General features: G+C 31.6%; 6 protein-coding genes across 9 annotated transcripts in view; 3 read left to right on the top strand and 3 right to left on the bottom strand.

Annotated features, from left to right (window-relative positions):
* The first annotated feature begins 21736 nt into the window (after window positions 1-21736).
* LOC134687069 (toll-like receptor Tollo) lies at window positions 21737-26042 on the top strand. Its single transcript, XM_063547037.1, has one exon. The coding sequence runs from the start codon at window positions 21744-21746 to the stop codon at window positions 25083-25085; it is 3342 nt and encodes a 1113-aa protein (XP_063403107.1). The 5' UTR covers window positions 21737-21743; the 3' UTR covers window positions 25086-26042.
* Window positions 26043-42662: 16620 nt separating this feature from the next.
* On the top strand, window positions 42663-65886 carry LOC134687068 (toll-like receptor Tollo). 2 transcript variants are annotated; one of them, XM_063547035.1, is made up of 2 exons: window positions 42663-43195; window positions 62177-65886. In XM_063547035.1, coding segments are annotated over exons 1-2 (3570 nt in total). In that variant the 5' UTR covers window positions 42663-43193; the 3' UTR covers window positions 65745-65886. The 2 variants fall into 2 exon arrangements, with proteins under 2 accessions (XP_063403105.1, XP_063403106.1); XM_063547036.1 differs by lacking the exon at window positions 42663-43195 and adding an exon at window positions 45640-45763.
* A 14440-nt stretch (window positions 65887-80326) lies between these two features.
* On the bottom strand, window positions 80327-108095 carry LOC134687066 (centrosomal protein of 85 kDa-like). 3 transcript variants are annotated; one of them, XM_063547033.1, is made up of 14 exons: window positions 107931-108088; window positions 105984-106004; window positions 99758-99869; window positions 95458-95499; window positions 94106-94806; window positions 93145-93269; window positions 92437-92551; window positions 91790-91884; window positions 88940-89018; window positions 88036-88188; window positions 86737-87021; window positions 85682-85852; window positions 84997-85216; window positions 80327-84096 (listed from the first exon to the last, which is right to left on the bottom strand). In XM_063547033.1, the coding sequence occupies exons 3-14, from the start codon at window positions 99810-99812 to the stop codon at window positions 83921-83923; spliced, it is 2217 nt and encodes a 738-aa protein (XP_063403103.1). In that variant the 5' UTR covers window positions 99813-99869; window positions 105984-106004; window positions 107931-108088; the 3' UTR covers window positions 80327-83920. The 3 variants fall into 3 exon arrangements, with proteins under 3 accessions (XP_063403103.1, XP_063403100.1, XP_063403102.1); XM_063547030.1 differs by lacking the exons at window positions 105984-106004; window positions 107931-108088 and adding an exon at window positions 100812-101050; XM_063547032.1 differs by lacking the exon at window positions 105984-106004 and having other exon boundaries at window positions 80328-84096; window positions 107931-108095.
* A 1301-nt stretch (window positions 108096-109396) lies between these two features.
* On the top strand, window positions 109397-112651 carry LOC134687067 (L-rhamnose-binding lectin ELEL-1-like). The gene is made up of 3 exons (XM_063547034.1): window positions 109397-109512; window positions 111717-111800; window positions 112311-112651. Exons 1-3 carry the CDS (start codon window positions 109449-109451, stop codon window positions 112595-112597), a joined length of 435 nt encoding a protein of 144 aa, XP_063403104.1. The 5' UTR covers window positions 109397-109448; the 3' UTR covers window positions 112598-112651.
* Window positions 112652-113648: 997 nt separating this feature from the next.
* LOC134686085 (uncharacterized) lies at window positions 113649-117611 on the bottom strand. Its single transcript, XM_063545770.1, has 5 exons — window positions 117498-117611; window positions 116663-116827; window positions 116116-116175; window positions 115834-115905; window positions 113649-115431 (listed from the first exon to the last, which is right to left on the bottom strand). The coding sequence occupies exons 1-5, from the start codon at window positions 117549-117551 to the stop codon at window positions 114451-114453; spliced, it is 1332 nt and encodes a 443-aa protein (XP_063401840.1). The 5' UTR covers window positions 117552-117611; the 3' UTR covers window positions 113649-114450.
* A 15753-nt stretch (window positions 117612-133364) lies between these two features.
* The window catches only part of LOC134686084 (uncharacterized), a 10960-nt gene continuing 145 nt past the window's right edge, over window positions 133365-144179 (bottom strand). The window contains exons 1-2 of the mRNA XM_063545769.1: window positions 144078-144179; window positions 133365-135382 (exon numbers count right to left, since the gene is read on the bottom strand). The exon at window positions 144078-144179 is cut by the window's right edge and continues 145 nt beyond it. Coding sequence (XP_063401839.1) covers window positions 134724-135382; window positions 144078-144179 — 761 coding nt within the window. The 3' untranslated portion in view covers window positions 133365-134723. The remainder of the gene's footprint in view (window positions 135383-144077) is intronic.

The raw sequence follows: 144179 nt of genomic DNA, 5'->3' as shown, positions 1-144179 counted from the left end.
ACTTTTGTTACCACTGCTTTGTTCCCGGTCTCAGTGATTTTAATCGGCTGATGTCCATTCTCTCCGTTTGAAGTCACGACACCAATGTTAATTATGGCTTTGCGTTGTGTATTTGATCGTAAGCTAACTAATCCGTTAAAAATAGTGGCCGTACCGCAAAAAGGTACGTAAATATTAAGGACTGAACCTGGTTCTATGATTTCTCTAATCATCTCACCTGTATGACAGTCCCATATAATTCCACTATATTGACACCAATATGTTAGCAAAACAAACAAGCATAAAAGAGTTAAATACTGGTCTACAGCAGTCAACATTGTTTTATAACTTAATAAATTAATCACTTTAAACAAAACTAAATTGTTCAACAAAGAACACTGAGTGCATATAGAAAAGGTTTATTAGCAAAAATGAAATATCAAAATTGACCATAGCACAATAGTACAATGACGCCCTAGTCATACGTTTATCATCAAAAATTGATAAACAGAAAGGTTATAAAATATACCAGGACAAAAAAGACAACTTCATCACGTAACTAAGATGATAAGTATTATAAGTGCCTCGAATCTATACTTTGAGACCGTCATGTTGTATATGTTAGTCTTCCAATGAACCTTTTTAGAAACAGGACAAAACGTTATTTAACACAACTTTGGCTCGTCAACGTTTAATCAGACACTGGTAACGTGTTATAAAGTCTGAGTCGCAGCTGCAAACTCGGGATTACTGAATAAGTTTAAAAATACATATCCCATATGCAATTGAAGTTGATATATTGCTGATATGGTTGGGAAAATAGATAATTTCAAAATTAAAACAAAATCGTCTCGCTTGTCAACAATTCAGATGAGTTGGTGGCGGTTTTTTCCTTCTTATTTTTAACGGTAATTTAAGTAAGTCTTTGGCTTTTTGTCAGAAACAAATTTATTGTTTTAAAATTAAAACCTTAAAAAATAGACCAGCACTTCAGAGTCTGAATTTTACACTTTTGTTAATTTACCTTCATTATAGAATTCATAATTAAAACTTTAACTTATTTAAACATTTGAGAATGAAGATGGTCATGATGAACCTGTTGTAGAATTGTAAGAAATTAGACTGTACATGAAGAGTTATACAATGAATTCAACCTCTTCACATATCCTAAAAAAAAACTACATTCTCACCTGGATTCATTCTGTGATATTCATTCCTAACATTTGTCATGTACAATTCATAATTATTCTCTTACTTTGATTTTAAATGACATTACTATAGATGTAACAAATAACCGAACAATATTAACACGTCAATAAACTATAATCAACTATAATAATCAGTTATTATGTACAATTTGATAAGCTCACTAAATCGCACCGAAGATATCACATTTTCGTAGACTCAAAAAACAAAAAAAACGAGTGTCTAAATCTTTCAACGACAAATTTCGGAAAACAGGCAAATTTGACATTATGGAACTATTGATGAAGTTTTTACTAGAAACAATCTCATCCACATGTGACAAAGAGTTTGGCTTTTAAATAAAAATCTTCATCCCGTTTTATAATAATAAGTGATAATTATCTACGTAAACCAAAAAACAATATAACTGTTCATTAATTTATAACTTAAAGTTATCTTCTTTCGTTCTGATTGGTAAAGGGACAGTTATATTGATAATTCCATTCATTGAGATAAGATATATTTGTAATGAAACATTCAATTTAACTACAGTAAAATTAGATTATGTCCCTTTAACCGTCTCTAAATATCATGACATAATATAAAAATCGGAACCGATTACCAATAGTTATCAAAGGTACCAGGTTTAATACGCCAAATTCTTCAGTATTTAATGTAAGCTTTTCCAATGACGTCAATACGCGTTTAAAAAATCAGTTGTTTTTTTTTTGTTTTGTTAAAAAAAACGAACCGAATTTCAATATGTTGATACTAGACTAACATGACTAAAGGACATGCTTCCGTTCTACTTGAATTTGTAAACTAGGCTACATTATACCTTTATCAGGATTCGTGTATGTAGCAGTATTTACCTATCGATAGTTTTTGCAATATACATTATGCACAATACAAGAATTGGGATTCTTTTACTGTAACTTATGTAACATTTGTAAATCAAGGATATAAATTATGTTCGTCATTAGGAAGATGATTGTGCAACACTTATTGATAAGTTCAAACTGTAAATATACTGGAGCAGACAGAAAATACTTGTATAAAAACGGACTATCTTATACGGTTTGCATTTGGTAGTGCATGTTTTGGATTTGAACGTACCTAATGTAGGCGGATAGTGAAAAATATGTTGTGTGCACTGGACTTCGTACACGTTATTCTAAAAAGTTCTGGACTAAAAATTAGATTTATCTTTTTAAATTGCATCTCGGCTTTGTTGCTTTCACTTACATTATGATATTATTATAACCAATTCAAGATAACTGTTTTGTTCATATTTATAAAAGAGTTTATTTTGTGAATAATAAAACAGTAGTGTCGACGCCATATCTTTTTCTTCTCTCAATCTATATGGAGACATGCGCCATTTCTCATCGAACTCTTTATTTATTATTTGGATTACTATAAAGAGTTAGAATCCTTATAGTTAAGCGGTTAGGTCAGGCTATGGCAGAGTTATTGCCGTTAAATGACATAACGTTTGCTATAGAAATCGATTTTCTAACACTCAAAAGACCGATTAGTTTTTGTTGTCTAGCAGCATAGAGGAATCTTTAGATCGAGATACAATTATATCCAGTGTCTTGCTAAATTGGGTTATAAAACAATTGTAGCATGTGTAGTGAGTCACAATTACTTTTTTTAGCTTTTGGTAAATTCTACCCTGTCAATTTATGTTATCAAATTTGTTTATTATTTGTCATAAATTTTGTCATAATTTTGTAGAATATCGCATTTGTAAGAATCTTGTTATTTCTTCTTACAGGATGGTTTCTTTGATGATTTCCTATTCTGTATTGAAGACAAACAGATATTTCTTCTTATGTCCCACCTAGAGGCATTGTGTGTTTGTCTGCGCGTCTTTCTTTCGTCCATCCGTTTGTCTGTTCGTCCGTCCGATTCGCTTCAGGTTGAACTTTGAAAGTTTTTGGTCATTGTAGTTTTTGAAGTTCGATATGATATGATTTTTTCTTTTTAATGCTAAATTAAAATTTTGACCCATTTTTACTTTCACTGTATAAAGAAAACGATAGTGCAGTGGGGCATTCGTGTTTTGTGAACACATTCTTTTTGTCGTATCTTATGATGCAGTTTGTAATTGAAAGAGGATCAAATTCTTTTTTTTTAAATGAACATGATAAAGAGTGTGTTTGTAGTTTATTTCTTTTGCATTAGTCATGTTAGTAGTATAATTCATTATTTCAATAATTTCGTTTGCTACAATAATGTTGTCATCTTATAATTCTTTCTTCGTTGGTTGAACTTATTCGTGTATTTTCTCAATGAATAATGAAGTAGGTGTGTTCGTATGGAAACAAGGTTCAATCCACAGTCGCGTCAGACGAAATTCTTTTTAACATGTTTCGGCTACTTTTACACATAGCAAGCAGAATTAAGAGTACATAGTATGTGGCAGCAGAGAATATTATTTTAACGTTTTTTTGTTGACTCTTATTTAGGGGACTTACTTTATGCGCGGGTAGAGCAAAAGTTTTAAACCCTTTTTTACGTAACATGTATAGCATATATAGATTTTTCAGAAATTTGGCAAACATGTTTGTATCCAAGTTACAAATAAATGCGTTTTCAAAGATCAGGAACTTAAAACTAATAGGCAGGAAATACATTTAAATGATAATAAGTTGTTTTTGTCCAGAACATGAACGTTTTATTCCTCCTTGACATATCACTTGGTCAAATTCTTCGTTTAATTCATTGAATTTTTACAACGTTGTTGTAAGAATTCAACGTTATATATACATGTAGTTAGTGACTTACATGTCACTCCCGTTCTGGGTGATGATATCTTAAACATCTTCAATAAATCTAATGCGTTACACCAAATACTGACAATGAAGCATTAACTTGTTATGTCACTAAACTGCATGACTCTATCGAAAAAAAAGGAGATTATACACGGAATTTAATTGGTGTTATGGATTTAAATCGTAATTTATTAAAATCCAACACTATGTGGTATGTTATTCACAGTTGCGTTATATTACACATTTCTAATTACAATACTGTTAAATTAATGATTATACTATTTGTATTATACTGAAGTATTTTTATTCGGGGTCATCAAGGTACAGCTTGATATTGAAATGTATACTCATTAGGGTTTTTTTTTTTGACGTATTGTTGATGTAAACACATATTTTGGAAAATGTTCTATTTACTCAAATTTTAACAAATAAAGCATTTTGATCTATTTCCTTTGTTTTTTTGTTAAATTTTGTGTTTAGACGTAGAAAAAGAATGTCGGTGTGGTTAACTGTGTATTAGGGTTAAGCGTCATATAATTTATTATTTATTTAACTTTTTTGCATATTGATAAATCGTTATTTTTAAGTCATCTATCATACAAACAAATGTTCAATATGTATTTCATTCTAAAAAAAACTAATAATAAATGTCTTAACTTTATCCCTAATGCTAAAACGATCTCAGCTGTGTCAGTCATTCACGAACATACAGAAACAAAATGTGCAAAAGTACGAATATTCACCTGAATAACATTATGACAGGTATAAATAAAGGCAACAGTAATACAATTGTAGTATACTGCTAATCAACCTTTTGTTTTACTATTTATTATGGCCTCCTATTTCCAATGTTTTTAAATAAGTCTGTAAGTACTCATTATGTGGTCTCGAGAAATTAGGCGCTAATGGTTTCGTCTCCAAAAAGAATTGAGTCGTAAATAGGATCAGAAAAAAATGTTTTTCAACTTGTTTCGGCTACTTTTTCAAACAGAAGAGTAGCTACATGTATGCATATATTTATATAAAATGTAACAAAGAATGTTCTTTTCATTGAATGAATTAATAGATTTTCTTGCTGACTGGTATGTAGAATTCCCGGATTTGTAACTCGAAGTTAACACCACCAACAATTCGGATGGTCAAAGTGGTAGCAAAAAATGGTCTCTCGTTGAAATAAATCGTTGTGTTCTTATCTTTACCAGGACTTAATACATGTATAACTTGCTGCTAGACATATGTATCGCTCAATCAATCAATTTGTGTATTAAAGTTTTGTTATGTGTCGAAAAAAGGGAAATCAATTTTGAATTCAGCATCATCTTTCCTGTGTAAAGATGCAATGCATCAGATATCATGCAATTCACGCATCATAATCTTCGGGACAATAAAGTCGATGAAATTTTAAATACAGCCCGTAACAGAGTAGTGATCGAATTCGCGTTTCTTTACCGTGATTATAATTTACATTATCGACCAACTTAGTTCAGAAGTGACATAATTTAATTTTCTTCATCGACAAAATATTTCATGTCCAACATGTAAGTTTTCATTGTTTAAGTCGAAGTTTTTTTAACACAGTAACACATTTTTTATAATCAACCTCTATCATTGGCATTTTTATTTTAACGGCAAAGGATCAAATACGGGATCTCCGAAATTTCTATCATTTGTTACGAGGAAATCATTATTCAATCGAACATATGTCTTTCTTCATGACAAATATTATGAAATACAAAGGAGTTGAAATGATCAAATACTTTCGAACTGACGGAAACAAAAATACATAATCTAGAATGTGTGTTCTGTCATAAACAATGGCTTCGTCGTGCGAATCGACGAGATCATGTTATATGTAACTGATCTTAGCTGTAGAAACAGTTGGTGCGACCTCGATAAATTCTTCATCAATTTAACATAAGCGATAAATATTCATGACTACAATGATAATGAATTTATTGGAGTCACATCCACTGTTTCTACTGTAAACATGAACTCGTCGGTTAGTGCAATGAAGACACTTTTAAAGATTGAGAGATTGTTGGTTTATTCTTTACACCTTCGAGATATTAATATTATTTCAGTGTTTATTTAAAGTTAAATTCATTTTCAAATCTCTTCTGTGAAAAATTGTCGAAACTTCAGTTTAAGATTTCTGTGGAAAATTATATATCTATTCTATAGTTAGGACCATTTTATAAAAAAATACCCTTTTGTACAAGAATACTTTCTTTATAGAAGTATAGATCTGCTGGTTATAGATTTTCTTTTATAACTTTCATTATTGTGACGACGCGCTCTGAAATTCAGATTAATTTATAAATGAAGTTGTATATAAATTTTTGGTCATAAACACAAATCTTTTAAACAGTTCGACGAGTGCGTCAATGTTACAGTAGTCTGTTTACTGTAAGTTATTAAGCTTGGCACGATTCATCTGTCATTTATGGAAACGAATTCACCACTTTCTGAGACATTCATTTTTATTTCACCATCAAACATGGCGCTACATTTGTAACTAAAGAAAAACTATCAAATAAAAGAAATTTGACATGATATACTAAAACTTTCTTATAATCAATTAAACGACTGCTTTTCTTAGATATGTGATTTTTCATGGTCAAACGTTTTCATTGTTAACGGACATTTTGAGATTTTTTTGTAAAAAATGGGTTTTTGTTTAAAAGAAATCAACATTAAAAATTTAGAACTTCATGAACATGTACAGGAAGCTGAATTATTGCACATCTATGTACTACTTAAAATTGTACTTCGATCTGTTGCGTTCTTAAAATGTTCTGACCGTCCTAAGATTTAATGTACGGAAATGTTTCGGTAAATTAAATTTAAATTCGAATTGAATGTCACACACAAAAAGAGAAACCAAAATCTCTTGATGACCAAACGTATGTACACGTTGGGGCGATTTAGAGCTTTTCAGAAGGAGTGAGATTCCATCCTTGTTGAAAGCCTTGTGGAGACCTCTAGATTTTTTAAATTCCCTCAGTTTTTCTCATGGATGGAGTGTGGTCTCTCTGTAAATTATCCCATATCTTTTCATTTTCCTATTTACCGAAGGTTCCATGTGAAAATTTCCATTGGATCATATCTGTTAAACTAAATGTACAAAACAGGCTAAAGAAAAGGCGAAATTTCTTTTTCAAACCCGGACTAGAAATCCATTTTTTTCTAATAGAGCACCTTACATTATCGTCAATGAGTTCAGGCATGTGAAAAATTATATAATCATACACAAGAAAGAAACCCTGAACAGGCTTTCAGCAATAACTTTTACCTATTTAATATTTTAGTAAATATTAACATGTACATGTATTTGATAAAGTACAGATATAACAAAGAAACTGCCCATCATCCGACGTAAGAGTACACTTTTTATTGCACGTGTAGTCGGGTGCGTTCACTACGAGGACACTTGTACCCAACTTTATATATACGCGTGAAGCATGTTTACAGACTCGTCCCATACAGGACATTTTCTATGTTATCCTAGTATATTATCCGACAGTTGAGAATAGAATCTGGTCAAATTGTGAAGTTGAACATGTGGGATTTTTTTATTTTTGCCACGGACCATTTAAATATCATGGAGGAAGGGGCCTGGTAGTTTTAGAAAACAATATTCTGACCCTGATTTTGACTTAAAAAATCTGCTGCCTCAATATTTTGTCATTTGAAAAAAAATGTCAACAATATATTTCTGTATAAACTGTAATAGAAAACAGAGAAAATGCGCTATGAGACACAGATGCCCCCGCCAAACAGGAAATAGACGAATGACAGACCTGAAAAGGGGAGACATGGTACAATTTACCTTGATAAAGCTTCAGACCAAATATACAACCAATCCGACATACACAAGCCGATATATATTTGACAAAAACATTATAGACCGGACGTACAGAAGTACAGACAAGGGTAAATATTAATGCCCCGTCGGCGGGGCATACAAATCTGACCAGCGAAGCGGTTATTAAAATATTCTGAGAAATATAACTATATACCCCCCCCCTTTTTCCCCTCCTGAAAATCAAATGTTTCGTGCCTTAGCAGATGTGTGTTAGCACTAAGTTGTTCAAGTAACGCGGTTAAGCAGAAATGTATGTGTTTTTCGACAAAAATTGGTAAATTAACAGCAGAGATTCCTTCATTTGATCGAAGAGTTTTCTTACTTCAAGCTGAATAATTCACACCAAATTCTACATGAAAAAAAAAAGATTTAAAAACCAAAGTTCCGGCGGGCTTTTTCACGTCCTTAATTTCGAGACCTGACAATCCGGGACATTAAAGTTCCACTTTACCAACAAAAAGATAATCCCAGCTTTATGTCTTGACAAAGGGTCTCTGGTAATAATGATACGAAGTCGGAATGAACTCAGGTTTTAAGCAAAACATATGTGTACATTCTGGATTTTAAAAGTAAGAATTTTTGACAACATATTTGGCCTTGGATAGTGCCTATTTTCAAAAAAAGAAAGTCAGATGTTAAACTAAGCTGCCTAATGGCAATCGTCTTAGTTGAGGATCGAAGTCGCCGCATTCAACGTTTGAAGGAGACTAATCAAGGGTAATTTCAGCAGATATGTCGAGATTTTGTAAGTTGCTTAAAAAGGACTTTTGCAAAATTTTATTTCAGCGTGGCAACCAAACATTTTCAAGAACTCACTGGAAACGATCAAGATTCTATCAAAATTTGGTTCCTATGTAATTAGTTGTTTCATTTACACAAGCACGGTGGGCTGTGGAGGTATAAATGCAAAATGTTCACACTTCTTTGTCAGCTATAGAGTACCTTTTTCGTAAGAAATACAGCGTCTAAAATGAATTAATAGTAATCGATATACAATGCAATGAATTATTCCAAACATTTAACAAGTATTCATATCTTCAAAATTTCTGTGCATGAAAATACCAAACTGAATACTATTATTGAGAGGACTGCACTTGTTTAATGAAATACATGTTTTGTTTGTAGCCAAAACTTCCTAGATCAAAGACATGGGAGTGCGTTCCCCTGACACCTGTTTTAAAGCAATGAGAATGTTTCGTTCTAACGATATAGCTTTGATTATACCAATGTAAAGTTTGGTCTCTCCCACATGTACAGCTTCCCCCAGCCAATGCCAATTTTCGTTCTCGTTCCTATTCTTGCCAATGAAAGTCTTATGTCAGTTTACAATGCTAAATATAAGTCATAAAAGTACAAGACCTGAATTTAGTATGCAAAACACGCGTTTCTTTTATTAAAGACTCGTCAGTGACGCTCGAAACAAGATAATTGAAAAAGTTTTCCTACTGGGTAAAGTTTTTAAGGTGTATTTGGTGTATTTACTTTTGTGATATACAATTGCGTGCAGTCTAACCATCCATATATAAATGGATATTCAGTTAGAAATGACAAATATTTGTTAAACCACATTTCTTTACCAAAAAGTAGATTGGGTGAATTTTTGTACGATTTTTATAGTTCGTCTGTTACTGCTTTAGTTTTCATTGATTTTTCCTTTGACAACTTGTTGGGGGAGGGGTTGGCATACCACTAAACTAGTTCAACTCCACCACATGCATCATGTGCCTGTCCCAAGTCAGGAATTGTTGTCATAAGTTTGTCTTCGTTGTTTTGTGTTGAATGTTTTGTTACATGTACAGTATAGTAATAATCAGGTAAGAGCAGGTAAATTTTGCTCATACACGTTTATTTATTTAAGACGATTTAGAGCTTTTCATTAATTGTTTACCAGGATATTTCTTTTAGTTTTGGGTAAAATTGTAAAGGAAATAATACTATCAAGACGTCCTTCCATAATTCTTTTTTTCTGTTCTGACTTTAAAGAAATGACTACTTTTCGCCCAATCGAAATGGTGCATGGACATATTTTGTATTATATTATTAGAATTATTTTCAATATTATCGGTATTAAACTTGATTATCGACACATGAAAGTGTGTCAGCATTGTCAATCTTTTTAACGTTAAAAGTACCAATAGTTCGATCACTACTCAATTAAGTTTGTCGATAACGTAGCTGATTGTGACGGTAAAGAAACATCAATTCGATCACTTCTCTGTTACGGGCTGTATCTTCAATTAATCTCATGTTTTGTTCAATTTTCAACTATTACTGACAATGAAGCATCAACTTTTTATGTCACTAAACTGCGTGATACCATCGAAAAAAGAGAATATAAACAGGTTTTAATTCATGTGATGGTTTTAAGTCATGCCTTATCATCGTACCACATTATCAAGTATGACATTCATACTATACTCTTGAATTACAATATTTTAGAAAGTTATGAATACATTTTTTGTACTATACTGAGGTATATGGTTGTTGGGATCATCGAAGTTCACCCTTATAATTTATGTTTCAATATTGCGATAATGTATACAATCAGTTTGTAACATATGGTTGAAAATGTCGCAGTAAACAAATGCAAAACAACTTTTTGAACGATATTCTATTTTTTTGTAAAATCAATTTATTAGTTTCTTTTGTTCTTGGATTTCAAATACATAATATTATCATCACTCTTTAAAAAGATAGATCACAAATGATTTACCTCAATCTAAAATACATAACCCAAAACCAAGATAGCTTTCATTCGTCGCTTGGTCACCCCTTGTGATTTTCCAACTCATATGCTTTCTTGTGGTAAATTGCGTTAAGCTGATTCAAATGAAACTAAGAAAAATGAAACCAATTAGAAAGTGAGAAAAGCCTGTGAATGTTGATGTTTAAATATACAATTGAAGATCACTATTGCTGGGAGTAAAATGTGTTTAATGATTTACAGATGGGTTCTTCAGTTTCTTTTGAAATGAAACATATAGAAAGGAAAATTTATGGGAAAAGTCGCCTATCAATCTTATGGTTAGATTCCAAGACTTTAAATATTAATATTTGAAAAACATTTAGTTTATTGAACATTATCTATTGACAGAAATTAACTCATAATTGATACCAGGGTTGAAATTTTATATTTATGTCAGACGCGAGTTTCGTCCACAAAAGACTTATCAGAGACGCTCGTATTAAAATGTCTTGAATTTACTCATCTTAGAGACCAATAATAAAAGAAATTATTTTCTGTATCTTCAGAATTCGGAATTCAACGTTTCAAAATCTACTGCATTATTGGTAATATTTCCAAAATAGTACAATAAAAAGTTTAAAAATGGTAAACTAAATACATCAACCAAGGACGTAACGTCATTTCTAAATTGGTGCATAAACAATGCAATTATTTTGAAAACCCGACAAAACTACTATAAACGTTTACTCTTTTATTCACTAGTTTAAACCACTATACTGAATTATTTTTTGTAAACTTGTTTTCAGTTTTTAGAGAATAAAAAATCTTTCTATCCACCTATTATAAATAAACACTTTTTTGTCAATACAGATGGTACATTATCCCGTGGCCTTAATACATTAACGATCTATTTAATGTATTTAAAACATGCAGTTTTGATGAAATTTATATTCATTGTAATTCAATTTTAAAAATGCATACGAGTTATTATGTTGTCTAGGAATATCTATTAAGGCAGAACATATTTATAATTTTAGTTGAAAGAATTGACATGTTGATATATGATCTAACAGGTATGAATATATTTAGAACGCGGTATCCAATGTTATCTATTTTTATTGTTTTGATGATTTCCTTTCTCCGGAATAGTTATGGTTATTATGTAAAATGTTGACAATTATTATGTGATAAAAATAAGCAAGAACATATGATCATCAACATATTTTGCTTGGTTATTAGTTACATAAACAGTTGTAACCATACTGGTGTTGATACATTCATATAAGGTGTAAACCATACCAGAAAGTAACCAACAAATGCACATACTAGACAACACCCAAGAGGAAAGATGTAAGTATTATACGTAACCGAAGTCTCCGTTTATACAATATAGTTGGGCAAGAAAAGGGTTATCCTATAATTTGTGAATATACAGGGTAATATGGCATCAGCTATCAATAATTTTCGCTGCAATTGATAAAAATACTAAACCTAAAACTAGAAAATTTATGCATGGGTTCGTTAAACTTTATTAGCATCTCAATAGTTTACTAAGATAGATAGCATCTAGTCATCCATTTATATAACCTAATAGAAACGCTTGACGTGTATGACCCGATATAAAAAAGATATAAACAAAAATGCACGGAAAAACAAGTGCCATTGTATGATGATGATTTCTCAAGGTCAATTTGTTTATCATGTACTTGTTTGCATGAATATCCTTTTTTATGATTTTAGGTTCTTAACCACTTTAATCTTATTGCTCATAATTCATCAATTTAATACAAGAGTTGTGAGTGGATTTCATGTGGTGTAACACCACTAATTCAGGCCCGGCCAGAAAGCACATACCAGAAAGTAGTACATATTTAACACAAAATAGTTCCTACGCATGAGTGTAACTTTCAAAATATGTAGAATATTTAGGAATTTTTGGTATCAAATGAAAGCTGAAGGACTGGTGATCATTGTAGAACACTTTTGGACTTTTAGTTTTGAATATTAAAAAAACTGCACCAAATTTTAAAAAGAGGGTACATTTTGTCTGTTTGTCAGATCTGAAGTACCTGTTTTGGTACATCTGAAGTTCCGGGAACCAGTTCTTTCTTATATGCAATGCAAGGTATGTTGATTTTTTCAGTACAAGACACCATAAAGTACTAGTGTTGCTTTGAAATGCAATGATTGCCACTTTATTTGAACTTAAAATAAAAGAGGTGTGCCTGCTTGAAACGGAGGAATTTAACATAGAAAGCAATGGGACCATGAATTAGTGGTGTACTTCCATGTCTGTCCTAGATTGTGTGGGTGCAATGATCAGGACGAGACAGGGTCACTTTCATGTGTACTATTGTTTTTCTGTTTGTCTTTTTCATTTTTAGCCATGGCGTTGTCAGTTTGTTTTAGATTTAATGAGTTTGACTGTCCCTTTGGTATCTCTCGTCCCTCTTTTTTTAATCACTTGTTCCATACCAACAATTAACGATCTTGAATTTTCGAAATTTGAGACTAACGTGACTAGTGAACTAGACCTGGATTGTCTTTCTTCAAGGCGTTTTTATTTTGGAAGATAAAATGTTTCAACATCTACATACTTTTTCGACAATCACTTTTCTTTATTACGAAACATACCCTTTATCATGTTTATGGATTATATAAACTTGAACATTCAACTTTTGACGGAGCGACAGATCTTTCAATTCATGAACATTCATTTATATACACGCCAAAACTTCACACACTGGTCATTTAACAGTGGGATAGCCTGTCTGCCGGCAATGTATGGATTAAAGCACATAGAGATAATTAATTTCACTAATAACGTAATTGATAGAAGAGGGACGAAAGATACCAAAGGGACAGTCAAACTCATAAATCTAAAACAAACTGACAACGCCATGGCTAAAAATGAAAAAGACAAACAGAAAAACAATAGTACACATGACACAACATAGAAAACTAAAGAATAAACAACACGAACCCCACCAAAAACTAGGGGTGATCTCAGGTGCTCCGGAAGGGTAAGCAGATCCTGCTCCACATGCGGCACCCGTCGTGTTGCTTATGTGATTACAAATCCGGTAAAAAGTCTAATTCGGTAGGTCAAATTCATGAAAGAGAAGGGGATTGTAGTTACGACGTAAGGAACATATCCGATATATATCTGATGATAATTATATGATACCTGTCTAAATTAATTGAAAAAAAACTCTATATAGACTGAATGAACACGTGAAAGATCATGATCTCCTTCCTACAAACCAATCTGCGTATCGTCAATTCCATTCGTGCAAATCGGCCCTTCTACGACTCGTTAATGACATACTCGATGGGACGGAGCATCAAGAAGTCACCGCTATGATCGCCGTTGATTTAAGTGCAGCATTCGATACTGTAGATCATAGTATTTTGATAAAAGTACTCGAATATCAGTACGGTGTAAATGGAACCACACTTAAATGGATCGATTCCTATTTGAGACCTCAAAGCTGTCGTGTAAATGTCAGCTCTACAACATCATCAGAGCGATAACTTGAGTGTAGCGTACCACAGGGAAGTTGCTTAGGTCCCTTGCTTTATTTAGTCTACGCCGGAACCCTATTCGACATTATTCCACCATCTATTACTGTGTACGGTTTGCCGACGACCATACTGCTAATAAACGTTTCGTGCCAACATTAACGAATGAGATGGTTGCAATTCGTGACTTACAGGACTGCGCTGTTCATATAAACACCTGGATGAACGGTAACAAACTAAAAATGGACAATGCGAAAACAGAGTGTATTCTCTTTGGCAGTCGACAACAACTCTCTTAATGTCAGACAAAAGAAATAATCATTTGTGGAGATGTTATAAAATCAAAAACATGTATACGGTACTAAGGAGCTTTTCTGGATGAGACTCTAAACTTCAAAGACCATATTTCTAAAAAATGTAAGACAGCAATGATGAACTACTACAGAATAAAGTGCATAAGATCCTATCTATCGAAAGAAGCAACGGAAACTTTGGTCTTATCTTTGGTTATTATACATTTAGATTATTTTAATGTTATACTTTTTGGAATTTCACAAACTGATTTATATAAATTGCAACGTATACAGAATATGTGTGCCAAACTTGTGTTAAACCGTTCGAAGTATGATAGTGCCAAGCAGGCATTGTTTGACTTACACTGGCTTCCGATCAAAGCCAGAATTACATTTAAAATCTTAACATATATGTACAACTGTCATGTAGGTAATGCACCGTCATATTTGATCAATTTGTTAAATCCTCAAGTGTCGAAACGTGCATTAAGGTCGTCAGAGTCATCTATTGGTTGTTATGCAGTCCCATATAACAAAAAGAAAACTTTTTGAGATAGAAGCTTTAGTACTATTGGGCCAAAATTGTGGAATGAACTAGGTACAAATTTAAGAAACTCTGAATCTTTGGATACTTTTAAATATCGGTTGAAAACATTGTATTTCGAAAATTATTTTGAATTTTTCTGACTTTTTTCTTGTGTATCACAGTATAAATTTTCAATTTTTGGTATAGTACATACATATTGTAATTTTGTTTAGTATTTTTGTATTTTATATGTCATTTATGTACAACGCCATTGAATACATATTGTATATGTAGAAATAGGCGTTTAATTAAGTTTTCATGTTTCATATGTTTCATGATTCCGATGAAATTTGAACGTTTGCGTGAAATTATATTAAATTCTAACAGGATCAGGAAAATCAATATCACTTTTAGCAGAATGATACCGAATTTGAAATATTTATTAGAGGCAGACAACATGGTTTCGTATATATCACCAAATAGTTTCAGAAATTTAACAGACTAAGAATACTTAGACCTTTTTAAAACAATATCTCTTTATTAGACAAAAGCTAGTTGAAAGACAATATCAGACTTAACATCTTTATATTAGTATAAAATCCCATTTCAAGTATGCCGGCAGGACTTTTTAGGTAAGCGAAGCAAGTTGAAGTATTAGTCCTAGATTCAACGTTATTAGGTGATTCCATTTGGAGTAAACTTTTCTCCCTATCCAGTCTATTGCGTCTCCATGTTGCAAACTGTTCATTAACTTCAAAATTTATTCCGTGTTTCGTCAACTTAATCGTCAACGTTATCTAGAACTGTCTTACAACAAATTAGCAGAATTTACTTTTATTGGTTTTAAATTACTCCAAACTCTTTTACTGTCTCACAAGAGAATTACGGTTATTAAACCTCAAGGATTTTGTGTTTTACTCGAACATTACATTATCGATTTTACACCAAAATAATGTCGGTGTAGCAGATCCGGCAGCTTTTCAGTTTTCACAATCATTAGTTTTGCTTTATATTTCATATATAATCAGCTTAACCTACCTTCTAAATGTTAAAACAATTGAAGAATCTATACGTTATAAATGCACGTTATAATCAAATTAAAAAGCTTGACACTAACAATTTTACAGTACTTAATAATCTAGCCAGCTTAAATATTTGGAAGTAAAATTGCATATATTTCTAGGAACGTTTTCCGACATACTTCAACGTTACAACTTTTTCACGCATCACACAACAACATTAAACTACAGTGCTTTCGAACATTTCAAGAAATTGAAATGGATATTTCTTACACATAACTAGCTTAAAGATATTTCTTATGTTTTCACACAAATGCAAGCTTTAATTCAAGTTTATTTAAGCAATAATAGGATGACGGGTTTCATTGATTCTTGGTATTTTTACCAATCAAATGCTTTACAGCAAGTATCATTTGCCAGGAACTACTTACGCGGAATTCGCAGAAAGGCGTTTTCATGGTTCTCAAATTTGCAAATCGTAGATTGAACTTATAATAACATTTCAACTTTGCGACCCGAAAATCTTTTTTTTTTTCGCCGTTAGCCATTAGCAATACCACAACATTCAGTGTATTTAGTAGACATTTAATTGTGACTGCCATCTCGAATGGTTAAGGTCAAGCTTGAACAGTTGGACTGACTCGTGCAAAGGATTTCAAATGGATTAATTCAAATTCATCAATTGTTACACTGAATATAGGATCAAACCGTTAGCTTTTATTAAAAATGTACTATTAGAGAACATGCTATGTAGATTTGATGATCTGTGTAATGGCGATGACATTATTAGAGTGTTCGATTGTCCTAATACGAGAATTTATCGGGTCAAAAAAAATCATATCGGGTGAGACGAAGCCAAACCCAATATGAATTGTATTGACTCGATAAATTCCGTATTAGGACAATTGAACACTGTGTAACAAATTCATCCTGATTGTGTTATGCTACATAGTTAAAAATATTAGCACTATAAAGCAACTCATTATTTTTAATTCCAATTGACGTAATAAAAAAAATTGTACGGAAATTTATTAGGACAATATCAGCCAATCGAATTGCGAGAAATTACTCTAAATCAGGATAACCTGTGTGATTGCTGTTCAAATTAATCAAGCCAATACCTAAATCAACACAAACATTTTCTTTTGACGGAAATAATCTAAACTGCATTAATTCGTCAATATTTGAAGACCTTACTCATCTGAAAACACTATATCTCAATCACAGTGAAATATTAAAGATAGAATCGGACACATTTTCCAATTTTATCAACTCAGAAATTCTATATTTAAACGAAGATAAACTGTACGTTATAGACGCAGTATTTAACAGAATCGTATCATTGAGAGTTCTCAATCTTGAGCATAATTATATTACCTATATTTCCAATAATGCTTTTAACGGAACAGCAAATTTTTAAACTTTGCGTTTGGCCTATAAAAAAAACGCTTTAATATCTCTTCCTCCTCATTTCGCCGATGGTCATGTTAGTGCACTATTTTAATTTGAAAGAAATAAGGTACGAATTAGCAGATTCAATTATAGACCGGATTGATATATAATGTTTTGTCAATAACTCTATAAATGCTAGTTCGGAGATCGATACGATAGACTATTTGATCGATCTAGATTATCATTATGTATGCCCGAATCATACATTGATATATATAAACAGAACAAGGGAGAAACATACGGAAGTTTTTAGCCATACACATATAGAGGCGCTTGTTTTCGTGATAGCCGTTTGATTCCTATTTTCAACAAATTTGGGATACGGTTATTAAACGAAAAACATGATGAAAATAAATTGTACGATGCCTTTATTTCATATAGTCACAAAGATGAAGGATATGTTGTGCATGAACTTGTGCCAAGACTCGAAAAGAAAAAAGAATATAAATTATGTCTATACTTTCGGGATTTTCCAGTTGGCGCATGTATAGCAGAAGAAACCATCATGAAATCGGTGGAAGAAAGTTATCGAACGATCATATTAGTCTCAAATAATTTCTTTTAAAGTGAATAGTGTCAATACGAATTTCAAACAGCTCATCACAGCGTTTTAAAAGATAGATTAAAGAATATTATTACAATATAGATCAAAAATATTATCTTATCTAAACTTGATCCTTAACTCAAATTTTACATGAAAGCTAGAACGTATTTGAAAAGACAGGATCCTTTGTTTTGGGGAAAGTTCATGTTTGTTTTGTCAAAAAAGAAAAGATAAACAAATTGAACAACCGAGTTTTTAAAGAAAAGCAGTTGGAATTATAAATATTGAGGCAAGTGTTGCCAACTTGCAGATGAATAGTTGATTGATTGTAAAATTGAATTGAAGCTTTGATGTTACTGTATGAGTGTGTGTGGTTTTGTTTTGTGAAGTGGTGGTGGGGTTCTATTGTTAAAAGTTCAGCACCAGTATCTCTATTTAAAAGTGAATTGGTTGATGAAAATATAAACATATGTATTTCGTGCTGGTTGATTAATTGTTTTGTTTTCTGCATTTCTGTTTTTCTCAATTATCAACAAATAAAAATGATGCTTATCAGTTTAAATGGTAAATATCAGAAAAATTAATCTCGAACTATTATCATATCAAATAATTAGTAAAAAACAAGTAAATTGATATGCATGCTTGTGTTATATAGATATAGGAAGATGTGGTGTGAGTGCCAATGAGACAACTCTCCATCAAAATAACAATTTATAAAAGTAAATAACATAGATACCAGGACTAAGTTTTGTTTATACGCCAGACGCGCGTTTCGTCTATAAAAGACTCATCAGTGACGCTCAAATTCAAAAACGTTTAAAGGCCAAATAACGTACGGAGTTGAAGAGCATTGAGGAACAAAAAAGTTTTGCCAAATACAGCTAAGGTAATCTATGCCTGAGAAAAGGAAAGCCTTAGTATTTCAAAAATTCAAAATTTTATGAACAGTTAATTTATAAATATAACCAAATCGATGATAATTCATATCAGCACAAATGTACGGCACTCAACAAGGAGCCTTGGCTCACTCCGAACAACAAGGTATAAAGGGCCCAAAAATTACTAGTGTAAAACCATTCAAACGGGAAAACCAACGTTCTAAACATGACTATTTCTGTCTATGTTATACCATGTTACTTTGGGAACAAATTAAAGGCATCAATTGTACTGCGACGGATAAAATTGAGAAATGAAATGGGGAATGTGTCAAAGCGACAATAACCCGACCATAGTGTAGACAATGCCCATTTTGACAATTACTTACTCTATCTGTTAAGCTCGAGATCTTAGTTTCGAACTAAAGTAATGCTTAAACAAACGATAAAGAGTTCATACCATTAAAATAGACATACAGTTTTAATACATATTAATATGTTTAGTACATTGAAAAATGGAAAAAAATATACAGTTGAAATCATTTTAAATCTGAAATAGTAGTTTGAATATTAAGGTCTATTTGATTTCATTCATTGGTTTCATAATTCAAATTCGATAGTGCCTCAATTGAACTGGGATCTAACTATCAACTTCACATATGAGGCGTTTCCAAACAAATACATTTCGCAATTGCCAAATCCATTTGTCTTGAGATGTATTCAAAGTGCTATTCCCCTTTATTTGCAACAATCATGTCAAGTATATAATCACTGCATTCTGATATCATTAAACTCAATTTATATAATTTATATTAATTTCTAAATACTTCTTTAATTATCGATAAAAAGTAATTGATCACAAGTATATTTCAGTTGTATGAGGACGTGTAAATTGTTTTCCATATTTTAGATCCCATGATAGTTCTTTTATTTCGACCTAAATATCCTCTAATAATTTTCCCAAGCCATAGATACCGTTCGATACTCAACTTTTTTGTTAATACCTACTGTTTTCTTTTCGATTTTATGCAATGATATTATTTGATAAATAATAGGTTGACAATTTCTAAGTTAACAATTCAATTCAAATATTTATTGCCATATAAACTAAAACATTAAGTTTGTGACATATAAAATAATAAACAATATAACTATATTTCACATATATATATACACAATCATCCATTTACAGTAACTATTCCAGTGTCCCCTGTCCTCAGTTCTAATGACACACCTTTAAGAAAGAAGTAAGCATGTTTTATGGCAAAAATATTAAGAAGGACTTACGTTCAAGTGATTTTATCAGTTATTTTTGAATGATCACTTTATGGTGATTATTAAAACAGTGAAAAATCGAACGCAGGTAAAACGATCAAATAAAGATGACATTTTTCTATATTCATGTTGAGTGCGTATATATTTTATCCTGTACTCATCCTGTTCATCGGAAATACCTACTCGTGTAATATTTAATAAACAACAATTATGACGGAAGGATTATGACTTGAATGTATTACAAATCATAAGATGACTCTATATCTTAAATTATTAATTGTATTATAGCATGTTTCGATATGGGTTTGACTTGCAAAGTAGTCTTTCCATAATTATAATTTGTAAAACAAAGATTATGAGCTATGGACGTTGTAATTGTAACTAAAAGAATGAAATCATTCTTTGAAACTTTGTTGTGCTGGGTATTGAATACAATTTAACTGAAATTACTCTTTATGACGTTGAACGGACATAATAATTAAAAAAGGAAACATAGTTAACAACAGTAATGTAAGTGCAATGTAGTTTTTTTTTGTTGTTGTTAAAATTTATGTTATATTTATATTTATTTTTGTTGTTAAATTCCGAAGCACCTGAATTCACTCCCGGTTTTTAGTGGAGTTAGTGTTGTTTCTTAATTTTCATTTTTAACTGTTGATGTAAATGTTTTATGAATCTTTGTTTACTCCTTGGTTTTGATTGTTATTGTCTTTTTAAAATTATAATATGACACAAAACCATCTGTTTGGTACAGACGTACATGTGTATGCTTTATTTGTGTATGTATAGTATACAATTTACTTCAGTGTCAATCTCATCACCACTTTGGTGATAGTAATCAGAAAGACTACAAATGCAGCTTTACGGAATATATCATTGATCTCTTACAAGAAGTTCCTATCTCACACTTTATATGTAGGACATTTTTCGGCATTCTAACTTATAAGAAAAAGATAAAAAGACAAACAATAGTATACAAAACTCAACTTTGAAAACTAAAGATCGAGCACCACAAATCCTACCATCGGAAGGGTAGATATATCCTGCGCCTCATGTGGCACCCATCGTGACAATTACAACAAAGGTTAATTAAATAAAGATGAGAATGTGTGATTGGAAATAGGAATATTGAGAATGGTTATAGTGAATGTGTCAAAGACAACAACCCGGCCAAATAGCTGTTGACAGCCCATGACTACATATGGGTCTTAAAACAGCGGGAAGAGATGGGTTTCAGATGGCCACTTAACAAAAATGTGTGCAAGTTTAGTCAAAATGGACGTCACACTTAACTCCGAACTGAAATTTTAAAAAAAACCTTGCGAGACTAAGAAAGGAATACTAGTAGTGGGGAAGAGCTAACTGCTTTTTTTTTAGACATGACATACTAGGGGATATATAACTGGGACGTGAAGTGGAGCATTTTTGAGAAATGTTCGTTTATTTGGCATTTTGATAGCCCATAATTCCTATGAATGTTTATCTCTCGTATCGAAATATTTTCATATTTATGCTCCATATACAGTTGCAAATGTGCACACAGTTGATTGTTCAAAAATGCACAGAAAGCAAAATCAGGTTGTAGAACAATAAAGTGAATATGTGTAAAACAAGTTTATTTAGAATCCCATTTTATCTAGTTATTACTGTGTAATATCATATAAATATAAATATTTGTCAATGTACATAAGGCAAACAATTAATCAATTTATTTGGTGATTAATTTCAGGAGGAATAAGAAAATGAATAACTGGATTGTATTGCTGTTTATCTATTCAGCAAGATCTCAGGACTTTAACAACTACAAGGCTTGCCCTCGTCCTTGCGAATGTTATGTTTCATACACGGCTGATGGACCTACCGTTCACGTGTTTTGTTTCACATCGACACTGAGTAATTTTGATTTTTCTAGATTGGAAACTAATGTGACGAGTGTTCTCCACATCACATGTGAATCTTTACTACATTCCTACCTAGAGGATAGAATATTCCAACATCTTTATTCATTTAATGCATTTGAATTGTCAGATTGTTCATTTAATTACATTCATGAGCATGCGTTCTACGGACTACCTAACCTTCGTGAATTAAATATCAATAGGGCAAGAAACCTTTCTATTCATGACAAAGCATTTCTGAATACACCAAACATTCGGAGACTGGTCATAACTAATAGTGGTGTTACACAATTTCCCCCTTTATATGGATTAAATAAAATACAGTTCATTAATTTAACAAATAATCTTATTAAGGATATATATGACAATTTCATGGAATGCGACGAACAACTTACCGATTTGTTTGTATTAATATTGAATAACAACCAAATTCAGGGGATTAATGTTACATTTGGTAGATTTACACCGAATCTCAAGTACTTATCAATCGCAGACAATATGGTCGATTATATCTCTTCTCGGTCTTTGTTAAATTTAACATACCTCGAACTCCTTGACTTAACCGGAAACCAATTGTCTAAACTTCCAAGTAACTTACTGAAAGACAATATAAACATCAAAGTCGTTGGATTAGGTCCGAATCCAATTGCAAAGATTGATGATGGATTTTTCAATTCAGGGAGAGAAATGGAAGTACTTGTTCTAGGTTCAACGCTAGTAGGAGATTCTATGTGGAACCATCTATACGATTTACCAACTATTCATGAACTTCAGCTGGGAAATTGTTCCCTAACTTATATAAATATTACTGTGATTGGTAGACTTGGACGATTACAACATTTAGATCTTTCGAGAAACAATCTTAGCAAAATTTTGAATAATACTTTCATTAACCATGTCAATTTGGTTACACTTTTACTTTCTCATAATGAGATCAGCCATATTGAATCCCACGCTTTTCATGGATTGCGATTAATCAATAAATTGGATCTGACTGGTAACCAATTGAAAACTTTACACCCGCTGACGCTTAACTTCATGCCAGACACCACTATGCTGAATATATCTTACAATCTACTCAATTATTTTCCTGATTTGCACAATTTAACGAAATTATTTGTATTAGATCTACGCCATAATCGTATAGGCAAGCTGGACAACGGGAGTTTTGCGGGACTTCCAAATTTAGCCGGCATTAATCTATCATGGAACAAGTTAACTGATCTACGTAGAAATGTTTTCCAAAATTCTCCAACCTTAGAACTACTTCAAGTATCCAATAATGACATAGAACTCATTGAAGGTGGCACTTTTGAAAATATGTCAAAACTAAAATGGCTTCTACTTAAACATAATAATGTTAAAAATATAGCTAATGTTTTCACGAATATGCTATCCTTACTTCAACTTGACCTGGGCTATAACAAAATAGATGGACCAATTCATGCTGGACACTTTTACAATTCATTTGCGTTACAACAAATATTTTTGAATAATAATCATGTGACTGGTATTGTAGGATCAGCCTTTTCTAAATTTCAACATCTAGAAATAGTTGATTTGAGATATAATAATATTTCGTCTTTGCAACCCTACAATATAAAGTTTTCGCCAATTACCATTCCACCACCAGTGTTCTATTTCCGGGGTAATAGATTTAACTGTGATTGTCATCTAACGTGGATGAGACAATGTCTGAACAGATGGACTGACTCATGCAAAGGATTAGAAATTGATGAATTCGAATTTTTGCTTTGCTACAGTGGATATAAAATAAGAAAATTTTCTCTGATTAAGAATGCTAAACTAGAAAATATGTTGTGTGAGTTTGAAAATCCCTGCGTCGGCATTTGTGATTGCTGTGGATCTTTATCTTGTAATTGTAAAATGTCTTGTCCTACAAACTGCACTTGTCTCATGTCCTTTAATCACCAAAACGGAATGGTCGATTGCAGTAACAAGCATATAAATAATGTCACAGAAAGCATACCTACAATAGCAGAAACATTGTATCTGGATGGGAATAACCTAGTTTATATTAAATCCGCCATTTTCAGTGAACTTCATCAACTAAAAACACTTTATCTGAATAGAAGTGGGATAGAAATGGTTCAACCTAACGCATTTGTTAATCTTACAAAATTAGAAAATCTATACATCAATGAAAACAGCCTAACATGTTTAGATGTTGAATTATTAATTGGACTGGTTTCATTAAAATTTCTGCAGCTAGAACACAATAGCATCGCATTCATAGCAGATGACGCATTCAAAAGGATAACAAATTTGGAAGTTTTGCGTCTAGCTTACAACAAGCTTGTATCTCTTCCGTTTGGTTTTGCAGAGTCGATGGTACCACTAAAGTATCTGACTTTATCTAATAATCCATGGTCATGTGACTGTGATGACTTACATGATTTTAAAGAATTAACGTATGAATTAGCTGACGTCATTAACGACCGGCATGACATGTACTGTTTTGTAAATAACACAAAAAATGAAAGTTTTGCTATCGGTTCTAAACAACATGTAGTCGGGTTAGTTTATTGGTCCATTTGCCCAAACCAATCTGTAATATTTCAAAACAGAACAATTGAAAAACACCGAGAGGTTCTAAATTACAAAGAAGTACAAGCACTTACTTCAACGCTCGTTATTCTTGTCCTATTCATAATAATTTTCACGCTTGTGTTTATGAATCGAACGTTAATACAAGTTGTCATATACAATAAATTCGGAATACGATTATTTAGTGTAAAACCCGAGGAGAACAAAATGTACGATGCCTTTGTTTCGTATAGTCACAAGGACGAAGGATTTGTTGTTCGCGAACTTGTGCAAAGGCTTGAGAAAATAGATGGCTACAAGTTATGTGTCCACTTCCGGGACTTTCCAATTGGTGCGTGTATAGCAGATACAATCATTAAGTCTGTTGAAAATAGTTCTAGAACAATTATGATAGTATCAAACAACTATTTAGACAGTGAATGGTGTCAATATGAATTTCAAACAGCTCATCACAGCGTGTTAAGAGATAAATCTCAGAAAATTATTTTGATTCTAATGGAGGAGATTGACCCTACAAAACTTGACCCGGAACTGAAACTTTATATGAAAACTAAAACATACTTAAAGCGTACAGATCCGTGGTTTTGGGAAAAGTTAGAGTTTGCTTTGCCAGTTTAAGCAAAAAAATAAAATTGAAGATCAACAATTAAATGATTTAAACAAAATACACATTGAATTTAAAGAAGAGGAAAACCAAGTTGATATACAGAAGAATGTGTTTTGATGACGTATTAAACACGCTTAATGAAGAAAATTATTTAAAATTTAGACCAGATAAAATCAATCTAAGAAACGTCGCTTCTGTAACCCATATGTGTATAAGAGTTTAACTTTAAGGGGCCTTGTTGGGTGAAATGTGTAAGTTGTCGAACTACTTATCACTGGCCTTTCAATACTGAGTGCACTCGACCCAAACCTTAGTTAATTAGGATTGTCTGCCTTCTTATCGAAGAACCTGGCTTCCTCTAGTAATAGACACTTATCGCTACGAAATAGTTCACATTGCTGAAAGTGGCGTTAAACAAACAATCAATCAATCAATTATAAGGGTTTGCATTGAAACATCAAGACATAAAGAACTAAAATCCAATTGTAAAATTCGTCTGTGTATGTAAAGACCAGTCGTCGTGATACTGGATTGACTGTTAATCGCTTGCGCACTATTTGTTGTAGTAAGAACATTCATGTATATAACAGTTTTCATGTACTTCTCAACCAAATATTGTTTTATTTATCAATTAAACAAGAAGATGTGGTATGGTTGCCTATGAGACAACTTTCATAACATTTCACTATGATGAAAGCTGATTGAATAAACTTGTAAATTAAAAACAAATAAAGTTACCAATTTTTTATTTTATGTCACCTTTTTAGAAGACAATTTCATACAAATATCGTTCTTAGTTCATTTCCTATCTTTGGTGTGAATAAAGCATTTTATAAATATATCAAAATTAAACTCCGCATATGGAATATTACAATAGCGTTCTGTTGTTTGCGTAATTCTTATCATACTCTTCCCGTCTTTCTCATATTTTGTAATACTACAGTAAAATAAAACTGTCCTATACAACTATTTGAGGGGTATGCCTTTGAGTGTTGTTGATCAGAAGTGGGTGTTATAAGTCACTTTTACTAACATCTTGAGAAAATATCGAGGAGTTCCAGTATTTTCCTGTTAACCGTCACTATTTTATTTAGTTATAGGAATATAATATTAGCTTTCTTATCAAACAGTGTTTCCTGTATTACACAAAATAAATCAAGCTTTTGAAAACCCATACCAAATTATCAGCGCTTTTATCAATGTCTATTTTTCATCTCAAATATATAGGGATTTGTTTTACTCGTAGCAATCACTAAGACTTACAACTACACATTCAAATTGTCGCCTTTCACTGAATATTTTCATGACGTTCGCACTAGGTATGTGCATTAAGAAATACCTTTTCGTGACGTTCGCACTAGGTATGTGCATTGAGGAAGACCTTTTCATGCCGTTCGCACTAGGTATGTGCATTGAGGAAGACCTTTTCATCACGTTCACCCTGTGTATGTGAATTAAGGGATACCTTTTCATGACGTTCGCACTAGGTATGTGCATTGAGGGATACCTTTTCATGACGTTCGCACTAGGTATGTGTATTGAGGAAGCCCTTTTCATGACGTTCGCACTAGGTATTTGCATTGAGGAACAAGTTTTCATGACGTTCGCACTAGGTATGTGCATTGAGGAAGACCTTTTCATGACGTTCGCACTAGGTATGTGCATTAAAGGATACCTTTTCATGACGTTCGCACTAGGTATGTGCATTTAGGGATACCTTTTCATGACGTTCGCACTAGGTATGTGTATTGAGAAATACCTTTTCATGACGTTCGCACTAGGTATGTGCATTGAGAAATACTTGTTCGTGAGGTTCGCACTAGGTATGTGCATTGAGGAATAACTTTTCATGACGTTCGCACTAGGTATGTGCATTGAGAAAGCCCTTTTTATGACGTTCGCACTAGGTATGTGTATTGAGAAATACCTTTTCATGACGTTCGCACTAGGTATGTGCATTGAGAAAACCTTTTCATGACGTTCGCACTAGATATGTGCATTGAGGAAGACCTTTTCATGACGTTCGCACTATGAATGTGCATTGTGAAATACCTTTTCATAACGTTCGCACTAGGTATGTGCATTGAGGAATACCAGCTCCTGGATAGTTTTACAAATGATAAATTATATATTTACTAAAAAAGATCAACAAAAAGTACAAGAGGGACATTTAAACTCAAAACAGACAACAGCAGGGCTAAAAGTGAAAAAGACTAGCGAACAAACAATAGTGCACAAAACACAACATAGAAAACTTCATAATGTGGAACACAAACCTCACTTAATCTTTTGTGATATATCAGCTGCCTTGGTATGGTAAGCAGATTTAGCTCCACATCAATCATGTTTTCATGTTAGTATAAGCCCGATAATAAGATTATTGCAGTAGGTCACATAAGAGAAAGGAGGACGGGGATTGTAGAAAAATTGTGTATAGTAAGTACCAAATTCAATTACTAGTATTCGTTTGATATGATGTATGATAAACGTAAACAGAAACCGAAAGACACAAATAACTGTAACACTTAAGAGAACTATTATAATACACAAACCATTGTTGGAAAGAAATAGAATAAAACTTATTCAGACATGCGAAAAGGGAGACAAACACAGTTAAGTCCTAACACAAACAGTGCAAATTCAAATCAATTAATATAATAAATCTGTTCTATTGTTAATTAAATCATTTAACAGTTTTATAAGAAAATTGTCAACTATAGGATCCTAATTTAGCATCAACCACACGCACATAACTTTTGGTTGGTGATCTAAAGTTTTCGATTTTAAAATATTAGGCGATAACAAATATAAAACCATACCTTTCCGTACATTGTGTTGGATATTGAACTAGAAAATGAATGTGCTATTTAGGCAAGAGTAGTATACTGTTGTTCAATAGTGATAAATCGCTTAAGCGAAAACAAATCCATGTCACAAACCAAAACTGAAAGAAACAAATCTTCGAAAACATTTGTAAAAGAGGAAAACAACGGCACAACAGAAATAGTTATATTCCAATTTTGAAAAAAAAATTTACAATTGATATGATGACACTAAACAGTGACAATGGTGCTGCACCAAATGCTCTCACAATTTTAAGAGATGTGAAACAATTTTTTTCTAATTTAGAATATATCACAAAAAGACGCTTATATAATCAAAACCAAACAACGAACAGCAATTATTCTGTCTCGTTTTCGTAAAATCGCTGAAATCTTATATTGAAAGCAACCCGTATACATACATAAAAATTTAAAGCAGGAGCTAAAGAATGTCTACATGATTTCAAAATTGCGATTTACTTTTTTAAATACTCATTAAATGATATAAAAGTCCATCACTACCTTAAATCCCTTAAAACTATTTTTCTTTTTATAATTTATTTGTTTACATTGCAACAATGGAAAATACCTAATGTATTTATTCTTTAGTTTCGTGTTTTGTTTTCAGACCGCTTTCTTTCTTGCGTTTAATGGTAATGGTCAATAAATATTCGATTTAATTTCTCTCTAAGGAATTAGAAAAGCAATAAAACCGTAAACCCGTAAGCTATCACGTTTCTGAGTTGTCTGGGGCTAAATATATCGTTTATACGTCGAAGACGGCACTTAGCGTTGATATAGTAATACTTCTTATTGGTTGTAGATGAATGAGCCCCGTCGCCGAAATCGTTTCGTATCTGTCAAACCAAGAGCATCGGAAATATCCATAGTGAGTCTGCAAGTACGGTTCAAGAGTATATATTCGTTTTGTTCTGTGACACCAAATCTTGGTGTGAATAAAAGAAGCAGTTTGTATATACGTCAATGACACAGCACTCCACCGACACAAAAACTCAAAGAACATTTAGAGGTCTTGACGATATGCGAAGCTATAATAGAGAACATGACTATGAATAAATTAAACTGATATTATCAAATTCATTAAATAATGAATGAAAAATCACGAATGGCTCCATAGTTTGTTTAACATTTATTAATGATTAAAAACTATTAATGGTTTCAAATTTTGTGTTTACAATAATGAATGATTATTTTTTACCGTCTCAAATTTCTGAATGAGTTTACAAATTGTTAATGTCTCTAAAGGCTTAGATAGCTAGAACAGCTGTTTTGTTCATGTTTTCCTTAATGTTCTCATTTTCAATAATCAATAGTTCATGATCGTTGCTGGCATTACTCTTTTTTATAAGTCATAAAGTTAGGTTGATAAGAACCAGCAACACCTTGAAGCTGATAATTATTATGACTTTAGATTATCTTTAGTTAATTGTACATACATTGTTCTCTTTTAGTATTCCTCACTACTCTATATAAACTCTTAAAATGTAATTTAATGGTTCTGGTTGGATTTTGTTTTCATTCTATCTTTACTGTTTTTTAGTCGACTCTACGCATACACATTCACTTCTCAACACTTATGAGCAGCACTAAGAACATAACTAGGTGAACTGTTTCCTGGTCTGCATTCACCAACCGTCATGCAATTCGAAATGTACGGAAGTTATTCTGTCACTTTCAGTTGTTGGTGTTTCTAAGTATGTGTATAGCAATAGCTGTTCAGTCCATCCGTTTAGACGTACAGAAAATGATTATAACCAAACGAATGTATTTGAAAATTCAAATGCATTCGTTTGGTTATAATTGTAATTTTGTAAAATATATTTTGTTCCCAAGTCTGAAAACAGATATTTACATACAGGAAATACATATTTATAACCAAATGAATGCATTTGTATAATTATATATTGTTCCTAAGTCTCAAAACAGATCTACGCTGACTTCTCAACAACAAACAATCTTTCTCAGAATCTAACTCGTAAACACTAACAGTGTTGGCAGTATTAAATTAAATTTCTTGAACGATGCTAAAATCAATACTTCACGGAAGTGGTATAAAAACAAATTACAAAATGCTTTTAACTGTACGTCTTGGGTATCAGAGATTCACAGGTTTAGGTGACAAGTTGATGAAATATGTCTACTAGTATTTGTAAAGATGTGTGAAGAACATATCAGATATAACTACAAGTGCTTACAGAACATGGACTGTTCTCTCCAATTTTAATTTCAAGAACTTACTATTCAATGTTTTTGAGATAATGTCTCTCCCCCACCAACCCCCAAACCCTTATACTTCTATGTAAGAACTAAACATCTGTATCATAAGCCTGTCAACACTGACATTGTGAGTTCAGAACGTTGCAGCACTTTCGACCCCAATCTTAATAGACAAGGATTGTTAGTTTCCTACCAAAGTTCCGTGGTTTTCTTAAGGTACTCCTGTTTCTTCCACGATCGCCACAAAATAACTAATAGTGCATTAAACAATAAATCAAACTATAAGTAAATACATGTAGGTAGATATGGTATGATGGCCAAAAAGACAACTATCCATTAGAATTCAAATGAAATTAATTTTCTCGAAATATATATTCTATCTAAAAAAAATCATGTCATAAGAGACCACGAGGACGCTCAGTTCCATTCATCAGTTAGCAAAAAACATCATTGATTTGTCCCAAAATTATTCTGGATCATCAAAACATTTTACTTTTCTTTTTTTAAGTTACATGTGGGTTACATCAACATCTTTCCGTCGTGATATTGATGAAGTATTTGCCAATGGACGTTAGCCTGCTAATTCACCAATACATGAATGTGAACACTCTCATGAAAAAAAAGATGTTACGGTGATAAAAATCTTTTCCAGCAATGTTCAACGTGCTTTTTGTTTACTGTATTTTGAGATATGATATGATTGCTAATGAGACAGCTATCCGCCAAAGTTCAAATTAAAGTGTATGTTAACAATTATAGGTAACTTTGTGCTCTTCAACAATGAGAAAACGTCATGGCGTATAGTCAGCTATAAAAGGCCACGACATGAAAAGGCAATAATTCAATTGAGAAAACTAATAGTCCAATTCATAACAAAATAATTTACGAAAAACAAATATGACAGACATGAACTACATGCTCCTGACTCGGGACAGGCACATAAAGAACGTGGCGGGGTTAAACATGTTTGTGACTTTTAAAGTATAGTTTTCTATTAAAGTTATCAGCTGTGTCTCGTCGTTATGTAAAGATTGAATTTTGACATATAAGAATGAAATCTCTAAACGCGATCCAATTAATCAAATGAACGTTTTTCGCAAACGTAGCTGTATAAAGAATATCACTCTATGTTTTGATGCAGATAATAATATAGAAACAACAGAGCTCTGTACGAAAACTGTGGCTTTAAAGATGATTTCTTTTTTTGTTAATCAAACTTTCTTGTATTAGGAAAAAAGTAAAAACACAAAAATGCCGAACTCCGAGGAAAATTCAAAAAGGAAAATCAAAAATCAAAAGGCAAAATCAAAATTCCAAACACATCAAACGAATGGATAGCAACTGTCATATTCCTGACTTGGTACAGGCATTTTCTAATGTAGAAAATGGTGGATTGAACCTGGTTTTATAGCTAGCTAAACCTCTCACTTGTATGACAGTCGCATCAAATTCCATTACATTGTCAACGATGTATGAACAAAACAAACATACTCAAAGAGTAAAAATGTCAAAAATAGGGGTACAGCAGTCAATATTGTGTTATCATCTTAATATCACTATAAAAACAACAAATGTAACGAAGAATCACAAAGAGGCATACATCAAATTTAACATACTCATTTTGCTTTTCTTGTACCAATTAATTTATGTATATAAAAAGTCTACCCGTAAAGGAAAATAAAGCTAGATGAAAATCTGTCAAAAAAATCAGAGATATTACAAAACTTTTAATTTGTGTTTGTCATTATTTTGCATTTAATGCAATGTTACGGTTAATTCATCAAAATGCACATTCGGGTTGTTTTGTATTTTGTTCAAGATTGCTGCAAACTCAATTTCAAGTCGCTGGGTTTTTTCAAATCGATCATATGTTCAAAAACGTATAATATGATACACATTCTTACCACAGGTATTCCTGATTTAACCAGGAACATATATATTGACTACTGTTCCCAGATGTAACCTAGCTTAATATTACACCAAAAGTTTTGAAAGGGACACGTTTGAGATTTTCACATTCAAAAGAACCGAGGCTGGTTCCCTTTCCTTTGTCTGTTTAGCTCGGAACTCCGATACCGGTACGTTGTTATGAAGAGAACAAGCATAAAGAGATCATAAAAAATTGAAACATTTGTTCTACAGCAACAACAAACTCACATCAACTGCATGGGGGCATGTGTATATTGAGTTTTATCGCTAATTGCCAACATTTATATAGTGTATGAGAATCGGGATTAAATTTTCCTATCAATTTATATCAATAATAGTCAATAAAGAATTAAAAATTAAAAGCTCAAACAAACACAAATAAAAAAAATTAAGATAAAATAACAAAATAATATACAACTCGAGAATTAACGAGGTGTAAGAGGAACTACGGATTAAATTGTTGCCTCTCTTGTAGATATGATGGTAAAGTCCATGTTTTTACTTTTTTCCTCCCCATAACCCCAAAACATCATATAGATAAACAAAAACAATAATGCATTTGGTTATATTCTTTAGAAAAGCATTTTATTCACACTGTTATTTTGTAAATATAAATTGACGATCAATGTATTTGAATGGGGACATGTAGTTGGAACCCCCCTTTGTCCAGGGTTAGGATCCCCTTTTTAAAATTGGCTGGGTCCGCCCCTGCATTTGCATAACGAATAAATAGTTTAACATCAATTGTATTCTTTCCCATTTACTTGTGTTTGCCTCTAATTTACAATATGTAACAATATGTATACCAGTAGATATAATTATCTGTGCGGTTAGTTATTGAACAAACAAGAACTTCTGTTATTCCTTTTTCCTATCGTCAAGCACTTGAAAATACTGACCCAAGCTGACCAATTCAAATGATATAGTTTAGCCTCTTTCAACATCATGGAAACGAATAATAATCTATGTCTAATGTGTACAATTTTTCACTGCGTATCGCTGTTAATAACAGAGATCCTGTTAATCAGAGAGATCCTGACCGTACATAGAATGGATTAAATGTTCCAGCCTCCAGAGATCCAATTAAGGCAATCAAGTGCTGTCACAAAGTAATACTGTATCGAGAATCTGTCTGTGTTTGCTTATAGAAGGAAAATGGTTTAGTATATTACGTTAGAGGAATTGTTCAAACGTCTTTGATATATAATCAGATGCATGTACAGTGGCGGATCCAGAGGGGGGGTTCCGGGGGTTCGCACCCCCCCTTTATTTTGGCCGATCAATGCATTTGTATCGGGACATATGTTTTGCACCCCCCCCCCCTTTTGCCCTGGGATAGCACCCCCCCCCCTTTGGAAAATTCCTGCATCCGCCCCTGATGTATCCTTTTTATTGTAAAATCTGAAAGCATGTGTAAATGCTTTACAGGGTTGAATAAAGTGTAAATATTTCATAGTAAAATGTTGTTACTTTTTATTCCAAGTAATTTAGATACTTTCAAACACAGAAATTACCTTTTATACATCAAATGTATGGTATCTAGATTCTGTTTTTATTTGCTTATAGAAAGAAAGAGTTTTGTAGACACAGTTTTGGTATATTTCTATATGCATGTATCTTTTTTTATTGTAAATTTGATAAAAACATATAAGCTTGATTAGATCTCTGGAGTCTTGAACATTTAATCCATTCTTTATACGGTCAGGATGGCTGTTGTTAACAGGATCTCTGTTATCAGCAGAGGTACGCAGAGAATCAGTTAGATAGCTTTGATAGTATATCTTAAAGAATTATGTCCAAAGTGTTACATATAGTAATAATATCGAATCGAGTATCTGTCTTTGTTTCCTGTTTGGTGTGAGCCAATGATCCGTGTTAAAGACCGTACGTTGACCTTTGATGGTATACTTTTACAAATTATGACTTGAATTGAGAGTTGTCTCATCGACACTCATACACATCTTCTAATATCTATATTACACATTTACTTACTAATGAATAGATATAGGAAGATGTGGTATGAGTGCCAATGAATCAACTCTCCATCGAAATAACAATTTATAAAAATAAACCATTATTCAGATGTATAGTTCAAGGTACGGTCTTCAACACGAAGCCTTGACTCAAACCAAACAACAAGCTATAAAGGGCTCCAAAACATAACTAGTGAAAAACATTCAAATGGGAAATTAAACGGTCTAATCTATATAAAACAAGAATGTGTCCTCAGTACACGAATGCCCCACTCGCACTATCATTTTCTATGTTCAGTGGACCGTGACATTGGGATAAAAACTCTAATTTGGCATTAAAATTAGAAAGATCATATCATAGGGAACATGTGTACTAAGTTTGAAGTTGATTGGACTTTAACTTCATCAAAAACTACCTTGACCAAAAACTTTAACCTGAAGCGGGACAGACGGACGAACGAACGGGCGGACGAACGGACGGTACGACGAACGGACGGACGGACGAACGGACGCACAGACCAGAAAACATAATGCCCCTCTACTATCGTAAGTGGGACATAAAAAGAGAAACGAGAAACACTTATAAACCACAGCATGAATATTTTATTGTAAAACTTTCTGAACCCAGTTTGTAATTCGATTATTTAAGAATAAAATCATCTTCTTTTTCATAATGGAATGGAGCTTTTATTTAATTGTCAAATTGATTGATTTATGCACGATTCCTTATTTGTATTTCCTCTATTTATATTACAATTAGATTCAATAACTTAGTAAGAAATCCGCTTATATCAACTAAAGTGCGGTTTATAAAACTAATGTTGGTCTTCACCATGAGAAATTCTAAGTTAATGAAACGGCTAGATCGTGACTGGGTGTTGACTTGGGTCTATTTTCATAAATGAATTAAAGGATGAATTCTACTGACATTTCAGTCTCGTTGAAATCTCGTTCTGAAATTATTTTCAAAACATCTCGGATACCAAGTGGAAAATATCAATGAATTTTAAAAATATTATAACCAAACATAACCCTGTGAAAAAAATGGGTAAATACAATGAATTATACTTTTTGAGTAATCCAGTTTTCAAATTTTACGACCAATAAAGTCAGTCTTTTTAGCCCAAATTTTGAGAAAATGGGAGAGGGGTATAAAAAATGATTTTTACAAGAATCATGTACATCCCATGTCAATTTCGTCCTTCCAAATTTCTAAGATAGGTATTTTTTCAATCATTTATAACAAAAAAGTTTAAATAATATGCATTTTGTTCTTAAAACTGCGAAAAATCACAAATTTACAAAATTGACAGCATGGTAAATTTGACACAAAAAACATCAAAATATTATAAAACTTTCTTATATTACCACCAACCTTTAGGTTTTTTGTCTATTTGGCCTTTGTGATGTATGATGTATCACCTAAAAAGTATAACAAAAATACCAAACTCGAAGGTAAATTTAAAAAGGGGAAATTAAAAAAAACCTTCCAAAATCAAACAGTACCAACAAACGTAACGAGAGGGAAAAAACATGTCATATTCCTGACGTGGTGCAGAAAACGGCCACAAACAATAACCAAATTCAGTTCAAGTTAAAATTTCCTGGAGAAGTTTAAATCTTATCATTTCAGTAAATTCTTAATTCATCAGCTGTATATAACATGGGCCACTAGAGAAGCAAAACTGTTAAGCCCTTACATGTATGTGTACATGCGTGTGTAGTACTAGTGTAACACAATCTTTAAATTCCTGTATAATATTAAGTGGGCTCTCATTTGACTAACCGTCTCTCTTTCTTATGTAATCACTTTTGAATTTTTACTTTTTTTCAACAACATTTTCTAAAGTTTATATAATGAAACAATTAAGGGATATATGGTTCCGATTTTGCACAATGCAGGGCATAATCATTGTCTTTGTTATTGCCAATAATACTATATTTTTGGTGACCATATAATTATTAGAATAAAATACCAGACTCGAGAGAATCAATTTATCCAATTATTTATTACAACAAATCATGCATTAACACATCGCACTACTGTTCATCTAAAAATACACAGTCCGTTGCCTTTCTTGACAGATTTGGAACAAAGAGAATCGATAATTTTACACTGTTGACTTTGTTTTATGATTAAAAAGAAATCCCTATACTGCCATTGAAAGGAATTATAGGAAAGCGCCAGACGCATGGTATTGCCTTCGAACAAATAATCTTTGTTCATAAGAACGGAAGGAGTCTAGATAATAATAAAGTCCTAATACGCAGATATCCAAACAAAGTGACTTGATATTTATTATTTTCATTTTCAATTATATCAATTGTATCATCATTATTTATTTATTTATTTGTTGAAATTATGAAAACAGTGAAATATAGTTCATTAATTTTAATAAAATGTTCATGAAACTGTCATTTAAATTGATATTTAATTATTTATACTGAGTTATAGACCAAAATGTTTAAAATCATATTTTAATGTTGGAAAAACAGAATTAAATTAAATATATAATATCAATAGTATCAAACAATGTATTTGGAAAAGCAATGGAGAGCAGATAATACAATGTACGTCATTATGTGCATGTTCCAAGCCCAGAACCTCGAAAGTTGTTGTGAATTGTTATATCACTGAAAATCTCCAATATTCATTTTTTTAGACTCCGGAATCTGTTAAAATTGTGTAAAGTGGAATAATTAGAGACAAATGATCAGAACTATAAAAGGTCAATTGAAATTTGTTGCATGAATTTCCGATTGTAATATTTAGACTGATCAACTCTCCATTTGTGATAGAAGAGATTATCTAACGTTTTATGATTGAGAGCTTATATTGTAACGTAGTCGTACACTAACTCTTTTATGTTATACAGTAGGACAAAAATATCTTCTATCTAGTATAACCGAGTATACGGTATCACATTTTTGGTTTTTCTAGCAGTTGAAGGCCGAACGGTTACCCAAAATTGCTAGCATCCATTTCATTTGAACTTTGGTTGATTGACAATCAAACCAACATATTTTTATACTTAAATACACACATTTACGTCTCAGTTTTAAAACGATAGATTGTACTAGTGCAACACTCATAATAGTGCAGGGTAACTTATGATAAAATTTTCAGGAAATACAATTCTATACCAGAGATTTTAATATTACATCTCTAAAGGCAGTGCATCTAAGTAAATCATTTTATTTAGAATACTTAATGTACTTGCAATCATGTTTTCTTATTCCCATGTAAATAAATTTGGTGAATTTATCGTCTTCTGATTGGTTAAAATTATTAGTTTTATTTTCAATGTTATCAATTTTTATGACGACACGCCCACTCTGACGTTGTATATTCATACGCCAACTTGTGTGTACGTTGTTATTGTTAATATAGATAATATAAAAAGTTCTTTGAGCCTTATTTTTGATAGAAATTTATTTATAATGAATGGCAATGATTTATTTTGATTTTATTGAACCATAAAACTAATTTTTGACTCTTCACATTTTACATAATCCGCTTCTACTTGCAATCATGTTTTCTTATTCCCATGTAAATAAGTTGGCCTATGTGATGAAAAATATATTGATTACTTTCTTCAAACTAGGAATAGCAGGGCATCAAGCTATTTGTCTTATAATCAAATTGTTTCATTATTTTTGCAGCAAATTGTAGTTCTCACTTCATCCCTGGAGCCTGTAGATTTGATTAGTTTCTTTATATGATCGTGAAAGGGTTATCATTAGAATAACACATTAAATATACCGATGCAATATTCCAAAACACACTGATATTATGTTTTCAAAAATACTTGTTTAAAGTAACATGAGGATAGTATTCTAAGGAAAATAAGCTTCTTTATAGTCGAGTCTATGTATACTTAATATATTTACAGTTAGCAGTTAGTAAACATACTAATAAGTCACAATACGGTAACACACGGCCACCGAAAGCTTTATTATTGTAGAGCCCAGGTGGTCGTGTGGTCTAGCGGGACGGCTGCAGTGAAGGCGATTTGGTGTCACGACAACAGATTAGAATGGGTTCGAATCCCGGAGAGGGAAGAACAAAAAATTTGCGAAAGCAAATTTACAGATTTCGCAAATTTACAGACCTTACATTGTTGGGTTGATGTTTAGACCAGATATATATGTACATATATAAAGAGATGCTGTACGATTGTCAATGCGGCAACTATCCAACAGACTCAAATAACGTGGATTTAAGTAATATTACATGTAGATCACCGTATGATTGGCTTAGACTGTTGAGCAAGACATTTAGACGAAATACAAACGGACTGTTATAATTATGCAGAACAAAAGGCGAAAAACAGATATAGCGACCAACGAACCACTGAATTGCATGCTCCTAACATTGGACAAGTACATAACGAATATAGCGGGGTTAAACAAGTTTGTGATCACTCAACCCTGCCCGTAACTATATATAACTAGTTCATTATAAGTTGTCACAAAACATGAAGACAAGATCCGCATCTACATGAAATCAGCAATGATATCAACTATATGAAAGTAAACTGAATAAAATAAAAATGTAAGACGGGTAATCAAATGAAAGGGCGTTGCAAAAAAAAATGTAACAGAAAGATGTCAAATGCAAAATAACAATTTCCCTCGACTTACCATTTAATGCCAATATTTTTTTTATTTCAAATAATAGTCATTTTAAAAATCACACAGTATCACAGCTTCACGCGTCGCTCTTATTGCATCATCACTTTTTAATTTTTTTTATAGTTTCATAGCCGATAATACAGTATGGACTAATATTTGCTAACATCTTCTTCATACGGACTCTGACGGATGTATAGTAATCTCATTATCAATCATACTACATCTTCTTATTTTGATATAACTGAAGAATATGACTGGAAATTGTAGTTTACTATATTTTTATTTGTGGTTAACTTTGTCCTTCGATTTTCGGTTGGCCAAAAAGTAATATATGAAATGTTTTATCAAAAATGTTGTTAATGCCAAATGTATGTATTGATATACAGTTAAATGTACACATGAAGGACGCCTCCGGGTGCGGGAATTTCTCGCTACATTGAAGACCTGTTGGTGACCTTCTGCTGTTGTTTTTTTTTCTTTGGTCGGGTTGTTGTCTCTTTGACACATTCCCCATTTCCATTCTCAATTTTACATATTTGTTTTCAAATACATGTACACCACTTAACATTCATGTAAAACTAAACTAGGTTGATATACTTTCGAATTGGACCGTATGGGTAACACTCTTCGGTATAATTAGAAACACAGATCTTTGCTAATTATTTTCCAGTGCATAGCTCTAGAAATTTTATAATTCCTTTACTGATTAGACGATTATATTCCATGGTCAATGATCTTATGGGTTGATTGTCTCATCGGCGATTACTCACCATCTCTATCTCGCATTGCTGCAAGTGAAAACAATGCACAAAGAAAAGATTCAATAAAATTTACGGTACCAATTTTCCTGCACCAGATGCGCATTTCGACAATAAATGTCACTTCAGTGAAACTCGTGGCCAAAATATTTGAAATCCAAAGCTTATATACAAGATAAAGAGCTATAATCCAAAAGATTCAATATTCGATATGATCAAACAATGCTATCGATGAAATTTGTATGTTAACCCCTATAGTAGATGTTCTTTGTACAAACAATGTACAAAACCTTTTAAATCAAAGTAATACATTTTATAAATCTGGAAACACACATCAACTCTTTCAGAGTAAATTGGTATGGTTGTTTGTGGTGGGTCTTTCTTCGGAAGTAAAATAGTCCGTACAAGAAACATTTTGTTTAGTTTTGTCGAAAACTGTAAATAGCAGATATATAATATAAGCAATAACAAAAAAATACCAGACGCAATGATTGAATAATGGTAGAAAAATATATCCTTTATCAATAAGTCCAATATATAAATAATGTTATTGTAGAGCTTTGCGTGAAATACTACTTTTGATTATATCACTGCGTATAAAGCCTGTCGTAAATACCACTCTTGATTAAATTCTTGTCTGAAGAATCGTACTTTTAGATATTCAGTTGTTCAATTTAGCTTACGAATATAGATATCCACAAGTATAAAGTGTTTAAGTTAAGAAAATGAAATTACAACAATAATTCTTCACAAGAAACAAACGATATGCTACACCAAAGAAGGCGAATTATTGATTGATTATTGGTTGCTTAACACCCAGTGGCAAATATTTCATGCATATTCAGGACGAAAGAAGGCGAATTAAGAATGGGACAGAAAAAAAAATGTCCGCGTTTTTCCGGAGTTGGATTTTATGGATGTTTGTCCTGTTATGGTGTACAGCTCCAATTTAAACCATACACAATCACTCTCTCGGACAAAGTTGGTCTCTAAGTAAGATGGATCTATCTACTAGTATTACTTTTTTGGTTTATTGCTCTTCGCCATTTATCTGTTCTTGTACATCCATGGCTTTAAAATATTTGGCTTTGATTGTTCACGATGAAGGTAAATCCCAAAAAGTGCTTTGGAAACATGGTGGTTGTGTTGTTTTCATTTTTTTACACCAAATACACGAGTACACCTTTACATGATCATCAGACTCTATTACGTGATACTGCATACACCATAACCATCTTCCAAGCAAGGACTGAAGCTCATAAACTCAGCAATCAAATTGCAGGACTTTGGAAAATTTGGAGAGCCAACAAACTTGCCTCGGAAGTTGCAACCATTTAACATCATACACCATTCTCCATTACATTATTCACCATTCCAAGTTCCCCGTCTTATGTCCACAACAACGGTAACAAACAAACAACCCGTTATTTAATCACCCGTTTGCACAACAAATATACATTCTTCTTCCTTTGGATATTCAACTTGAGTGCTGTATTTATCCCTATGACTCCACAACTGGAAAAGTTGCACAGCTGATGCCTATTCAGCAAGGTACAAAATCTTACATTTCAAAACTGAAGACAAAATTTTTCCCCAAAACCATTTTTTTAAGAAGGGTTAATTCATCGAAATTTATTGAAGAATTTTTAGAGTGTACATTAGCATTTGTTAACCATAAATTTTCTAAATATCTTGAAAGTTATTTATTTTCGATACCCACGCCCCTGGGAAAGAGATGGAAAGAGGAAGGGACCAATAACACTGTTGGTTATTACAAGTTTCTTTTATAAATAAATTGTGATGATTAAGTTAGAAAAACGAGACATTTTTGTGACAGGTTTAAGGGTTGTTGAAGTAGATATCATTAAGACCTACTTGTCTATACTTATAAGTAGGAAGGTCAAGATCTATTGTGCATGTCTTTTGTCCTATTATTTATAGAAACCCATACATCCCACCCAAACAGCAATTAATTTGAAGAAAGGAAGAGATACTTAATTTTATACAGACTGCCTAGTTTACGAATATCATCGACTTATTTTTTTAAGATAATGGTATGTCATTTTAAGAACTAGAAAAGGATAGTCAGCAAAAGTATGCGGTGCTTATTACGGTATATCTCCTTCATTTGGTAAGCGTGTAAACAAAAGTCCAGGGGCACCGCATAGGATTAGCTTTGGTCATCTATCCGACAGTAAAACTCACGCTATAGCATTTGTGTAGAGAGGCGTCCGTTTTGGCTGTACATAATGTATAAATACGCATCCACGTCCAATCCGAAGGGAACTTTATAGCAATTGCAGTGTGTAGTGATGATGTCAGTCTCCCTCCGCTGGCGTGTTAAAGAACTCTTGCAACAAATGTTGGAAGGGTGATGGGGTCCGTAAGTGGCATGCTGCATAGTTAATTCTATCCTCTAATTTCCCAGCACTTCATTCTAGTAGTCCAATAGTGCAGAGCCTATGTATTGTAATTATTGTTAGTTTGTATTCGTCCTTGGTCACTTGGTGTAAATCAGACAATGCGTAATGAGAAAGGTCTGAAATATTTGCCACTGGACTTGTCACAAAAAAAAACCCGATCGTTTCAATCAACCATTAGTTTTGCAGGTAAAAATACATAAAGCGCGCTTAATTTGCATCATCAACCGACATGTGCGTAAACTTAACAGCCTAATACTGCCAAAGCTTAATTAGCTCTGTCGTTATAAAATCAGAAGATGTGGTATGAATGTCAATGAGACACTTACCCAACAGCGTCTAAATGAAGCTGATTAAAGCAACTATGTTTCTTAACTATATAGGTTTTCGAATACTCAGATACAGCACAAGGAACTGATTATCAAACTGACAGTATATTATCAAATTTAAGCAGTATCAAAGCATTAAGATATGAAGATTAGTACAAACACAAGCTGTGTTAAAAGAAAAAAACTAACAGTAAAGAATACATGAAATTAAGAAGACATGTGTGCAATAAAAGCAAATAAATACACGTCTCCTTTGAACTCAATTGAAAGAATAGTTATAAATGCAAATGAATTCCATAAATAACTTTAGCTCCGAGTTGTGTCCTCAGAGTAATTGAAAATAATTAAATGTGTTGTCCATGAAGACGACAGTGGTTGGCCTTAAGAGAGATATGGGCGTTTAATCACTTGAAATAAAACTTCACTATTTCCTTTATTCACATATTTCTTAAATCACATAGTGAATGTATAATGAAGTGTCCTATTTACATACCAGAAACATTTTAATGAATCTTTGTATATATAAACATAACATAAAACGCTTAGCTAGCTTTCATTGATGAATACGGTTAAAAGAAAATGTAGTGCTTAGTTAATTGCGCTAAGTCGGCTGGAACTAAGACGAAAATAAGAAACGGTATCCTTTTTAACGAACATCTTTAAACTTTCTTAAGTATTTCATCTTCTTAAACATTATGTGTGTCCTTTTTAATTAAATGAATCATTAGTTGACGCATTCCGAAAGGAAAAAGGAGAATATTGGGTGTGCTTTTTTCTCACGATCAAACAATACACTTGCTATGGCAAAAATTAGAGAGAGCTATCCGAGATTGATTTTTTACCAGTCAAATTGCGATGATGTGTTATTTTTTCATCCAGACAAAGAGACATCTTCAGATGATGACGAGCGACTTTAGAATACTTTAATCTGGATTTTAATACAGTGCGCAGACGACAGTTGTCAAGTAGTTGCTAAGAATGGCAGTTGCGTCGTAAGAATATCACAAAGAAATACATGTAAGTTATGTTAAAGTACATTTATAATATGTTTTTACTTCTAAATATGTCATTTTAAAGTTTTATAAAAATTAAAAATAGATACTATATTCAATTGCCGAGTTTAAATTAAAAAATAAAGTTTGCAATAAATATGATGTTGTAATTAAATTTTACCAAACTGTCTGCAGATGTTATGCAGATATTTCATATCGTATTTTGATGCTTGGTGATCTATTTTATTAATCTTTCGCATTTGATATACAATTGTAAAGGAAAATGACTGTAATGGAGTGTAGCTATAAACGGTTTATGCATTTAATGCTGTCACCTGCTTATATTCATTTTATTCTGAAATATTAAAATCATTATAATAGGTTCGGTTTTTTTTGCTACAAATATTTATAAAGTGACAAATATAGGTTTAACACATTCGAATATTCAGAATTAAAAATGTGTGGGAAAACAAAACTTATATTTCCTTGCCTGAGATGAGTAACAAAATTATAAGACTTGAAGGGCCTTAACTGGAATCAGCAAACCCTCTATAATTTCATAATGTTCATTTTATCGTGTGTACTACGTATTTTTTTATGAGTATGTCAAAAGTATTGTCCGTCTGAGATGTCAGTGTACTTATGCTATATGATGTGAGTAATATTTCACAACGGTGACAGGGGGGGGGTACTTCATCTGTAATTAATAATATCATATTGCATGCTCTAAAAATATGGAATGGGGTTTGTAAATTAAAAAAAAAAATCTTTCTTTTATTTATTTTTTAAAAGTAGTATAAACTGCCATGGACCCTATTTTAACTTTGTCAGGTTCAAAGATCAATAATATGTGATCCGAATAGTTGCCCGGGGCAAATAAATTAGTTTTTGTCACAATTATTTGTTTTACTAAGAATCGCAAGAATCATCAGATATTTTTATTCCATATGATAGTGATACCTCTTTTTACCAACAAAATCAAGATAGTTATGAAATGTTCTTCTGATACTCGCTACTGAACACCAAAAAGACCTATATGTACATTAAACTAGTAGATGCCATATATAATCAGGTTTCATCCCGCGGCTAATCACGAGAGAGAAAAGGTTAGCTAAAATATAAATTGTTCAAATAGAGAGGCTAATTATCTTATCATATTATAGCCTGGTAGTCGACGTATATTATTATGTCTCCTTAGATTTTATAAATATGTCTAAATAAATACATAATAACTCATTCAACGATATTAGTTCGGAAATTCTCAGTAATTTAGCATAAATCATAAAGTGCATATGTCACCATGATCAAAATTGGATGCGTTTTCTGACATTTTCACGAGCACTTATTCCGGAAGCGAACTTTGATTGCCATTATAGAAATGTCACAAGCAATTTTGATAATTTGATATTTTAATATGTTTGAATATATCATTCTGGTAACAGTGGGAAACATTTTAGTAATGGTATTAAATTTGGGTTTTTCACAATATATCCATTAAACACGCTCTCCCAAAGGTCAAGGTATCATATTCCGATTTAAAGAAATGTTTTTAAAATTAGGAGAATGTGATGCATTAAAGGGGCATAAGTTGTCAGATTTCTGTTCACCGATTTGACTCAAATTCTCATATTTTATTTATAACATACTTAAACGTATATCAAAATTATTATAATAAAGTCTGAAATAAACAGTTAACAATGCATGTGCTCTATAAAATATTGCAGATTTTTGTGTGTATAAAAAACACACGCCACATAATCAACTATTAAGGAGACCTCCGAAGACTGTCGACGGTCACATATTCCTATATACTAAGTAAACAGAAACAAAAAAATAATAGATAGCGACCTTGTGCAAATGCAGTTTCAGAGAGAGAGAGAGAGAGAGAGAGAGAGAGAGAGAGAGAGAGAGAGAGAGAGAGAGAGAGAGAGAGAGAGAGAGAGAGAGAGAGAGAGAGGGAGGGAGATGGGTTGGCCATCTGTAACACGATAGACTCTTTCTCTCTCTTTCTGTCTCTCTCTTGCTTTCTCTGTTTATCAAAATGGATAAATTATAAATAAAATCTTTCGGCTTAAAAGTTCAATCACGTTTAACAATTCAATAAACCAAAATAATCATTATTGTCCCCCAGACTACTTAGAATCTGTCACAGTGTATTTAATGCATACATTTTGTTCCATATGTATATGTATAGACAGCTGTCTTGATGTATACATACTTATAGAAAAATCCTTGCAGCTAATTCTGATTCAATCAGAATTTTTTTCCCAAATTCTGGCAATTATATGAAATATGTTCCACTTTCTTCAATCTTCCTTTAGAACTTCGAGCTTTGGATTACAACTCGAATGCATTTTAGTTTACTTATCAAATAGTTATATTTAACCTTAAACTAATGAACTCTTAAGAAAAAACGCTCTAATTAATCTTTTTATTCAAGATGTCGATAATATGATTTACACTAATAATATTTATGTACTACATTTTTACCAAGCTGTTACACAACTTCCTCACAGGAAAGTCTATACATAATAGGTTATCAGTCGTTCAAAAACAATTTTACGATGCAAACATAATTGACTTCAAAGTTCAGGTAAGTTTGCCAAATTATTTAATCAGGATGTTTACACTTGAAAATTCGACACTTTCCAGACTTTTTATTAGAGAACGAACAAAATATTCCGTGTTTACAAAACGTGAAGCAGAACTATGTATCTTGTTGAGTTGATTTACCTGAAAATGCAAATGGTTGATGATTGATCGTTACCATGTGCTCCGAAAAGATAACATTACGTAATGTATCTTCACCTTGAAGAAGAGATTCTCTATTTCAAAGATAATGGATTTTTAATAGGTTAACTTTATAGTGTTTTACTTTCCGTATCATGCTTTGAAGTAAAGTTTTTGTTTTTGGTTTGATGTTTATACTATCTTGGTTGATTAACTTGACAGCGCATATGACTTTGAAATAACAACCGCTTAATTTTATAACCGTGTTCTAAAGAAATCTTGTTTGCTTTAAATCAATGGTTGACTGTAATATACTAACATGGTGAACTGGACTTTTTATTCTGGCAGTAAAATCAATGCCAACGAGGGAGGGGAGGGGTTTGGCTTTGCTGGATGTATAAACACTCAGCCACGTCTGGTTGGAATTGTGACGATGCCTCGTGTGGACCACACTCTCTGCACATTAAAAAAAAACTTCCAAATGCCTCTTTGGTTGCTTGTTTAGGAGGTCGATGCAATGAAAAAATCTACCCTGACGATAATGGTTAACCTCTTTTCAATTTGATGTCTACCGTCCATTCCACCCACTTTGCAGAATGAACCTGAAGAGTTTATCGATAATGTGTTCTACGGGACAATGTTTGAAATATTTGTCACTGGAGGTTTAGCTTACAACAATCAATGAAATCATTTCTAGATATCAGACAGGGATGTGCTTTTATTTGAAAGAGTCTAGAGGGTCGTCTAAAAATTTGTTGATGAAGCCTACTCAATGGAAACATTAAGATTGTAGATTTACAAGGGTGTTTGAAAACTCTGATCATATGCCATGCCATGAATGACGTGTATTTTTTATAATATTTTGTTTGAATTTCGATATTGAAATTGGACCAGTTCCCACTATAAACCGAGCGTAATTCGTTTAAATTGTATCAATCGTAGCCATCATCAGACAATCTCGTACTATGGGAATTGTCTGGACTAAAACAACCATTGTTACACTTTAGTGTCATTAAATGAAATTAAAAACCGATTAACGGTTCAATCGATCATTTCAAGAATATGCGATTATTCAATTAGAATGTGACTCGTTTGGATGTGTTTTCTCCTCTTCATTTTACCAGCCATTTTAAAATATTAAGAAAGATAATGTGTATGTCGTTGATATGACGATCCTTTCTTATACCGGTACCATATCGAATATGCTAAAGCAAGTTTTATCTAAACTCGTTTATTTAAATGTTAAACCTTAAAATTTGGAAATGGTGACTTGTGACAATCTGTGAATTTTTTATCTGTTGAAATAATTTTTCTAAATCAAAGAAAATCATGTCTTCAGTTGATCCATATTTTACATCACATGCAGTTTTAACCATATTACACAAAATGTAAATATAAGCCAATGTATTTCCAAGTGTTCCCCATATGGTTGTAATGTAAAGTATTGTAACGATTTAAAGCAACAGTAGTATTTTAACATGATCTACAATCAACATCATCTGCAAGGAATGAATAATGTCATTTATTTCTGCTATTAACGAAACAAACTGTTACATGATTGCTTGAGGGTCTGATGGTTTTATATTTGCAGAATTACTTGCAAACGTTGCAGTTAGTACAACGTAGCTTGTTACCATTTTGAGGCGATCCAGAGTTTTTGGAGTTCACTAGATTCATGAGATATGAACATCAATACAGGTTGCAGTCTTGTAATTGACTGCTCCATAGGCTTACATGCTAAACTGCTTATCTTTGAAAATAAAAAAATAAAAAATGCTACATAGAAAAAAAAATCATGTTCATATCATGTATGTACTAATGTGAAATTGTGATTTATTGGGGAAAAAAGAGGGTGTTGCCACGAAGAATAAAAAGTTACGCAATCCTGAAGTCAAAACATTTTTTTTCTACTTTCTGTTTGCTATTTTTACTAGGCCGCACCACTTCCAGTAAACATGATATCCTTCCACTTTCCTGGATTGATATCCCCAAAAGATGCAAGATTTTTTTTAAAGTCTATATATATGTTTCAATTCAGCATAAACCTATAATCAAACAGAAAAAATTGAGTTCAGAAAACAATTCAGAAAAAAATGCACTATTTTGTTTCCCTCCATGTTTTGACATGCACCGGAAATTGGAGTTGTAATACAAGACTGGTACCTAAACTAGTGGCGGCTGTTGCCTCTTATTGGTATCATGTGAAGGAAACGTAACGTTCTTTTGAAGAGCTACATATGAATGTACTTCAAATATAACAATATAATTGCTTCAATTGATTCTAATTTAAGTATTGTATGCATCAAGGAAAACTTTGTGATCTTGAATGATCTAAATATCTCTTATCTTGATATGGTCAAATAAAGTAACAACGGCGTTTCAACCGGATTTGTGTCTAGGTCATTCCGAGGTTCATTCTTAGCTTTTACAGAAGACAATAGCTGAAGACGCAAGAAAGTAATTGCAAAATTATTTGAAAATAATGTGAATAGGGATATGCGTCAGTCCAACATAAATAAGACAACTCAAGAACAAAACATTCTCGGTAGGGGTTAGAGTAAAAATGCAATTTTTTAAAAATATATGTTAAGTTTTGATCTGGGATTAAAATCCACTAGTATGGAAACATTCCTTAATCCACTAGTATGGAAACATTCCTTAATCCACTAGTATGGAAACATTCCTTAATCCACTAGTATGGAAACATTCCTTAATCCACTAGTATGGAAAAATTCCTGAATCCACTAGTATGGAAACATTCCTTAATCCACTAGTATGGAAACATTGCGAGAACTATTTTACAGAGCCTACCCAGAGTTTCCAAAGCCAACTTCTATAATAAATGAAAATAATCAAGTTATGAATGAATTAAAAAAGACTTTATAAATATCAGTTTTTTTTCTTTTGAATTGTTTTACACCTGTAATTCCGGGCCTTTAATAGCTTGCTATGAACACGAAGTATTGGTTTTGCTTATTGTTTGGTGACATATCATTGCTATTCCTATACGTCATAATTTGTTACTGGTAGAGATCTAGAGTTGTTTCATTGGCAATCATAACACAGCTTATTATTTTAATAACGCTGATTTTACATCAGTATCATCTTCTGTTAAAGTACAAAAGCGGTGAGATATAACGAAATACAAATACTGTAAAATCGAGTTTCATGACTTTGAACAGACATATTAACTTGAGATTGATGTATAATGATTGCTCAATAACGCAATGTTTAAAAATTCATATTGTTACGCCAAGATTGTATAAGCATCAAAGGAAATATTGACTTAACTTTCTGTAAAGTCAACGATTCCTTTTAAAACATATCTTTAATTTCTCTTTGATGCGTGTGTCATTTAAAACACACTCGCTGACATGATCAATGAATTTTGCCTGATTTACGCCTTTCCGTTTCCTTTATGCAAATCTATAAAATGAAATATATTGCAGTTCCGGAAATGTAACAAAAACATCACAAGTTTCATAAAAAGTAGTATTAATGTTCAGATGTAATAAAATATTATAGAAACGGCGGAAATTGATGAACTATAAATGACAAGCCATGAAATAGATTAAATAGTTATTGCCTGTTGCACAATTCTAAATTACATAATATTCGCAAAGAAATAAATATTGCGCTTGAAAATGCTAATGCAATTGGACGTAAATTGAAATTTTGACATTTCTTTTAAATTATGAAATCTCAACGGACATGGTTTGACATTTCTTCAGACATAAATTTGAGTTTGCTGTTCGTTAAATCAATTATTGGAAAGACCAAATAATACTGTGACCAAACAGCGCAAGTAGTATGAAGCAGCTAAATTATTTAAATAAACATCCACTGATCATTGTTACACTGGTTTATAAAAGTCGTCCGCACCGATAGATCCACAAACACAATTTCGTTGTCTTTTATAAACAAAGGTGTAGATATGCAGGTTTGCAGTCACGCTATCTGGACTATCATGCATTTTTCTTCAGAATTCGTTTTTAATTTGTTTCTATCGGGTTCGATTTTCTTTCCAGATAAATGAGGGGTTACATGAATGTGATAGTTATGGTATGTTGTTAGCCAGCATTTTTTATGAATCCTGTTTCATTTTTTTTAATATATAAATTATTGGTCTTTATATAATGTTCTGTCGATCGATGCCTTTTTTGTCAAAATTTGTCTCCTGAATATAAATAATTGACACATTTACCTTTGGACAGTCACTTCGTTTCCCTTTCCGAATTAAGCTTGGGTTTTTTAAAGTCTATGTTTATAGTATATATCTTTTGGCGTAAAACGTATGTTGTCCTCTAGATTGCGGTATGGGTTTGCTATTTGCAGCAATTTTAACGTTGCGACGATTTGTATAAACGAAAATCTCGGCTTTGAATGTTTTGATGGCGAACCATATGTTGACCCATAGACCTCTAAATATGTGTCGTCTGCTTACTATTTTATTGACGTTTCCCCTATTTCTTGCTTGAAGTTAAGGGGGTAGACCTTGGTTCAGGGAGATAACTCTTTAATTCAATGATGCGTTTGTAATAGTCAAGTTTTATTAATGTATTTTAAGCATTTACCTGAAACAGATTGAAAATAATCTATGTATCCTTGATGCTTAGAACTTTTTCATGAAAATGGTTGACACAAACGTACTGATGATTTTAAGAGTGATTTCCCTTAACATAGGTCTACCACCTTAAATCGAGAGAAGATGTAACCAGATAAAGGATTGCACTATAATGATGTATGCTTTGTTGCACACAAAAAAGTTTAAAGGATATAAATACTGATGGTTCCGATAAAAAATCTTGTTATTTTTTCATTGATTTTCTATATTTCTATAATTAAAATATGTAATGATAATAAAATTAAATTAGTTATAGTATTTGTCGAATATTATACACATGTTTAAAACTTAATTTAAACACAGGTCGCTTGTATCAATTTGTTTCTGAATATTCAACGACAGCTTGTCCGCCGTTGAACTTGAAAAATAAATGTTTTTGTTTTGAAATGTATCGATAAGCCGCAAGCAAGCCCATTACTAGCAATGTACTACACTGCTTTATTAAGGAAATATATTATACTTTAACATCATTAAAAAGCCTCGTTCTTCGACAATAAGGACAAATTAAGACAAGTTCGTGGCAGTTTATTTCACTTCATATATCTGCAAGCGTATTTTATATTTTATATTAACGTCTGAATTAGGCCAAAGATTTGTTTTCCTTTTTTGGGGGTATTCACTTGCTTGTATATATGTTTTTGATGGACGTAAGATTAATAAGAAAGAAAAATAAAAAAATAAATAATAATTAGGAAAGTGATCGAAACTTTGATTCTAAGTTAGTATGTTTATCTTGAGACATAATTTCTTTCAAATGAAGAAACTTTTTTAAATACTGGTGATTTTAGATAAAAATATTGAACCAGAATAGTCAATCTGTCAAACTGTACAAAAATAATGTTTAGTTTTGTGTTAGTTGTACCTTAAAAACGTGTCCTTAGCTTAAATAAAAGGGGGAGGTGGTGACATGTAACGTAACCAAAAAAAATAAGTTATTTTGAAGTTTTTATATAGCTTTAAATTCATTTCTAGTTTTTCTCTCAAACAGAATCACATGGTTTGAAACAAATTGTCGAGTCACTTTTAACGTGGGTCCGACTTCAATTATTAACATAGAAGCGGAAACAGTCAGATCATGAAATTGTATCTGACAAGTAGAATTTCAATTATTTACGATTTTAAACAATTAAAACTGCTCTGAAACTCATTTAGCTATTGATTTACTTAAGGTATTTTGCCTGGTTTTTTTAATTTCTATACAAAAGATACTAGAAACAAAATAGTCTAAATAGTAGTATCCGATTTGATTTGTTTTGAACCTATTATGTTAAAAGCTTTTATATATCATGTGCTTAAACGGAAAAAACAGTAATCATGTGTCATTTATACACATCCGTTGACTAATGCTGATTCCTAAACGTCCTTGACAAGATATATGTTGGGGTTTTTTTTCAGAGTAATTTGATGCTATTTGTGATTCTCGATTTAATATGAAATACTTTCATATTGAGGGAGAGGGGTAATAATGATGATGGGGATAATGCTGTCCTATAGTCTACAAGAAATTGGTCGGTCACGGGTGGCATGTCAGTGACCTAATGAAATTTTAGTGAGCCTTTCAACTTTTCAACAGTATGCCGTGCATGCAGGCACAATTTCGGAGAAGTATCACACTTGATCTTGGGGGTCACATAAATGCGAAATATACATGTATTACAGAACACAGTCATGCATTTTGAAACCCATTGCATATGGTAGCGATAAAACATAGTTAATGGTTCTGGATGGATCCTTCATTTCTTTAGTGTTAACTCTTTTTTCTCCATACTTTGTATTTTTCTTTTTTTATTCTACATACTTTATTTGCTTTTCTTCATTATTCTATATTTCTCATATTTTTGCACACAGCAATATTCTCTCAACAGATTATTTTTTCATTATTTTTAGCAGATTTTTTCGTTTCCCTATTATTTGGTCCATTTTCTGTAGTTTTAATCCAATATTATTATCTATAGTACACAAACCCTTCCAGACCCTCATAATTGTGTTAAATTTGAAATAAATTGTTTCATTGAGGACCATTTACAACGCAGACATGCGGGCTTTCATCCCTAGTAATCAAATTCTAAATTTTAGGATTATTGTTAAGTTGTGACTCATGTTTTATTGAATGTGTCAGATTTTTATCTTTTGCACTTGCTTAATATATATTCAATATTATTCCTAATTTCGTTTTATTTATTAACTAACTTTATTTATTACCGACATTACCTGTTTTGAAATTCAAAGATTCACCTTTGTGTCTCCAAATAGTTACAATGGACCGACTGCAATAAAATTTGTCAAGTGGATTAATTTGTCTCTTCATTGCACACGTCCACACGTCAATGCAGGCGAAACTCTAATACTGAAAATCAAATGTGTCCTCGAATGAACCGTGTCCTCGAATGAACCGTGTCCTACAAAGTTTGTTTGTATTCAAATGGATCAATAACTAGCTTCAAGACAATTATTTACTACCGTGTTATACTCTGATACCGAGATGTATAAAAAAAATGTATAAAAAATAAAGCTTAACTTGACACACTTAAAAAACAAATAAGGTAAAATTAATGTTGATTTTGTTTGAACTATTACAGAATAAACTCTTCTTATATATTGAAATAAATGAAAAATAATCTTATGGTACCATTTGCATTGTTTATCCGTTTAAAACGGAAACATATATTTGGATGAGATAGGGACATACTCACATAGTCGCCTAAACAAGGCTGGTCGGATTTAGCGTACGTGCGTAAGGTTAGTTTTAGTGTCAAATAAGCTGACCATTTTTCTGCACCTCAGTTACATGTATACTAAACTTAAAATGAATAGATGATGAAATTATTTTGTTCTTTTGTTGTGCTGCGCATTTACACATTCGCTTAACCTGCCACATGTTTATTATACATATTCAAAGACAGAAGGCTGCATATCAGTTGTTGCATTCTTGGCTGTCTGTAAGATGTGCATCTTGTTTCTCATATTTAAAAATTAGGGATTTCTCTTTTGAATTGTTTCCGGTTTCAGATTTTGTCATATATAAAGGCCTTTTTTTATACTAACATATATTTGGTAAAATAAAATTGAACAACATTATTATCCGTATACCAATAAAACAGCATCGATAAAGCAATGCACTAAAGTAATAAACTACGAAGACATTTTAAACCAATGAAGAGCAATAAAATTACAAAGGATAATAGAATACTTAAAGTGACAAGCTATGAGGTGGTTATGTATTAGTTATAAGCTGACATTCATAGTGTAAATTGGAATGCTATCAAATTTATACTAAAATATGTATGCCTCGATCGCTTTTTTTAATATTATTCATCCCATATGTTAACAAGTCCTCTCAGCAGTTTCAATTTGCAAAACACGAAAATGAGAATTAAGATTTGAAAGCGATATCAGAATTGACTAAGTTGAATACCGTACCTTGACCTATAATGGTTTACTTTTATAAATTTGACTTGGATGGAGAGTTGTCTTATTGTCACTCATACCACATCTTCTTGTATCTTAGTATATTACTACTTGCATAATTAGGAAAATCATGTTTGTCTTTCACTCACAATACGAGTTTTGATTGTGTTTACAGAACTAGGTAATGAGCTTCTAAATGATTAAGAATAGAAAATATAGAATTTAAGATAGATTGATTGTTGGTTGCTTAACGTCCAGTGGCAAATATACAATTGCATGTTCAGGACGAAGGAATTTAAGACAAAATAGCTTTGAAAATTAAATAATTCAAAAGTAACTCAAAACTCTCAGCCATCATTCAAATAAACGACATGCAGTTCATAGGAATATTACCACCCATGATGAAGCTTATGATTTAACCTTGATTTGCTAGAAGATAAGTATCAGTCATGGATATCATTCGATAGTATGTGTTCTTTTTGTGTTTTGTAAAAAATTCTTACACTCCATTACTTGTCTTAGGTTCATTGCATATTAATAACGAACATGTATTCAGAACGTTGGTTGCATTCATTATGCCTCGAAGTTTGTTTTCTCTAATTAAGCTGCAGATTAACAGTGTTCGTACAGCATGGGGCAGTTACTGATTGGTTTGTATCAATCAACAGGAATATATACATAATTTAGTCTTAATTCAAGAATTATTTACGAAGCCCGCATCCTGTTGCGGGATTTTCTCGTTATGTTTAAGACCCATTGGTTGTCTCAAGGGTTGTTTTCTGTTCTTTGGTCGGATTGTTTTCTCTTTGATACATTCTACCATTTCCATACAGTCTAATTTGATAGGTAATAGAAATATGGTCAGCACTGCACACCCCCTCACGCTCAATATGAATGCCAATTCAAGCAGTCTTCAAATTCAATCTAAAAAAAAATACCAGTTAAAAGGATTGTACATCTCATGCATACCAAGATGTTTGTAGCCTAATGCGAGCATCTAATTACAGTTAATATGACAGAAATGCTGAAATCAAATTTGACAAATAAGATAATTTGTTGACATTGGCCGTTGACCAAAGAAATGAACCGTCCTGCCATGTGTCCCAGTATTTCATAAATTAATTTTAGACAGTCCTTTGTTACTGCATGGCATCCCAATTTGACTTTGGTTCATTGCAAAGAATGGTCTAGTGAACGACGATGATTTTTTTTGGAAATTAATAGCATTTCATTTTTTACGAAGTAAGTTGATTTTACACTGTTTGAACATGAGATTCATAAGATTAATTGTAACAAATAAGATTTTTTGTTTCTATTGAAAATGGGCTTATTTCGGTATCACTTACTCAGATGACTGATAGTAGAGAAAACTGAAGGTGAATCAAATCAATTTAACCCTCCTTTGAACCAGTTAATTTGAGCTCCAAGAAACTACATTACCTAGGGTTACAAAATAGTTTTACTCTGCATCTATACAATCAATAGTTATTTAGAAGATCTTTTAAAAGGATTTGTCAATCAATCTTATATGTATATTTGTGTACGTTAACAGGTGCTGGTAATGTTGAGAAAGAAATATATAAAACAGTGGTGGAAAAAAGGTTTTATCTTATAATTTCCCCACTCGAAACGTTAAATTAGCTAGGGCAAAAATAAAATAAAATTTATACCAAGGTCAACACTTTTACCGTAACTAAAATACAAAAAAGGATACCGTTTTTCAATATACCGGCTTAATCCTACTTTAAACTTATTGGATAAATATAGCTGGAAAATGGGAGGATTCAATTACAGATAATGTGAAACATGTGATAGAAAAGCTGAAATCAAATTTGACAAATGAGGTAATTTGTTGACATTGACCACTGACCATGCATATAACCCGTCCGGCCATTTGTCGCAGTATTTCACTATAAACAAGCAATATATAGAAATAAGGAGATGTGGTATGATTGCCAATAAGACAACTATCCACCAAAGTTAAAAATGAAGTGTTTTGTTTGGGTAAAACCAAGTGTAACATTTAATAGATGAACTTTAACCTCCGCAATAAGTAGAAGGCATTAATACGGACATATATGAAAATGGACACGTGTAGAGGATAAAGTTGATCATAGTTCAGAAAAGGACAATGTCCCCAGTAATTGATTCATTTAAAGAATCAAAATCTAAAATTGAATGAACTAAATAATATTGGAGTTTTAATGTTTAAAACAAGTATATAAATGATACGCTTTAAATATCATGACTTATTTCATTTTCATAAATGATCATAAATCTATTAACAATTTTACAACATTAATATACATTGATATGAAACTATTATTTTAACTAAAGTTATTGTTTCTTTTATTATACAATATTGGTATTTACATGTATTTAGATCATAACTAATCCTAACGAAAAACAACAAGCATCCCCCAAAGAAAAACATGTTTTTAACCCCGCCACATCATTTATGTATGTGCCTGTCCCAAGTCAGGAGCCTGTAATTCAGCGGTTGTCGTTTGTTTATGTGTTACATATTTGTTTTTCGTTAATTTTTTTACATAAATAAGGCCGTTGGTTTACTCGTTTGAATTGTTTTTCATTGTCCTTTCGGGGCCTTTTATAGCTGACTGCGGTATGGGCTTTGCTCATTGTTGAAGGCCGTACGGTGACCTATAGTTGTTAATGTCTGTGTCATTTTGGTCTTTTGTGGATAGTTGTCTCATTGGCGATCATACCACATCTTCTTTTTATATTGGCAGATCATTTGTTACTGAGGTACTACTACTTACTTTAGTAGTATCAAAATAACTTGTAGATGCATACAACACCAATGCCGTTTGTTTTAACATTCAATGGCGTTTGGGTTTTCTCAAATCTAGAAAAATACATATAGATATATTTCACTTAAAATCATCAATTATAATATCTTCAAAAGAAAACAGAAAAGATTGTTTATAAAAGTGTTATGATTAAAACTTTGAATATAGGGCTAAATCTTTAAAATTAGATTATTAAAAATCGTGTCATCCCCCCTTTTTTTCGCAAATTACAAATGATCACTAAATTCTCTTGTCACGTTACGAACTAAACATTAGTAACTGAAATTATTTTAAAAGGGGAATCAATATCACGATTTGTATCAACTAATTATTAGTCAATCGCCATATATCACTAGTAGTGAAAATGACACACATTTGAAGATATATGTCATGCATTGAACAGTTAACAAGGATATACTATCAGCACAATACGTCTGCAATGATTTAGTCCTTTTGAGATTCGTTAAAATGAAGTAAGCTATTTATATTTATATCAATATATATATATGTCATTCTTTTCTTCTATTTACATATTGATTGTGACTGAAGTTGTATTCATTTTTTCATCAAAGTAAAAGAAAGCGAAAGCGATCCAAATATTCAAAATATTGGATATAATTTTAAATGCGAGAAGTAGCTATTAAAGTTACAAATTCAGACAGTTATAAAATCATGTATCAAAAAGAAGTTTTTGCTCGCTTCGCCAAACGAACATCCTTCGTTGATGGTTTCTTATCAAACCACGGACTCTTGTTTCAATGAAACACATATTTCGTATTCTTAAATTATACATGGCACAAGAGAAACGGGATTAGGCAAATGGTTTATTTCAATTTAAAACGAAAATTGTGAATCTCCCATTGTTATGCTCCTTGAAAATGACCTAAAATGTTTTATTAGAACACTGATATATAAAAATACAGAAAGGTTGTTTTTAAACTTTGCAACAACTTCAACCTTAATATATTTTATCCTTCCTCTTTCGTTCAGTCACTGTCAAATTTTGTAAAAACTTTCCCGATTAATCGCTGATTGTTGTGTCGATTTGATAGGTTACTTTTTATTGAATGGCATCTGATCAAACTTGCACCAGATGAGTTTAGAGTGGACATTTTTATATTGAATCGCTCAATCTTGTGCACTAAGCAAATACAACCCTATTAAACATTTTGTCAAATCTATAAGTGTTTTCTTCTAATAAGGCCTCACATCAAAAGAATTTGGTGAATCTATATTTCAGTACTTGATATTTAATCTTGATGATTTACATGGCACGAAAATCAAATCATTTTACACTTAATAATTAACACAGCTGTTAATATACTAATTAACACATTGCAATGTGCAAATACTGTTCTGCAACTATGGATTAAAAGTTAATCGTTTATTTTTTTTTATTTTTTTTCGACATGCATTTCTATCTGAATATATATGACTCATATATAACTATAGTGATCGCGTGTATTAAGTATGAAAAAGGGGGACACTTACCTACTAAATCACCTGACTGACTCTTTCGTGGTTTTTCTTACTAATGCAATTGTCTTTGCTCAATGTCAGATCATTATCTTGTGTTCCTTGACATGTAGTTGGGATCAATATTGGATTTAGGGCGAAATATTTCAGATCTTTCATGGATGTTACTCTTTAAAGGTTTGTGATTTCAATTGCAGTTCGTTGGTTGTCTCTGATAGTGTTACAATTGACCATAATTCACTTGTCGCCACAATAGCGTCCTCATTTCCTTGTGCTTAGTTGTGGCTATACCAAATTTAACTTATCAGCATATTTTACAGTAAGTAACACGACGTGAGCCACAAGCAAAACAGGAACTACTTACCGTTCCTAAACACCAAGGTGTTATAGTGATGTTCCTGTCACTTGATCTATATAGTTCTTTGTTAAGTGTTTTGTTGACATGTTTATCTGACTGACTGAAACAACCAATTAATTTCCTTCTAAAAATCTGTTCAAACTTTTTTTTTATATTTCAATTTTTTAAATGTAGTATATACTATTTTATCTGTGGTGTTCTCCTGATTTATAAATAACTATCTTATTTTAAGAACACAAATAAAGGATGTGACCTCTTCAAGTATCTGTCGTAAGACCATGGTATAGCATTAGACCATCATGAGACGTGTCTCAAGTCATTTGACATTTTTAGAATCGAGCCTCTGATCAATTGTATATCAAATGCTTACATTGCCTTTTTTTCTTTTCCTTTTACAGCTAATTTTCTAAAGCATGTAGAGCAAAACTTAAGTTAGCTTGCTTGCTTTGTTTTTATATCGTATAATCATTAGAATAACACCCAATCAACTTCAAATATTATATATACAGGTAAAACTATGCCTATACATATTGTTTAAAGATTTCAATCTTATTTACAAAGCTTGTATAAACAACTATACAAGCAAAGCAAGCAAGCCAACCAAAGTTTTGCTTTACACGCATTAGGAAATTAGCTGTATATGAACCAACTGTTTGATGTATAGATACTTGATACAAGTATCTATTTATAGAACATTTTGATGTAACACTGATCAAACATGTTCACATCAAAGATATGGCCGGTTATGGTCCTCTTGAAATCTATATGCACAACTGTCTGATATGCACATCAAAAGACACTAACTTTTGTAAACCTATATTTTTTTACTAGTATTTTACTGCAATCATTAAAAAAGTCGAAACGTCATCAATATATTTTATTTTTGCCGTTTATATTTAATTTTAAGGAAACCAATGTGTGTTGCAAAGAAAGCGTATACTGCAAATAAAGATTAAATCATTAAATTTTATTTAATGTTTGGTTTTTTTATAAAACCTTTTATTTGATTGAAGATCTTGAGAATGAAAAGTTACCTATAGAATGCACTCTTTGAAATTGTAAATATCAATTCCGTGTTATGAATGAAACATATCTACCCCCATTAACATTTGTTTGTGTTTTCATATCGGTTTAGTTTGGTGATTTCAACGTTTTACGTAAAGACCATCTCTACTCAACGACTGTGAATTCCGATTATTTTTTCAATAATACGTGTGCATTTAAAAACGCGATATCAGAAGTATTAACGAGGAATTAAGCTTTTAAAGAATACACGTTCCGGCTGACGCTTTCTAACACTGAAAATGGGAAATAAGGACCCATTCCCTCAATTTTTTCCCAAACAAATATCATGTCAGACATTACTTTTCAAATCTTTTTCGTTAATTTCATCAAACCCTTAAATATAAAGGATTTTGCAATGGTACATTTATGTTTGTTAACCCTTTTTATATCATAGACATCTATTAATATACTTCGTATGCACAAATTTGAAAACACATATCAGATCCTAAATTCTTGTTTCACGATATTATATATATTATAACAACCAAATAGCTTTTTGCACAAAATTTGAAAGTAAAAAAATGAAAAGTTGTAATTAAGATTTCTTAATTTATATCGAAATAATACACCTGAATATGAATGAATAAGCATCACTGTGATTATTTTTCATTCTGTTAACGTTAGTCTGTATTTTGTAAGATTGATATATTCAATTTTGGTCTTCCGTACCATCAATTTCTTTGTAAATAAATCAATTCGTACCCGATCTAAATGCCACTAAAAAGAAAAGTAATCATAACTAAAAACAGACTATCAAATTATTTCATTTTACTAATTGTCCATGTCGTAATTTTGTTTTCAAGACAAAATCAAAATCCAATAGTCATTATTTGCATTATTTGCTAAACCAAATTATTTATTGACGCATCTAAAATTATATTTGATTTAGCAATAAATTTTGTTACAGTTGAGTGTCAATTTTCGTCAAATAAAGATACAATTGCAACCTTCGTCTAGGGAAAAATTATCTTTTATCTGTAAAATTGTCATAAAAATGATCTGATGGTTGTATTCATCCTTATAACTTGTCAAGTTAAGCTTTTATCAATATTAATACAGTTATCAGTAAAATACTTTTCATGTATTTTTTATCTCGAACAATTATATGTGATTTTTCCATTGAAATAATCAAAATATGCAGAAAATGAATATTTTCTTATTCGATAGATTACAAATTTCACACAATATCAATATATACACAGCAGATGCATAAAACGGATATTGGAAACATCTCGTAATCTCTCGTGGGGCTTTATTTTAATATTCTTTTTAAAACATCATCTGGCATCTGTGTTTTTATTTTTCACAGCTGGATGACTTCACACTTGATTGATTTCCAATTTAAATAATAATATTTATAGTGCATACATTTTAAAAACTCGTATCAATTGTTGTTAGGTCAGAATTAAATAAAGAAAAATCAATTTAAGATAACATCAAAGCCAGGTTAATAGCTGTCTGTTACCGTTATGTTTTTAACCTAAGCTGTGATCAGCATCCGTTCAAGCGCATCGCGTTATGTTGCAAGAACTGAAATGAATTAATAATTACAAACTTTCAACAATACACAAACATGACACTATGCTAAGATCTCTATCAACAAAACTGTTATTGATTTTCACTCTCTAAGAGAATCTTTTTGCTTCTGTAAGATACTTCAAAACATTAGGTTTGCAATACCAGATCAGATGAAACTCAATTTATAATCGCGTGGCTAAAATAACGGAATTCTTATAAGAGGTAAGACGCAATTTATATTCAAAATATTATGTTTCTGATTTCTGATACTATCATAAATATATTTCAACAATGAAGCTCAATTAATTGAAACATAGAAAATAGAAAAAAAGGGGTTAATAGTTTTGATTAGTAGGTTTTAAATAATACGTGGGTTTTTTTGGTTTTTTTTTTTATAACTAATAATGCTTGTAGTTTTTTGAAAAATATGTATTGCTACACTTTAAAAAAATGATGGTTGTTTTTTTAACTGGGAGATATTGCGAGTATTCGTATAACAACCACAAAGTTTAATAAACTGCTTGCATTACTAAACCAGATGACTGTAAACGCCAAATAAAATTATGCGTGTATTTAATATTGCAAAAGAGAAATAACAGAAAAAATACGAGATTTAGGTTTCCGATTTCTGGAAACACTTCGTTCAAAAAATCCCGTTGCAATTTTCGAAATTTTTTCGCATGTACAGTTTTATGTTTCCTTCGTGTAGATTATAATGAATTATCAACCCCAAGCATGCCGATTCTCAGTATTAGTGTTTTGGAGGGGGGACTTATAAAACAATGCAAAACCCTTCGATAGTGTGTCAAGTGTTTTGTATTCTATTATATTATTATATAAATGCAGAATACTCGTAGGGCTGAGCAAAAATGGCATATGCAATAATTGAATCACACATTTCGATTAGAATTTGATTAAACCTTTTGTCGTTTAATTTTTCTTTCGCTTTTCTTCATTTCTTTAGTTTTCTTATATGTTACCTAATGTGATAACTGATTTACGCTTTTCTCGTTTCAGGATGGACACCCCAACATTATTTCTGGTGATTCTGACGACCATATTGTCGGCAGCAGACGTTAATTCCCAAAGACAACTAACAACATATCCGTGTCCTAAAGAGTGCGCGTGCTACCTTAGAAACAGTAACAAAATCATAGTCGATGTTGTCTGCAAAGTGGAGGTTCTTAATGCGCAAACAAAATTCTCTATCATACAGACAAATATAACTAGTAATTTATACATCACGTGCAATTCTACAAAACCATCAAGTCTTCCCGATAACATTTTCATTGGACTACGTTCTTTCACTGGAATTCGCATTCGGAGTTGTCAATTTCGGTACATTCCCAGAAATGCGTTCGCTGGATTGACAGCTCTACAAGAAATCTCAATCGAAAATGCCGACAGCTTACAAATTCATACAGATGCTTTTGCAAACACGCCATACCTTAGGAGAATATCAATCGTTCATAGTGGATTACGTCAGTTGGCGAAAATATGCCGACTTCCTATATTACAGTTTCTGAACTTGACGGGAAATAATATTGCTGAACTTAATGAAAGTGGGATAGCTTGTCCGGAAAGAAGAGTTATGAAATATCTTATTCATGTTATTCTAGCTGAAAATGAAATAAAGCAAGTTGAATCAACATTCGGAAGGTACATTCCGAATGTATGGCAACTGTCCCTGTCCAATAATCTAATTGGGTCCATTCAAGCTGGTGCATTCGATTCACTTCCTCGATTAGGATGGCTTGATCTTACAAACAACTCTCTTTCTAGACTTCCGAATGAAATGCTGAAGAACAATACCAATCTGAAACTTTTTGGTCTAGGTAATAATCCTTTAGGAACTCTTCCGAATGGACTTTTCAGATTCACGTCATCGTTACAAGTTCTAGGACTTATCGATACAAACATAAATGGCGACATTTGGCAGGAATTACAGAACCTCAACAATCTAACTGAGCTTCAACTTGGAAAGAACCATATCAATCGAATTGACCGAAGCGTTTTGCAAGCGCTAAAACATATCAAACATTTGGATTTGAGCGACAACAAAATTCAAACCATTGAAACGAACACATTTATCGGCCAAAGTGCATTGGAAACGTTGTATCTTACAAATAATGAAATTTCTGATGTTAAAATTGCTGCTTTCCGAGGACTTGAAAGGTTAAGGAAATTGGATTTATCATATAATCATATACCGGAAATTCCAGAAGATAATTTCAAGCATACATCGGATATTGTATATCTGAATATTTCCTATAACAAACTTGAGAGTGTTCCAGATTTACGTGGTATGACAAAAATGACAATTTTGGATTTGAGAGATAATCTCATTACGAAGTTCAAGTCATCAACGTTCGAAGGATTAGAGAAACTGGAAGGAATTAATCTTATTAGGAATCGAATCGAGTACATCCAAAATTACGTGTTCACGAAGGCGACAAATTTACGAATGTTACAGTTGTCACATAATAACATTAGCGCTGTTGGTTATGATGCCTTCAAAGACATGGCGTCTCTGTCCTGGATTAGTCTGGACCATAATTACATTGAAAACATCGATCTTGTGTTTACTCCTCTGCCAAAACTATTTAAACTAGACCTGTCTTATAATGAGATAAATGAGAAAATTCGTTCAGGGATGTTCTCCCCTTCTGTCGGATTTTTAAACTTGAAGGAAAACCGAATATCGAATATTGATATGTATGCATTTTATGAATATCCAGAATTGAAGGAAGTCAATTTGCAAAATAATAAACTGAAAAGTTTGACCGAAATGTCATTGTCAGTTTCACCAAGATTACTTAAACCGCCTGTTTTCCTATTTGGAGGTAATAAATTCTTATGCGATTGTCGTCTGGCGTGGCTAAGAAAGCATGTCAATGATTGGCCGTTAGAGGAGCAACAATACGTTATCGCAGATATGGCGTCATTAACATGCGATGAAGGTTTTAAAATGGAAACTGAAACTTTGTTAAAAAATGTCGATCCACACATGATGTTGTGCTCTTATCGTGACGATTGCAGGCGAGACACGTGTGTATGTTGTGAGTATCATGGCTGTATCTGTAGGTATATGTGCCCTGTACAATGTACATGTTATCGCAAAGCAGGTGTTTCCAATGAAAATCACATTATTTGTTCAAATGAAGACCTCAAAGACGTTCCGAGTCACATTCCAAGTATAGCAACGGATTTGTACCTTGATGGAAACAATATGACAGATTTATATAGAGCTCGAAATTCATTCGTGCAACTTCAAAATGTCAAATCACTCTATTTAAACAATTCTAACTTGTATTTTATTGAGAGAGGAAGCTTTATCGGTTTAATGGATCTCGTTTATTTGTATCTAAATGACAACTATTTGCAGAGATTGAAAAATGGCGTTTTCGATGGGCTACAATCATTGACGTCTCTCTATTTACAGAATAATAACATTTATTTTATTTCTGATAATGTGTTTGCCAAGCTGCCAAGTCTTCGCTATTTGTCATTGGCAAATAACAAGCTATATACGCTACCAGAAAGCTTATTTCAAGTTCTTCCCGCTCTTTTCGATGTCAGAATGAGCGGAAATCGATGGAAATGCGATTGCGATCAGACGCCACGTTTGCAGCGTCTAATTACGTCGGATAATATCAATATGTCTGACAGTCACCACGTATGGTGCGAGCAGATAAAAGAAAATGAGAGAAAAGAACTCGAAATTCTTTCCATTAAATTGTACGAACTCTGTCCCGGAAATTATACGCCACCAGATTCTCTGTCGGCGATAAGAAGCAGACAATATTTGATATCGATTGTTGCAATTGCTTTGACTTTATTTATCATATTTCTCGCTTGCATAATACTTTGCATGAGTAGAGAATTTTTACAGGTGGTTTTCTATTCAAAATGTGGATTTCGTATGTGCCATGATGGTGGGGAAGAGAGCAAAATTTATGACGCATATATTTCATACAGCCGAAAAGATGAACAGTTCGTTTTTCAAGAAATCGTAAGCAAATTGGAAGGGGAACCGTATAGGTACAAGTTGTGCGTCCACTTCCGAGAATTTCCCATCATGCAAACTATAGGCGAAACCATTTACCGATCAATCGAAGGCAGTCGGAGAACAATCGTAGTTTTATCGGACAATTTATTAAATAATGAATGGAGAAACACAGAGTTTCAGATAGCTCATCAAAGTGCTTTGAAAAACAATGCCCAGAATTTAATTATAATTCAGAAGGGCTATTTAGACAAAAGACTGTACGGTCCTGGTCTGAAATTATGTTTAAACAGTAAAGTTTACCTGAAGAGTACAGATCCTTGGTTTTTAGAAAAACTATACTTTGCCATGCCCGAACGTCCTCGGATAAGACGTAAAAGACGGTCGTTGAAGCTGAGGATCGACACTTCAGCAGTAAATACCGTTTCCGGTGTAATGCAGGACGACGAGGGGTACGAGACCCCAGTATCTGTGGCTAGTTTCGACCCATCAAAAAGATTTTCTGAAAACTTTTCATTACACAGCGTAAATCTTTACGAAGAAATTGACACTCTTCCAAAAAAGAAAATGTTGTTGTAATTTTTGTATATTTTTTTATATTTGTACGTAACGTTAAATATTGTGATTTTAATTTTCATTCCAAATGTGCCAATTTATTTTTTGCAGTACTCTGTCTTCAATTCAATGTTATAGACTTGTGTATTAAAATGTCTGAAATATATGGTTGGTTTATCGTTTAGCGGTTAAATTTATTATATATTTAATCAGGGCGATAATAATGGCGAATGCGAACCAAACAAAAAAATGTCCAATTAACAGGAATCACAAATATATCGGATAAAGTGAAATAGTCCAAACCAACCCCCATTGCCCGTCTCTCATGGTGTTCGAAGGCTGGTGTTATTTCTTCAATTACAAACTTATGAACTGAAAATTGTCTGCATAAATGCATGAAGTTATAACCATTGTAAATAGTCAGTAGCTTGTGATAAACAAAAAGTATAAACAAACAACTTTGAAATTTGAAAATGTATACACAGCAAAATCGACTAATATTTCCTGTCCTTGTACCAGATAAAGTTATTTGCTGCAAAACCTGTGCCTTTTGAAAATTTATCATGCAGTCAATAGTTGTGCTCGAAACCAACTATTTGAAATTAATTGTTTAAAAGCGGTAACACATGAACACTGATTGCATATCTTTAAATAAACAGTTAAACCCCAAAATTATATCTTGTACATACAAACGTACTGGCAACCAGGCTAATGATAGAAAAGATATACATTGTATCGAAGTCTTGAAGTACCATAATCATGACAAATAGAATTCATAACGAGGATGTGCGACTGAAAAAGTAAATTCAACAATATGTTAAGTGCTTGTTTCACAAAACATCTATCGCCAAAAAAATTACCTTTTGTTAGATTTTTTGTGATACTTGGTACATGGAACTGGCAAAAAGAACAAGAAAACTGAGCTCAGAGGAAAATTCAACACGGAAAGTCCCTTATCAAAAAATCAAAAGCTCAAACGAATTGATAACAACTGCCATATTTCTTACTTGTTACAGGCATTTTTTACAAACGATATAAGCAATAACCATTCATTTGAACGTAATTATGAAAATGTCATGTGTTCAATTGTTATGACCCAAGTTCACAAAGCAAAAGTCCCCCCATCGCATGACACCTTACTCTGACTCATATGTCTACCCTACGTTGTTCTTAAATCTTCGTTCTTGGCGGAAAGGCAGCTAAAACCATTTCAATGTTTTGATTTAACCTAGTCGTTTGTCGATCTCTTGACCTCCCACACCTGGAGGCAAGACCAGTAATGCTGATTTTTTTTACCTTGGAAATGCACTTATCTGTACATAAACAACATGCAGTTTCACATCGTCTTAACAACTTGTAGAACAAAATTTTCTATGAAAAATAAGATTAATTAATAGAAAAAATCATAATGAAATGATTTTCTATTTAAATAAAAGATATTACTATGCCATGCATTACACGTTTTACTACATCCACTATTCACTTGAGGAAAACACTACAACAAGCAGGTGAAAGTGGCGGAAATTGATAACCTCCTACGGAAATTATTCTGTCTAAGTGTTTTAAGAAGATACAAAATTTGACGTCACGATTTTAACCGGGTAATTTTTGAGTAATTTGAATTGAATGAATTCTTCTCTCCTCATCGATGCCATGGCCATGCATAAAATATATATGGCCTTAAAACAACAAACACTGATTAGAATCAATTGAGATCTACCCTGATGGTATTAGTTTCTTCTTCTAACCTGCCAAGCACAAGGTATTTGGTAGTTTTGGAAGGCCAATGGGGTTCAGAGCCAGAAAATGTTTTTAGATAGGATGAACAAATTTCTAAAAATAAGAAGATGTTCCATGACTTCTAATGAAACAACTCTCCAATAGAGACGAAATGGCATGGTAATATTTAAAACAAATATAGGTCATAGTATGGCCTTCAAAAATGAGAAAACCCATACCGCATAGTAAACTATAAAAGACACCGAAATGACAAATGTAAAACAATTCGAACGAGAAGACTATTTATACACGTTATGTACAAAACAATGAAGGAAAAACAAATATGATATACAGAAACAAACGACAACCCCAATTACAAGCTCTTGATTTGGGACAAAAATACACATTATGTGACGGGGTTAAACTTGTGTAAACGCCCAACCCTCCTCTATTCTGGGACAGCGGTGTCACAGCTTATCATGTGAAAAAAGCTAACTCATCGATCAGATCGATACAAAGTAGAAAACAAGGAACAATAAAATAGACCTGACGTGGAACGGTATTTTTATATCCCCAAAATAAAATAAAAGACACAAAGTAAAGATCTGAAAGCATACTTAAATTAATATAATATAATCGTGCAGCTGAATCATAGACTGATTATATCGGCGATATAGATATATTTTAGAGTAAATTTCATACATGCAGCATACTGTTAATCCCAGAGTACATTTTGCACACTACAGAAAAAATGAAAGCAATAGTCTAGTCGTGTCTCAAATGTAACGTTAGTTCACTTGCCCATTGTGTCAGCAACAAAAAATGAGAGGGAAAAATAATCTGCTGAAATGGCGGAAATTGATATACTTCAAAGAAGATTATTCTCTCAGAGTGTTTTAAGAAGACACAAATTTTGAAGTCACGATTATAACCGGGTCAAATATGAGTAAAAGTAGATCATTTAAGATGAAATTCTCTCAACCACTTTATATGGTAGTATTTAATGATCATGTTGTAGAAAACTACACATTCAGTAGAGGGCAATTGTTTAAAATCACTATTTATATTATAAACAGAATTTAAATGAATGTTAAGTGATGGTATGGATGTTGGTTACAAAATAGAATATGATGATGGGCCATGACTAGAATAAAGGACTAAAAAAGAAGAAGAATAGAGAAACCTAGATAATTACGAATCGAGACAATTGGGTTGCTGAAACATACAATTGGTTAAAATGTTAAAAATGACTTAAGAATTCAGAAAAATTGACGAAAACATTAGAGAATCCAGAAACGAAGACCATCCCCCCCATATCTCTGTAAAACTAACATAAACATGACAGTCCATGGAAGCAGATTGTGCAGAGGAAAGCAGTAACTATAACAGAACACTCGATGGAAGTTTGTGAATATGATTGTACCATTCTACGTGTATGATTTGAAAATTTCCATAAGCCATTTACCTGTCAATTATAGAAAAATCGAAAGTACAATACCTTATCAAGACTTTCATCGAAAAATACAAAATCAACTTAAAATAACTAGTCCCAGAAGACAATTTGGGATTTGGCAATACCAGCTCTCATAAAATTTAATATCAATCAATCAAATCATGCATGTAGACACATATAATAGTGAGTTTCGGGTGGCTCTCAGTGCGGAAATGCAAGTAATTGATTTTTGGTGTTGTAATGCCACTTTTAAGCACCGCATTTAGGCTATTTCGTGGCGGTCAGTTTTTGGTAGAGGAAGCCGGTGTCCCCGGAGAAACCACAAACCTACGACAGGATAACTGGCAATCCTAGTAGTCAATTAAGATTGGAGTCTAATTGCACCGACACGATAGGGCTTCGAACTCACAACATCTGTGTTGACTGAACATACACGTAAGAAGTGTTTAATCTACGATACATAACACTAAAAATAACACAATAATGACAAATGAAAAAGGAACTGAAAGTCAACAACAAATTAACGAAAACGAAATAGAAAATGAAAAACTGAATTGAAATGCCAGAGATGTCTTTTTTATAATCTTTGTAAAAAAACAGCCCGAAGTTTACGGAATGGAATTTGATAATCATGATTATTGAAGGGAAAGAATAGCCAACTATGACAAAGGTTTTTGTTTTTAAGTGATGATTTACACAGTCTTATTTGTAATGTTACATATCGCGAAAATGGACTATATCGCACATAAAAGTTAAATAATAGCAAATATAAATACGATAATTGCGGGGCGTTTTACTCTCCTTAAGCAATCGAGTATTCAAAAACAGTATCAGTACTTCACAAGTATGGGTTTCCAGAAGTAAGCGGTTTCCCAACTTATCAAAAAAGGAAATGGTAAGCAGCCGCGGATATTACCACTAAAATAGTTTCGCCTACTTATACTTATAATTAATGTTATGTAATCCTTAGTATGGTAGTTTTCAACAACAGTAGTACTATTGTTTTCTGGTACTAGTACATGTACTTACAAAATGTAGATATGTCGTCTGTATAATATCTGGAAGACTTAAATTGTTTAAATATTGAGCCCTCGTCATTCGTCGTCTGCATGTATCCACGCGCACATCCAATGGTTGTCATTAATTATCGTGTTCCCGTTTTATTTTAATTCAAGAAGCTACTAAACTATGAGGTACTTTCGGCTAAGAAAAATGTTGCAATACCCACGCACGTCTGTCTAGTCCGACGTTAAAACTATGCTACGGGTAGGAAATATGCTATTCTCTCTGTCACCTACATAACTTGTTATTATTATGATGTGGCCGTCCAAAAATTCGCCCTTCGTCCCGTTTAATCTACCTTGCTAACTCATCGATATACAATTCACTTACATATCAATGAACAGACTTTTCATCATTAGATTTTTTTTAATTAAATGAAATAGAGAATGAAAATGGGGAATGTGTCAAATGAGACAACAACCTGACCAAAGAGTAAAAACACAGCCGACGAACACCAATAGGTCTTCAACAAAGCGAGAAAATAACGCACTAGAAAGCCGACTTCAGCTGACCCTTAAACATGATTATGAGTGTATATTTATCTAAGTTATAACCATGTACTTTCTATACCAAGTTAGTATAGACTGTCCCTGTTATAACACATGTAACATACAATGTATATTAATGTGTGCTTTTCGGTCTTTTCATTATTTTAATCGTTGCTCATTATTTTTCTTCGACAAATATAATGTTTTTAATGTTTTATTAAAGTTATCGAGAATATAGAATGCTGTACGTCTTATCTTTTTGAATAGATGTCTTTTAAAATAAATGATTTAGCTTTTTTTATTTTTCTTATTCTGTAAAAAAAACATATACAGGGAAATATACAACTTTCGTAAAATTTCCTATTTATCATACAGTAAATTAAGTATAATGATACAAGAGATCATTTAAGCAATTTAGATTATTCATGTCAGAAAGTATATATCATATCCTTGTTAAATAGTTGATGTTGTAGATATAATAACATTTTCCGTTCTGAAAGTGTAGTGTTATAAAACTTAGATGTTATCTGATCTGACATATGTAATGTTCAGTTTAAAAAACAATCTGCTAATTTTACTATATCAATTGATGAAGAACGGATGATCAGTCATACAACAAATCTTAACATAAGTAGTTTTATTAATATCAATCATGGGTGTGATTCTCAGACAATAGTAAGATATTTGTTAAGCTTTTATTGTTGAATTCTGTTAGATCCCTTTTATCCTTTCAAATATTTGAATATTTTCTATTGCAAAATGTTCTGGCCTCCGACCAACTTGAAGGTTACTGAAGATACGCTTATGCCAAAAAATTATATCTTTCACGTTTTATTTACATGTCCCTTTATTGCTTTTCAAACACACAACATTTGAAAAGAATGGTTTTTATTCGCTAGCATTGGCTGGATAACATTGCTTAAGGACTGTTAAGCCACTGTATATAGTAAGTGGCCAGCTTAGTAGATCAATGACGTTAGCCCCCTAAGGATCAACCAACCAGGTAGAGTAGAACATCGGTTACCGACATGATTCATAACTCAACAATTTCTTAAAAAATAAAAAGTAAAAACACAAAAATACTGAACTCCGAGGAAATTTCAAAAAGGAAAATCCAAAATCAATAGGCAAAATCAAAACTCCAAACACATCAAACGAATGGATAACAACTGTCATATTCCTGACTTGGTACAGGCATTTTCTAATGTAGAAAATGGTGGATTGAACCTGGTTTTATAGCTAGCTAAACATCTCACTTGTATGACAGTCGCATCAAATTCCATTACATTGTCAACGATGCATGAACAAAACAAACACACTCAAAGAGTAAAAAAGCTATCATTGGGTGGAGTTTTGATATTAACCTTCCCTAAATCCATTTTTTAAACATCCATAAGCATTAATGTACTGTAAATATATTCCATTCTAATTAATCCTATTCTATAATGACTATTTTTTATACCGTGGATGTCTAATATCCAACACTAAATTAATGAAAATGCATTCAGTGATACCAGAAAGTGTGTTTTGCTTAATTAAGGCAATGGGTATTCGCAATTATTATTTATGAGATCTGCTACTTTCAGACTTTGTATTCCTTTTTTGATACAACTACTGTTAAAAATTATAGTATCTCTTTTGCTAAAAATTATTAGAACAAATAAGCCAGCCTCCATCTATTCTGAAAGCAATTGTCCTAAATTGTAAGAAAAGCATGTTGCAGAATTTGAACATACTAGTAAAAATTTTCGTCTGCTTTGTACAAGTTTTATTTAAAATAAGAACATCAGATAGTACCAAATTTGAAACAAATGAAGTGCACATTATGTATTAACTATCACTGGCATCACAATCATATTCAACTATTAGGCTTTAATAACATTACAGTTATGAAACTCGTTGAAATATACCTGAAGAGACCTGGATGACTACTGTTGTGCTTGATACCAACTATAAGTATTTGAAATCAATCGTTAAAAAGCAATAACCTCTAAATAACATCACAACACTGATTGCATATCTTGAAGTAAAAAGTAAAACCCAAAATTATATCTTGTACATACAAAAGTACTGGCTACTAGGCTGATGATAAATAGGGATTGCATTCCATCGAAGACTTGAAGTACCATACTCATGACAAATGGAAAGTAAACGGGGATAGGCAACTGAAAAAAGTAGAAAATTCAACAATATACAAAGTGCTTGTTTCACAAAACATATATCGACTCATACTGATCTTTTGTTGTTCTGAAGACATTTTACTTAGATTTTTGTGATACATCGTTTATGGAACTAGCAAAAAGTTAAATAAACAAAAAAATACCGAACTCCGTGGAAAATTCAAGACGGAAAGTCCCTAATCAAATGACAAAATCAAAAGCTCAAACAATTCAAACGAATGGATAACAACTGTCATATTCCTGACTTGATACAGGCATTTTCTTATGTAAAAATGGTTGATTGAACTTGGTTTTATAGCGAACTTTACCTCTCATTGTTTATGACAGTCGCATAAAGTTCTATTATATTGACAACGTGGTATGAACGAAACAAACAGATATAACAGGTAAAAGTGTCAAAAAATTGATTTTTACAAGCGATATAAGCGATAACCGCCTATTTGAATGTATCTATGAGTATGTCCTGTACATGTGTTTACAAAACTGACATAATGTGTCCAATTGTTCAATTACCCAATTTCACAAAGCAAAAGTCCAGAGAAAAGCATGTCACCATATGATCACACCTTACTCTGACTCATACGTCTACCAGACTTTGTTCTTAAGGTGGTAGACCTAGGTTAAGGGAAATAACTCTTAAAATCATCAGTACGTTTGTGTCAGCCATTTTCATAAATATGTTCTAGGCTTCTAGGATACATAGACTATTTTCAATCTGTTTCAGGTAAATGCTTAAAATACATTAATAAAACTTGACTATTACAAACGCATCACTCAATTCAAGAGTTATCTCCCTGGACCAAGGTCTACCCCCTTAAATCTTCGTTATTGGCGGAAAGGCAGACAAAACCATGTCATTGCTTTGGTTAAACCTAGCAGCAAATAGATAACTTGACCATCCACACTCGAGGCGAGACCAGCATTGAGGTAATTTTAGGAACATTACCTATTTATAGGCAATGACGTATTTGGCATACACAGCACGCAGTACGTATCTGTTTAACATCGTTTTAACTTGTGGAACAAAATTTTATAAATAAGAAAAAGATTCATTAATAGTAAAAACTCTACTTAAATGAATTTCCATCTATATAAAAGATAAAACTATGCAATGCATTACACGATTTACTATATCCACTAATCACTAGGGGAAACATTACTACAAGCTGGTAAAAGTGGCGGAAATTGATGACCTTCTACGGAAATTATCTTTCTGAGTTTTTTTAAAAAGATACAAAATTTGAATGGGTCATTTATGGGCTGTTTGAATTAAATGATTTTTTTCTCTTTTCCTCGTCCTTCTAATGCATGAAATACTTGGCATTAGACGTTAAGCAACTAATAATCAATTAAGATATATACCAACAGCAAGGTAACATCGTTATCGAGGACAATAGAGTTTGCCCTTTTCTGCTAATTCGCTTACGACATGTTATTCGGTAGTTTTGGCAAAGACACAATGTGATTCGGAGACATAAATGTTTTAGGATGGGGTGAAAAGTTTGAAGTTATTGAAAGCAAAAGCATATTGATACAACCGTGACATATCGCCTACTGTACATGGGTGTATATTTTATCTATATCGTCTGCTGTACCTCGGAGTAGATTCCATACGGCATAAAACACTGCAAATCACTTAAAAAATATGTAGATTATAAATGAAGACAAAATAACGGAAACAACTCAGTCGTGTTTCGTAATTAATGTAAATTCACTTGTTCATTGGAACTGCCAAAAAATAATAATGGATGTGAGAGAAACACGATCCGGTGAAAATGACGGAAATTGATATTCTTAAAAGGAGATTATTCTCTCAGAGTGTTTTAAGAAGACACATATTTTGAATTCACGATTATAACCGGGTCATATATGAGTTATTTCTATTTCGAAAGTAGATATTTTAAGACTAAATTCTATGAACCACTTAAAATGATAGTATTTAATGCTTGAGGTTAACTAAGTATGCAATAGGACAATAGTGTGACATATGTTTTTAATAACTAACGTATAATAGTGAGGAAAACAAATAGAATAAAAACGATGGTATAAATCGTGGTAACAGAATGATGAGTATGATGATGGGCCATGACTATATAAAATTTAGCCACAAAAAAAAAAGAAAGAAACACACATACATATCAAAAGGACTATCGCACATAAAAAATAATTATAGCATAGTCAAATACGGCCATTGCCCGATGTAAAACACCCCTAAATAATTCGACTACGAACATGGTATTCAGTATCAGTAGTATGGGTTTCCAGAAGTAAGCGGCTTCCCAACTTATCAGAAAAAGAAAATGGTAAGCAGCCGCGGATATTACCACTAAAATAGTTCGTCTTCTTATAATTAATGTTATGTAATCCTAAGTATGGTAGTTTACAACAACAGTAGTACTTTTGTTTTCTGGTACATGTACTTACAAAATGTAGATATGACGTCTATATAATATCTGGAAGACTTGAATTGTTAAAATATTGAGCTCTCGTCAATCGTCGTCCGCATGTCCAACGCACAGAGCCAATGGTCGTCATTTACTAACGCTTTCTCATTTTATTTTAATTCAAGAAGCTACCAAACTATAAGGTTCTTCGGCTACGCAATTGAAAGCGAAAAAATAACGCACAAGAAAGCCGACTTCAGCTGACACCTAAACATGATTATGAGTGTATTTTTATCTAAGTTATAACCATGCATTTTTTTTTTAGTTTCTCAAGTAAAATTTGGAGTTTAGTATGGCGTTCATTATCACAGAACTAGTATAGATATATTTTAGGGGCCAGCTGAAGGACGCCGCCGAGTGCGGGAATTTCTCGCTGCATTGAAGACCTGTTGGTGACCTTCTGCTGTTGTTTTTTCTATGGTCGAGTTGTTGTCTATTTGACACATTCCCTATTTCCATTCTCAATTTTACTTTCCATACCAAGTAAGTATATATTGTCCCTGTTATAACATACAATGTATTAATATGGTCTTTTCGATCTTTTCATTTATTTTTATCGTTGCTCACTATTTTTATTCGACAAATGGAATGTTTTATTAAATTAATCCAGAATACAGAATTCTTTACGTCTCAGCTGTAAGTAAATTTATCGCTATTTTGTGCATTTTTCCTTTGATCTTTTTTTGTGATAATTTTCATATCATGCGAGAAGGAAAAATTATCGCTAGAAACTAAGGAGACCACGTGGCGTTGCTAACGAAATTGACATTGAAATTGACAACGTCGTCATAGGTAAAATAGCGATAAACAGATTATCATTGGTCATCTCACCTCGATTGCTTTTCTCACTTTCGCTGTACCAGCTCAAGCGAGAAAATCAATCTCGTTGAGATAATCAACGATAATCTATAAATGTCTGTTAAAACAAATGGCTTTTGTTCGTATATTTGTCTTATTCTGTTCAAAACATATACTTCTTTTATATAATTTCGTGTTAATCATATTTAAACTGTAAATTATTTATGATAAGTATACTGATACAAGAGCTCATTTTAGCAATTTAGATTATTCATGTCAGAAAGTATATATCATATCCTTGTTAAATAGTTGATGTTAGAGATATAATAATCATTTTCCGTTCTGAAAGTGTAGTGAAATAAAACTTAGATGTTATCTGATCTGACATATGCCATGTTCAGTTTAAAAAACAATCTGACTTTTTTTAATATAAAACGATGAAGAATGGATAATCAGTGATGGAGCTTCTTGTGCTTTTAAGTGAACTTTCTTCTGAGGGTCATGACTGATATGCATAAAACCTCTTAAGTTAAGATACATTCGTAGAACTAATTAATCGTAGGACATGTAGAAAAAATCTGTCTGTTTGGAAAACATCTTAACATAAGTAGTTTTATGCATATCAGCCCTGGTGTGATCCTCAGACAATAGTCATATTTTTGTTTTGCTTTTATTGTTGAATTCTGTTAGATCGCTTTCATTCTTTCAAATATTTAAATATTTTCTGTTGCAAAATGTTCTGGCCTCGGACCAACTTGAAGGTTACTGAAAATACGCTTGTGCCCAAAATCATATCTTTCACGTTTTCTTTGCATGTCCCTTTATTGGCTTTCGGACACACAAAATTTGTAAAAAAAATATTTTTATTCGCTAGCATTAGCTGGATCACGCTGCTTGTGGACTGTTATCCCATAGATATATATATAGTGAGTGGCCAGTTTAGTAAATAAATTTTAGCTCCATAGGGATTGACCAACCAAGTAGATTAGTACATCGGTCATCTACATGATTCAAAACTCAATAATATCTTAAAATAAGCTATTATTTTGTTGAGTTATTTACCTTTCCAACCCCTAACCCCAATTTTTTAAACGTTCATAAGCATTAATGGACTGTAAATATATTCCGTTTTAATTACCCTTATTCTACCAAGACTATTTTACGTTAACGTAGATGTCTAATGTCTAACACTAAATTAAGGACAATACATTCAGTGATACAAGAAACTGTGTTTGATTTATCAATGCTGTCAACTAGTTCCGTTCTTTCTGGTGATTTTTCTATGGTCTACCGATAAACTTACTATCAAAGTATTACTTAATTAAGGCAATGGAGATTTTTCTTATTTATGAGATTTGCTTCTTTCAGGCATACCATCCCTTTTTTATACAAAAATTGTTCAACATTACAGTAGTTTTTAACATGTCATAGTTTTTATTAAAAAATGTAAGAATAAAAAAAAACAGCTGATCTGATAGACATTTTCCTAAACTATAATGTTCAATCTAAATAGATCATTATTCTTTTGCTTTGTCCAAATAATTTTCGAATAGCATATATTATAATACTAAAAAAAAAAAAATTGAGAATGGAAATAGAGAATGTGTCAAAGAGACAACAACCCGACCAAATAAAAAACAACAGCAGAAGGTCACCGACAGGTCTTCAATGTAGCGAGAAATTCCCGCTAGTATTGAACTGAGGAAAACTGTCTTATGTAGTGCCCGTTATTTGTGAACCATCAATGGCAAAACAGGAATATTCAACGCTCCTGCTACAGTAGCTTAACAATATTGGTGGCATGAGACTCGTTGAAACTCACAAGAGCCAGTTTAGAACACAATACATATCACTTTTCAACATTAACACTAGAATTAATCCAGTGCTAATACAATAGCAGACATGTATAGGAATAAAAATTGTCAAAACTGCACAGGTCCCACTAAGAGTACGACCGAGAATGTCAAAATGGTTTTAATTTTCTGCTTTATATCGTGAATTTATATTCAAAAGAACTATAGGTAAAACTGGTTTCAGTGGCCAATGGACAACATAGAATATCACGACAGAGAGTCATGAAGACTAGAAAATTGCTTCTATCAATTAAATTACAAATGATATGTAGATCTTTCAAAAATTATGTTCTAGATTTTATATCCTTATATTCCTGTTGATATAGCTATTTGGCAATTTCAACAGGTAATAACATATTTTTATATTGAAAACTTGGAGAAATACTACTATGAAGCATTTCAGTGGGCGATTGAAGCAAACCAGCTAGAATTAAGTATTATGCCAAGTGGCATACAGTTTGTAGTTTCTATATCCTGAAAATTAATTGTCTGCATAGTCATTTCTTGGTCAAAATATAGTCTTTATGGAAGTATCCCTGAGATGATAATGTCAGGTAATATTTTATATTAAAAATTAAACATCTATTTGCTGTTGATAAACTTGGGTTAATATTTATCAAAGGTACCAGGATTACAATTTAGTACGCCAGACGCGCGTTTAGTCTACATAAGACTCATCAGTGACGCTCATATCAAAATATTTATAAAGCCAAACAAGTAAAAATTTGAAGAGCATTGAGGATCGTTAAACTTGATATTTTCAAGTTAAATCTTGTTTTCAGGATTAATTGAAGAGCTCAACCAATTTGACATAAATATTCATTTTATAACATATGTTGTTTATTGGTTGACTGTAAAAAGTCCAGTTGCATATATTAGATGAATAGTCAACACAATACTGTTAATGAGATATGAATGATTAGATGCCTTGCTTTGTATTTAACTGAAACACTAATATAAGTTATGCTCTAACATTATGATTGTATGTGTATAAAAATGTACTGCCTACTACAAAACGTAAATATTTCTCTTAGACCAACCTTAAAACCATTTTCTTCACAGAGAAGCAGAAAATACCTAATTTTTGCAATAACCAAGAAATGGGTAAAACCTTTGATCCCTGCCTCTAGGCAATAGCTTTCTACCACTGAGGCAACACTTGATTTCAAATGAGAGATGACTTCGTTTTTTAAAGTGTTTGATGTATGAAAGGATATCATCAACACATAATATATGAAACAAACATGGATGGATACTGTAAATCCTTTGTTTTTCTATTAAATCAAAGGAGTTTGTTTCTAGTCCTGTGTGGAGGACATATAAAGTTTTTAACATGTATACTAAGATCTAAGACCCACACCATCTGTTCTTGGTCCTCTTTCCCATCCACTTTAAATTTTTCACTTCAAAAATTTTAAGGAAGCAGGATCAATATACCTGTATTTATACATAAGACCACACTTCACTGGTTACTGGAATATTTGATATACGCCAAACCATGATCTCAGAAAAGGCCAGTCCTGCCCTCAGCTTTAGAATTCATTCATACATCTTATTATTCAAAATTATCAGTAAATTGTGTATTCTACGAGGATCACCAGATCTTCACCTTTCATCTGATACATTAATTACTAAAATTTATGCTACATATATAGTTTAAGATTTACTTTTAAGCTTAAGAACTATTTTGTTTTAATGTGTACTTCTTTCCAGAATATTATTTTCTGACTGGTCCAAAGAAGGAGGTGTTACATCTTACTAAGTCCATCCAAATTATTTTTGCAAAGAATTCCACTCAAGCTGATGCAAAGGGCCGTCTTAAACTTGCAGTGAGGTGAAGAGTTCTGTACAGGGGGTTTGCTCCGTGTTGAAGGACTCACTGACTTTGAGATGAAGAACATGACAAAAGCGCTGTTCCAATGCTTTGAGTGTTTATCCATGTGTGTGTTGATGTTGTCATGCATGAACTGACTTTGTGTCATGGATGTATACTTCATATCCTTTGTTTTTCTAATTCTCTTAAGGTGGTACTCAACACTTTAACTAAAATTAATCTGGCTCGTTTAATTTTCTTGAAATTTTGACAAAGTATTTACTTTGACCCTTTGACAAAAATATAAAAATTTGAAAAATTTGAACCAACCGTTTTATCAGAAAAATTACACTGGTTATATAGTAGTTTGAAAAACACTTATTTTAATCATTGAGAAGCTTAATATTCCCTTAACAACACAACGTAATTAAAACATTAAGCTGATTTTACAGAGTTATCTCCCTGTATTGTTAGGTACCACCTTAAAGTGATGACTCAAACAAATAAATTGTGGTCATAAACCTTGTGTTTAAATTTCATAGGTTTCTATTTACTAATACTAAAGTTTTTGTCAGGAAACCAAATGTCTTGGGACGACACGGACAACAATGTAATACCAATATACAAAAGCAAAATCTTTTGCAGTCATATAAAAACAAAACACAAAATTTCCTCATTTCTTTTGTTTAATTCTCAAAAAATCAAACAAACTCAACTGACAAAAAACTAAGGTACTTAAAATATTCAGACATCATTAAATGTTTTGTTAAAAAACAAAAAAAATATATATTTATATAAAATATTTGATTTTGGCAAAAATATAACAATTTGGTATTTTAATACAACGTTTTGTCATAGACAAAATTTCTCTAATAATGACTCAATATAGAGTTAAATAATAAAGAACTTACCGCTCATTTTCAATAATAAGCAATGATGCTATCAGTTTGATAAACTCTTGTTTCATTTGTAGTACATTAATTATAACTGAGAAGTTTGAAAATAATAATAAACTAATTGTGTTGAAAAATGACAAATTGAAATGTCTATATCCTTACAAAATTGTCATTAAAATTATACCTTAGGAAGGTAAAACCCCAAAATAATTTTTACAATTACTTTTAAAAAGGAAAGGATATAGATTAAATATAGACTCTCAAAAGTCCTTTCCCCTAAAAACATCGATCAGTCAATAAAGTATATTGACCTTTTTTGAAGAAGAAAAAATACATTTGAAAAATATACAAACATTCCAGAATCAAAATGTATACACTTACTATAGTTTTATAATATTCTATTTAAATGCATTAAAATTATAAACATGGCAGTGCTGGTTTAATACATAAAAATTACAGTGACTCAAAAACAATAAAAATTGAAAATGTTGCAATGACAGATAAAATGTTGAGACTTAAACTAATACTGTCAATGCATCATTTCCAGTTTTACAATTTTTGCTGACTAGACATAAAAAAAATACATTTAAAACATATACTTTGATTTTCAACAAAAAATATTTTGCTTTGCAAAACTAATATCAAATACATTTAAAATAAATCAAAATCAGCTGCTTTTTGAATTGCAAGTTACAAATGAAAATAATATGTTTTAATTGTAGCATTAAGTTTATAAATGATTTTTTACCAATTGGTTATAATGGATAATGGAAGTACATTATATTTTTGTGAATTTGATAAATACAATGTAGATTGGGTATCCTTTTAAAAAGAAGAGGATAACTGGATCTTTCAACTCCAAGCACTAAGGACTGTTGGAATCAACTGTTAAAAGGCTTTTTAATGTCATTTTACTATAATTTTACTAATACTATAATTCTAACAAAACTGATAAATGGAACCCAATTAATAATCTATGAATTTTTTAGGATAGTTTTGAATTTTGCAAATCAAGGATTTTAAGTTTATATATAAGTAATATAGGACAATGGTGTTTTGAACAGAATTAATTTTACCAATTATTAAGTTCAGGGTCGAATCCAATACTAATATATGTACCTACAGTATATGTCACGTATGCAGTATTAGTTTCTTGTTGTATGCACAGAAGTAAGAAACTAGGACAGATTTACACAGAAAGATTTTGAAAGCAGGGAAAACTGCACTTTATAATCTGACAATATGAATACTTAAAATCCAGGCTACAAAATAAGGCATAGGTACACATGTACTATAATTCAGTCACTGACCTGCTATGTCGAGGGTGTGTCCTAGTTTTGTTTAAACTAACAATGCATCTAATTGAACATTGGATCTATTGAGACCATTCTTATCTTAATGAACTAAACAAAAGACCATAGTAATGCAATCATCTTAAGTACTTTTACAGGAAATATTGTACCATAAAAAGCTTAAATTTGAAAATAATATATTTTTGTAATATATCACTTAAAACATAAATCCTTAAATTCAAAAGCACTTTAAAAATTACGAAACTTGAAAACTTGTTAAACTATTGTTTTAAAACTTTTGTAAATTGTTTACTTTCAAAATACTGGAATATTTCCAAAAGATTTTAGCCATGATTTAGTAGAAGTTTCCTCCTTGTTAAAGTGATGGATTTGTTTCCTCAACAATTTTGTCTGAAATTTCTTAAAATGAAATCAAAGGATATTATTCTAAATTACTTTTTGTGATATTTTGTTTTTCGGTAAGCAACCAACAAAACATTTGAAATTCACTCAAAGTGCATTTTCCCCATATTGGTGTATGCATAATGAAGTCCCAATAATTTTGCTGATCTGAAAAAGCATATTTCAAAATGCAAATTTTGGGAAAATTTTGCAGAAAACAAGATCAAATGCTATGCACATCAAAAATTGATCAATAACAAATTGTGTTTCAATTGCTTTTTTATCAAAAATTTTAGTATGATGCCAATAGTTTTAAAAAAATCTTAAATACACATAATTTCAAAATTACTATGCCATTTTTCTTGGAAAAATGTCTAAATTATGAAAATTTAATATCTTACATATATATATATATATATATATAGATAGATAACTGTTTTCAGTCTAATTAGGTTATCTCCTTGCCCAGAATGACCAGTGACCTCCCTTTTAAAACGTGAATCAAGCATATGTTTAAATTGTCTCCCTTGGTCATGGAGTGTGACAGATAATTAAAAAAGTCTGGAAGAGAAAAATCACAACCATTTCACATGTCTGAATATTCCCTCTTTTCTCTACAAATATCTTCCTCTTTCTTCCTCTCTCAACCTATTCATCTTCTAAAACAACTATTGTTCATCCCTTTCTTTCTCCTTGCACCGACTAATCTCTTCCCTGATTTTCTCATTCAAACTTTTCACAAAAGAATATCACAAAAAAATAAAAGTATATCACAGGTACAAAAATCTACAGGACGGAATATTTACATGACATTTAAAAGAAATCATAATTCATAGACAAAATAATCTAAATGTCTTCAATAACGCTAAAAACATCCTATGAATATTCAAGAGCCAAAGAATTGGTTTTAAGAAATGTGTGTATTCAAAATGATCACAACTTATGAATCTACCTGGTAGAACTATATGTTAAATGGAATGTATGGAATACAAAAATAGAATGAAATTTACATGCAGGAAATTAACATTCCCTGAGATTCTATAAATAAGTATCTCTTGGAGACAGCTGATATGAATAATTTAGCACCATTTCAATATATTTACAGAGCCATCATTGTTGAGTAATCTTTTTCTTTGTATTTACATCTATACATATGTAACAAGCCCCCATGATAAAAGTATATACAATACATGTTTACCCAAAATAAAGCTGGAATGAACCATCACCTAATTATAATATAATCGTTTAAATAAACCAATTTTTCAAGACGTTTCGGCCATTGGCCTTCTTCTGTTCTTTATTTTTCCTCTCAACTACATGGCTGACTTTACATTCAGCCATGTAGTTGAGAGGAAATTGTAAAGTCAGCCATGTAGTTGAGAGGAAAAATAAAGAACTGAAGAAGGCCAATGGCCAAAACGTCTTGAAAAATTGGTTTATTCAAACAATTATATAAAGTATGTTCCCTATTGGAATTTTGAAAACAAGGATATAATATAATTGTTTTATATATGATATAAATTTGACAAGATGGCAAAGATATTGATGTAATGACAATATTTTGATTCTCTTTCTATAATATAAAAAACTTTCTGTAAATTTCCATTTGAACAATTTTTCAAAGATTGCTATTGTATCTCTTTGAAATATATGTTCAAATGTCTTTAAACTATAACCCGAAAATACATAATTTGTTAAAACAATGAAATTTCTTTTAGAGACAGCATTCCTTCTTCTTCTGGTGATGGTATCAATGCACTTAAGTTTTTGTGTATTTATTTAAATTATTATCTCCCTTGATCACTGTGTAGCACAATTTAAGTTGTCTCCCATGTCTTCAGCATATTTGTTACTGATCATGCCTCGTAATTTCTCCACCTCTGACCGGAGATCTCGTAACTTTGACAACCAATGTCTTAATGTCTGTTTTTCATCAGAAGATACAGGGGTGTCCAATTCCTGTTCATTTGTAGGGGCTGAAATAGAAATAAAATAGAAATTAAAAGAAAATGAAACATTACCAAATAACGTTTGAAGCATACTTCTGAAAAACTTTTTGATCTTAAATGTTCAGATTAATAAATTATAAATGATTTATAGACAATTGAAAGATGTAACTCACTCTGATAGGCAAAGCTGGCCATTATAATACTTAAGTGCCAGTCTTTGTAAGAATCAGGCAAATTTAAAAAAAAATCAAAACATGGCTGTAAAAAACCCACCTACCTAGCCATCCTATTTTGAAGTAACACTCATCCTGAGTTAGAAATAGTAGGTCTTTAGTGTCTGCGTGTCTGGGAACTTGAGAAATCTTTAGACAAACTTTGGTTAGCATGATAGCAAATAACAGAGTTAGCTCCCCTTAATTATTAATTTTTAGTGCATTGTAACCAAATTTTATCTCCAATTACCAGAACAGGACAATGAAATGGTATATTTTTGCATCATTATACATTTTGAACATAAATTAATGTCAACCTGAGTGGGTTTTTGTTTGTCATGTTTTCACTACTGCCTGATTCTTAGGTAGACTAGCACTTAATTATTGCTGTTTTGAATGGGCTCTTGTTTTTTATGGTAAACAGAAGAGATTTAGAACATTTTGAAGCAACTGACTTAATGAGCTATTAAATCTTTTAAAAAGGTGGGATAAAAAAATATTTCTCCACTACTTCAAAACAACTAAATAAGTCTGTTTTATTTGTATTTAAAATATTATATTTATTGACTCTTTTGTTATTTTCAAGTGATAAGAAATTCATGTTTGGCTAGTTATTATAGCAAAATTTCACATTTGATTTTGTGATTCTGTCACTAAGAATTGTAACATTATTATGAAAATCACATAAATGATTTTGTTTCAACAGAACACTTACGTCTAACCCCTAACAACATTGACATATTTGGATCCTGTCCATCAGCTCTCTGCATACAAATATTCACTAAAGATTGAAGCTCCGAAAAACATAGCCCCATTTCTTGTGTAAACCGTCTCTGTAATTTCTGTGTCTCGTCTGTACTTAAAAATTCTAAATGTTTCAATTGCTCCCTTATTATCAAGTTCTGTTCCATTAAATCTTGATTTTTACCTCCAAGCTGAAAAACATTAAATATGTCATCCAAACTGAAATTCGCATTGCAATGTTTGTAAAGTATAAAACACATTGCAAGGGAGGTAACAATGATAGAAATTTGAAGAATTGCTCACATATATTTTTTGGCATTCCCTGTGGAGGCTGTTAATTATCACTAACACAGATTTGCACAATGAGGTAAATGATTGTGTTGGTAGCTGCTCATTCACTGTGCATGTTTGTAAAGTGTTGGTTATTTTTTTTAGAATTATGATAAACAGGAGAATGTTGATCTGCAAAAGAGGTGTGAACAAAACTAGAAACTGGTTTAACCCCACCTTAGTTTTTGTTTAAACCAAGTCATGTTTTCTGAACCATATAATGTCTGCAGTTTGTATTGGTATTTTTGGTTGAAATTTTAAATAAAATTCTGCAAGATAATCAGGTAAATAAGTTGGTTAACATTAAAGACATATATGAAGTTTACCTCTTTCAAAGCTCTCCTCATCTTCATCATCTGTTCGTCTTTCTGTCGACTTTCTTCCCTCAGCGCCATCACTGTTTCCTCTTCCTGTTGTACTCTCCCTTTAGACTGTTTCTGTTCATTCTGTAATTTGACCTCCATGTGTCGTACTTTTCTATGGCTTGTTTCTAACAGCTGTTAAAAATTACATTTAACAGAGTTTTATTTTGAAAATTTTAATTCCAGTGTTTATTTTTTTGTTATGGTATTGTCAATATAAAAGACAGATTCTCAATAATGATAAGTTTTCCCTTGTAAATTTCAATTGTTTGGCCATCAAAAGTCTCAATTAAAAGCATCTTTTTTTAAGAAACATTGATTACTGTAAATTCAGAAATTATTATGAGGTTTTATTGATGCGAATAATGTGACTTGGTGATTATCACAATAAGAACTAGCATTCTGATTTCAGATACTTAAAATATCTTGCATATTATTGTACATTCTTGAAAAAATAGGAATAATAAATACACACAATAATTTCTGAACTAACAGTATTTCAGAGGCTGTCCAAGTAAATATCAGGCAAATCCTATGATATGGATGCCACAACATATTTTTTTTTCCCACTGAATTTTTGCTTCCAATGCAATGTTTATATCATACAAAGGATATATATAATATGTCAAAGATATTTTTGAATCAACAGCAGATGGTTCAGAAAATGATTTTAAAGTTCACTAACAATGCAACAAAGTTTTGTACAAAATGAAGAGTTATCTCCCCTTTTCAATGAATTTTCAGTGTTTTATATGTATTTTTTTTTCTCTTTATTTGTTGCAGTTAATAAATAACAAAATTTAACTTTGAGAAATAATGAATTTATGATAAGAAATAGATGAAAAAAATTTGAAAACAAAATCTGTCATGTGCCATCCAACCGCCTGGTTTTTCCATGGACATCCTCTATAACCATTAATAATTTCACAATTGTTATTCCACATTTAATTTGCTTTGTCCATCATTCAAATTATTAATGAAAATGAAAAAGAAAACTGTTGTTTCAGAAATAGTCTTACCTTTTTAGCTTTTTCAAAATCTATGGCCAGTCTTTGATTATCCTCCTTCAGTCGAACTATTTCTTCCTGGCACCTCTGGAGAACAGCACCTTCCCCATCAGATTTAATTCTATCTAGTTCAGATGATATACCATTCATCTTCCCGGACAAATGATCCATCTGATTTTGTAATTCTTCAATCTTTAAATCTCGCTGAGACAGTAATTTCTTATTGTTGAAAAGTTTTTCTTGAAGCTGTTCCAGTTGTTGTTTTTGGAATTTTGTTTCTTCTCTCAAATTGTTTAAGTATGAAGGTTAAGGAAAGCATTGACAAGAATGATATATCAAAACATTTGTGTGTGATCTTTTCTTCTGTTACAAAGTTTAATTCTCTCATCATTTAATATATTTTTGTAGGTCTGATTAAATATGCAGCTCAAGTGGCTTATTTCCTCTGACATGAATAAGTCTATTACTTCTTATTTAAATATACATCTAACAAAAAAACCAATAATACCAATGTAAAATTGTAAAGAACATGTAACTAATCATCAGTGAAAATGGGATCCCAATTTATCTTTTGATGAATTTAATAGACTTAACTATAAAAGTTAACATGTTTGTTCTGATAACACTGTTTAAAAACTTTGCAATTTTCATGTTAGATTTTTGTAATAAAATCAAAGTTATCTCCCTTGGGTTATCTAGCCCTCTATTTCAATCATTGGACAGTCTAAATAATCCTTAATCTGAATAGAAGAGCCAAATTTCATTTAAACTTCTATTTCTAAGTGACTGCTAAATTTTGCTTCCATTTCTCTATTCATTTGTATACTTAAAAAGCTGCTAAAATTTGCTTCCATTTCTCTATATATTTGTATACTTAAAAAGCTGCTAAAATTTGCTTCCATTTCTCTATATATTTGTATACTTAAAAAGCTGCTAAAATTTGCTTCCATTTCTCTATATATTTGTATACTTGAAAAGCGAAAGAAAGAAGATCAGTCTCACTTATTCTTTGATAAACATGATAAAATTTACAAACATTTGAAACTGGAAAAAAAACTTTGAATGATTGAACAGCATAACCAATTGATATATTCTGCATACATGAAAATAAACTCATCATAGATACCAGGACTAAATTTTCTATATACCCTCGACACACGTTTTGTCTACAAAAGACTCATCAGTGACCCTCAAATCCAAAAAAGTTTAAAAGGCCAAATAAAGTACGAAGTTGAAGAACATTGAGGATCAAAAATTCCTAAAAGTTTTGCCAAATACAGTTAAGGTAATCTATGCATATGAAAAGGATATTTCTTGTAAATTAGCGGCAGTTTCTTCCATGGTGGGAATATCTCTAAGATAATCCTGTAACTGGTCAAGCCTCCCTTTCATCTGCTGATGACTCTCTCGTAAATCAAGAAATTTACCTTTCCATTCCTCTCTTTCATTGGTTAGTTGAGAAATCTAAAGAAAAATGATAAAGGTAACAGTGAAACTACATTTTATATATAAACTAGTACTGTGATTAGAATGAAAAATTTAGAATTTTGGAAATCTTTTGTTTGTCTTATTTTCAATTGTTGACTTAAATATTGTGTTCCTTTGATTTTCCTGTTGTCAATATCAGATTAAAATTATGATAAGTATAGACTATAGGGTTTCTACACATTGATATCGTAAAATATAGGCCGTAAGCCACAATGTGAACCCTTACGGCAAGTGAGTGTAGTGATCAATATTTTATGATATCTTGACAACAAAACCTGATTATCTGTTAAGCGTTCTATTACTAGTCTTTTCACCTTCCCTAAGACAGTTTTACATTTGACGAAAGCAAGCTTGACAAAATCTCTTCACACTTTGTGACGTCACTGAAAAATTCCCCTCAGACATTGTGACATTGCTGATAATGCCTGCTCTCACCTCAAAGTGGTGATATAAGAATTACAGAGCAACTAAGCAGGATAATATAGGCGTAGGGAAGGACGAAAAAAGTTTATCATTTACTTTTTTGCTGTTTAAATGTTTTTATGCGTTTTCTTGTGAGAGGCAATAATAAGCATCTTTTGATTTATTTAATGTTAGTCTACAATATATTTGTGATACATTGTGAGAGCATAGTTACATTTCATTTTGTTTAGATTTTTCCAATTAGTTGAATTAAAGAGATTGTCTTAAAAATATTATGTATCATTAAAAAAATATCTGTATTAACCTGTTTTTCGATTGCATCATTTCCAGGAACTCTTGTTCTTATAGCAGATTTCAAATGTTCATTTTCATGCTCAGCAGCCCTGCAAAAAATATAAAGTATTTTATAATAAGAATCTAAATGATGAATGGATTAATTTGTTATACATTTAATATTTGACAAAGCATCTTATGTGCACATAACCTCTATCAACATGATCAATTATAAATTATAACTTTTTTTTCATTTTTTTTTTTAAATTATACATGTATTGCATTTCATGTAATCTTCTATGATAATACTATGAGATGTTGAGCAGACTTTTCTTAAAAAAGGATCATCAAAGTAACTAGCCAGAGAGAACTATGTCTTTCATTTTAATTGCAAAGATTCTGTGTTCTGTATATTCAGAAATTATTGCATGCATTTATCATACTGATATTTGAAGACTAAACAAAAATGTGAAATTAATTATTGCTATTTCAGGAATAGGTTCATGTAGATATATGAATTTGCTATCAGAATGCAAGTTCTGATTCTTAGAATTCTCGTCAAGTCATGTAATTCATATTATACAAATCTTTGCAGCAATTTTTGAATTTACAATTTACCTAAAAATCTCACTGCTTGAAAATCAATGGGAAGAATGTCCCTTTCAACATGTTCAAAGACTTATTGTAATTTTTGTTTATTTTAAGTTGAAAGAAAAACACATGAATCAAAGTTTTAACAATTGCTTTAAAGTCCATATGGTGACTGTTTATTATTTATGTTTTTTAAATGTTATTTCATTCTTGTCTCATTGATTTTTACATATCATCTCTTTTCTTTCTTTCATATTCATTTTATCAACCTCTTAAAAACAAATCCAGATAAAGTTCTTCAGTTTTTCAATTATATCCAATACACCGCAAGGATTTGTTATTGATTTTTCTTTGTCAGACTTTGAATCAACATTTAAATATCACGTCTAAAATAGGAAGCTCAATATTGATTCATCAAACTCCACTTAAAAGATGTCCTCAGATTTCCACGTGTAATTACAGTAGTTTATTTTTGCAACTGCTTCTTGGAACTTTCAGCACAATTTAACATAATAATTACAGTGTCAGTAATTTCTCACTTATAACAGCTCAAAATTAAAGGTCATTCCACCATTATTTTTTTTATTTTTATTTTCAAGTTGGGAAGTAGCACACACAGTTGACACATTTTTCACTGTTGTCTGCTTTTTCTAAAAGGTGGGTACAGGCAAAAATAGATTAAAAGATTGAAATTGAAAAAAAATCTTTTTAAATGGTAATATTTTGAAAAAGTATTTGTAATTGGACAATAGGTTATTGCTGAAATTGGTAAGGCCAACCTTAAAAATATGTTTGTTTGTAGTTTTCCGACTGTACCTTCAGACTGAAGGGTCGGTAGGTAGGAAAAATATTTTATTTTATCAGCCAAAATACAGTTTAAAAAAGCAGTTACACTAAACCAAGTTTCTTGTGAAGAAAAAAAACATTTTTAAACAACAAACACTGGACATGCTGAAAACCAACATCAAATGAACAGGCATTCAGATAAAAAACTTTTTAACCAAAACTGAAACTTAAACATAGTGTCATTATCCAATTTATGACATAGAATATGGTATAATTATTAAATACTGGAACACTTATAAACAAGGAATGTCATTATGACTAGAACTGTTTTTAAAAGAAATATATTCAGACATGTATGCTTCTTGACTAGAATGTTTTCATGAGTAGAGTATTTTCATCAGAAAAATGTATATATTATAGATTTATAAGACAATTATTAAAGAGTGTATTTTTAATAAAAAAAAATAACCATTGAATCTTCCTCAATTGAAAGTTAGGGGTGAAATCCATAGCACCCCATTAAAAGTAAATAGTCTGTACTGAAATGTTTTTCATGCATAAATAAAATTGGCAGCATAGCTCCTAAGGACATGTTTTAATTGAATTCACACAGGCCACACAGTTTGGGTATATTTAATATTGCAAGAAAGAGAATAATTGCAATGAGTGGGGCAGCCCCCCTTATCCTAAAGGAGCATACTCATTGCAATCGAAGATAGATTTAATATAGAGAGAGTATATTTATTTTTCAAGCTAACCATTCATTTTCTCTACATCTTTGTGTAGTTAGGGTTGCTTCTTATTGATTTTGCATGATCTACATCCATTAACATTTCAAATGAGCCCTTCCTCTGACAGGCGGGTTTACAGATATCCATGAATATTTAAGTCACGGAGTAGGTTTCATCTTTGTCGTCTTCACAACGATTTGTAGAAAATACGCTAAACTTCAAGCTGCTGTCGAATTATTTAACCACTTAAATTGGTTCCTTAAAGTCAGGCTCCACATATTCTGAACCCGATTTGTTTGAGACATGGTTATCGTGTCAGTTATGAATATCCGCTGCATCACCGTCAATGATATCATCACACATCATTACATGTGCCTGAATCTGTATAAACAGTTTACTTATAAACTTTTTTGTTTGTTATTTGTCTTAAAATTGACACGAGACGACAGCGTAATGTACTCCTCCGTGACTTCATCTCCTTCATGGATACCTGTAAACAATTTCCATGTGCTTTATCATTAAATGGTCACATGAACGCTTGACGGGAAGCTAAGAAAAACGGAACTTGAAATGCGTAATTGACCCTGACTTTAAATCATTTCCGGAAAGGACCCAAAATTCCGGATCGCGTCAATAGAGGTATTAAAAAAAAATTCTTCAAATTTAAAGCAATAAAATTTTCACAGTCGGGAGGATTTTCGAGGGTCGGTCGGTAAACTGCAAACAAACAATATTTTAATTTAAGCCTAATCTTGTATTCAGTAGGTATTTACCCAAGTTTTCTCTCTAAATCATCTAGTTCTGCATTTTTCTTTGCCTTCATTTGTGCCATTTCAGCTTTCAATGATGCATTCTCTATATCAAGGTCCTAAATTAAATAAATTAAATCATTGTACACAAATTAAATGTTGAAGAAAAATATTATTTTGATTTTTTCATTGATTTATGTTCCAACAGATTATTTCATTATTTGAATTAAACAAATCTCAAACACTGTGAAGAATTATTCAATTTTCCATCATAAAAGAATGCCCTAATTTAAAAAATTTCAATAAAAATTATTTCATGAAAGCACCCCAACTATTAGTACTCTGTTTATAAGTATCCTTACTGACTCTGTGCTTTCATCTCTTTTGGGTTCTACAATCTCCATTTCTTAAAATGAATCTATTTTCTATTTACAAGAATCACCTATATTATTCTGTGTATAGTCAAAAATAGTATTCCAAATTATTTCAAAATTTATTACGAATTTTTTTTTAACATAAAATGTATGCTTTGTTTCAGCTTCAGTCAACAAAATGAACAATATATTGATGCGCAGTCTAACATTTCCAAAATCAGATTCACGTATATTCAAAAGCTTATCCTAACATTACTCCTATTCTAATGTCAATCTTTAACTAATTGATCGTAATACCGTTATTTTTCTAATGGCGTCTTCCTCTCCACTGACATCACTGATCAAAGCTCTTTTTAATCTGGCTTCATATTTGTTATTATCTTCTTCTAGACTCATCATCCTCAGCTTTAGTCTGCAATAGAAAAATGACCTGATGCAGAATGTAATAAAACCTATGAAAATGGTAAGAAACGATAAAAAAACAACCACAAAGGACAGACAAAAAATGGCCAAATATTTTTTTTTAGATACAATCAAATTTTTTTTCACATATATAAGGATGAATGAGAACTTTCGTAAACGAAAACAGAAAATAACAATCAATCCACTAAATATTCCAGAGATAAACTGAGCTAAACAAACCCCATCTCACATGTTTGAAACCTTGGTTGAGCTCAGACAGCTAAGATGTGTTGGCAGTTCCTGTTCCACAAGTGACCTCCAATAAGTTTCAAGGGGAAATTAATATAAGATAGGTTTTCATGAAACAACATTCACAAATATACTAAAAAGAAACAGCACTTTCCATATTGGCACCCTTGATTTTGAACTTCAAAGCAAACTGAAGGTCATCTGACTGTTATCTGCTCTTTGGTCAGTTTGTTGTCTCTTTGACAAATTTCCCATTTTCATTCTCAATTTTTCTCAAAATGTTCTGAGATTTATTACATGTTTATATGTAAGAGTTACTGTACATGTAGGAAACTTTACTTAAACAAGACTTACTTATCAATCATCATGTCTTTTTCATTAATGATGGCGTCTGCTGCTCTTCTAACAGACTCCCACTTGTCACTTCCTAACTGGTCATCTGATAAATGTTTAAATAATGTAGCTAGTCCTTGTGACTTCTGGAAAGAATAAATAATATGGAGTTAATTTATATTAAGTTAACAGATTTTTTTCTAGGATATATAATTAATTACACATACAGTCACATAACAGGCAAGGTTTAATACACAGTTCATTTTTCTTATACCTGAAGATGTAAGTTGTAATTACTTTCAGGTGACCTTCTGAAGTTGTCTGTTCTATGGTCTGGTTGTTGTCTCTTTGATACATTCCCCATTTCAATTCTCAATTTCACCTGTATAGGTTAATTTGAAAGAATTGAATTTTCTTTTTCAAGGTTTGAATAATCTCCCAATGCTTTCGAAAATATACTGAAATTTTCTTATGTGTACAGCAAACCTGAAATTCTCAAGAGAAATAGCTCTATACATGTACCTCCAAAACTTTTTAACTGTCCCAGTAAACATGGTAAATGAAAAATACTTGAAGAACAATGAACTTAAATAAAACAATGCTGGTCAAGCTGGTCAACATGGTCAACGCAAAATTATATATTTTTTATCAGTTATCACTAGTTAACATGTACACATGATATACTGCCAGTAAATTCAGTGTTGCAACATCACAGTCAAATTGTGTCATAAAGATTCATATTTACAAAAAAACAAATTACATCAAGCAATTTAGATACATGTACAAGCAATTTGAATATATTTCACTTATGGTGAATTTACCGGGATAAATAAGCTTTGAAATATACATTGCACTTCAACATGTTCAAATGTTAACATTTTGTGGAATGTATTTTCATTTCCTTTGCCATTATAGCTAAATTAAAATGACCCTTACTAATATTGGTTTTATTTTAATATCTAAATCTGATTATTATACTAACCTGACCATCGGTGTTCCTGAATGCCATATGGTTTTGGTGTTGTTTTTGCCACTGACCAAGGCCAGCTGGTCCTGGTTTACCATGATCTACATTATTTCTGTCTGCCCACCCAGAGTTATGGTTACTGTTTGTTATTTGAGACTCACTAGAAGGCACTGCAATATTCCCTCGATTTGACTTTTCGTCATTATATTTTGATGTGTCTCTTAAAATTCCAGCTCTATTATGTCTCACAGGTGTTTTAAATTCACTTGGCGGCAATTCAGACTTAGCGGTTTGTCTCATTGGCGGTGAAATCCATGAATCATTCACATTATTGGGTGTGTCTAAATTAAGTTCACTATCGTTTCCCCCTGACCCATCCAAAAAATTACTTTTTCCTGAACGTCCAAATAATTCATCGTCAAATTTTTTCAAGTCATAAGAAGATGGTGTATAACCACTGGGCCTTAAAGGGTCCTCCAAAATAACGGGGTTAACAGTCTCTTCTAATGGTCCTGTCGTGAATTCGTTAAAATCTCGATTCATATAAGAATCGTAACTTGGACTACCAGGTAATCCATATTTAGATGGCTGATATGTCTGATACATTCTTCTGTCTGTATACGAAATGTCATTTGACCTTGACCCTGAGGTCAAGTGGGGTGAAGAATGAAGTCCATATCTGTCTGATGTTCTATCCAATCTGTTGTCAGACCATCCTAAAAATGGGAGAAAATAATTAAAATATTAAATTGCCTCATTATGCATGAGTTACTTCTTTCCCTAAACTGTATTTGTCACTTTCTTCATGTACATGTGTTATTACAATTGAGCAACCAATAATCAAATTTTACTATAAGGAAAATAAAAGAGCCTATAAGTGAAACCCTAACTTTATTTGAAGGGAATCCCTTCATGACTGATGATTAAGGTATAATTAAACTGTATTAACACAATTCCAGTGGTATTTTCATGTTAAGTTGCTATCCAGTTTTTACAGGTTTCTATTTTAGCCAGGGTTTAGTCAAATCAAGATAGAAATTAGCAGAAGCTAGTTGTCCAACTCCCTAATATAATGTTTTGCAATGTTTTACTGCAGAGGAACAATTTTGATAGATTGATGAAGAAATATCCATTTGTGGATACCCAGGTACTTGATTTTCTGGTTTAAAACTGTTCTACATATAATACTATATACATACAATTTGTTTTTAGTTTAAAATTTTTTTTCTTTTACAGTAACCAAAAAATCCATGATTTATAACTAATCCAAAGTACATATATTTTGGTATTTAATATTATAATTATCATTACCGTTATCATTTTCATTATTATTATCATTTTTAATAATATCCCATAATTCCACATACCTGAACTGGATGTAATCTGGCTCTGTAACATCTTCTGATAGTCTGTAAATACCAAATAAGATAAATAATAACTAATATCATCGTTTAATGTAATCCACGATTTACTATGATAATTCTTCGGACAACATTTCTCACAATACGAGGACGATTTCTGACCCTTCTTTCTATTCACATTGTACAATGGTCTTGAAGGTGACCCACTTAATTCCATATCAATTGAAATTATCACTTAAAATATTTTATTATATAATATTCAGAATTAGAGAATGAAATTGACAATGATCGCAGTTTAGCCTGGTGTCCATTGTTCCAACACAATCGACTTGTCGACTTTCACAACTACACAGATGTTCAATTGTAAACTAATTAGATTGTGCAATTTCTTTGTTTAAAATTTTTTGTAGTTCCAGTTAAGCACCAATCAATAGTACACAAAAAACAGTGATTTTTGCAAATGAATTTCGCCAAAAATTTGTCTTTAACAAGGTCATGAATTTCAATTTCAAAAATTTATGGTCATTAAATTTAAAGATTAAAAATTTCAAACTTAAAACTATAGATTATCTTTTTAACTTTAATACCACTAATAGGGGGAATATAATTTAAAATTTTAATCGTTTGAAACCTTCATTGTTTAATGACTTTCAGTCTAAGTAAACTTGGTATAAGTAGTAGAGTTAGATTAATCTTTCATGACCACCGAAAATTCAAAAGTTAAATCATTCTAGAGTTATAGTATATTGTATACTATACATGTACAAGGTAATTTTATGCTGATACATGCATGGGTTTGAGATTGTGCACAAAAATGCATTCTATCGAAATTGCATTATCATTATGCAACTATTGTAAAACTCAAATATTACAATGTAGGCAACATATTTTTTGGCAAGATTTAATCTCTTTTCAAATGTACAAGAGAAAAAAATCTAAAATTAACAATTATTTAACACTTAACAATTAAATTTTATTTCAATCCTCATAGAAATTCAATATGATAGGCGTAAAAACTACGTTTTCCTCCCCAAGAAAGAATACAAGAAAACAAGACTAAGTGTCCACATTGAGGACACGTAACCACTTTCAGATTGTGATGTTCTGTGAACCACGAGATTAGGGTCAAAACCATAATTTAACATACAATCTAAAAAGCTCACACCATAATGATAATGGGTAAAAGGTTACCAGTAAATAACTTCAGAGTAAACCAAAATGTAACCAAAATATTTAACCTGATATGGACAGTCATTTAAATTTTATTTAGCCTGGTGGTCCTTGATGAAAAACTTTTGGACCACCACTTTATAAGAAACCTGGATATACATGTAGGATAGACAGGCATACAGAATAACAGGCTGGTAGACTCATAGACCAGAAAACATATTGCCCTCCCACTATTGCTGACAGGGCCATATTCAAAATAAATGCATTTGTTTATAAAATTTAAATAAAAATAATCGATGAATATCATGTCCAATTATCAACTCAGCATATTTGGACTTTTCGGCTAAAGTGGTCACTTGCCCTGGAAATGCCAAACACGTATTAAGGTTCTAAGTTTAGACCTGTTTATTTATAGGATTTTATTTGAGGTGTAATAAATTTCTAAGTATTAGAAACATAATTTCGTACAATGATTATACAACTTTTAGTAGTACTTGGGATTAAATTTATCTGTACATAAATAAAATTTGTGTAAACAAAACTCTTATTCCACTAAATCTATTGAATACAAAATAGTTTATAAATCATTTAAAGAATTTGAATATCTAAACTTGATAAAAGAAGATTACTCTAAATATCCAAAAAAATAAACTGTCAAAGTAATGAAAGAAAAAAATATTTTTAACATATATTATGCAATGTTTTTTGAAGAATATTTTTAATAAGATTATTAATGTGTTTTAGTCCATATTAATCTTATTAAGTTCTAAAAGCCTTTTTTTTTCCCCAAGAAAAAAATTAGATAGTCTACTGTCAATAAAATTTGGACTGAGCTTAGAGCTAAAACGTGTGTTTGATGATAATCAATTTGTTCCCTTCTCTGAAAAGTCAAGACAGAATAAAATATTATATGATCATTGATGATTACCAAATGACACAACCAACAGAGACCAAATGGTGTTAATGCAAGACACTTAAACCCCGCCACATTATTTATGTATATGATTGTCCCAAGTCAGGAGCCTGTAATTTAGTGGTTGTCATTTATTACGTTCAATTTTTTACATAAATAAGGCAGTTAGTTTTCTTGTTTAAATTGTTTTACATTGTCTTATCTAGGCCTTTTATAGCTGACTATGCAGTATAGGCTTTTGTCATTGTTGAAGGCCGTACAGTGACCTATAGTTGTTAATGATTGTGTCATTTTGGTCTTTTGTGGATAGTTGTCTCATTGGCAATCGTACCACATCTTCTTTTTTATACTTCTATGTTTTAAAACCAAACAGGAATTAAAATTTACAAATGGGCCTAGCCAGGGCTATTGTACATGTTTTAGGTTAGCCTAAGTTTTTACAAAATCTTTCAAATTAGCAAAATTTTATCAACCAAGTAAGTCAAGAAAATTACAATTATGTCAACATGAGCTCAAAAGTATGTCAAATGCAGATACATGTATGTGTATATTATCTACAAACATGGTATCACCTAGTATTATCAAATAGTAACCTAGTTTCATTTTAATTCCGATTCAATTTATCTTGGAAAACAATCCACTTGTAAATTACGACTACATACACATGACATACAATATACTATCTTCTCTTTACATGTTAAACAAATTTTACACCTAGCGACCTACCTAACTCATTTGTACCCTTTAATGGTATTTCCCTGTGATAAAATATAATGCATCTCTATACAGAAGTACTTCTGTGTAAATATATACCATGTAAGAAATTAATATTCGGAAATTGACATCCTGGTAAACTGTTTACACCTAGTATAAAAGACGACCCGAAATAATTGCACCCTGTGTAAAATGACCTAAAAATAACTCATCCCTGGTATAATGTTACCATAAAGGGCTTTCTGTTGTGAAAAATAACAAAAAAAGCAAGGATATGGTATTGACTCTACTTCTAGTAAAATTCTGAACACCACTTTTTAAAATTTACAACCGTGACAGTATTCATTGTAAGTTACATTTTTTCAAGGATATTTCATACATAAAATGTCAAATGTATATATATGTTATTACTTGTAATATAATCACAAATAAAAAGGAAGCTTTGAGAACTTTTAAATAATCCAATTATTGCATCAAAAAGATTACTTTTCTTATAAAAATGACAGCTTATTTGAAAAAGAAGCAAAGATCAATTTAAAGCCCTAGATTTATATTTAAAATATAAGAATTTTATCAAAATAATTGATCTGAAAATCAATAAAAATATAACTTTATTAATATGATAAGAATCAGTCATGTTTTTAAAAATATGTACTCAAGAGTCAAATAGGGGGTATTGTCATCTCGTTAAATAAATGATTTTAATTAAATTATTGATATTCATAACAACACTACAGGCATGACAGGGGGTATTTCTTTGAAAAATAAGACTTTTTAATCTTTCATATTTCCTGACTGAGTGGTAAAGCAAGCAACAGATCAATTGAGAAATCCACTATTTTTTTAAGACAACTGTTGTGTAATTTTTAAGTATATATAAATGTAAACATACATGTTTAATGATGTTTATAGAGACGTAATTAAATTTTACTGAATACATAAAAGTCAATATTAAAATGAAAATTCTAAAAGTTTTTCAAAGATGAATAAAATTTACATTAAAAACAACAAAACATAAATCTTTTAAACTTTTTTGAAGCATGCTGAGTTGCAATGGAGAAATAAATCCATTCAAAAATGCATTATTATTTTAGGAATTTAAATTAATGTGTAAAAACTGTAAATTTTCAAGTACATGTATAAATATGGACTAGTTCAAATATGCTCAAGACATAAAATCAATGTTCCAATATATTGTGAAGAAAAATAGTTTCAAGGTTTTTACTCAAAAAAATGCCATGCACATTAAATTTACAAAACAAACCAATTGAGACTTTATATGAGTTGTTCAACTATGAGCTTGAAGCAAAAATAACAAGGACTAGTAAATATTCATAAATGGTTAAAATAAATAAATTTTTAATGAAATGCATTTAATACATGTATATCAAATTTCATTCTTAAAACTATAATAGTTTACTTTTACAAATTGTGATTTGAATGGAGTGTTGTCTCATTGGCACGCATACCACATCTTCTTATATCTATATACTTTATATAAATACATACCTGGTACATTGCTTTGAATGGTAAAACCTGGAGAGTGAGGTCCTTTCCACGACATGTCAGAATCGCTATCACTCCCTGGGTCTAGGTATCTGTCCCGGGGTCTATAGTCCCACTGGAAATCATTCAAATAATAATCCATTATGAATATTTGTTATGATTTTTAATTATTATGAAATATAATTATTAATATCTAAATCACGAAACTATTGATAAAACCATGTACACACATCACACACAGAGTACAATATTGTTATGTGTTATTGAATCAACACAAGATTCTGCCGTAAAAAAGTCAATATCTGTCGAAGAGCATGCTAAACAATATTTTCCGATGTTCCTTTGTTGACAAGCACATAAATTCCCAAAGGAGAAAATAGATATTGAATCAAAACACCAGGACCATATTTATAAATCCATTTTGTTATTAAACAAGTGTATCATATGAATAACAGCTCAAATTTCTGTCATTAAATATGAAATTCCTGTACTAATTTAATTAGCCTATATAATAAAGCTTATTAGTATGTTAATTAAACAATCACTTTCCAAATTTAAACATCCAATGTAAATAGCTAATTATTGCATTCCCCTTTAACATTCACTTTCCAAAAATAAACATCATGTGTAAAAATCTATTTTATGTCTAAAACATTCACTTTCAAATTATAAACATCCAATGAATACATGTATTTCTAATTTTTCCCACTTCAAAATCTGTGAAAAACTTTCTGACATTCATTTGTACAACTCAAATAATTGCATTACAAAAGAATAAAACAAATCTATGTCTATATCAAACATATTGTTTTCAAACATCAATTTCAAAAGATAACAATAGCTAGAGGTATTTCATTTCACGTCTACAATAGATAGCTCGCACTTTCAAATAACTTTCCGTACAAACACGTTGAAAATGACCTGTTCAAAATTATATGGAAATTGGCTTGGAACAAAGGACTAAACAAATAATAAGAACTAATGAAAGACAATTTTATTTCTCTTTTATCTACATACTTTACTTATATAAGATAATTATAAGTGTTAAATTATATACCTTGTCAATTTCATTAAGGGCCATTATCTCAGATGGTCTTCACTTAATCCTACTCTTATAAATGGCCACTACCACGCATTTGAATGCATTTAGAAACAACAACTTATAAGTTCTCACAGGGGTAAATCCTTGCTACCTGTTATTAATCCATACCCAGGATTAAATGTAATGTCCAGCAAAGGGGAAACGCTTTAAATAGATAAGTAAGGATTTCTGTCCCGATTATTATCTTGGGTCATGCGGTAACATGCATTAATTTGGTCGAACAAACAATATCCATTACATTAAATTCAGAGGAGTCTACATCGATGGAGGCAATTAAATTGTTACATATTGTTTAAATAAGGATTAAATTTTAACAATCTTTTATATGAAGCCGAGATCAATTAGATGGAAAAATATTTACATTCGGCATAATGTTTAAATACATTAAACAGAGCAGGTTTGATGTTTAATAATTGATCCAGTCAAAAAATGTGTATTGCCAATTGTATTCCTTTAGACAAATTTTAGATATCTCCAATGAACTGTGACCAATCAATTTAGATATTTTGATACAAAGTAACTTACATTGTATTGTTATACTGGTTAATATCAATGTTTAAATATCTAAATTATTTATTACGCCTTCCAAGTTATTTTGAAGAAAATTTATTCTGACTATTAAAGTTTTCACAACAAACTGAACTATCTAAAAATAGAATAGCACAATATAATGGCTATTGTAATCTTTAAAATAATAAAGGCAATGTGTTTCAATTATTTGCATTTTTAAATATTTTTTAAAAGTTAGGTTGAACCATTCACTGGTTTGTTTCAGATTTTAAATTAGTAATAGTTTGGAGTTCAATTCGTTGATCAGCTAATATACTTTATTTTTAAGGGGCTATCTGAAGCCTGCCTTGCACTGCCAGATTTTTCAATTGCATTGAAGACCCATTCAGGGTGCCTATTTAACCCTTTTTTTTCGTAACTTGTTTGTTACAAATTAGGTTGTTAGTTTTCTCAATATTTGTTTCTTCAAATTTTCATGACAGCCATGCCTGATCATACTTTATGGGTATTTCACATTGTGGTTAACTGTTTGTGCTTACATCCATTTCATTTTAACTTTGATGGATACTGTACATGTCTCATTGCAACTATACCGCATCTCCTTATTTTTATATTGTGCTGTTTTCTGATTTGTTTAGTCAGGTTAGGGTCTCTTTGATACACGCATTTCCTTTTTTTTTCTCCATATAGAAAACTGTTTATATCAACATGATTTTCTTCACTCATTTACAAGTATGTGTGGTTATAAGAAAAAGAACCATTTGAAATATTATGGGAATATATATTTGTATATGAACAATTTCAAAAGTCACAAAATGTTTAAATTAACACTAAGTTAATTGCTTTTAATGTTTAAAATGTTTTCTATTTAGTTTTTAAATAAAGCTTTCCCCAAGTTAATGCAAATATATTTAACAATAAAATTACATGTACAACAAAATATTTTCAAATGACCATTTTCAAAGAATTTCTCAACAAGTATATAATGAGGTTCTTATAAAATCTCTTTTTTTCTGATGAACTGAAATTTAATTACTAAACTATTAACAATGCTTAAGGTTTATAAATCCAAAAAAGAAATTAATTATATTTCAGCCACAAAAAATGTTTCGAGACTTACCTGTTCATGATGTATATCTCATATAAAAAAGTGTTTTATTATGAATTATGTAACTTTCTAAACGATATAAAATAATGCAAGATAATGGCCTTTTGTATTTGTGAAATACAATGATGAAGTTAGGTCCAATCAAACACAGCAAGATTTCCTTTTACTGGCACCCCTTCAATTATTGTGCTTATATTTTTATTTTAAAAGTAGTATATGTCTTAAAAAGATATGTTTCTCTTATGCACTTAGTACAATGTGCATGAACACAAATGTATTTACTTATATACATGTATATACATCAAAGTCACTCCTACACAGTCTGCACCAACAACTTTTTCAACTACATTTTGTACTAGTCCGAAGACCAATATTCTGACATTTTTGTTGTTGGTCCAAACAAAGTTTTGCAAAAACTTACTAGTCCTAACCAAATTTTACTAGTCTGGGGCATCGGACTAGTGGCTAACCGTGCAGACTGGCTACATATTCATGTTCTAGTATCAATATTCAAATACATACAAAAATTATCAAATATAAATCTCAGGATTAAGGCAAGTCAATCAGAGTTATTTCCCTTTGAAAGATTTTTTCCATGAAATCATGATAAAATAAGTCATAACAGATTGAAATCTGTTCATTTACCGGAAAAATTTGGAATAAATGTCATTTAAAGGGAAATTACTCTGATGACTTAATTTGCCTTGATCTTTAGATTTATCATAACCAGCTGCAAGTGCTGTAGATTTAAAGCAAAAAATAATCAGTGAATAAGTCCTAACATATTGACCCATAGTTTATTTTAAGGCTTACACACAAAGCAGAATCAGTCTAGGATTCTAGGATGTGTTATTTGTTTTGTACTGTAGAATATTTTTCTTAATTTCAATATGTTTAAAAAAAGTTATAACATTTCTTACATATTTACTACTAACACTTGTAGTCTAAGACCAACAAAAATGTTTAATTTTAAAACTTTAAGGACATCAGAGTTATTCCCCTTGTCTTTGCATTAAATATGTAAATATATATCATGTATATGGACCATAATTTGCTATTGGGCTCCGTTTCCTATAACTATAGAAAAGTGATAAAATGTGAATTACTGTAAGAAAAGTTGCAACTACATCTAAAGATACCATTATTTTTATCAACATACAAGTGTATGCTACTCTTCCCTAGAATTTTTTTTAAAATATACGAATTTCAAAGATTCTACAACCGTATTTTTGTGTCGTTTCTCGCGTTATTTATTGCTTCCGAAGAGCATAACGCTGACTGATTTATAGATAATCATCACCGGCAAATTCGTAACTTTTGCTTTCAAATAACAAAGAACATCGAACAATAAGAATAGTGAGAAAAAAATGCTGAGTACTATAAGTATTTATGTAGCAGATGTAAGAACAGTGGCGTGATTTTTGAGTCCGATTTCGTAACGCAATTTTTAGATGATGTAATCTGCTTTGTTGTAATAGAATTCTTAAAAACAATATGCAAATATGAACTCTCGCGAGATGTTCAAACAGGTAAATCCGAGATGATTAACATTCTTGTTTTGATCTTCGTAATAATTAAGTAAGAAAATTACGTTGTCGTTATGCGTTACATTTCACACAAAACAGAAGTCCAGTTATTTATTGAAATTGTTTTTGTCCTTAAATTCTAACCATTTCCGGTCATACGTGAAACACGTGACTAACATGTGATAACGCCATTACGGCCAAATGTACGAAATACTAGGTCTAAACATTGTTTTTGTTTCCAACAGGATGTTAGCAAACATAATCTGTAGACTTGTTTCGTCTTGTTTAAAAGAGAAAAATACAATTGTCAAAGAGATTGCGCCGGTGGTCTGTTATTTTTCCTATGTGCATAATGTTACATACGATCCTGTGTGAAAATAAATGCCCAATGACTTGACAAAATCGATATCATATTTGACAGACGTTAGAACACACTTCGCCTCCCGATAATGACGTGAAGAGTCCTTGGAAAAATCAATCGAAATTACGTCTCTTATCATTGTACCAATGCTCGTTGGATTGATTTAACTTCAGCAGTAAATATTACTGGATTTTTTAAGTGAATAAATATAATTTAATAACAAATACATGTTAATATACCGTTACACTTAGAATGTACAAAGTTGGAATCCTGTCACAGTTTTTAATTAATATTTTTTATTCATGTTCTGCAAACACTTATCAGAAACGCAATAAACTTGTCAAAGGAGAAGTAAACTTTTACCATGCATGACTTGAAAGGAAGTACTTTATTGATTTTAGCCCACTAAAGTAGGTTAAAATGTGGAAACCATGTAGATGGTGTACAGGTCACAAGTATCACATTGTGCCTATTTCAAAGATTTTTATTCCAAGTTAAAAGTTTTTTTCTTTACTGGATTTAAAGAATGTTACATTGCCAATGATTTGGAATAAATTGTATATAACTGGAATATCAAAACCAAATATAAATACATTTTTTTTGCTTAAACATCAAGATACAACGATTATGGTATCCTGTATCAATGGAGAAAATATGGAAAATTCTGAAGAAATTGTATTAATTGTTTTCAAAACAAGCACATATTTAGGAGTTTTATAATACTGTTACATTTAAGATGGATTTTAAGAAAAAGTATACTGTTCAGATTATTTTAAGCAGATTTTGCAATAAAATAAAACTAAAAAAATGCTTTCGGTTTCTTATGGTTTCCTGTCAGGTTTAAAAAAAACTTTAATATAACATTGAAAATAGATTTTAAATATTAACATGAAGCAAGTAACACTAGTAATGGTGTTTATTTATGCCTTTTGAATTATATTGTGCAAAATAAAGAAAATAAAGATTGGTTTCCTGTTTGGTTTCATGTCACGTAAACGGTGAATCAAAATGTATTAATTTTTTCTCGAAAAACTCAATTGTTCCATTCATCCTATTCTAACACCAACACAACCCACAAAATAAAAGTTAAAATTTTAGAACTTATAAAAAAGGATACAAAAAGAAACCAAAGGCCGAATACCAAATTATGGTCCATATAGCAAAACTACATTTCTTGTACTAGGGAATTTTAAGACGAGGGTACATTTTGTACTATCTTATTTTTTATAACTGTTTAAATCATATTTTTATAACTTTTTAAATCATATTTTTATGACTTACAAATGTATTCAAATCTTAATTACAAGACTTATCCAAAATCTTATGACTTAATTTTTATCATACACACCTTTATGACCTTGTTTTTCTTAAACGAAATGGGTTTAGCAAAAAAAAGTCAGTTTTTCTATTTAAAATAAAGAAAAGAAAAACATTTTTTTCATTCCTTCTTTAATTTGTCTTTAGCGAAAAAAAGAAGAAAATGTCTACCTACCCAATGCCGCTACCTTATTGGTGTGGCCCAAGACATTTCAATTACATGTAAGCACTGTTTAGTTCAGAACATCAACATGTTTAGTCTAAATGTATGCGAAATATTTTCAAAACAAAAATGAATTACCTACCTTCCTCCTTACCCACAAGTTCTATATGATAAATATATGCAAAATGTCTGAATTTTCATTATGAATATTTTGTTTTGCCCTGGATTAAATATACTTGTTTAATCTTAACTAATCTTTAAATCTAGCTTAAACTATTTTTCTCTATTGTTAATTTCTTAAGATCTTAGGTAATGTCTTTGGAACAGATTTAACAAAATCAATTATATAATTAAAAGTTAACTGTAATCTTATTAAAAATCTATTTTGAATGACATTGAATAAACAGATTAGGAGTAATCCTTATCATAACATAATCAATTCAATTCATTTCAATTTGAAAAACATAATTGGATAATGGCAATACACCTTTCAGCCAAATTATTCATGTTTACATAATTGACTTGCATACATGTACATGTACTTGTACTCACGTTGGATATTTTCTCATGTTTCTTAACCATGTTAACAGTATCTGCAAATTTTATTGTCAGAATATCCAGTTATCATGGTTATTAATACTACATGCCAGGCCCGTAGCCAGGAATTTCCAAAGGGGGGTTCGTTTGACTCACAAACTCGACTTTAACAGTCACAATTCGAAAAGAACATTGACTTAAACAGTGCTTATTTGTTTTCAAGGGGGGGTTCGTCCGAACCCCCCGAACCCCCCCTGGCTACGGGTATGCATGCATATAATAATAATAATAATAATAATAATTTATTTTATTAAAGTGTCACATACTTGTCTACAGATTGTTTATACAGTTTATATAATATACATTGCACAATAATAAAATAAGACAAATACCCAGCCTAGAAAGGCTTATGAGACACTATATATACAAATATATATCTATTTAACAAATACAAAATAAAAACTTAATAAAATGTTAAAAATGTTTAAAATTATCCGGATATTACACATCATAAAAAAAAATAAAAAAATATTAACATAAGTAGTTAAAAAAAAACCAAAAAACATATCTTTTAAAAATAGATATGACAAAATTAAGTATAATTGTCATTCCAATTAAAAACCTATTCATTAATTAGTAGCTAAAAAACAACATATGGCAGCTGTTACATGTACATGTATACGTAGCTTGGACAGATGTTGGACAATTTAAAGAAACAAAGTTTTTGTGTAAACAATATTTTTTTAGTATGAAAAATACAAGTATATTTTTTATAACACATTCATAGTTAGGATTCAGAAACAAACAACAATTGCTTATATTAATCTGTCTCCTTAAACAAAGTTTTGACATCAATTTGTTCGTTATAATAAAACAAACAATAGACTATCTTTATTCAAATATGTTACATGTAAAATATTTAATTCATGTCTAAAATTGTAAATTTTAAACTATTTAACATGTAATAAAGGGTTTAAATCATTTTTTTTTTTAAATATACACCTATCACTTTTTGGCAATGTATGGTGGAATTTACATTGAGCAGTACATGAACCAAGGGGATACATATATATTCAAAACTCACAAGTTGAGAGAAACAGACAAAATCCATGCCTGTGATGGTGAAGAATGGAAAAAGATAAAATGACAAATAAGAACACAAAACACTTTTCAAAAGAAAACCAAAGTAATGTACAAGTAGTAGTTTTACTTTAAGTATTACAGCAGTCTGTTCCAAACTGTTTTAGGGTTTGCCTGACCAAAATAGAAATTTGATATGAAGCAAATTATATTGACTTTAGTCATGTTAGTTAATAATGCTAAATTAAATTTACACCATAGTGTTTTCAATGAAGGGGTATGACAAATATGACGAATTTTGTCATTCATCTTTACTGTAAAATATCTACTTTAAAGTTTAATATTTTATGGATAGTTCATCAAGATAATTTTGAAGATTTGATAATTTTTGAATGACAACAAGTCAACATACGACAACCATTGCAATCTTTAAAACTATTCTACTGCTGAAACTGTTGAAAATTAAACTCACAATTCTTGGACTTCTGTTTTGTTTCTTCTTATTTTAAAGTGAAGGGTGTGATTTCAATACACATGACCAGTGTCACATCATTTTCTGATTCATCGCTAAGCAAGCCAAAACAAACTACGAGATGGCGGTGAAAGATGGGACTTCCGGTAAGGGAGCGCACTAAATGAAACAATCTTAGCTTTCAAAAAAGCTTGTCTATCTTTAGCACAAATATAGCAGATATTGATTTTTTTTATTTTGCTAATACCAGCACCACACGGATCATAAATGTATCTAGATTGAACATATTAATTACATTGAACGATTGATAAATTAATATACAATATATGAAAAGTACAGGCTGATGGTCCACCAAAAGCAGCCGGCCGGCGGCACAGTACCGATCAAGACTGATCCACGGTAGCACTGGCTGTCCAGCGTTCAACAGTTAAAGTAATTTCCTTGAGACATGTTTCTGGATTAAACTCCATTTGGTACAATTGAGATTCAAAGTATTGAAAGACATTAAAATGAAATGTGTGTGATCCCTTATAAAGGACCAACTGAGCAGACTAGTATACAGAGAGACGTAGTAGTTGGCGTACCCGCGTTAACATGCACTCCAAAACCATTGTATCATGGGGAGTGTTATGCCGATTAACTTCCGAGGGCTGTATCCTAGGCTGTTGGGTGATACGACCTTCATTTCACTGCCTCACGGCTTTGGTCCTGATAACGCTTCCTGTCATCTTTTGAACTTCGTCCGAGATCATCTACCAGTACTCAATCATCGAGGCTAGCGGGCTGCCAAGCTGACCAAACTGGCCCTGAAAGCAGCCGTTGTGAAGAAGTAAAATCCAAAATAGTCAACAAACCAAAAACAACTCACCAAAACCAAGATGGCGGCCTCCATATTGCGACCTCCACTACTTGTTCCTTACCCACGGCATCAAAATATGATAAAGCTCACCAAACGTCTTCGGGCACAGAGCCGATCGTTCGAGGGCTGAAAAGCCAGTCAAGGTCGTTAAACACTTCCATATATATATAGTATACAGAATAGTCCGAGGCTCATGTCAACTTTTCTTGGTGGAGTTGCAACCTTATAGTTTTAGCAAAAATACAGGTTTTTGTAAAATGTTTTAAATTGATGAAATTACCATAGCTTGACTGATTGTACATTATTAATAATTAACTGATTCCAATGCCTAAATTATCAGTATTTTAACTTTAATATCATGAAATAAGCGGTAAAAGTGATAGTTTATAATGTAAGCTTTTTATTTTGCCAATTATTGCCAACAATTGACACGTGTTATAAAATACTGGATTACAAATCCTGCACGCAATTGAAAATGATATCACTGAAGCAGATTGCATAACAAGTTCTCGCATATCGTTTCTATTTCTATTTGATTCATTTTCCCCATGAAAATCAAATTAAGAAAAAAACATCAAATGCTTTTAATATAAATGACAAGAGAAAACAAAGTTTGTCAATCTTGTTGCAATTTTGGTGTTTCCACTGCTTAAACAGACATGTATATCTGGTATCTTGTTTGCTCTTGTTTCCTGCTCATGCTACCTTGTGATGCTTATTGTGGTAAGTATATATATATAATATATATGACCGTTAGATAAATGAATTCTTATTAAGTTGTTGTAGACTTTGAATAGATTGTTAGTAACTGCAAATACGTTTTATCCTTTCAAGTGAGGGATGTATAATTACCTTGCCACGCCCGGTCCGTGTTTTTTTTTGTAAGATATTTTCTACTTCGTTCTATGAGTTAACATGTTAAACACTTTTTACTATATGTATACAGTTTTAATACATCAGTGTTTTTTATGTTGTGCTGTTACACCGCTGTACTAGATATATGTTAGGATAAGCACCCACAAACATGATTAACCCGGCCGCCGTATGAACGAACTATTATAAATTCGTCAATATCTGTTATGCATGACTAAAATATAACTTTTATTACAACTACTGTATTACTTATTTGGATTAATGACGGCTATCATGTTCAACATTGCACAAATATTATCATAGAATTTTTAAAAAAATCCTCAAAAATTCTCAAAATTAATAATAATGCCTTAGCTTAGATAATTGGTATTCTTTTCACAAAAAGTTCGTGTAAATGATTGTCAAATGAATTTAATTATGTAAGAATAAAATGTTAAAAAGAAACTAAAAAAAAATTATGCATGTGTTGTATTTTTTTGTCAATTAAAAACTTTAAAATTTCAATAGTTTTATTAGCATTTAAACACAGCCAGATTTGAATACAAGTTAAGAAATTCCGGTAAAGTCAATGATATCAAACAGATGTACAATGGTATATCAAATTGGGTAATATTGTTTTTATTAAAGATTAAAACTACTATTTTTTGCTTCATATTTGAATCTTTACGCCAATTGCCGCTAAGAAAGTAATCAAAAATTGTTTCCTTTTATTTCTATACACTTTCGGAATTACGAATCAGAATTTTATTTTCAATTAATTTACACAATTTAATTATTGTATCTTTATTCTCATCGTGTATTAAATCTTAGTGTATTAACATCATGGCAGCATATACTCTTTCTAATCCTTTCTGTTTATCCTTTCCAAATAACAACATTTATACCTGTGTACGCTTGCGGCTAAATAGCTACAAGGTAAACGAATTGACCTCAAGCCGAGAAATATACAGTGACCTTTACAAAATAATATACACACTCTGCTCACACATTAGTTGCATTGAAATGATTATCAAAACAATAACGGTAAATAGAATTGAAATATTTTCAGTTCAATATCAGTAAAAATGTTCAATAAATATTTTATGAAAAAAATCTCAACAATAATTAATTAAATTTATTCAAAAAGATTTACTAGAGATAATTTCATAGGAGTTTAATTCAATCAATACAAAACGGTATATATATATGCATATTCACTTTCGTTCATTCTTATATTGTGGTTAATAACTTCGACCATTCGTCAGCTGTGCGCTTTTAATTACGTATATTGTCGATAAGCTATAAGAGTTAAACAGATTTTATTTTTTCCCAGAATTCAGTAAATCGGGCTTATACGTCACGACCCACTCGAGAATTCAACCAAAAAAGTTACAAATACTTGATTTTCTCCGTTATTAGAAGGAATATAAATTTAAAACTTTGCAAATGTGTTTTTTATGTTAAGATGAACATGATTAGATGATAAGTAAAAAATCGCGGAATTTCCCTTTAAGTGCCTGTCCAAAGTTAGAAGCTTGTAGTTCAGTTCAGATGTTGTCGTTGCTGTATATATGTTCGTAATATTTGTATTTCGTTTATTATTTTCATATAAATTATGCCTTTTTTCTCTCTCCATTGTTTCTTACTTTTAATAATTTAAACATATTTTATTGTTCAAAATGACAAGAGGATCAGACACCAGTTTTACAACTTAGTAACGTCTTCTCCGAAAACTTACTTTAAATGGCGTTGCCCTTTATAACCGACTAGACGGTATGGGGTTTTCTCATGCTAACATCATTTGAACTTTGATGCATAGTTGTCTCATTGGTAATCAATATATTCTATATAATAATTGCTCTTTATTCATTGTTTATTTTCTTAATACAATTGTAGTAATTTGAAATTGCCCCCCGAAAAAAGGGTAATTGATCAACAGTTTGCATATAAGGGCCACAGGTCGTTTACGCGTTATGCACTTTAAATTTTAATTCACTTGTTTCAAATTGCATGTTTATTACGTAGCATCTTATTACGAAGGATTTTGAAATTGTTTACTTCGATTATTTGTGTAGGCAAAACAGTTAAGATACAAGAAGATATTCTCCATTCCTTGCTAAACATGAAAAGACCATCATGTGGCAGAAGAATATCATCAGGTTAGTTCATATGTAAAAATTGAGACAATCTAATTAAAATATTGATCTCTGATTACGTTATACTACCGTTTTACTACATTATGTAGTATAACGTAATCAGAGATCAATATTTTAATTAGATTGAAATTGAGAATAAAAATGGGGAATGTGTCAAAGAGACAACAACCCAACCAAAGAAGAGACAACAACAGAAGGTCACCAATAGGTCTTCACCGGACATTGCCCATCCCCAAATTTTCCGTCAGTTGTTTTCGTCTTGATAGCTTGAAGCACAGGACATTTGTGTATAGAATTAATTTGATCGGTTCAAATGTGAAATATATATATGAAGTTAGCAGCAGGTTCGTCGGCTTGATGTTCAAATTTTCCTAACTGAAATTATCAAAAATTGAATATTTTTAGGGCATTGATTTGATTTAAGTTAAAATGGAAACGCACTTTCCAATATTTATTAAGATGACATATTCAAGTTGGTTTACAAATAATAATAAATATTAATTTTGTTTTCAGATGTAACCAATGTCATAGTTTGTGAAGGTCAATTTGCTTACGTGAGATGCAAATATCCGACAAAAATAAAAGTTGTAAAGGCTGTATATGGTCGTTCGGAAGATAAACGTATTTGTCCACACAGCAGCATCAAAACTACATCATGCAAGTCATCATCATCCGATGCAAAGATTAAAAAGCAGTGCAACGGGAAAAGAATTTGCAAAGTTGAAGCCACCAATAGTCTTTATGGCGATCCGTGTGGTGGCACATACAAATATACTGAACTGAAATACAGATGTTATTAAAACAATGAAGTGTGTTATGTAGAATAACATTAAAATTTTATTTGCAATCCGAAAGTTTTTGTGTTTAAATGGCCTTAAATATCAAATGAATCAGTACATCAGTGTCCATTATTCCTCTTTCTTTATTTATTTCGCATTTCCGTATTTGTTCACTATTATAAGTTGAGTTCTTTCGTATATCTGCTGGATTAGAAAATGTCACTTTTTTATCTCATATGATAGCGTCATTTGTTCTGATTCGAAAAAAATAATGTTTTTATATACTTTTGTCTAAAATGAAAGATTCATTTTTGTCTAATTTAAAACAATCTGAACCCCTCCACAATCTGTATACCGGTATGACTGTCCCCGTATCAGGAGACAGCAATTTAGTGGTTGCCGTTTATTGCTGTGCATCATTTCTTTCCGTTCGTCCTTTTTGAATAGATTAAGTCGTTTTAGTTTTCAGAATCTCGTTTGAATTCTTTAACATTTGTCATTTCGGGGACTTTTTTAGTTGTCAATGCAATATGGGGTTTGCTCATTGTTGGAGGTAGTACGGAAGTATAATTCTCAAATTACTGTGTCATTTGGTCTCCTGTGAAGAGTTGTCTCATTAACAATCATATCTAATCTTCTTATTTTTATACAAGGGAGCTACCATTTGATTTTTATGGGGGGGGGGGGGGGGGGGGGGCTAGGATGAAATTTGAAAAAAATAGGCAGGGAGTTTTGAGTAAAAAAAAAAGGCAGGATGAGACACTTGCAAAAAAAAGCAACTCAGGACGACAATGTAGGTAAAAAAAGTCAGGATAAACTAAAAAAAAAAAGGCAGGACCGAACAGAGTGAAAAATAAAAAGGCAGGACAGAGATTACAGCTAAAAAAAAAAAAGGCAGGACAACATTTTTCATCCTAGCCCCCCCCCCCCATAAAAATCAAATGGTAGCTCCCTAAAACCTATTATGATATTGTTTTTCATGAAAGGCAAAATGACAACAACATCGAGAATTTCAAAAATATATTTTTATACAATCCCATTTATACAACATACAATCAACACAATGCTTACACGAGGGTCTGGTGGTGGTTTATAGAATAGAGATTAATTAGCAAATAGGTCCAGAACTAATTCCAAGAAATATAAAGAAAAGAGAAAAATAGACAAACAAAATAAAGATATGATTTGAATTAATACGAATAGATAATAGACAGGATAAAAAGTACAGAAAAATTGCATGAAAAAAAACAGAAATAACTACCCCATCCAGACCCTCAAAGTAAAAAAACAATCATACAAACAAGATTCATAAAAACAATCATACAAACAAGATTCATAAAAACAATCACACAAACAAGATTCATAAAAACAATCATACAAATAAGATTCATAAAAACAATCATACAAACAAGATTCATATTTACAATCATTCATGAATTATTCAAGTGCATATACATGCAAACACCCACACACACGCATCTAACATATATAACTTCATAGCCAACAACCATACAGCCGCACACACATAGACATCCCACAACCTCACACACACGCCCACACAATCATACTCGCACAAGCAAGCATACAATCGCGCAATCATACACGCATGCATATACACAAAAATAAAGTATAATGTATGAAGTTTGGAGCCAAATTAAAAATAAATAAAGGCTTTAGAATGAATTTGCATCATGATCAATGAGTTTGACTTTTGTATACTTACCTTTATCTAAAATTCATTTTGAATCTATCATAAAGCCTTGTGAAATATTCATGATATTATAAAAAAGTAAAAAATACAAATAAAATCTTATAAAACTACCCGTATTGTCATTAATTTATCACAGTTGAGCTTTCAATTGTCACAATTGTCCTTATTGTTGTCTGTATACCACTGATAATTTCTGTGAAGGTGGAAAAGAAACGGTCTGGTTATGCTTGGATGGAATAAATAGTGGTGTAGCAAAAAGGTCATTACATGATGTTGATGCAGCCTGCTTCAGTCGAGATGCCGCTTGAGATTTTTTATTTCCGCCATTCTGACGTTTTGCAGTTGGTTGGTTAGTGCATGTTGTTGAAGCCTTTCTTTTGCGATTTTCAGTTACTACCGATGTTGGTACAGATGACAATGGCATGGAGGTAAATACTGGTATTTCCCTTGTTAGTCTTCTATTTTCATAAGCAGAGCAAACGACAAAACGCTGATGCATACTGTCCCAGATGTTGCTGAAATTCACCTCACAGTCTGATTTAGATCGAACAAGTGGAGTGGATGGATCTGCTTTCTGTTTTGTTGACAAGAAGTTCAGTTTGGCATTTGACCTTTGAAATAGCGAGTTGGTAGAAATCGGAATCTGGTTAAAGGTGTTCTGTCGATGAACTGGTAAAAATGGCGTATGACATGGCGTCTTGGTGTTGGAAATCGGTTTCTTGTGAAGCATCGGATGGGTCTTCTCGATTAGGTTGACGACAACCTCAGAGCAGTCGTTTAATTTCAATGTTCTTGTTTTGGCAGGCTGACTTTGAAAATCAGTTTTACTAAAACTGATTTTGCTTTTCCAGTCGTCTTTGGCAGCCATTTTGTCTACAACATCAAGAACAGAATCTCCTTGCATCAGCTGAGCAGCAATATCTGCTATATCGCTATCTATTCCGGAAGCGAGATTCAGCTTCGATATATCGGACTTCCTGTTATGTTCTCTGATTTCCTGTGCAGACCGGTAATATGAATCTTCATTCCAGTATAGTTCCTCTTGATTTGATAGGTCGTCCTCGAGGGAGACATCCTTGCAGTGAGAAGCAAGATGGTCTGAATAGTCGGTGTATGAGGTACAGCAGCCAGTATACATTGGTATCTGAAATCAAAGATGGCACTCATTATTGGTGTTTTTTTTTATTATTATTTAAAATAATCTTCATGGGCCAATGTCCAGATAAAAAAAACAAAAATATGAAGAATGAAGAAAAAAGGTAGAATAAATAAAAAATAAAGAAGTATCAATAATGGTGTGCCAAATTATAAGGGATAGAGAATAATGAGCAAATTGATTCAAGAGCGAATAATAAGGTGCAAATTAAATCAAGAGACAGTATGTAAGAGAATCATGGTCTCTAATTTAGAAAAAAAAAGAAATTCAGGACCTTCAAGACCGTCATAGCAGCCTGGGAAAAAAACATAATTTGAGGCTCAAAATTATAAATGTGAACGGACTGTATGCGGTAGTTTTTAATTTAATTTAAAGATTGTATCTAAATACCTGCATTTTCCTTTCAAAAGTTTCTCTCCAATTTTGTATATTGAAGAATCCTGGTGCAACATTGTCACTTGTCTGAAACAAAATATATATTGTTGTAATGCTATTTATATCACAAAAAGAAGATGGATTTTGTAAGATATTTGAAATGGTCAGTTTTACGTGAATTTTCAACTTTTTGTAGACTATAAAGGATATCAAAAGGAGGAACAACTTGTTAAAATTCACCAGTTCTTCTCAAATTTATTTGCAATACCAGTAATCAGTAGGCCAAATGTTACTTACCTCGTTAATATTTGATTGTTGACCATTAGAAGTATTGGGAATTTTCTTGAAATCAGCATTCTGCAAATATAAAATAAATCATCCAATCAACGTGTTAATAAATTTCCAAAAATGACTCAATCTGTTTTTTAATATTTTAAAGTTGTTTTTTTAAATAATGTTTTAGCTAATAATTCTCTAATTCAAATATCATTTTTGTCCACCATTGATAGTTTTTTTAGTGACCATGTTTAGATGCTTTTAAATCTTCTTCTTTTGGTCTCTGGAAGGGGAGTTGACGTATTGGCAATCATACTATTGTGAAATTCGTGGGTTCTCAAAACAGTCCACGTCATTTTATTTTTTTATATACGTAAGTGTGCCTTTTCAAAACAAATAGAAAGTACCGCTTTAGAGTCTTTACATAGTGGGGAAAGCCTAAAGTTGCCCTATAACAGCAATAAAAGTGAAATTTATTTGCTTTGGTGCAGAGATCTTTGTCATTAAAACGATCTCGTGCATATATGATGTACTGACAGATTATTTCTTTTTAAACAAAGATCCTTACCAAAACTTTGCGGATGCCATTCACAGGCTCTCCCGACCCACCGGCGAATCTAACTGAATCTTGATGTTTATTGGTCCCTTTCAGCCATTCTACCGGTGTTGGTTTGTCTGAAGAGGAATCTTGGACTTTTCGTAACGGACCAAATATTGGTCTCTTTTCTTTGTTCTGAAACAAAAAGACAGAATTATGCGACATACACATAGAGTAACTGTTATTGATATACATAATAATGAAGCTTCATTGTAGCTTGAAAGCTAGTCCGAGATTACTCTGACGTCCGACGGCTGTTTAGCCAGACATAATGGGGCCGTCCCATGTTCGACTCGAGTGCGACAGGTCGTGGTTTCGAATCCTGTCGTGTCAATTAAATTGTTAATTAAATAAAATAAAATTGCCCACCAAACACGACACATTAAGGAGTAACAACAAAGACACCTCGGATTGAAGTTAGAACAGTGTGCCAAGATGACACGTCTTCCACAGGACTGTTCCTTTCTGGCTTTAATGTTGAAATTCCGGCTTTTAAACGTGGAGTTAATATTCGTATTAGGTTAAAAACATATTACATTTAATTTGCCACTGGACGTTTAGCAGCCATTCACCATAACCCGCGCAACTTTGGGAAACGTGTTAAAAAACTGGTTTGCTTTCTTCATATATTAAGGAAATCATATTTCATTTGGGTAACCCATTATGATTAAGGTAAAATAAGCAAGGTGCTCAAAGCTATAATGGGAAGGTGGTCGCGGCGGACATCACGAAACTAGGTCAAATCAAATTTAAGTAATTTGTGAAAAATTGAAACTTTTTTTTTAATTTCAAGATATATACTTACTTGTAGAACTTCCCAATCTTTATAAGTCCAGAAATCTGCAAGCTTTTGCAACATTTTCAAGGTTTAGAAGAATTATTTAGCAGTGAGAATTTGGAGCGACTTTATGCACGATCTTTTGGCGTAACTATGTAGATACGGGGGAACAATAGTTGTGACGTCCACGGTATTCGACGTTTTTTACCTACGTTAGAACGGGAGTAATGCTATTTTCTCTTATTTTCCTCTATTTATTTTGTTTTCCAAACATTTTAATATACAAAATTGCAAATAAAACACTTCTTATAAACAAAATTAAAAAGTTACTAGTATGAAGTTTCTTATCAGATATAAATGACCACAGTGACCGCATAAATGATCATACATAAATAAAATTCATTTTAAAACATACCTTTTGTAGGTTGTCTGTAGTTCTGTCGAGCAGAAACAAATCCTAGACTGTTTACCAGTAAAATTCCTCTTGGCCATCTTTTGCTTTGTCCGTGAACGATTAGAATATGAACGGTTTGAGCTGCAGTGTACGTCACAATTGTGATTCCATCCCCTCTCCTTTTTGTTTCATAATTTCCCGTAAAATTTGAAGAGGAATTCACAGAAGGGGTTGCGACATGCGATCAGTCTTAAAACTAAAATTAATACTTCAAGTCAACAGTTAGAAGACCGTTATTTATAATAGTATATAAAATGGTCAATTGCACAAATTGTTAGGCAGTGTTACTGTGACTGAATCAATAGGCTTATGATACTAATTGTCATTGACTTTTTTTTTAATCTGGACGTTATATCAATTAACAGTTCCACATCGGCATCAGAACGACACTGTTTTAACGAGGCAATTATAACCCGACCAAAGATCAGACAACATGAGGACACCAATCATGGGTCCCCATTGATTCGTGCGTGGGAACCCCGCACACTGGTTCAGTTGGCCTCCAAACAATCTTGCACTCTTGCTTTTTCATCGAACTTAACAATCTTGCACTCTTGCTTTTTCATCGAACTTAACAATCTTGCACTCTTGCTTTTTCATCGAACTTAACAATATTGTGCTGTTTTTTTGTTGTCACATTTAAGTATACCCTACATGTAATTTCGTTCATAGATTAACCTTTATAATAACAATATTATGAAATTGTTAACAAAAAATACCTTCATGTATAACATTTAAAAAGAGGTTCGATTGAAAACAGAACTTAACGACAACAGATGATTTCAACTTTGCAATTGTAAACATTCCACTTCTATTTATAGCAACATTTCAACAGCGCCTGCATATGGAGAATATATTGATTGAGGATTGCTGCTCATATGGGCGCTCTATATTAAACCAAGAGTTCCAAGTAAAATGGAAGCCATCATGAGGTTTTTTTTACCGTTATGAATAACAGATGATATATTTTCCATTTGTCGTAACCACAATATTGTCCACTCTTCCACGTGACGAAGACTGATTACCCGCTTTGTTCTATAAGATGAAAACTTTGAAGGATGCTGCCAGATTAAGAGCAGGATCTGCTTACTCTTCTGGGTATCATAAGATCACCCCTAGATGGAGTTTTTCTCAGTCTTTAGTTTTCTGTTGCGTGTACAGTGTCTCTCTTTTCAGTGGTCTTTTTGTTCTCTTTTTGCCATTGCGTTGTCAGTTCATTTTAACTTATGACTGTAAATGATACAGTGGTATTGTTTTTATTCTCTACTCTATTTAATTTTGAAAGTAGGGAATGCAGAAAATTGTAGCCTTACCCTATTTAAAACAGAATAAAACAAGAATCAAACTTTTTTTTAACAAATTTACTTTTGCATACTATCTTATGATCATGAACAAGCTTCTGTCCAAGTTTGGCAAAAATCCATAGTTTTAGAAAGTTACTAAAATTTTAAAAACTTTAACCACAGTGTAAATGTAATGTTCCCCAGCTGAAAAAACTAAGCCCATTTACAAGTAAATTACGAAAAAAAATTAAAAACATTAACATAATATTAAATATGGTGTGTTCCCATTTCGCCTTAGCTGTGAATTCCAGGTAAAAAAAGGTATAAAATATACTAAGGCCAGATGGGTATTGAACTAAGGCGAAATGTGAATTTAGATAAAAATATTAAATAAACAAATTAAACCTTGGTGTTTTTATAGCAATTTGAACAACATGTAATTAGCTACGGAGCGGCAGTGTGGGGAGATAGAACATTTTCATGTATAAATTCGATACAAAATAAGGCAATTCGTTTTTATATGGGAGTCGGACGGTATACACCTAATGTAGCAGTGAATGGAGATTCAGCCTGGAAACCACCTTGTGTAAGGCAGTGGCGAACTGTTATCAATCATTGGAATCGTTTAAGGTATATGAACACTGATCGACTTAATAAAAGAATCCATAACTGGGCGGAACATAGTTTTAGGCGGTATAAAGCATGTAAAAATTCAAATTATAGACTTTATCAGCAGTTTGAATTGTGTAATATTAGTGACTGGTATATAATGACACGAACATTCACAAAACTACGGTGTTAGCCAAAATAGAAGATAAACTTTTAACCGATTTTAAAACTAAGTGGACGGAAGATCTCCATAGAGTTTCTGCAAGACGTATGGATGGTGGTTGTAACAAATTAAGGACATATAGAACATTTAAAACCGAAATTAGTTGTGAACTTTATTTAAAAACACTTTTATCTCCTGCTCAACGTAGAGCATATTCGCAATTCAGATGTGGGGTTGCACCCATACGAATCGAAACCGGGCGCTTCGAACATTTACCAATGCATGAACGGACTTGCTTTATGTGTGAAAGTAAAACTGAAACTGAGGAACATGTACTAATTGAATGTCCGCTTTATGACGATTTAAGGAACGAACTTTTTGAATATATAAACAGTGTAGATGAGAACTTTAATATGTTAACGAACCGTGATAAACTGTCTTTTGTGTTGGGTTGTCAAAACGTTAATGTTATTTACAAATGTGCCAAAACCTGCAAATCTATTTTAGACAGAAGGAGACGTTTTTTATATCGATAAAAAAAATTTAGACTGTAAAGTTATTTAAAGTTTTTAGAAATTTTTAACAGTACATATACATAGTTTTATAAAGTCCTTTTTATATTCATTTATGAAATTTTACTTTTTGTCTCTCATAATTCTTTTAAGAATGGCATTAATATATATTTATGTTTTTATGATATATGTAAATATTGTATTGTGTATATTAATGGTGAGACGTTAATAAACTATCTATCTATCTATCTATCTGTAATTAGGGATTTGTTTCTCTTTAATTATTTTTTTGGTTCATTCCCTCTATTCCCACTTTTTATAAATCTGGTAACAAAAGGTAAAATTTCATGTGGGAATAGGAGGAAAACTTGTGCAAACAAAGGATTAGACTGTCCAAACATTTTTTAATCAACTGTTAATTGACCAGTGTTTTTTTTTTCTATTGACATTTGCGCCGATTTTGAAAATTTTCATTCTTTCATTTGCGCCGATTTCATTTTTTCATTTGCGCCGATTTTTTATTTGCTCCTAATTAGATTTACAGGTAAATTTATACTTGTACAAATAGTTTATTTACTTGTACATGCACCATTGGTTAAATTTGGTTCTTAATGTTTTCCATTTATATTTAAGATAATTTTGATTCATATTTTTCTGCAACTTCATTGTAACATGATAGACATATTGCACACTGAAACGAGCCGAGGAGACATTTCTTTAATCATCAAGGGCCATACATATCGGATGATAAGTGTCCTGAAATATAACAACATATCTTACTTTATGTACTATAAAACTGTGTAAAGCCAGAGTCACTACGGATTTTATTGTCAAAACACAGATCCAGCATAAACATGTGGCAGATGTCCGAAAGACAGAGGCTAAAGAACTACGGTTACGGTCAGGGAAAATGTCTGGAGATGTATCTTATAGGCCTTCTTCCACCTCCCCACTGTGAGCAAGGGACAACAGTTATATACATGTTATGATTGACAATTCATAAATTTGTACAAGTGGCTAATGGAAGAGGTCTATAATGTTAAATGAAAAATAACATAACTTGGATGGAGAGTTCTCTCATTGGCACTCATATCACATCGTCTTATATCTGTTCACCTGTAATTTACCTGTAAAAAAAATAGGCGCAAATGAAAGAAAATATCGGCGCAAATGAAAGAAAATATCGGCGCAAATGAAAGAAAAAATCGGCGCAAATGAAGTGCAGATCGGCGCAAATGCAAAACGCCGAGAACATGTAATTAGTTATTTTTGCATCTGTATGAATTCTGTTTTTTTTTTTAAACAAAATAAATATGAAAGAAATTAAAAAAAATATAAGTAAATTATTTTATTACTTTTATAATAAAAATTCAACTGTAGATCTTTATTTTTAAGTACAAATTCAAAAATTGAAAAATAAATCTGACTCCAATCTATCAATTTATTATAATTTTTGTATATTTTTAAGTACAAATTCATCAAAAATTTAAAAATAAGTCTGACTCCAATCTATCAATTTTTTATAATTTTTCTTTATTTTTAAGTACAAATTCAAAAATTTAAAAATAAATCTGACTCCAATCTATCAATTTATTAAGATTTTTCTTTATTTTTAAGTACAAATTCAAAAATTTAAAAATAAATCTGACTCCAATCTATCAATTTATTTTAATTTTTCTTTATTTTTAAGTACAAATTCAAAAATTAAAAAATAAATCTGACTCCAATCTTTCTATTATAATTTTTCTTCATTTTTAAATATTGCTATGATGAAACAAGAAACAAAGTAAAAAAAAAAACCAAGGCATTATACCTAAAAAATTTACCAAATATGTAATGCTTTAAAAAAAAATACAGGTAAATCTGTGAAATTCTAATTAACCTTGATTGTTATAAAAACAAATTATTTATCAAAACATCTATTTTTATTTGCAAGTGGGAATAGAAGGAATAGTATTTTTAAAAAGTGGGAATAGGAGGAAGACACCATTTTTTTTTATAAAAGTGACCATTTTTATTATTTCAAAGTTGTGAAATCAGGAAAAATCTACAATAAAATAAATGTAGTTCGAAAGTTGCTTCGCTTGAAATATTGTTTGTTGACATTTGATAAAAGTTGCAATTTGTTTTTAATTCATGCAGTTAGAAAAATCAAAATAATTTAGTTATCCTTTACATTATGCAACACAAAAAGTTTAATAGAAAGAAGAAAAAAAACATATTTTCCCATAGACTTGTTTAATTACATAACAGAAACTTTAATAAAAAATATTAAAAAATCTCCAAAACTGTGCTAATTATAGATCACAAATATATTATCGGTTGTTGAGTAACCCTTTCTAAAACCACATTGGTTTTTGTTTAAAATCATGAATTCTTCAGAGAAATTATTTAGTCCAATTTGTCATCTCTAATAAGACTTTATTTACAAAATATAACACATTAGTAAAAAAAAAACTTTCAGAAAAAAAAGAGCAACTATAAAAAGTGGGACACCAAATAAAAAAAAATCATTCCTTTAAAAAGTATTTCATGGTAGAATTTGACATAAAAAAAACAAATATCAACTAATTGCAATACAAACAAAACATAACTTAATTTTATTGTTTACAGAAGCTCCCATTTCGCCTTAGTTAATTCTTGTGTACCTGAAAATTTGTACTAAGGCAAACTGGGATTAATTTTATATATAAATTTTGACAGCTAAGGCGAAATGAGAATAAGTCTTAAATATTTGTAGACGCCGCCGACAACAACTGGCTATTTCGAGTCGAAAGTCGACATTAAGAATGAATCAATAGATCATATTTGATACCTTTCAGATATTTTGACAAATACACCGTATTCTGTAAAATGTGCTCCGAAATTACAAGTGCAAAAACACATTAAAATCTTGTAATGGATGCAAGGTACTGTCCAGTTTTGTCATCTCCAATCAAAGCGTTATTTTGAAACCAAATGCCGTTATTTTTAAAATGACATTTCATCAATAGAAATTAAAAGTGACAACATATATGTTTCCTGTAAACATTAAATTCATAATTTTTTATTTTGTCATTAGTTGCTTTTTTGCATGCCGAATCGATGTACACGCAACTGCTTGTTGACGTAGGTAAACGGACAGAAAGTCACAGGACATAAAGTCACACACCATTTTAAAGGACAAAAAGTCACAAATATTTTTTTGACAATTTCTTTTTATTACATATATTTCCTTTAAGGTAAGGGAATTTGTTATTAACGTTGATAAATGAAAATATATTCCATTTTAATCATTCAAAATTAGCGGAAATGCAATACGCCCATTTAAATTATTGGCTAGATGAAGCCATTCAAGTACCAAGCCGCATTGACAATTTGTTTTCATAACAATTATTTGATCATTTATTGATATTTATTGAATAAATTTTAATTGCAAATTTCTACGGTACCGTTTCTACATACATAAAACTTCAAGAATATTTTTTAATAAAAATCAAAATAAGTGTTTTCTTGTTCAAAGAAAAATAATCTAAAACTGAATTGTGACATTTTGTCCTGTGACTTTCTGTCTTATATTTCTTGGCGTATATATAGGGACCTACGCGCCTGAGGACTAAGATTGATAGCCAATAATTCAGTACTCAGTTTATGATTAAAATTTAATCAATGTGTAAAATTTTTTTATTTTTCTTGGCCCAATATTATCTTTGAATGAATCTAGATCCAGAATTATTATTTTGAAAAAACTCTCTATTAATGTCAGTCAACAATATTAGAATCTTTCTGAAATGATTTTGGTGGCCCTTAAAAGGGCCGTTGTCTCTTAGAATTTTTTTAATCTTGATACTCGTACATCATGTCCATTTGCTTGTAAATTTCTTCTTCTTGTACAGCAGTCATCTCAGTCTTGTACTGTTGTAGAAGAACCTTCACTGCTTGTAAACGATACAGGAGTTGATTCCTGTACCGATAATTCTTGCTATGTCTGCTAATCTTCCTCTCTAAAAGGTGCACCACATATGTATATTGATTTACATAAAACATTACTGTTTGTAGTCTGTCCATGATGAAAACTTTCTGAATGAGGCAAATAAATGATTGGTCTTATATAGGTCATGCCATGCAACTTATCTTTGTAATATGTCATCCATGTAAAAACTCAACACAGGACATTTAAAACAATAGGTTATGAAAGATGAGGATATGAAGCCATAGAGGTATGGCACAATATAGGTATTCAATATACGAAGGACATAGTAACACAATAGAAAGTGACACCTGTTTATTGTGTAAAAAATGAATTGTTCAAAATATATAACATGGGTTGTAGACAAATTGCACTATATACATACAAATGATATACATATGTACATTTTAGAAAAATACAAATATGAGAAAATAAATATTTACCTGAATATTTTTGGAATAGCAATATGTTACTAAACTTGCAGTGATATTGTTGGCTTTTTTCAAAACAACCTCTACCCTTTTTTATTGGGAAAATATGTGGTATTTTCTTAAAATTGTGAAATTAAGAATAAACCATGAATTTGACTGTAACTTCAATTTACAGACCCCCTTTCAAGAGTCAAACCCTGCTTTGAAATAAAATCCCTTTTTGGCAGTGATGATACATAAATAACCCTCAAATCTGCACATATAGTCATTTTAGTTATGAAAAATGTATAAATGAGTGATTTTCAGTTTGTATTCATACACACTTACTACTGAGACTGCACTGTTTAAGGAAACAGTTGTCTTTTTGGGAATATTTTTTTTCAAATTGGGATTCTTCTCCAGGAGAAAAAGCCTTTATTCTCCACTAATTTAAGGCAAACAATATCACTGACTTGCAAGAAAAAAATCACTGCACACAGCTCCTTCTTCGAAACACATTTAATATGTCCAAATTTTGTTTAATTGCATTCATAATGGGATTTCTGATATAACTTGATTTTGCAATGAAAGAAAAAGTGTTCCTTATCATATAAAATGATTACAAATTTATACAGTTGTCTTACAAATGAGACATATGCATGAAATACTTGCCACTGGACGTTAAGCAACCAACAATCAATCAATCAATACAAATGAGACAACTCTCCACAAGAGACCAAAATGACAAAGAATTTAACAAATATACATTGTAAGTCACCGTACGGACTTCGACAATGAGCAAACCCATACCGCATAGTTAGCTATAAAATGCACCGAAATGACAATGTAATACGGTAACAGTTCATACAAAAAAACTAAGCTCCTTTGTGGTCCTTTGTACACAAAGGTTGTCCATTGTTGAGTATTTATAGTGACCGCTTATTTACCGGCTCTTAGAGAAACTAATATTTTTAATAAAATGTTAACGGCATTGCCACCTTTAAACAACCATTATATTCTCATAGAACTACAAATATGTTTTGACTTTTCAGATAAACAATAATATTTTGGTTAGCAATGTAATATTTTTAGATTATAAGTATAAAATCATGTGTAAGAAAAAACCTTTTACAACAACGCGTATCACTGCATAACTTGTTTTTTAATATAAATTATGACTCCGGTATAATGGAGTAGGTTTTGAAAACTTTAATTTTAACCCTGAAACAAAATCATTGGAAAATTCATTGATTTGAATTTAAGAAATTGACACTGTCTGAAAAAGACACTAAAATGTATGACTCTTCAATTTCAGCTAACCAACTTTGGGGTTTTGTACGAGGTACAGTATGGGTCAAAGAAGCAAGTTGACCGTTATGGAATAACCGTTTCACAAATGATATCGGATATGTTCCTTACGTCGTAACTACAATCCCTTTCCCTTTCATGAATGTGACCTACCGAACTAGACTATTTATCGGATTTGTTATCACATAAGCCACACGACGGGTGCCACATGTGGAGCAGGGTCTGCTTACCCTTCCAGAGCACTTGAGATTCCCCCTAGTTTTTGGTGGGGTTCGTGTTGCTTATTCTTTAGTTTTCTATGTTGTGTCATGTGTTCTATTGTTTGTCTGTTTGTCTTCTTTCATTTTTAGCCAGGCGTTGTCAGTTTATTTTCGATTTATGAGTTTGACTGTCCCTTTGCATGGTATCTTTCGTCCCTATTTTGCAACGGCATACAGTTGTTTAAGCTAGTGGGACCGAGATGGACATGATGACAAAAAACTTGACAGAAAGATTTCAGAAGCCAATAGACCACAAACCCCATCACCAGCTCCATCACCAAGATCACCAACTCCACAACCAACTGACATAGTCCCCCAACTCCACCACTAGGTCTTCATCCAACAGACTATCTGACAAAATGCCAACCCTACGCAAGGCGCACACCAACACAAAGCAAAAGAAGGTTAGTTTTTTTACTTTTACAAATGGTACTTTGTACATTTAATAAGTATATAAGAATGGCTGAACTGTAAAAACGATGTGTACGGCGAGACTGTCTACTGTAACATATTATTAATAATGCTGGTACTTAAAAGTGGGCAAACTTAGGACATTAACAATGATCAAAACCCTTAACGTATAGAAATCTCAAGGTGACAAAATGTAAATCAACTGAACGGAGAAAGAATTAGTGATCAATGTGTTTTAAACCTGTTACAACCCAACCCGTCATAAAGTTAATCAAATCAAATCAATCAAATCGCATTTTATTGCGATATAAACCAACTTCCGATCATACTACATTGTAGTAGTATAGAGTGGATAATTGTTTCATTTGCAATCATACTACATTGTAGTAGTATAGGGTGTTGTTTCATTTGCAATCATATCTCATTGTATTTGTGTTCATACTACATTGTAGTAGTATAGGGTGTTGTTTCATTTTCAATCATATCTCATTGTATTTGTGTTCATACTACATTGTAGTAGTATAGGGTGTTGTTTCATTTGCAATCATATCTCATTGTATTTGTGTTCATATCTCATTGTAGTAGTATAGGGTGTTGTTTCATTTGCAATCATATCTCATTGTATTTGTGTTCATACTACATTGTAGTAGTATAGGGTGTTGTTTCATTTGCAATCATATCTCATTGTATTTGTGTTCATACTACATTGTAGTAGTATAGGGTGTTGTCTCATTTTCAATCATATCTCATTGTATTTGTGTTCATACTACATTGTAGTAGTATAGGGTGTTGTTTCATTTGCAATCATATCTCATTGTATTTGTGTTCATACCTCATTGTAGTAGTATAGGGTGTTGTTTCATTTGCAATCATATCTCATTGTATTTGTGTTCATACTACATTGTAGTAGTATAGGGTGTTGTCTCATTTGCAATCATATCTCATTGTATTTGTGTTCATACTACATTGTAGTAGTATAGGGTGTTGTCTCATTTGCAATCATATCTCATTGTATTTGTGTTCATACTACATTGTAGTAGTATAGGGTGTTGTCTCATTTGCAATCATATCTCATTGTATTTGTGTTCATACTACATTGTAGTAGTATAGGGTGTTGTTTCATTTGCAATCATATCTCATTGTATTTGTGTTCATACTACATTGTAGTAGTATAGGGTGTTGTCTCATTTTCAATCATATCTCATTGTATTTGTGTTCATACTACATTGTAGTAGTATAGGGTGTTGTCTCATTTGCAATCATATCTCATTGTATTTGTGTTCATACTACATTGTAGTAGTATAGGGTGTTGTCTCATTTTCAATCATATCTCATTGTATTTGTGTTCATACTACATTGTAGTAGTATAGGGTGTTGTCTCATTTGCAATCATATCTCATTGTATTTGTGTTCATACCTCATTGTAGTAGTATAGGGTGTTGTCTCATTTGCAATCATATCTCATTGTATTTGTGTTCATACTACATTGTAGTAGTATAGGGTGTTGTTTCATTTGCAATCATATCTCATTGTATTTGTGTTCATACTACATTGTAGTAGTATAGGGTGTTGTCTCATTTGCAATCATATCTCATTGTATTTGTGTTCATACCTCATTGTAGTAGTATAGGGTGTTGTCTCATTTGCAATCATATCTCATTGTATTTGTGTTCATATCTCATTGTAGTAGTATAGGGTGTTGTCTCATTTGCAATCATATCTCATTGTATTTGTGTTCATACTACATTGTAGTAGTATAGGGTGTTGTTTCATTTGCAATCATATCTCATTGTATTTGTGTTCATACCTCATTGTAGTAGTATAGGGTGTTGTTTCATTTGCAATCATATCTCATTGTATTTGTGTTCATACTACATTGTAGTAGTATAGGGTGTTGTTTCATTTGCAATCATATCTCATTGTATTTGTGTTCATATCTCATTGTAGTAGTATAGGGTGTTGTCTCATTTTCAATCATATCTCATTGTATTTGTGTTCATACTACATTGTAGTAGTATAGGGTGTTGTCTCATTTGCAATCATATCTCATTGTATTTGTGTTCATATCTCATTGTAGTAGTATAGGGTGTTGTCTCATTTTCAATCATATCTCATTGTATTTGTGTTCATACTACATTGTAGTAGTATAGGGTGTTGTTTCATTTGCAATCATATCTCATTGTATTTGTGTTCATACTACATTGTAGTAGTATAGGGTGTTGTTTCATTTGCAATCATATCTCATTGTATTTGTGTTCATATCTCATTGTAGTAGTAAAGGGTGTTGTTTCATTTGCAATCATATCTCATTGTATTTGTGTTCATACTACATTGTAGTAGTATAGGGTGTTGTCTCATTTGCAATCATATCTCATTGTAGTAGTATAGGGTGTTGTTTCATTTGCAATCATATCTCATTGTATTTGTGTTCATACTACATTGTAGTAGTATAGGGTGTTGTTTCATTTGCAATCATATCTCATTGTATTTGTGTTCATACTACATTGTAGTAGTATAGGGTGTTGTTTCATTTGCAATCATATCTCATTGTATTTGTGTTCATACCTCATTGTAGTAGTATAGGGTGTTGTCTCATTTGCAATCATATCTCATTGTATTTGTGTTCATACTACATTGTAGTAGTATAGGGTGTTGTTTCATTTGCAATCATATCTCATTGTATTTGTGTTCATACTACATTGTAGTAGTATAGGGTGTTGTCTCATTTGCAATCATATCTCATTGTATTTGTGTTCATACTACATTGTAGTAGTATAGGGTGTTGTCTCATTTGCAATCATATCTCATTGTATTTGTGTTCATATCTCATTGTAGTAGTATAGGGTGTTGTTTCATTTGCAATCATATCTCATTGTATTTGTGTTCATATCTCATTGTAGTAGTATAGGGTGTTGTTTCATTTGCAATCATATCTCATTGTATTTGTGTTCATATCTCATTGTAGTAGTATAGGGTGTTGTCTCATTTTCAATCATATCTCATTGTATTTGTGTTCATATCTCATTGTAGTAGTATAGGGTGTTGTTTCATTTGCAATCATATCTCATTGTATTTGTGTTCATACTACATTGTAGTAGTATAGGGTGTTGTCTCATTTGCAATCATATCTCATTGTATTTGTGTTCATATCTCATTGTAGTAGTATAGGGTGTTGTCTCATTTTCAATCATATCTCATTGTATTTGTGTTCATATCTCATTGTAGTAGTATAGGGTGTTGTCTCATTTGCAATCATATCTCATTGTATTTGTGTTCATATCTCATTGTAGTAGTATAGGGTGTTGTCTCATTTTCAATCATATCTCATTGTATTTGTGTTCATACTACATTGTAGTAGTATAGGGTGTTGTTTCATTTGCAATCATATCTCATTGTATTTGTGTTCATACCTCATTGTAGTAGTATAGGGTGTTGTCTCATTTGCAATCATATCTCATTGTATTTGTGTTCATACTACATTGTAGTAGTATAGGGTGTTGTTTCATTTTCAATCATATCTCATTGTATTTGTGTTCATACCTCATTGTAGTAGTATAGGGTGTTGTCTCATTTGCAATCATATCTCATTGTATTTGTGTTCATACTACATTGTAGTAGTATAGGGTGTTGTTTCATTTGCAATCATATCTCATTGTATTTGTGTTCATACCTCATTGTAGTAGTATAGGGTGTTGTTTCATTTGCAATCATATCTCATTGTATTTGTGTTCATACTACATTGTAGTAGTATAGGGTGTTGTTTCATTTGCAATCATATCTCATTGTATTTGTGTTCATATCTCATTGTAGTAGTATAGGGTGGATAGTTGTCTCATTTCAGATCATACCTCATTGTAATAGTATAGGGTGGATGACTGTTTCATTTGTGTTCATACTACATTCAGAGACATATATACACATATATATGTATATATGTCTCTGCTACATTGTAGTAGAATCTGGTGGATAATTGTCTCATTTGCATTCTTACTTCATTGCAAGAGTATGCAGTGGCTAATTGTCTCATTTGCGATCATACTACATTGTAGAAGTACAGGGTGGATAGTTGTCTCATTTGCGATCATACCTCATTGTAGCAGTTTATGGTGGATAATTGTCTCATTTGCATTCTTAGTTCATTGCAAGAGTATGCAGTGGATAATTGTCTCATTTGAGATCATACTACGTTGTAGTAGTAAAGGGTGGATAGTCGTCTCATTTACGATCATACCTCATTGTAGTGGTATCTGGTGGATAATTGTCTCTTGAGATCATACTTTATTGTAGTAGTTTTGTGTGAATGACTGTTCTTTTTTAGAACAAACTTCATGTGGGTAACTGTCTCATTTGCATGCATACTACATTTTGGAAGTATCTCGTGGATAATTGTCTCAATTGTAATAAATTATACTTAATTGTAGTAGTAAAGGGTTGATAATTGTTTCATTTGAGATCACTACATTGTAGTACTATAAGTAGTAGTGTTAGATTTTGTCTCAGTTGCTTTCAAACTACCTTGTAGTAGTATTAGTATCTTGTGGATAATTGTCTCATTTGCATGATTCAGTTTAGTCTAATCTGGTGTATAATTGTCTCATTTGAGATCACACTACTTTGCAGTAGTATCTGATGGAAAATTATCTCATTTGCATCCTTGCTACATTGTAGAAGTATAATATTGACAATTGTCTTATTTCAAACAATTCTACATTGAAGAAGTATATATTGGATAAACGTATCATTTGAGATCATACTAAATTTTTGTTGCTTGCATTCATACTACATTGTACAGGTATTGGTAGGACAATTGTCTCAGTTGCAATCATACTACATTGTAGAAGTATATGGTGGATAATCAGTCAGGGGACTTACTGAAATAAGTGATTTTTAAATCACTTATTTGAGTAGCAAATTCGAGGTTTTATCACAAATGTGGATTTTGTAGTTTTTTCAAAATTTTAAACACATAGGTTTAGATAATATCTTTTAATTAGTAAAATAAAAAAAAATATGAACTTTTTGCTTCTTTTCAGTAGTATGGTTCATGCCTTTGATGCTATCATTTAGCTGAAAATTCCATTTTAGTTGAAAAAATGCTATAATAATGGCTTTACATAATGAGCTGATACTTTCTTAAAAGATTTTTCACAGCAGTGGGAGTATTTTTCCTGTGAAGTTCAAGGTTTTATCTTTCAGATTATGTCATAAAATTCTACTGTTCGCGATAAAAATTTCACTGTTCAGGGATGTTGAAATTAGTGTGGGTTATTAACAGAATGATACTTCAAGAAGTGATTTTTGGGAAGAAAATTGAGGTCTGATACGTAAACAAGTGATTTTTATGTCATTATCCTAGATTCAGTACAAGGTCATCACCTGAAATGACCTGGTCATCCTAGACAACACAGATGTTGGTTCTGATAAGTTTAGAAACATAATAAGTCCCTGGATCATTAGTATTTTATATTTAAAGCTACATTAAAATTAAATCACGTCTTCTAGTGATTTATTTGTACTACTTAAACAGGTGATTATTAAAGAAAGACAACTCTAACATCCAACCTTTATGGAAAAAATGTTACTTGAATGAGTGATTTAGAAAATCACTTGTTTAAGTAAGTCCCCTGACTGATAATGGTCTCATTTGTAGATCATACTACATCATAGTATCGTTTGCATAGTAATCTCATTTGAGATCATACTTCATTTTAGTAGTATCTGGTGAATAATTGTCTCATTTGCATTCATACTAAATTCTAGTACATGTAGTATATGTCGGATAATTCTCATTTGCTTTCATACTACATTGTACTTCTTAGATAATTGTCTCATATGACTCCATACAGCAAAGTGGCACTGAAGGGATGTGCTACATAATACAAAACTTATCTGTGTGCAACAGGGTCTGTCAGTGACATATGAATCTTTGTAGCATCCTTTATCTACTCGACCAATTTTTGAAAAAAATGTTTCACAGAAGATGAGAAAAATTAATAATTTGAAAAATATGTTTCACAGAAGATGAGAAAAATTAATAATTTGGAGTAAAAATAACAACTTTTATTGAATAATGTTTTCCAAATACTGTAAATTCAGAAATTATTTCATATATTTATTATTGAGATTTTTAAAAAGTGGAAAAAATATCCATTTAATTATTGTAATTTCAGGGAAAAAAATCTCTAAACAGATATATGTATCAGATATCAGAATGAAAGAACTTAAAGCTTTATAAGGCAATACACCTTATTGCTATTTGTCCGCCATGACTGGATATCACACAGGTTCCCGTAAAATTTTGACGTCATAAAACAAAACATCTGACGCCACAATGGAAAAGGGATAATGTTGTATGCGTCAAAAGGTCAAGCGGCCGGGTCGGTCGGCCTAGTAGGCTAATAGCATTAAGGTGTATACACAACAATGTTGTCGTATGATAAGACAATAAACAACCTGTCAGACTGATAGATAGAGAAAATCCTTGACCTTTTAAGGCTTTTAATTCAAAAAGTATAAAAAATTGTACAGAATGATATATATTTAATGGGTATATTTAAATATAACACATAAGTATCAAAACAAACAATTAAAATAAAGCATACGAGCTATCATAATAAAGCATAAAATGACTAGATATTAAAAACAAAAAAATAACATTAATCATGCATGAAATGCTGAAAAACTTATAAGCAATGCTTTTGACACAGAAATGCATACTACTAGTATTTAACATTTGGGAAAATGGTTTAAACTTTAATTTACATAAGCTTTATCTGTAAAAAAACAAGAATGTGTCCATAGTAAATGGATGCCCACTTGCACTATCATTTTCTTTGTTCAGTGGACCATGAAATTGGCATCAAAATTTTCAATTGGCATTAAATTAAAAAGGTCATAATATAGCCCATAGAGAACATGTGTACTAAGTTTCAAGTTGATTGGACTTCAACTTCATCAAACACAAACCATGACTAAAAACTAACAAAAAACTTTTCCCTGATGTGGGACAGAAGGATGAGCCAATGGATGGATGATAAATAAACAGACCCAATAACATCATGCCTCTAAATAGGGCATAAAAAATTGCCTACAGATGATTCCTTAATATGAGAAATTCATCTACATAATCTATACATGTTAAAAAACTATATTAAATATACAAATATATGGTAAATTTTTTAACTCAATAAAACAATAATACTGAAATAATTGGCACATATGGTAAGAAGAACTTTATCTACACAAATAAATTACTTGTATTATAAGCATAAGTAATTATAGATTTATTTAACAATCCCTTCAATTCTCAAGTTTTGGGATGTAAAAACATGTCTTTAAAAAAAATTCTATGATGATGAGCTCATATTTAAGTTTTGCATTTTATTTCATAAATCACAAAGAAACTAATTTCAAAATATCTTATGTTTTTAAAAATTGACCCTTGGAGAGTTGTACATAAGATATGTTTTGAAGATAAAGAGTGAAGAATGAGATTTTCATTGTCTATGAAACTATATACACTTTAATGATTAGTAAAGAATTCTGCAAAAGACAGGTTATTCAAAAGTCAATTAGAGCAAAGAAGTCATAAAAAGATCAAGAAAACATGAAAGTATGACTTTTTAATTGTATATATGTAATCAAAAATATCTAAATCTAATGTCTAAGGGACATACATGTACATGTAACTTTGCAATTGAAATAGTTTACCTGAACAAGTAAAGAAATACACTTGACATTGTTTAAGTACTTTACAAACTTAGTACAATGTAGTACATCTATATTTACTTTTTCAATAAGTAAAAAAATCTTGTACAATTAGTACCCCTGACTGCATGGTGGTTATCAATGTACTCTGTTCAATTGTTTGCCATTACTGTTCAATTGTTTGCCATTACTTTTTGATCTTACTACTACTATGAGTTATATCACAGCAACTGCAAACATTGGAAGATGACTTTCTTCTTCTTAAATTTCTTCTCTTTCCTGTGTCTTTTGCACAACAATTCCTCTCATCCTCTGTGTGATCTACATCTTTCTTACTCTCAATTTCATTTTCCTTCTTACTTCTAATTCCATCTTCCTTTTTACTGCCAATTCCATCTTTCTTGTTGCTGTCCATTGTATCTTCTTTTTTAACTTTAATTTCAACTTCAACTTTTTTCCTTTCTATGTTTTCTCTTTTCTCCTTCTCAACATCTTTATTATCCGTTTTTGTATTCAATTTTTCTTTGTTTTTTTTCTCCATGGACCCTTTTTCTTCATCTACATTTTTATCTTTATCATCCTCGTCTGAAAAATCAAACCCTTCCTCATTCTCCATGTATTCCATGGCATTAATTCCTGATTGTAGTTCATCAATAGATTTTATTTGATCATCTTCATCAAGGTAGTCGAACCCCTCCATTAGTTCATGAATTCTGATCATGAGCCTCTTCACCTCTTCTTTATGCTCCTGGTAAAACTCCTGGAAACCACTTTCCCAGAAGCAATCAAAGTGATACCACTCTGTATAAGGCCAAACATTATACTGGATACCAATTCTCAACTCCCCTTAAACAAAGAAAACAAGTTACTATGTATAAGGCCAAACATTATACTGGATACCAATTCTCAACTCCCCTTAAACAAAGAAAACAATTTATTTTAATTCGATACACTACACATTTGATGCTTCAGTCAAACACCACAGTCAAACACCACTTGTGCTGATCAGAGGCCAATATAGGGGACTAGGGGTCCCCAGGTCCCCCTTTGTCAGACTTTACATTTAATTTTTGTTTTGTGTGTATTTGTATATCGTTAGGAGGTCATCAATGTTAATCTTATAAGGGAGCAATTTTATCCCTTAGGATTTTGATCTTACAAATGAGTATGCTATCCTTTAGGTTTATAAGCTTACTTTAACTTAGTGCACTTACATGTATAGGGGAGTCCATCATATAAAGGAAGTTTCTTATTCCTTTTTATTTTAGCTTGAACTTACATGTACAAGTAAAGGTGTTTCATTCCTTGGGTTTTAATTCTTCTATTTGCATGAGTGTCTAATTTGTTTTAATTCATAAACAAGAGGCTCTAGAGAGCCTGAATCACTCACCTGTTTTTCAGAGAAGATTTTTAAATGTTAGCAAACTTGATGAACAAATTGTGAAAAAGTGTCTTTAAAGGGCATAATAGTAATACCCACGGCTTAGTATATATCTAGGATTTTGATTGGCTAACGCACGTCGTTACAAAACCCATAGCCCCTGGGTGTTGCTAACCCATATCCCCGTACGTTGCTAACCATTATTCCTTAGTTCCATTATTGCTCCTTGTGAAATATTGAATTCTGAAAATAATCCGTGATGTTTGGCATTAAAAATATTTAAGTCATTAACCATTTTGTCCTATTATGCCGATCATTTACACCCATTTCATTAAATGCATCACTTGACTGCCACATTTTCAAGGAATGGGACTACTAAACCTAGCTATGCAAATGACCCATGTTGACGTCACACCATCTATGACGTTACTCTCACAATATTGAGCGCCAAATTTGACTCAATCTAGTTTCTCTGTCTCCCTATTAAAAACGTCTTATATTTGACTACCTGTAGGGTTCTATCACAGGTACCCTACACCCTGTTAAAAATATGTAAAAATTTCCAAATTTCAATAAAACTTTTGTAGATAATGAAAAAACATTGTTTTCACGTTACACTTTGTACCCGAATTTCCTTAAACTCGCCTGATTCCGACTAAGACAGGGATACATTCTTTATCTACGTTCATATCCGTAGATATGGGTATTTTAACACCCTTCAGTACCCTGTACACCCTTCGGCTCCGCCACATGGTGTACTGGGGTACTTCAGGGTGTTAAAATACCCATATCTACAGATATGAACGTAGATAACATATAATAACTCCGTGAGGGGTCATTTGACAACTTTCGTCATATTCATATACTTTACAAAAAATTATATCTATCTATAATAATATTCAAAATAATAACAAAAAAAGAGGCTGTCACAACAACAGCAAACCAGATTTATTAACATTTATTTGTGTCCTGGCAATATCACAAGAACCATTACTGATGAATGGTAAAAGTGAAAATCGTCATTATCAAATTTGACCTCCATTTTGTCATCAGTATCAACATATTAAAATTTGAAAAGCTTAAATTGAATGGTTCATGAGTAAATGCAACAACGTGAATAGAAACACCATTTTACGATCTTTCAAGAACCATAACTCCTGAATGGTAAAAGTCAAAATCGTCATTATTTAACTTGACCTCTATTTTGTCATCAGTAACAACATGTAGAAATTTCAAGAGCTTTGGTTGATTGGTTCATGAGTTAATGCACGGACAAAATTTGATTGCCACCCACACGACCGCCCGGCCGCCGTACATCCCCAAATCAATAACCGACAATTTTGTCCCAAAAATCTGGTTAAAAACTGCAAAATTTCATTAAAACTACCAATTCAGTGGCAAAATCCCAACATTGGGTTGTTAGATTCCTCTGAAAATTTCAGGGCTGATAGATCTTGACCTAAAAGCTTTTCATTATAGTTTTTGAGATGAAAATTTAATCAAAAACTGCATTTTACCTTTATGTTCTACTTTAAGCCATGGTAGCCATGTTTGTCGATGGATCAGAACTTTGGATACAATTTATAAACAATATAGCTATTAAAGGACATATAAACATGTTAAAGTTTGAAGGTATTTGGCCCAGTACTTTCAGAGGAGAAAATTTTTGTAATAGGTTATGACGACAACTCACAACAGACGCCAAGTGAGCATAGGCTCACCTTCAACCGTTTGGGCCCTGGTGAGCTAAAAATTAACAATCTATGCGGGCAATTTTGCACCACTTGTAGCTTAAAATATAGCACAGCAACCTATACTTTTTATTGTATTTAAAAAAAAGCATAGTTATATTAGTCATGTTAGTAGCAAATCCAATTTTAAGGGGATTTGGGGCTTGTAACACCCCTTTTTTTGAATGAGGACATGTAGTTAATCCCCCCTTTTAAAAATGGCTTCATTTTTTGGCAGTGTATAAGAAAATTCTATCTGAGGAAATATATGATCTCTCAGCATGCTCAGGGAACTTTTTTAAAATTCCATGCAGTTACCCCCTTTTTTCGCCCTGATTACATGTTCGCCCTAGGTTGGTTCGCACTGAGTTTGTTCGCCCTGATAGTCCGTTCGCCCTGGGTTCATAGCCCTATATTCATTTATGATATGTATATGTTACATTAATAAACTTGATGAAATATATATATGTTTATATATTGAAATTTATGTGCATGTATATCTATTAAAAGTTAAAAACAGAATAATTGCCAAATTTATATTCATTAAATAAAATTCTTGGCTGCATTGTTACACTTTATTCTCTAATTTTTGTGCTATTTTCACATTCCTGACCGGTGTGAGAAAAATATTTCTCCTCGCTAGTGAAAATCTGTTCTCGGCAAATGATTAGTCGAAATTTGATTATGACGTCAAAATGTTTTGTTTTCTTCTCAATTTTCCTATTGTGACGTCATGAAAAAAGGCGACCTTGCCTGATGACGTCGAATATAAAGAGCACAATTTTCTGAAAATCTTTGAAAAAGAACGATAAAAAGCATTAGAGAAACAGATTCCGACACTATAACTCATGTATTCAGATATGGGCAGGAATTCGCTAGTGAAATTTTAGGGTCAATAGTGTTTATCCAATTAAAAAATAAAGAAATCATGCAAATTTGGAGAATAAATATTGTTTAAATATCAAAGTGTGTTAGTCTTTATTGCCAAATGCAAAAAAATTGGATCCAATTGAAAAAATCAACAAAAAATCAGCACTTGTTAAGTGCTGGCAGTTGAAAACTGTAGACAAAAAGTGTGACATTTCTGCAGTGGCAAAACCCCTAGCCATATTTAGAATATGCCTAAAGAATTGTTCTACTATAATAGTTGAAAATCAACTGCAAAATGATCGGTCTATCATTTAGAAACCCCATTTTGTACAGAATCCGATTATTGCTGCAAATAAAATACGTTTGAAAATGGACAAGTGCATGTAACTTTTCGCGTCAACAAATGTTACATGCACCTTTTCATTAGCTGATTAGCTTTGGAAACAAGTTATTGGTCCAGCATGGCAAATTTTGAAAGCTGTCAACAATGGGTACAATTTGGATTTCATGATTTTTATCAATCAACTGAAGTTTGAAAAATATAGAAGGTAAGAAAATTTATTTCATTTTCTTGTCAATACTGCCCAATAATACTCATCTTTTTATAACAGTTGCATACTTTTTATAGTAAGCATTACCATAATTATTTTTTTCACATTTCAACCCACTGACAATTACATTAAAATGTGGCTTTGCCATCTTTCACACTTGGCATCTACCAGTGATCAAGCAGATGATAAGAGAGTGGGACCAGGTTAATTTGACCTCACAATGAAGTGTTACATGCACTTTCTGTGTAAATTAGGTTCTTTGATAATGATGTGTGACTTGCTTTGCAATTTTGTCAAAAAATATAAGTTTATCATGTATTTAAACAGGTTTGACCCTTACGATATTCATTTTATTGCTGGAGAGATTTCTGTACATAACATTGACACGAAAATATTTACCAAGGAAAGGTGTCAATGATACATGCAAAAGCTTTTTTTTGTACGGTTTGCCTTATCAATCTAATTTATTACATGAAATACCACAGATTAATTGCCAATTTGATTAACTAGTACTTGTATTCATTCTCAGCATTATAAAGATAACTGGCCACTAAATTTGAAAACATAAAATGTAACATTGGCACCAGAATAAAAACAATATTACTTTATTACACTTAAAGCATAATTGGCCAGTGCATAATATTAAATCAAATGTAAATTTATGCTGAATTCTAAACAGAGAAGTTGTTGATCTTTCTTGATTTCTAGACTTTACAATATTTACTTGTAATTCTTATCGTTTAAAGGCATGTAACATTGACACATCTTCTGCGTCCGGGTTACATGCTACAACCTAATAAATGTGCATACAATTATTCAATCAATAAAATCTTGTTGAAATTTAAATTTGCTTCATTAAAATGATATTAAATAAATAAATGAGTTTTAATTATTTGTGTTTATTTTTTTCCTGATTGACCAGCAATTTTTCCTCATCATTTGTTGGTGTTCCTGTCAATGTTACATACATAACCCAGAATTATAATGTTTTAAAAGCATTGATTTCCAAACCTCTGTTATGAGCTTTAAAATGAGTTTATCTGAGTTTATAAATGACTAACATCTGAAATATTGTCATCACACAATTTCTTTGATGCTCCTATGATAACTTTATGAGTAACATGGACTACGATTTTTGTATCAGGTCTTTTTTGTGTTACATGAGAAGATTTTACTGTGTTAAAATCAACAGTTAATCTAATTTTTAATATTCAAAGTTATTATTATGATACTTATTTTAAAAAATAATGTATAAAGTAAACCCAAATTAAACTTTTTTTTCATTAAGAAATTGTGTATGTAACATCATGAACATTGACAGAGTCTATTATTTAGACTTTTACATGTTCAGGCCAGTGTTACATGCGTAAACAAAACTTACTGCCATATGGAGCTATTATCTTATTTTTATTTAACAAAATTAAAGCGTTTTCATGTTTTCCTGTTTAATTTGTCTTTTAACACTAGTTAGTAACATTGACAACAATATTTTGTGTCAAGATTATTTTATGTTACATGCAAAGGTATTACTTCCTTAAAGTCAGACATTTATATAACATTTTATAACCTAAATGATTAATTAGATATTACTGGGCAGCAATTATATTATTTCTCCAAAGTTGACTATTAAGCACACCACTTATATCTTCTGGTCTTCATGTATGTAACATTGACATACAACCTTTTACTTTTCTGTCAATGTTACACGCATGAACAGAACTGATAACATTTACTAACTCCTTTGCTCTATAAAGAGATTATTGATAATTTAACTTGTTTTACCACCATCAAACTTCATCTTTATTTCTAAATATAAATATTCTTTATAGAAGTGTATTTTCTTCATTGACAACAAAATTGGTGTCGGTCTTGAAAATTTACATGCTTTTTTTAATAAAAAAAATCTACAGGCAATATAAACCTAAGAAAGAAAAAGATGATCAGCAATAAATGTGATGAAGAAAACTCTCAGGAAGATGCTGCAAAAAGATACTGTCCCTGACAACCAGTCAGATGGTGATGTCCCTGGCAGCCAGACAGATGGTGATGTCCCTGTCAGCCTGGAAGATGGTGATGTACATATCAGTCAATCAGTTAGTTGGTGATGTTCCTGTCAGTCAGTCAGTCTGTGATGTTCTTGTAAGCCAGTCAGAGGGTAATATCCCTGTCAGCCAACAGATGGTGATGTCCTAGTCAACCTGGCAGATGGTGATGTTCATATTAGTCAGTCAGTTGGTGATGTTCCTGTCAGTCAGTCATATGGTGATGTTCCTGTCAGCCAATCAGATGGTGATGTCCCTGTCAGCCAGTCAGATGGTGATGTCCCTGTCAGCCAGTCAGATGGTGATATCCCTTTCAGCCTGTCAGATGGTGATAACCCTATCAGCCTGGCAGATTATGATGTCTGTGTAAGCCAGTCTGATAAGGTCCCTATTAGTGAGTCAGGTGGTGACGGTCCTTTCAGCCTGTCAGATAGTAGTGTTTTTCTGTGTCAGAAAACCAGATGATGGTGACTGTGCATGCAGACATACTAGTGATCTCCAATTTGACTATTCTACAGCAGTGTAGAAGATAGTTATTTCAAAATCTTGTTTATTTATCCCTTTTCAATCACCAGTCAACACATGTATCATGTGTATTTACTGATGCTCATTATAGAAATCATGAGGAATTCAATTTGTAACATTTTTTTTTAAATTGTTATGCCAATAATTGACATTCCAGAATATCTTTTGCATTATAAGAGGTTCAGGCTCCTTCTGATTTCAAAATAATAATAATAAACTCATCATGGATACCAGAATTGAAATTTTGTAGGCCAGAAACGCTTTTCGTTTACAAAAGACTCTTCAGTGACGCCAATGAAACAAAAAAGTAAAAGAAGGCCAAATAAAGTTGAAAACAGGACTATGGTCTAGTGGGTGTTGGTTTTCTCTTCTGAATTGTTTTACACTGGTCATTATGGGGCCCTTTAAATTGTGGCTTCCTGTAGTTTAGGTAACAAGTTTTCAAGATGAAATGGCATTGAAAAATCGAAACAAGATATTTGAGAGTTTCTATATTATTGTAAATTTTATAATCTATGCATGGATTTTGGTTCTGTTTGAGGGTAGATTAATTGTTGTTTTGTTTTTTTCTTTTTTCAGATAGATAGTTGACAATGGTTGAAGATGTTGGAGACAGAAAACAAGAAACAAGAAACTTTTTTTGAATGTTTGAAATAAAATTATTGTTTAAACCTTAAAAAGTTATCATAAATGTAAGATTAACCAGCAGAAATAAAACGAGATATGGGGTAATATGTCTATCAGACAACAACCTCAAAGATGAAACCCAAATTGTTCTTTATAGAAGTTATGTAAACGATTGAAAATAAGATTCTCAATAAATGCAGCTGTATCAACCTCTCGTAGATTTGTCCATGTTTTGTCTTGGTTTTTCATACTATTAGTTTTAAGTGTAACTGTGTCACATGAATGAGGGATACATGTAATCATTTTGTACCCTTACTTTGTCAGTATTAGTTATTGAGTGAGAAACTTGTGGATGCTGATGGTTGTGTGGTTGTCTTCTTATCAATCTCATCCCTGTGCATAAAAAAAACGATTGCTTACTTACTGATATAAAAATGTTTCATGTTGTGGAAATTTTGGATGACTCCTTCATCAATTGATCTATCTTTGGTCTTAATTTTATTTTTCTGGTTATTTTGACATTTGAATATCTTTTAATTTAGCCTTCCATAGTGTACCACCATGAACAAGCATAACTTCTGGTATAGTTAAAAAATATGTCTGCTGTCTGAAATTTAGGTGAATGGTTTTGGTATTAACCACTATTTAAATAATATCATATATGAGAAATGTGGCAGTATTATTGTTTAATTTACATTCAGATGGTTGTTTGGAGGCTTTTTATATCTGTTAAGGTCAATTCTGGCATGGTTCATTATTCATATTTTTTGTGTCCACGTTACATGCAACATTTAAGTCACTATTTTATGACAGAAATGAGATAATTGCAAAAATATTAATACAATTTTTTAATGTGAGGGTAACACAATGAAAAAGAGCCTTTACATGTTCAGAAAGAAAATGATTCTTACTGTATTTTTTCTCTTAAACATTGCATGTAACATTGACAGAAAAGTAGAAGAAACTTGTTTTCACAAAATTTTTGAAAGAAATGAAAATATACATTTTAGAGTTTTGATGATAGACAATGTTTTGTGATCAATATATATGATATTGAATGTTGAATAAGTTAAGGAATCATTAATCTCAATTTGGAAAAAGTGTCCATGTTACATGCTCCAAATTCATTATTTGCTTTGGTTCCAAACTGACGCAAGTTTAAAAATGATTTTTTTGGTTACAAATAGAAGGACACCATTTGTAGCAATAATTTGTAAAAAATTTAGAAGCTTATAATGATTTTTATTTTTTTCTTACAATGTCACACTAAAGGAGCATTAGCGAATTCCTGCCCATATTTCTCCACTCTTGGCAGTTAAATTTTATTATTTAAAGGCTTGGCAAGCCTCACGCTTTAAATAATAAAATTTAACTGTCTCGAGTGGAGAAATATCGTAATACTTTGATATGACTGATTGTAAATAAAATAGTCAGCTTGGATGGGTAAAAAGTTAAACACTGATGACAAGTGATCAATGTACAGCAGTGTGACTGTGTTTTTGGTATTTGATTTACTAATAATGCTAATAGTAATTCAATTTAACAGTGAATGTACAAAAACTTATAACCTAGTCCTAGTAGCAGCTAGCTATAAACAACATGATACATCGTAAAAATTCGGCCAAATTGTAGACTGACTTCAACACATTCACTTATATACACACAACGCAACACTATATATACTAAAAAATAAAATCAGGGCGAACGGACTCGGGGCGAACAGGTAAGCTGACCATATGGTTACTTCCATACATTAGCAATAGTACTTTACAAATATAATTTATCAATATAATCATTTAATAAAGAATAATATACCTTCTGATATTTTGTGGGAGTTGAATATGTCACCATAAGAGCATATATATGTGGTACGCCCGACACTTTGCCCTGGAAGACACGGCATAGTCAATCTTAAGC

The sequence above is a fragment of the Mytilus trossulus genome, chromosome 10, assembly GCF_036588685.1.
Source record: "Mytilus trossulus isolate FHL-02 chromosome 10, PNRI_Mtr1.1.1.hap1, whole genome shotgun sequence".
NCBI lineage: Eukaryota > Metazoa > Mollusca > Bivalvia > Mytilida > Mytilidae > Mytilus > Mytilus trossulus.
The sequence above is the reverse complement of the archived record's forward strand: the minus strand, read 5'-3'. Positions and strand labels throughout refer to the sequence as shown.

What these genes read in the sequence shown, in the direction of transcription:
- LOC134687069 (XM_063547037.1), top strand. Translation starts at nt 21,744, where the DNA reads ATGAATAACTGGATTGTATTGCTGTTTATCTATTCAGCAAGATCTCAG.
- LOC134687066 (XM_063547030.1), bottom strand. Translation starts at nt 100,835, where the DNA reads ATGGCCCTTAATGAAATTGACAAG. An exon ending in GATTTAGAGAGAAAACTTGG is followed by an intron (nt 89,019 to 91,789) that starts GTAAATACCTAC and finishes TATTTTTTGCAG; the next exon opens with GGCTGCTGAGCATGAAAATG. An exon ending in ATGATGCAATCGAAAAACAG is followed by an intron (nt 88,189 to 88,939) that starts GTTAATACAGAT and finishes ATTTTTCTTTAG; the next exon opens with ATTTCTCAACTAACCAATGA.
- LOC134687067 (XM_063547034.1), top strand. Translation starts at nt 109,449, where the DNA reads ATGTATATCTGGTATCTTGTTTGCTCTTGTTTCCTGCTCATGCTACCT. An exon ending in ACCTTGTGATGCTTATTGTG is followed by an intron (nt 109,513 to 111,716) that starts GTAAGTATATAT and finishes TTATTTGTGTAG; the next exon opens with GCAAAACAGTTAAGATACAA. An exon ending in TGGCAGAAGAATATCATCAG is followed by an intron (nt 111,801 to 112,310) that starts GTTAGTTCATAT and finishes TTTTGTTTTCAG; the next exon opens with ATGTAACCAATGTCATAGTT.
- LOC134686085 (XM_063545770.1), bottom strand. Translation starts at nt 117,551, where the DNA reads ATGTTGCAAAAGCTTGCAGATTTCTGGACTTATAAAGATTGGGAAGTT. An exon ending in ATGGCATCCGCAAAGTTTTG is followed by an intron (nt 116,176 to 116,662) that starts GTAAGGATCTTT and finishes TTATATTTGCAG; the next exon opens with AATGCTGATTTCAAGAAAAT. An exon ending in CTTTTGAAAGGAAAATGCAG is followed by an intron (nt 115,432 to 115,833) that starts GTATTTAGATAC and finishes CTTTGATTTCAG; the next exon opens with ATACCAATGTATACTGGCTG.